We start from the raw sequence: 144,179 nt of genomic DNA, 5'->3' as shown, positions 1-144,179 counted from the left end.
TTGGAGATGGCACATTCACCCTTTATCACTCTTTGGAAAGCATATCTGAATCTGGTAAGGTATGGGCACAGAGATCAGGCTTTGAGCATTCAAGTTATAAGAAATTTTAATGAATAAAAAGCATACACGCAACCAGTACAAGTATCACATTGAGAGAGCTTGTAAAGAATAGGTGAAAACATGCAGTCTTCTAGCCCTAACTCTAGACATACCCTAATGCTGCTGTTGCTAGGATAGGTTATTAACTCCTGAGGTTACAGCTTTTTTAAGGTCCACCATTATTTTCATCCCCTGGTTTAGGGGTTTCTCCCCATTGTTCAGTGATATGTCATGGAAATTGAATCCCAGTGTAAAAGCTAGCCTTTCATGGCTTGACATATCAAAGATGTTCCCAGTGAGGGGCAAGCAGAAGAGGGGGGGAACCTTCTCTACTATGCTCAAATATTCTATAAACTCCTTTTTGGAAGACCTTCCACTTTTTGGAGTTGTTCTCTCTTCCAGACCCAAGAAGAGATACAATCTTGTGTTTCTCTAATGTCTGTCTCTAGCTGTGTTGTTGTAGCTAAAATGTAGATGATAAACCTTTGTTCCACTCCAGCCAGGTCTATCTGCATAGCTAAGCATTGAAGTGTTCAGTGTTTGGGAGAGAGATTAAGCATTTCCTGTAGTTTTCCTTTTGCCAGTCTTTCACCAGTAAAATTTCTGGAGCATGTGTAGAGTACAACTCCAGTTACAGGAATAGTGAGGTGAATTCTAGGATGGAGGACATTTCTCCACAAGCTGCTACTGGAATCTGACCCTTTGTCCATTGGTGTATTTCTCATGATATATGCTACTTAACACCTGAAAAGAGCAGAGAGGTGAGCAGTAACACCAGTAGCATTCTGATTTTATTACAAACTTTTCTAAAGCAGACAATTTCAGTATTGTGGACTAGCAGCCATGACTACAGCATTCAACTCCTAAGGGCAGTATAGAACAAAAGCAAACACTTGTTAACAATAATGGTAACTCCCTCCCTCAATGTGCATGTCTTGGATATTGAGCCTTATAGCTATTATTCATCACCCCATGCAATTCTCAGATTGCATTCATTACTCAAGAGGAAGAGCAAAAGCTCATCTCCATGTTATCTCTCCTCTACACACTACAGTGTTTGCTGCAGAGACACACAGTGGATCAGGTTGCCAGGTTGCAACCCAGAGATTTCCCTTGTACAATTCCATTTGACACTGACTCAAGAGATGAGGCAGTCATGACATCTCCCATCCATTTCCCTGGATCTTTTCATCTGCCTCTCTTGACTACTTGCTCTATGGCAGACATAGACTCTTGCTTGTTACAGCAGGTAAATGAAAGGATTAGGGAAATGGGAGGGGAAAGAACATTACTAAATCATGAGATGAGGCAGATTCAAACTGAAAGGTGACAGGGATCTCTGGGGTGCAGAACAGAAGTCCTTAAAGTGGACAGATGATACATATATTTCCTGCTATATCCAAGTCATATGGCACAATTATTTAGTATTTTTATGTTCAAAATTAAGATTCTTGAGGATGTCCTTCTAAATTAATTAGTATTTTGCACCATTTCAGTTAAAGAACATTTCAGTTAACAATATAATTGCAACAAGTGAAAGTCTTTTTGCAATTCTGAGTTGAAATGGGGGCAACTAAAAATTGAACCATTAGAAAATAGTGCTCTCTTATGCTAAACACATTAATTTACCAAGTAATAATTATTTCACACTACTTTTCCTTTGAGGCCTTTGGAGAGTGTTCTTTTAAAGCAAATATAGCCATATCTACTTTAGTGTGGCTTTGTACAAATTAAGTATGGGCAGTACATCTCCTTCACTCAGAACATTGTGTTGTTACAAGCCTGAGCAAGAGACCTTAACTGAGACTTCTGTGTTATGAGCACTCTTTGAGGGAAGAAACAAAGAGTAGTGGAAAAGCCCTACACCCTACCAGAAACAGGCCAACTAAAAACCAACAGTGGAGGCTTATGTTGGACTAATTAAAGTTATTAATTATGTATCTCTTAAGTATTTTGCATGAGACTGCCAGAAGACACAACATAAACGTCAGAGAGAATTTGGGGGGGATACTGTAATAAAAACTGCACTTCTGTCAAAATTAAACAGAAAAAGGATCCATGGGGACAAGAGTTAAAATATCAGAGAATGCTGAATGCCAGATAGAAAGGCCATGGGGATGCCATTTAGATTTAAAGAAAGCTGATCAGTAGTGTTGTGGATAGCACAAGGGAAACATGCTTGAATCCTCATTTTATTTTATGGAAGAAAGGTTGACATTAGGCTACAGCCATTGCTTTCAATTATCTGACATTAGGAATGCAGGGGCCTCAAATGTTGACATATGACAGAGAAATGTCTCCTCTGTGGCAACATCTGTACACACTATACAAAGCAAGTAGGTTATGAGTATATAATTCTGGACTCTAGAGTTTGCAATTATGAGTTCCACCATTGCTTTAATTTTATTTTATTAATTTTTGTATGACAGTAGTGCTTTGAAGTACTGTGAAATAAAATCCCCTGCCTTGCATATATTTCTGTTCTGCCTCCTTTCCCTCTGTTAAAAGAATGAGAAATCCCACTATTCTTTTCATCTATGCTAAGAAAATGTTCAGTCTGCTGTTGCAGGAAGTGCCAAGATGATAGTTGGAGGCTTCAAGTCGCATAACTGGGGGACCTGGAATGGAGAACACAAAGGGTTGCCCCCCAAAACCTATTAAGTATCAGATCCAAACTCTACAACATGACATCAGTTTCACTTACTCCTAAGCATTCCTTCTGCAAGCTGCCTCTTCCCAAACATAGGGCGTTTTCGCACTGACCTTAATCGGCAGCGACGTCCCTCTTCACCGTGCAGGATCTGCGCGGATTTCACACCAATTGCTGCGGAGCACCCGGAAGAGCCGCAAAGTCCCACGGCTTTTGCGGCGCAAATGGAAACCGCCAAAAACCGCGGGACTTTGCGGCTCTTCCGGGTGCTCTGCAGCAATTGGTGCAAAATCCACGCAGATCCTGTGTGGTGAAGAGGGACGTCGCTGCCGATTAAGGTGAGTGCGAAAACGCCCATAGTTTTATAAGTGGGGACTATATTGGGAGGCCTCAAAACTACAGAGTTTTCAGATTAAGGTCTGCACCCTCTCATGTGCACCAGGAAACATGCAAAACATAAGCTTCATGTAGGGATGCCATTCCAAGCTGGGAGTGGGGGACCCCCATTTTTTCAGGTTCCTGCCTGCCAGTGGTTAGCTGGACGAACTCCCACCCCTAAATGTGATGTGCTGACATCACACAGAAGTTACATCATCATGTCAGCAATACTGTGTACTGACATTCTGTTTTTTGGGCAAAACTCTGTCCATTATGTCCCTGGAAGAACTTTGTCCACTGGAAACCACGCTCTGGAAACTCACCCCTCAACCAAGGCCAGGGCCTTTACAGTCTTGGCCCTAACCTGCTGGAACTCTCTGCCAGAAGATATCAGGGCCCTGCAGAACCTTATACAATGCCCTGGTGGTTCTTGATGTAGGAAAAAAACCTGTAGGTCGCCATCTGAGTTTTTATAATTTTAATTTAATTTATGTATTGTGTTAATTTATATACTGTTTTTAAAGTATGAGCCAAGATAGACTGATTAATCAGGTAACAACAACAACAAACAACAATAATATCATAGAATCATAGAGTTGGAAGGTACCAGGGTCATCTAGTCCAACCCCCTGAACAATGCAGAAAATTTACCAATACCTCCCCCTAAATTCACAGGATCTGCATTGCTGTCAGATGGCCATCTAGCCTCTGTTTTAAAACCTCCAAGGAAGGAGAGCCCACCACCTCCCAGGGCTTTCGGTGTGAGTTTCCAATAGAGCTGTCGTCTCCTGAATAAGGGGGAAACTTAATCCTTTGTTCAGGGTAGTATGGAGCCTTAACGGACTCCCTGCCTGCATTTCTCAGTTAGAGATTTGCCCAGGATTACGTGCAAAATACTTTGAGCCGTTGATCTCAGCTCATGATTGATTCCGAAGGGGATTTTTCTGAAGCTTTGAAGATCCGGCGTGGAAAAGGAGCGTCGTTCAGCATCTACAAAGGATTAAGAGCCATTCAATTGGCTTAAGCCTGTCTGGATCTCACTCTCTTTTGGGACTGATAAATATCTGAAAGACTAAGAAGACCGAAGTTTAAAAAGCATAGCCGCCAAGGTACTTTGATCATTATCTCTCATTCCGGGAAGTTTCTAAGCTAATCTAAATAACAGTGGAAGGTGGGAAAGCTCAAATAAGAAAGAAAGCGAGGGGAGGAGAAGAAATTTTGAAACTTGGACTCTGTTAAATTAAAGGCATTGATAGAATTTGGGAAAGAAGAAAGTTGTTTTGAATACCTGTGGTCAATGACATAGGCTTCTGTGTTATGGCTCTGTACTTGCAATCAACATAACAAGTATTTAAAGACTGCGATATTTGGAGAACGAGAGCTGGGCTCAGTGAACCAGGAAGTAAAAGCTGAAGGTGTACTGACAATCAACATAACAAGTATTCTAAAGACCGCGATAGTTGGAGAACATGATCTGGGCTTAGTGAACCAGGAAGTAAAAGCTGAAGGTGAGAGGAGCAAGAAGAAGGTCTTTGCTAGGGATTTTTAACCATAGAGAAATTACGATCGCCATTTTGAAAGAGGGAAAATTGCCAAAAACTGTTAAAAATTAATATCTCAGCCCAGGAAGGTAGGAGAAGGACGAAATTAGTCTTATTTTAAACAGCAAGTTCTAAGCTACTGGACTTGGTGCTGGATTTAGAATTGGACCTTTTTGAGATTTTTGGGAAGATTAACTCATGCAAGATCTCATTCTTTGGACAAAATGCAAAGCCAGTTTGATACCATGGAAGCCAGGATTATGAAGGGTGTGGAGAAGATGATAACAGCTAGCAAAAAAGAGCTTAAGAAGGATATTGGAGACCTTAAAAAAGAAGTTGAAGATTTTAAAGATGAACTGGGTATGGTTAAAAACAGGGTCAAGGAAGTTGAAGAGAAAGTTGATGTACATGCTTCCACCTTATTAAAACTTCAAGAGAAGGTAACAATTCATGACTGCAGAGTAATGGAAACTCAAGTGCGTCTGAGAGGAATACCCGAAGGGGAGGGAATTGACTTAATGGATTATATGGTGAAAACAATTGCTGACTATTTAGAGGAAGATCCTGAAAAATTTAGAAACATGTTGGACAGTGTCTATAGAGTTAATTCATCATATGCAAAAGACAAAGGCCTACCAAGAGATATAGTTATAAAACTAAGGTCAAAGGATGTGGCAGGGAAAATTCTAAATAAAAGTTTCCAAAAAGCTCTGACAGTGGAAGGGAGTAGAATGAAAATAATGAAAGAGCTGCCAAAACAAGTGATAAACGACAGGAAGAAATACAAGAGATTAACAGAGAAGTTGCGTGCAGAGGGAACGAGATACAGATGGATACTACCCAAGGGTTTGGGCTTTGAACAACGTGGAAGAAGGATTACAATAAGGAATGAGCAAGAGATGTACAGTTTTTTTTGAAGAGAATAAAGATTCCGCATCATAATGGAGTACAAGTTACTATCTTGGAATATAATAGACTAAATTCACCACAAAAACGAAAAGCAACTTTTCATTGGATTAAAAAGCAAAAATGTAATATAATTTGTTCACAGAAAGTTCGTATACAACAAAAGGATTACAAATTTTTGTGGAATAAACAATTGGGATTGGAATTTTTTTCATTGGCGGATCAAAAGAAAAGGGGTGTGGTCTTTTACATCAAAGAACAATTAGAACCAAAACTGATATTTAAAGATAAAAATGGAAGATATATAGCAGTGGAAGTGATGATGAATGCAATGAAAACGTTGTTATTAGGATTATATGCACCCAATGGAGCAAAAGATGTTTTTTTTTAAGACATTAATCGACAGTTGGATGAAGTGTCCTATGACCAGATCCTGATGATGGGTGATTTTAATGGAACAATACAAAATAATATAGATAGATCTGGCCAAAAGAGGAATAATAACGAAGGAAGACTGCCAAAATCATTTTTTGAGTTGGTTAAACAAGAAAGCTTGGACGATATTTGGAGAAAATTTAATCCTGAAGTAAGAGACTATACTTTCTTTTCAGCAAGACATAATACTTTTTCCAGAATAGATATGTTATGGGGCTCTAAAAGCTTGGGCCTCATAACTAGAAAAGTGGAGATTCTACCAAAGGTTTGTGCAGATCATAACCCAATATGTTGGATTACAAAATTGCAAAAGAAAACAAGAAGATGGAGAATAAATGAGGACTTGCTACAAGATAAAGATATTGTGACACTGATGATATAGAATTCCAGACGGTTTGGGATACTTATAAAGCAGTAATGAGAGGACTATTAATTACATTGAATAATAAAGATAAGAGAGCTAAAGAAAAGCAGATGTTATACAAAATGAAATAAAGAAAAAAGAAGGGGAATTAAGAAAAAGACCAGGGAAAAAGAAATTAATAAGGGAAATTACAATATTACAATCCCAAGTAAGACATTTGTTGAATAAAGAACTAGAATGGACCTTAAAAAGTTTGCAACAGAAATCGTTTGAAGGTGCGAATAAACCTGGGAAGTATTTAGCTTGGCAACTGAAGAAAAAGAAAGAAAACAAAATTATCAACAAAACTGTGGCAAACGGAAAAGAGATAGTGGATCAAGAAGGAATTAAAAGAGAATTTTTTAAATATTATGCAAATTTATTTAAAGGTATGAAAATCAAAAAAGAAAAAATGGAAGAGTATTTACGAAATATTAAAATAGCACCCCTGACCGAGTATATTTAAAAGATTTTGAATGATCCAATAGAAAAAATTGAAATTGAAGCAGCAATAAATGTAATGAAAGTAGGTAAGGCTCCTGGGCCGGATGGATATACAACTAAATTTTATAAAATTCTTAAAGATGAGATAGTACCAAAATTGCAAAAATTGATGAATACGATAAGAATAAAAGGGGAAATTCCAAATACTTGGAAAGAAGCTGTAATTTCGTTGATTCCCAAGGAAGATAGAGATGTCACAAATGTAAAGAACTATAGACCAGTTTCATTACTAAACAATGATTATAAGATATATACAAGAATCTTGGCAGAATGACTTAAGCAATATTTGATCAATTTTATAAAGGAAGATCAAGCGGGATTTCTCCCTAAAAGACAAATAAGAGATAATGTAAGAACTGTTGTAAATATTGTAGAATATTATGAGAAGCGTCCAGAAAAAGAGGCGGCGTTATTTTTTGTAGATGCAGAAAAAGCCTTTGTCAATTTGAACTGGGACTTTATGTTTGCAGTAATGGAAAAAATAAATCTGGGAGAATATTTTATAAGAATGATGAAAGCAATATATACGGATCAATACACAAAATTGTGTATAAATGCAGGCCTTACAAAAGAAATGAAGGTGAGCAAAGGTACAAGACAAGGATGTCCGCTCTCACCATTGTTTATAATGACTCTTAAAATTCTGTTAATGCAAATACAAGACGACAAAGAGATAGAAGGATTGAAAACTAGAGGATTTTCTTATAAATATAAAGCATTTGCAGACGATATTGTGTTCATAACTGAGAATCTGAAACAAGTGGTACCTTTGTTGATAGCTAAGATAAAAGAATACGGAGAAATGGCAGGACTATATATAAATAAAGAGAAGTCGAAATTTTTATGTAAAAATATGCAACTGAATAGACAGAAAGAATTGCAGAGTTTGATGGGATGCGAAGTTACTTCTAAAGTTAAATATTTAGGTCTAGAAATAACTATGAAGAATATTGATTTGTATAAAAACAATTATGAAAAGTTATGGTGTAAGATGGATAAAGATATGATGAAATGGAATAGACTCAATTTGTCCTTGTTGGGTAGGATTGCTGCAATTAAGATGAACATTCTGCCAAGAATAATTGTTCCAAACGAAAAATTTTAACAAATGCTAAGGAGAGGGGAGGTTTTCAACTTCCAGATTTAAGACTGTACCACGATGCAGTTTGTTTGACATGTATAAAGGATTGGATGATGCTGTTAAATAAAAAACGTTTATTGTTAGAAGCTCATGGGAACAAATTTGGCTGGCATGCTTATATGTACTATGGGAAAAATAAGATGGATGGTCTTTTTTTCTCACCATTATATCAGAAATAACTTACTAAATACATGGATAAAATATAAGAAATATGATGATGAAAGAAAGCCGTTATGGATAGTGCCAGCAGAAGTAATAAAAATAACAGCTGAATCTGATGAAGACAAAGGGATGTCATATAACCAACTGCTAAAGATTCAAGGTGATAAAGTTGAATTAAAATCTGCAGAAGAGTTAAATAACAAGTATGACTGGTTTCAAATGCAACAAATAAAAAGCTTAATGGAAAATGATATTGAATCTGTTGGAATTAGACGTGGGCGAACAGAATTGGAAAAAGTTCTGCTTAAAGATAATGAAAAATTAATATCGAAAATATATAAATTATTGTTGAAATGGTCTACAGAAGTATAAGTAGTAAAATCTGAAATGATTAAATGGGCAATTAATGTAAACAAGGAAATACAAATGGATACATGGGAATATCTTTGGAAGAACTCGATGAAAATATCAACATGTCAGAGTATTGTTTCAAGATGATGTATAGGTGGTATATGACTCTGAAAAAACTGGCAAAGATGAGTAAAAAGATGTCGGATAGATATTGGAAATGTAAGAAACATGAAGGTTCTTTTTACCATACGTGGTGGACTTGTGGAAAAGCGAAAAAGTTTTGGCGGACGATACAACAAGAAATATCTCAAATTTTGGGATATGATTTTAAGAAAGTTGCAGAGACTTTTCTGTTGGGATTACAAATGGAAAAATTTCCAAAAGAAGATAGAACTCTAATTGGTACTTGCTCTCAGCTGCTAGGACATTATATGTGCAGTTATGGAAACAAGAAAAAATACCAGAGAAATGGGATTGGAGTGTGAAAGTTTTATCATGGAGTGAGATGGATAAACTAACAAGAACTTTAAGAGACTATGATTTGGAAGTGTTTAAAAGAGAATGGAAGAAATTTAGAGGATATATAGAAAAAGAGTGGAATTTGAAAGGACATTGGGCAATTTTTTAACAATGAATTTAAGAAAAGGGAGAAATTGAACCTTGATGGGTTAAGGGTACCTTTATAAGTGAACTTAAGTATATAACATCGGCGGAAGTCTAGTAAAGGAGGGAGGGGGGATTAGAAAAATATCATATGGGTTAGGGATAGTAATAATATAATTAGATATTGTTACCATATGTTATTAATAAATTGTTTCAAAACAAGAGCCCACCACCTCCCAAGGAAGCCTGTTCCACTGAGGAACCACTCTAACGGTCAGGAAGTTCTTCCTAATGTTGAGCCGGAAACTCAATGGATTTAATTTCAGCCCATTGGTTCTGGTCCTTCCTTCTGGGGCCACAGAAAACAATTCCACACCATCCTCTATATGACAGCCCTTCAAATACTTGAAGATGGTGATCATATCACCTCTCAGCCACCTCCTCTCCAGGCTAAACATGACCAGCTTCTGCAACCTTTCTTTGTAGGACTTGGTCTCCAGACCCTTCACCATCTTTGTTGCCCTCCAGCTTGTCTGTATCCTTCTTAAAATGTGGTGCCCAAAACTGAATACTTCAGGTAAGGTGTTACCAGAGCAGAGTAAAATGATACAATCACTTCATTTGATCTGGACACTATACTTCTGGTAATACAGCCCAATATTACATTTGCCTTTTTAGCCACCGCATCACACTGTTGACTCATATTCAGCATATGGTGGTCCACTAAGGCCCGTAGATCTTTTTCACACATACTACTGCCCAGACAAGTCTCCCCTATCCTATAACATGCATGGGATTTTTCCTACCTAAATGCAGAACTTTACATTTATCCCTGTTGAAATTCATTTTATTGATTTTAGCCCAGTTTTCCAGCTTGTCAGGATCATCCTGTATCTTGTTTCTGTCTTTTACCGTATTTGCAACCCCTCCCAATTTAGTATCATCGGCAAATTTAATAAGCATTCCCTCAATTCCTTCATCCAAATAATTTATAAAGATGTTGAACAAAACATGCCCTAGGACAGATCCTTGAGGCACTCCACTTGTCACTCCCCTCCAAGAGGATGAGGAACCATTCACAAGCACTCTTTGGGTGCAATCTGTCAACCAGCTACAGATCCACCTAATGGTAACAGGAGCCTTACTGAAATCAAGATAAACTATGTCTACAGCATTCTCCTTATCCAGCAAGGTAGTCATTTTCTCAAAAGGGAGAGAGAGAGAGAGATCAGGATAGTCTGACTTGACCTGTTCTTGAGAAACCCATGCTGGCTCTTAGTAATCACAGCCTTCCTTTCTAAATGTTCCAGGACTGATGTTTAGTGATTTGTTCTAAAACTTTTCCAGGTATAGACGTTAAGCTGATGGATCTTAAAGATGGGGACAACATTTGCCCGCCTCCAATCTTCTGGCACATCACCTGTTCTCCAAGTTCTCAAAAATAATAGCCAGATGCTCAGAAATTACATCTGCAAGCTCTTTTAGTAATCTTGGATGTAGTCCATCGGGCCCTGAGCACTTGGTTTAATTTAAGGAAACTAGGTGTTTACCACCCTTATGCTGATCCTAGGTTGCATCTCCATACCCTCATTATATGTTCTGTTTTTGCCATGTTGAGCACTTTTTTTGCCATGTTGAGCACTGCTCCTGCTAAAATTCCACCCCTGCTCACAAGTATATACTTCTGTCATGATCCTGGGCCTAGTGAGGCCTGCAGGCTCCAGAGAAGCCTCCCTAAGAGTTTCTGGGGAAAGCCTACATTTCCCAGGATCCCCTCTGTCCCTCTGATTGGCAAGGTTTTGGAGGGAAACTAACCCACAGAGCGGTGGGACCTGGGAGGAGAGTATAAAAAAGGCCAAGCACAGACAGGGTGTGTTCTTCCCTGAAGTGGCTGCAGGCAGAGAGGTTCTCTGTCTGGAGAGATTGCAGAAAGAGAAGGAGCGCTGTCTGGAACAGGCAGTAGGAAGATCCCTCACCCAAGGGAGGTGGTGAGTTTTAGAGCAGGGACTGTCCAGCTAAACGCGTCAGAGTTTTTATTTGCACCAACCTTTACTTTTCCATATTCACTATAGCACTAAATCTTTATGTTGTATATGTGCTTGGAATTCTATCTATAAGCTGGAGTTCTTGCCTGACTCACTGGAGCCTACAGGACAGAGCTTGGGGACTCGGGATCCAAATCCTGCTGCCCTGCTCCAATCAAGAGCCCCTGATTGGTTTGAATGGTCCAGTCACAGGCAGCACGGGAACTTTGGTTGTGTATGTATAGAGGGCCCTGCAGCCCTAGCAGTTAGTCTTTGTAGGCAGCACTATACCATGCTATATTCAATAAAAGAGCTATGTTTACTACCACCTCGCCTCATGACTGCATAGAACCAAAAATATTATAGTGGCGACGAAGGTGGGATCCTAGTAAGCGAGGCCAGCAGCTACGGGCATTCCACTACACACATGCACCACCAGCGCTGACAGTGGCCACTACGCCAGGAACAATTCCCGAGTTTGATGTGACCAGCCCAGAGCGATGGGAGACCTGGTTGGATTGACTGGAGAACTTCATCCACTACCACAAAGTTGTGGGGGATAAAAAGATATCGCTATTCCTCAGCTTGTGCGAAATGAATACCCAGGAGTTCGTCCAGGGGCTAATGGTGCCCACCCTCCTCAAGGATGCCTCCTACATGGACATCGCTGCTGCCCTGGTGACCCATTTCGCACCAGTCGTCAGTCCTGACCCGGCGCTTCGACTTTTCCAAGCACAGGCAGCAGCCCAACAAGTCTGCTGTCGACTACATTGTGGCCCTCCACCGGCTGTCACTCCGCTGCGAGTTTCACCAATTGAAGGAAAGACTGAGGGACCGGTTTATTTTCAGGCTGCAGGACGAGCCACTGAGAAGGAAGCTGCTTGAGAAAGATTAGATGGACCTCCCCAAGGCGCTCAAAGTGGCTACCACCTACGAGAAATCACGGGGAGAGCACATGGCGGCAGACGCTCACCAAGCTACCTCATCCTCCTCGGACACAGACGACTCAGGGGGAGACAACGCTCTCAAGCTCCACCATGCCACCACAAAGTGCCAGCAGCCACGTCCGAGCAAAAACCAGCTCAAGAGTGTGCAAGTTGCAGGGGAAAACACGAGCGCCGCTCCTGCCGATTCCGGGAAACTGTCTGCCACCAGTGCAGGAATACGGGTCACCTCGCCAGGGTCTGCTGCTCAAAAACAACACCAACCCGAGAGAGCACCTCCCATCAGAAGGGCAGAAAAAATGGCCACCGCCATGAGGTTGCCGTCTTAGAGGATATCAACGCCATCACCGTGTCGCTCGGACAGGTATGCGATATCCCCATGCCTTTCCCAGATAAACTCAAAATGACCGTGTTCATTGAAGGCGCCCCCTGTCAGATGGAGGTTGACTCAAGGGCCACACACACCGTCATCTCCACCCAGACCCTAAAGAAACTTTGCCCCAAGGGGGGACCTAAGCTATACCTGTCCCCCGTGCTCGTACGAGACTTCCAGAAAAGGGCGAATGGCATCAAAGGGGCTGGGTTAGTCAGTGCAATACGGAAAATTTTCAAGAGACCTTCCCTTGCTGGTGGTGGAAGAGAACCTGAGTTGGGCCAGGCTTGGTTTGCACCCTTGGGGATCCAAGTATAGGGAATCCATCAGGTCCCCACCATCAGGGATTTCCAGGACATCTGTGGGGAGTTCCTGGCAGTTTTCGATGGGACACTAGGAACATACACAGTTTCCCCCCTGTTGTTACAAATAAACCCCAACGTGCCGCCCGTATGGCTAAAGGCCAGCAGGTACCCTTTGCCTTGAAACCCAAGACAGAGGAGGAGCTAGACCGCCTAGTGGCACAAGGGGTCCTGGAGCCGGTCGCCAACACACGATGGGAAACCCCAACCATCTCCCCAGTCAAGCACGATCAATAAAGCACTGTAGGACCATGCCTACCCAGTCCCAGTGGTTAGCCATGTGTTAGCATCCATAGCAGTCGCCAAAATGTTTGGGAAGCTGGATGTGGCCCAAGCATACCAGCAATTGCCGGTGGATGCCGCCACGGCCATGGCCCAAACCATAGTCACACATCGGGGCGCTTTCCGGATAAAGCGCCTCCAGTTCGGGATCAGCGTAGCCCTGGAGTTTTTTTCAGAGCTTAATGGTCGCTCTCTTAAAAGGGATTCCTGGGGTACAGCCATTCTTTGACGATGTGCTGATCGCCGCACCAACGGAAGAGGAAGTTGCCAGCGGCCTCCGCACCATACTACAGGGCTTCGACGAGGCGGGGATCAAGGTAAAGAGGGGAAAATGTCTGTTGGGGATCCACCTGTTGGGTACATGGTGGATGCGAAAGGGATCCACCCATCCAAGGACAAAATCACAGCCATTTGCAACGCGTCAGCCCCCACTAACAAAGCCGAATTGCAATCATTCCTCGGCATCCTCAACTTTTACCACACCTTCCTCCCGCACAAGGTGGCAGTAGTGGAACCCTTACATAGGTTCTTAGACAAAAGGTCTCCGTGGGTTTGGGGCCACCAGCAAGTCGCCACCTTCCAGGCCGTTAAAGACCTCCTGACATCCAACAGCTTGCTGGCACACTTCGATGAGAGGATGCCTGTCGTTTGGCCTGCAACGCCTCTCCCTACAGGGTGTGTGCTGTCCTGGCCCATGTGCTGACAGACGGCAGGGAGGTCCCGGTGGCCTACTACTCCAGAACATTGCAGAAACCGGAGTGCAACTACGTGCAAATAAACAAGGAGCGCCTGGCAGTCATGGTGGGAGTAAAAAAATCCCATGATTACTTATACAGCCGGCCCTTCACCATCCATACAGACCACAAGCCCTTACTCGGCCTCTTCGCCCCGACCGACAAACGCCCCAGATGTTGTCACCCGGGGTACTATGGTGGTCCATTTTCTTGGCGGGGTACCAGTATGGTCTTCAGTACAGGCCAGGGAAAGCCATGGGCCATGCGGATGCCCTCAGCCGCCTGCCGCTGCCATCGGAAGATCCAGATCCAGCTCCAGCACACCAAATCCTGTTTCTAGAGTCCCTCCCAGACCGCCCAGAGCACGCAAAAGACATTGTACGGTGCTCAGCCAAGGACAAAACACTCTCCCGAGTTCTGAACTGGATATGGAGGGGATGGCCCACGGGCCGGGTGGGACCGGAGTTTTGGGCATTCGTGTCCCACAGGGACAAGCGCTCTGTCCATAAGGTGTATTTGCTATGGGGAGACAGGGTGGTGGTGCCCCTGGTTCTGAGACGCTGAGTCCTCACAGCACTGCACGAAACCCACCCGGGGATCGTGCGCATGAAGGCACTCGCCCGCAGTTATGTATGGTGGCCTGGGATGGATGATGCATTCGAGTCTTGGGTCGCTCGATGCCAGCCCTGCCAGGAGACCCAGCCAGTGCCTCCCCAGGCTCTGGTGCAGCACTGGGAATCCATACGAAACCCCTGGTCCCGGTTGCACCTGGACTTTGCGGGGCCCTTCCAGGGACAAATGTTTTTCTTAATTGTGGACTCATACTCGAAATGGCTGGAGGTGCTCCTGGTGGCATCCACCTTCTTCTGGGCTGCTATCGACAGTCTCTGCCAGGTGTGCACCACGCATGGCCTACTGGACACGCTGGTCTTAGATAATGGGACGGCCTTTACGTCAGGAGAATTCCAGGACTTCTGTGTCCGCAACCTCATTAGGCATTCCACTCAGCCACCAATGGCCAGGCCAAAAGGATAGTGCAGACGACTAAAGAATCGCTCCGCCGCATCATCCAGGGGCACTGGGAGGGCTGCCTTGCAGAATTCTTATTTTCACAGCACAGTATTCCCTCCTCAGCCACAGGCCGCAGCCCTGCTGAACTCCTCATGGGCCGCCAGGTAGCCACCCTACTAGACCGATTGCACCCAGACAGAGCCCTCAACCTGCAGGAGGTCCCAGAGTCGATCCGGGCACCTCAGGGACTAGATACTGGGGACCGGGTTATGGGTAAGAACTTTGGGGGAGGATCTGCTTGGATTCCGGCAAGGGTTACCAGGGTGCTGGGGTTCGTAATATACAAGGTTACAACAGAGGGGGGTCCACCATAAGGAGGCACATCAACCAGCTGAGGTCCCGCGGGTAGAAGTCAAGGATCGCAGTCCTGACAACCAGACCGCCACCTCCACTTGTTCCCCGACCGACACAGTGGAAGCAGGGGCCCTGAGCCCCACCCTTCAGGTGGAGCCAGTGGTCACGGAGGCCCGGAAACTGCTGACTGAGAGCGATACAGTGGCAGCCCCTCCACTCACCGCCACTGCAACTGCGTCCACTCCACCACCCCCTCAGGGCTCAGGCAGTCCACCAGAAAGCATTGCAAGCCAGCCTACCTCAAGGACTACGTCAGCTAGCCTTGCGAATTAAGGGGGGAGGGATGCTGTATAGGTGCTTGGAATTGTATCTATAAGCTGGAGTTCTTGCCTGACTCACTGGGGCCTGCAGAACAGAGCTTGGGGATTCGGGAACAATAGACAGCAAGATCCAAATCCTGCTGGCCTGCTCCAATCAAGAGCCCCCGACTGAATTGGCCAGTCACAAGCAGCGTGGGAACTTTGGGTGTGTATATATAGAGGGCCCCACGGCCTTAGCAGTTAGTCTTTGTAGGCAGCGCTATACCATGCTGTATTCAATAAAAGAGCTATGTTCACTACCACCTCGCCTCATGACTATAGAACTCACTATATTATACTTTACCACCCTCTTATTGTTTTAGAGCAGTAATAATAAACTTCTTTTATTGTTATACTGCCTGGGTTCTCAAGTCTCCTTGGTCACAGTTAAGAGGTATTTATTAATAAGGAAGACTTGGGTGCTCTGGGCCCTCCCATGCAGACCCTTACCAGAATGGCGGCAGCCAATAAAAGGCCCTCCTAGACCCCTGCTGTGTGACAACCTCCTTCACATATAATGCTACGCCTACGCCCTTTATTATTTGTCTATCCCTTTTAAATAAGTTGTACCCCTGGATCCTAATATTCCAATTGTGAGTTTTAAGAATATGTTTTGAGAGTGATTTTACCATAGAGTTTTGCCTAAAAAGCAAAGCACTGCTACACAATGTCACTGATGATGTCTTTTCTATGTGACATCAGCACACACTTGACACTCTACCCCCACTCTTTAAATGCCCCCCCCCCACTGGCATGATCATCAGATCTGGCAGTCCTACTACATTGACTCGTTATAACTTCTGCTTTTTCATAGTGATCAAGAACACAACTTGTTCTCATGCTCCCTTCTCTCCTTGCATGAGAGCAGAGCTGAAACCATCCTGGTTTGTGAAACCTTTATTTAAACTCTAATTTGTTTCACCATGCAAATGCAGGTACCTGGGCACACTGGAATTTGAAACTCCAAATTGTTCGCCTGCATTCAGATGCCATAGCAAACTGGAGTTTAACTGAAGATTTTATAAGCCAAGAAACTTTCAATTAGGTTCCACATCTGAGGAAAGAGGAAGAGAAGGTCTTGATAGTTGTGTTCATACCAACTGTGGGCAAACAGAGATCTGAATGAGTTCAAAGAGCATTACACTGTCCGGTTTAATGGGCTAGCTGAGAAGGAATTATATTTCATATATTTCCTGAGGGCATAGGAAATGTAGTTTTCAGTGTTTCCTGGTTGTTTATTTCTTGTGTTTCCCAGCAGAAATGGGAGCATTCAGTACTTAATGCTGAGGCATTATCATCATCTGCCAAATTGCAACCAACTCATGGTGACCCCAGAATCATGGGGTTTTCAAGGCAAGAGATGAGCAGAGGTGGTTTACCATTGCCTTCCTCTGTATAGCAATCTGTCTTCCTTGGTGATCTCCAGTCCAAGTACTAAGCATGGTTGACCCTGCTTAGATTCCAAGTTCTGATGTAACTGGGTTAGTCAGAGGTATTCAATCTGCTTCATCCCCCTTCGTTACCATGTAAATTCGGAAATGGGTGGTGTGGTGAATGACTGAGATGGCTACTGGCAGGGAGATATTCTCTAAAGGTCCCAGGTCCAATCTGATTGGGGTTCAAGCTTTAAAGTAGTTCATTCAGATACATTGTGAATGAAACCTAAATAAGTCTCAGTTAAGCCTATTCCCAATCAAGAAGAAGAAGATACTGGATTTGTATCCCGCCCTCCACTCCGAAGATTCTCAGAGCGGCTCACAATCTCCTTTACCTTCCTCCCCCACAACAGACACCCTGTGAGGTGGGTGGGGCTGAGAGGGCTCTCCCAGCAGCTGGCCTTTCAAGGACAACCTCTGCCAGAGCTATGGCTGACCCAAGGCCATTCCAGCAGGTGCAAGTGGAGGAATGGGGAATCAAACTCGGTTCTCCCAGATAAGAGTCCGCACACTACACCAAACTGGCTCTCCAAGCCAAGAGAACCATGACTATTTCAAATTACACTCTTTGAAAGTAATATTTAACTGCAAGAATATTTAACTAAAACAGATAAGTAACAATAAGCCATCTTCCATTTTTTTGACTGCCTGTGGCAGTTGGACAACAATGCATTTGGTTGTGTATTTTATAGAAATAAAGAACATTTTAGAAGAAAATTGCTCAGCAAACAATTCTTACATAGCCTTTTAGGTAACTACTGGGATTAATGCAATTTGAATAGAGAATGTACATAAACACTGGTCATTGTGTCCGTTTACCAGACATCATGGAGAATGTGCACATGTTAGCAGCCACAAGAACATGGAATTATGCATGTTGCTGAGTTACTAGGCATGAGCAGCAAGTGATGTTGAGGAAAGTATTTCTAATCCACATTTACAAGGCTGTTATGTTGACCACAATTAGGTTTTTTGGGAGTGGGGAAATTATTACAGAGCTAGAATTCACCTCCAAGATCACAGCCAGTCCAGGCTGAAGAATTTGTCTAGGCTTCCTTACAACTAAATAATGACATAGCCAGTGGCCAATGGTATCAGTTATAATTACACTTAGTTATGTGATTATTGTTCAGGCTTAAAAAAAAAAAAAAGATTGCAGCCATAGGGGCTGTGACTTAAAGTGAAACTCTGATACATGGTGCTATGCACTATTAAAAAACCCCTCTTCGGTCCTTTTTGGGAATTTAAAATTGCCAATCCCAGCTTGCTTTTATCTCAGCTGGGAAAAATCTTGAGAACCCATAAGTTTTTCCAAGTAGGTATAACAGACATACCTTAGACTTAATTTTTTTGCTCTGAATCACTGGGGAAGAACTAGTCTGGGGACTGGAGGGTTCACCTGTGCCATGGCACAACCACTACATGTGTCCAGCCAAGGCACAGGTGAATGTAGCACTGACATTCTACAGAAGCAAGCAGTTGGTTACAGTGGTCCACCCACAGAGATTACATTTGTTTTTCTTAGACCATGATCCAAGTCCAGTGGCATCTTAAAGACTAACCAAATTTCCAAGATACAAGATTTTGAAATTGAAGATGCTTTTGCCAGAGTGACAAGTGAACATCAAATAAAAGCTCAATCCACCAAGAAGTTCTCCTGCACACACCCACACTGAAGTTATTAGGAGCACCACAAGAGCATGGTAGCGTCCAAATGAAGCATTCACAGGCAAACATTCCAGTAGATTGTGTACTTAATACTTATAATAATTAATTTGGAATTGCCATAAGATCCCTACTGATTCTTCATGCATCTCTGATCCTGAAGGATAAAGTCATGGGGAAAACTGTATTATTTGAGAAGTGGTAGCTATCCATTTGTGTAATTAAAGGCTATATCCCCAAGATGTGTACTGAAAAGGGGTCACACATGCTACTTAACAGAATCTTTCTCCAGTTTCTGGTTGCTCCACATTACAGTTTGAAATTAACTATTTTAATATAGTTTTGTGTCTGGAACTAATCAGATACCTTCAGTTTCCATGAAGAAAAATAGTAATAGGGTCAGAAGTTCACCTATGATTACAGTAAGTCCTCTTTTGAGTGTCAAGCAATATTCTTGTTCTCCAAGCAGAGGAAGGCATAAATAGCTGTTTTTAAAAAGATCAATGAAAGAAAACAAAAAAGAACATCTTCTTTAGGACAAAACACAAACAGGCATCCTGGCTGTTTTTTCTGTACTTGACTGATATTTTTAGGATGGAACTTCATGATGAGGAAGGAACTGCTACTATCCTGACTGGCTTACTATATCTCATGGATTTTGCTGCCTCTGTGCTGCTAAGGTAGGATTCCTATTGCTCACCTTCTGCCATGTGCATGTAAAGTGCTGTCAAGTCACAGCCAACATGCTGACCCCAGCAAGGGGTTTTCAAAGCCAGTGAGAAGCAAAGGTGGTTTGTCATTCCCTTCCTCTGCAAAATCTTCCTTGGAGAACTCCCTTCCAAGTATCTGGCTTACCTTCCAAGCACTGATGAGATTGGGCTATATCATGACACCTTCCCTCCTATCTTTTGCAATGCAAAGACAAAATTGTGCAAGCCAGAGTAGATGGCCATTGTATGGAAGGTGAACCAAAGCAGCATCATGGTGGACAATGTGTAAGACCTACTTGAAGAACTTAAGGTGAATACTACTTTTTTCCCTCTTTAATTAATGTAGTAGGAGGTAACTTATGGGGCTACAACTTTGAAATTCAAAGCCACCCTTAACTTCCATCATTTACTTCATGATGCTGAAGTGATGATAAAGAGCATTATTTGTTGTTATGAGAATTGGTAATTAAGAGTAGTAAATTTCAGCAGAGGCTTGGACTCCACTTGTTCAGGAATTTACTGGATTTGATAGGAAAAGTAAAGTTTGTTCTGTACTCCTTGAGAAAAACAGGATATACATGAAATAAGATACACGAAACAAATTGTCCTGGACATTTAAATTTGAATTAATTGGCATTCTCATATTGATTACACTACTAGGGGCTTTATGTGGAATTCTTCCATAAGTCAGAAGAGTGTCTTTACCACAAAATGCCACAGGCAGCAAGTTGTATCAAGCTGTTCATTATTGGACTACAAAACCATTCAACTATTTGCAGGGCTTTTTTGTAGAAAAATCCCAGCAGGAACTCATTTGCATAGTAGGCAACATCCCGATATCACCATTGTTTCACACAGGGTTTTTTTGTAGAAAAAGCCCAGCAGAAATGCATTTGCATATTAGGCCACACCCCCTGATGCCAAGCCAGCGTTCCTGCTCAAAAAAAGCCCTATTTGTACTAAGAAGGAGTCACTTTTAAGATATGAAAAAATAATTTAGATAATTTGAGTTATCAAATGTTACCCACTGCTTGAAGTTCAATTCTAAACTCTCCCATGCCTATCCCCCTCCCCTGCTTCAGCTGTCTAGGCCAAAGGAGCCCAGCTCTCATAAAACAGTTAAGCCAATCACAGGTCAGAAATGCCTACCTGGGCACACTGTGAAAGCACATGAACTGTGAACATTCTTGTACATGTATATGTGAAATTGTCATTGCCGTAAGATTGCACTTCTAGATCTACAAATAATCGAGTTTTAGCATTTAATGCGCTTTCAGACTATCTCTGTCCCTATATTTTCTACATAAAGCAGTCTGACCATAGTCATGACATGGAAGCAGCAATATCTCTAGTTTACAAATCATAGTTGCTGAGGTCAAAGAAAGAAATGATTCATCCAGTTGGTTTCACTACCTAGCAAACATTTATTACCTAGTTTGGGGGCTTTTGCTTCAAGCAACAAAAAACCCCCTACTTGTCCCTTTCCTGCTCTTGATCTGTGTATGAAACAAAGAGGATAACTTTGATCTCAGCTGCTCTAAAGGAATTACCTGTAGTGCTAGCACTGACATTAGCACACTCATTAGCTGGATTAAATTTGGAGTTGCCAAACATTTATCCAGTTAATGAATGTGTATTTTCCCTGTCACACATATTTTATTGGCATTTTGAGTTGCTGTTGGTAAATACTCTGACCTGGCCCTGAGTCCGACAAGCCCTTGATTTTCACATATATATATGTGCCATCAGTAGCCTACAAATGGTGGGCCCAGAACAGTTACATGAGGCATTTGTGAGCCTTTTGGCTAACTCCAAGGGATGGTGCTCTTGTGGCACATAGACTATAGTCTGACAGTTTTCACTTTCCCCCCTTTATTACACAGAAGAATGACAGTAACCGGAGTCATTGCATATCAAAGGCTTTGGGACATTGAAAACTAGGCGTTTCTATGCTCTGTTACTCGAGGGACTGGAATGAAATAATATCATTCAAGTAATCAATTTGAAACAAAACAAATACATCCTAGGCAGGTCCTGTTTCATTAGATTGGCTATCATGTTCCCCCCTCCTCCAGCTGCAAGCCACAGGCCAGAAACCCTACAGCTCAAGTCCAAGGGCTTACAACTCCATGCCCAGGCAGGAAAGGAGACAAAAACACAGCTGATGTGCTGTGCAGCTAGCAAGAGGTTCCCCCAGCAATTCCCCTCTCTTGGCCCAGAAGACTCTAGTTAGCAGGCCAGAAGGTAGCATGCTTGGCAACTGGCTGCAAAATAGCTGCATGGTACCAGGCAGAGGTGCTGCAGACTGATGCACAAGATGGAAATTCCCATACCTTCCCTCTATCCTGTTTAGACAGTTACAGCTATATCCATTACAACATACCACATTTCAGTTCACACTGAAATTGGTGTGGGATGATTCCTTGCAGGCTTGAAATAATTGCTACACATTTTCCATACATATATATTTTCCCTTCCCAGAATCAAATGCTTACTGTTCCCATTTTTATTGTAATAAGTGCTGAATTTTTTGTAATTACTCCAATGTTCCTATATACTTACCTTTAAATGTAATGAATCAAGAGGGATAGGCCTTCAGACAGAATTCAATTTCTGGGACTGGAGTAGCAAAGCTTTTAGTTCCTGCTGTTGGGATAATGGATCGTGAAAAGAATGCTACAAATCCTCTCTCCAAGGAAACATGTGATTCAGGCTAGACTCTTCACATAGAATGCTTGTTCCTCTTTTAACAGTTTTATGGAAGAACACCCAATGTAGAGCACAAGCAGGGCTTTTTTTGAGCAGGAATGCACAGGACCGCAGTTCCAGCTGGCTTGGCATCAGGGTGTGTGGCTTAATATGCAAACGAGTCCCTGCTAGGCTTTTTCTACTTGAGCTGCTGCCATTTCTTAGGGCCTGTAAGATGGAGCTGTTCCACAGAGCTTTTGGTTGAGGCAGCGGGCATCCTGTTCCACCCACTATTCTATCAGTCAGCCTCCCTTGTTATGACATCGTGCTTTATAGCCTGTTGAGGTGCTGAATCTGTTTTAACACCACCATTTCTTTTTGGGCCAAAAAACTTTATTTTGTGGAATGTGCCCTTTCCACTGGTGACACACCTTATTTAGTTTTATCGTTCTGCTGCTTTGGTTTTATTGTATTGTTTTAAATTTGACTTGTTGGTTTTTATTGTCTAATCTATGCTGTAGTCCGCCCACAGCCCATTATGGGAAAGCGCGGAATATAAGTTTACTAAAATAACAAATAAATAAAAGGCCCTGTGCAAAACAGTGGTGGTGTCAGGGGGTGTGGAGTAATATGTAAATAAGTTCCTGCTGGGCTTTTTCTACCAAAAAACCCCCTGAGCACAAACATTAAGAATTTGCAGGATTCAGTACTGACTGCTGACCTCCTCATGGGCGTATGTCCCAGCAACAGATTGTATGAAATACTGCTGCTGAAAGCAGAGTCTTGTGATCAACACACAGCTGTAGTCTACACAGGCCCTTTTCTTCTGCAGTCCAAAACAGAGTTCTGACTTGAACTCCAGTTAGCCTTTCTCCACAAAAGGCCCGATTCGTTTCTCAGATTGTACAGCAAGCTACCTCACTAGTTTCAATATCCCCTTACACTCTTACAGACTGACCAGAGTGTGAATACTCTCCACAGGATTGCATTACCCTTTGTGCCAGTTTAACAACCATACTGTAATGAGGAGACTTCGTTAAGTCTAAGTGAAATTAGTCAAATACCAGACATATTGACTTCCTAAAAGTCAGATGATTTGGAAAGAGGACTCTAACATGGTAACAATGTTACCAGTCTGCAGGGCTTTTTTTTTTAGCAGGAATGCAGTTCCAGCTGGCTTGGCATCAGGGGTGTGGCCTAATGTGCAAATGAATTCCTGCTGGGCTTTTCCTACAAAAAAAGCCCTGTGTGAAACAATAGTGATGCCAGGGAGTGTGGCCTAATATGCAAATGAGCTCCTGCTTGGCCTTTTCTACAAAAAAGCCCTGCAAATTTGAATAGGCTTCCTAAAAAAATACTGCTTCATTTTGGAGCAAGGAAAAGAAAGGTAGGTGGTTTTGTCTAGTTGAAAAAGTGTAGAATGGAGTGGGGGAGGGGTAATTAACTGTCTCAACATTTTACTAGTTTTATGTGTGGCCACTTTCTAGAGATGGCCAGTTTTCTACAACAAGACATAACCAGACCTGTCAAATATCTTAACCAGGTACCCTAATGCTTAACCAGTGCAAATTACTATGATGGTAATGCAAGTGACTTTCAGCACTTTTAATTAATAAAGCAGTTTCAGCTAGACAATGACACAAATCACTGTGCTGTATCCTACAGATGTTCCACTGGCAGAAGTGGATCTTTCCCACTTTCCCTCAGTAGTATCTTGTGACCCTTAAAAAGAAATTTCCAGGGGATGAGGGACCCTTGCAGACTCAATGCCATGGGGTTTTGAGGGCTATAATGAAGACTGCCCCACCTTCCTCTTCTGTCAAGGGAACTTCTATAAGATACATTCCACTGATTGTTCATAAAACCATTTTCTATTCAACATCTCATCAAGAAAGAGATAGCAATGTACATAAAAACTTTATTAGAATGCAGTGATATCTGAACCCACCTTCACATGTAGAAGATTCAGTTAAAATCCTATAACAATGTTTTTTTGAGTCACTTGGTCCAATTTAGATAATCCACTCAACTATACATAGAAAAATGAATTCTGTTTTTGGGTCAAAATGAACAGTTTTACAGTTTTCTTATATTTCCAGAGCAAGTTAAATCCTACTTCAACCTCAGAGGTGGTCTAGAGATGCTTCTGTAGGATACTTTCCCTATCCAGGTGATAATTCTCAGGGTGGTCCAAGGACTGCATTTTCACAACAGTTGTGTTCATTTGAATATCAGTGGATTCAAATACTACTATCCCGGTAGTTTTGTGAAGATGATTCTTTCTCATTTGTAAAAATTACCCTCCTGGAGGACTTGGTCCAGCCTGTTTCATAGTCCTTGTCTTTCAACTCCTCTGGGAATTGCAAGTTCTTCTTTGTCCGGTCAAACAATCCCACTATTGTAGCTTATGATTACTCCCACTTCCCCTGCCTTTCCTGATATGTCAACCAGGTTGCTGGAATCTTTGTACCTCCTCTTTTCAACAAACACACCATCAAGTCCAATGTAATTACTAAGTACTGACCAGTACAAAGGTGGTAGAAACTAAGGAATCATACAGGCCAGATAATTCATGGATGTAGCAAATATGTACTGATGAATTAAGGCAGTTTCTCCATAAGTCTATAGAAATAATCACAAATACTGTATCAAGATCCCTTGCCATTATTATATATACTTGCTTTGTCTAGAAGAAACCAAAACTTAAGCACCCCACAAGGGAGGCCAAATCACTCCTTCCCAGCCTGGGCTTCAAGGTTACTCCAGCATGTTATTTCATGGTGATTGTATATGTTGCTTTGTAATGTGAGAAACAAATTTAATTATTCTGTGTGGGCTTTTTTGCTATTGAAATACTCTCACATCTAGAGAAAAAGGCGTGTTCATAATGGCCACAACGAAAGTATATATCCAGCACACCTGCAGTTTCACTCCAGTTTTGACACTGTCCCCAATACTATCTTACAATAAACACTTATCCTAAACCTATGGAGAGTCATTATTGAAGGTAGTTCCCAGACCTGACATACTGGTTCAGTACTACATTGTCCACCATGACGTTCAGTTGGCATGTGGCTCCTGAATGCATGTGGCATGAAATCATCTCTTGGATTTTTTTTTTCTTTTTGCAGATTCTAAAAGCACACAAGTCCTGATATTGATTCTATGTACTTTGGTGAGGCACTAGGAACAGTCTGGATCTTCTTCTGCTATAAAATCCATCCACCTAGCTCATCACCACCTAGCCTTGGCTGATCTTGAGGAAGTGGTTATAGGACTGGTGTTGAGGACCCCAAGAGCGATGGTTGTGATTGTGATTGTGAGGACTTCAACAGCCATGCTCAGTATTTCATGTTCAATATAGTAGGCATGTATCTGTCTCAGGTTGTGATGGGCCCCACATTAAAAAAAAAAGAAAAGCATTTGATACATTTAAATTTCTGTAATCAGAAAACTAGTTGCCCGATAAGAGGGCTGCATATTTCACCTGTGTTGTGGTCAGATCATTATCTACTAAAGGCCAGGTAGGTCACTGCAGGTCCCTCCTACAGGGGTGGAAGGCCAGTTAGGATAGTTCATTCTCAGAGACTAACAAATCCAATTGGTAACCAGGAAATTCTTCAGGATTTTAAGAATTTTATTGATGTAAAAAATAAACAAAGCTGGGGCTAATAGACATCCTTGCCTAACACCTCTAAGGGTTTTTATAGTCAGTGAGATGGCCAAATCTACTGCATCTGACTCTTAAGAAAGTATGATCATGCAGGGCCTGTAATAGAAACAGAAGTCTTTTATTAATATTTGAATTTAGGAGCTTATTCCAAAGCCAGGGTCTAGAAACAGAGTCAAAGGAAGATTTAAGATCGACAAAGGCAGCATATAGCGATGTTTCTCTCCTGGCTGAATATTTCACAATGAGGTTCTGTAGTGTAAGACAGTGATCAAGTGTAGACCTGCCTGGTCTAAAGTCTGCCTGTTCAGCAACCAAGATATTGTCTTGTTCTAGCCAATCTAGAAATTTATCCAATAAATGTCCTGCATAGAGTTTACTTATGATGTTTAACAGACTAATTGGTCTGTAGTTTGATGGGTCCTTCTTCTTACCCTTTTTATAAAAAGGGACAACTATAGCTAAACCCCAAAACTTGGGCATATGGCCCATATTATCAATGTGTGTAAAGAGGGGAGCTAAAAAGGAGGCTCACCAATCCTTATTCTCTTTCAGAAGTTCTGGTGGAATACCATCTGATCCTGGGGCTTTTGCAATTTTCAGCCAACCAATAAGGGATTCAATCTCACCAGTTGTTACAGGGGACCAATTTGGAATATTTTCTAATGTTACCATTGGTGAAGAGTGAACAACATCATTATACAATTCACTGAAAAAGGAGACCCATCTATCTGCAGGGATACAGGCAGTTATTGGAGACTTAGCACCCGACACTCTACAAGTGACTAATTTCCAGAAAAGGGATGTATTTTTTCCTTTGGCCGCATTGATAAGCTTTCCCCACAGTTCTTTGCAATACTCTTTCTATGTTTTATCAATGATTTGTACTCCTTTTTTGGGACGACAGTTGGGAAAGAGTTTCACTGTGACTTGGTTAACACACCACTTCCCACCTCCTCTTGGAATAAGCTGCCAGCTCTGGAAGAAAAAACCTTTATTATTGAGATTCTGAAACTCTTATCTCTTCTAATCAAGAAACAATAAAAATATGCACATTTTTAAACTGATAAAAGAGCTTGGAGGCAACCTGCTTTCTAAACTTCTCTCAAGAGTTATTTACACCATTATAAAAACAGCAGTAGGGAACGGTGGGACAAAGCAACAGGCATATGAAAGAGCTAATGAAAATTAAAATAACATTTGCAATATACATTACTACTGTACATTTTGCACACTCACAGACATTGTGCAAATTGACAGAGACATCATTGTTTGCTGCAAACATACCAAGTGCCTGTGCAAATTACTTTTTTTTTTGTTTCAAAGTAACATGATAAGGAGTATTATGCTTGGTAAGGATAACTATGTATAACAAAACCTGTTCATTTCCTTGTAACAGCACAAACATGTGACAGCACTTATGCACCAGCCCTCCAAAACTGCACAACGAATTAGCAGAATCCTAGCTTCCACAGCAATGATTTATCTCCATTTTAATATGCTTCTCTGATGACATCCAACGCCAAAGCTTCTGAGGAAACAGGATGGATGAAAGGATCCAATCCTAAGAAAACCCACAGTATAGATATCATACCCTCAACTTGTCATCTTTCATCATGACTTTCTGGATATGACCAGACATAAAAGAGAGGAATCTCTTGGACCCCATGATTCTCAACCCTGATTATGGAACATTTTATTTTAACATGATGAATATAATATTTTAAGACAAGGTGTTCAAATATTTTCCAAATCATTTCTAAAAAAATATGTATGGTATCAGATTATTCTAATTTCTGTGCACTGAGGACAAGCAAGTCCTAGGTCATGCCCGTTCATTGAAACTTAGTCCAACACTCCCTTCTATGCACTTCCCCCCTTTTCAATTCTTTATGAGAATGAATTTTTTATTTTTATTTAACACTGGAGAGAGAAATATGAATAATTGTTACTTCTGGATTTTTAAAAACTGTTTTGTGGAGAGTTTTTTTGTCTGTTCCACATAAACTAGTAAACAGTTCAGGAGATCATTGCTCCATTTGTTACAATTATTATTTAAAAAGTAAATTATGTTTGTAATAAGTCAAGTCAAGTCAAGTCAAATTTATTTTTATATCCCGCCCTCCCCCGCCAAAGGCAGGCTCAGGGCGGCTCACAGACATGGAAACCATGATTTAAATAAAATACAGTGTAGACAAGAATTTTAAAATACAATTCAGTTACATAAATTAGTTAAAATAGATAAAAACAAGTACTATAAGGTGCTATAGGTCACAATCATACATAAGATGGCTAGATGGTTACAGATCAGTTCCAATTTCGGTTTAGCCAGGTTCTATCTTAAAAGCAAGCTGGAAGAGAAAAGTTTTGCAAACCCTGCGGAATTGATTCAGGTCCCGCAGGGCTCGCATCGTCTCTGGAAGTTGATTCCACCATCGAGGGGCCATTACTGAAAAAGCTAATAATTGTTTGGATACACTATATTTTTAATATGCTAGTTGTGATAATTTCATGCCAAGTAAAATTGTTGATAGTCACATTTTATGTTCCTAAAATATGTTCCTAACATATTTAGGAACATGTTTATGTTCCTAAAATAACAGAATGACTTTCAATCTGGAAAAGAAAAAAGAAATGCTAATGTAGTAGATCAAAACTCAGGAATTGGGCAAAATAAATGGACATCAGATAGAACAAGTTGACAGTTTTAAATACTTAGGTGTAGTTTTACAGGCCTCTGGTTCTAGCGTTAAGCACAGCAATTATGTTGCCGATCTAGTAGAAAGATCAGCAAATGTCATACTGAATTTTTTTTCAAACTCACGATGGATACTATGTTCCTGCAGCCCTGAAGTTATATAAAGCCAAATCATTGGCACAACTGCTTTATGGAACGTTTCTAGGACCACCCTCCTCATGCTTCACCCCACAAGAAATAGTTCAGTCCAAATTTCTAAAAGCTGTTCTGCAAGTTCCAAACTGTGTATCCAATGCTTGGATACGACTGGAGTCTGGTAATCTCAGGTTTGAAGCTAGGGTTTGTATTCTATCCATCTATATGTGGCTAAAGGTCATTTTAACCCACAAGGCCTGTTTCCTTTGATTTCCCAGGATGATTTCCAATCCAGTTGGCTCAAGGCAGTCTACAGCCATATTCATAGAATTGGCTTTTCACCTCAGTTACTCTTATTTTACGGACTTGAACAAGCTAAAGGGCTAATTAAACATAGAATTGAGGACATAGAGCAACAGTCTGATATCTCTAGTGCATCCAAACTTGGGATGTTGTTAAATATCAAAAGCACTATTGAGCATCATATCTGACTTCATTGGAAGGAAAAATTTTTAGAAGGGCATTTTGCTCTAGCTAAATGTTCTGCCCTTCCATCTGCAGTTACGCAAGGCAGGTACAATAAAATCCCCTATTCTGAAAGGCTATGCTTATGCCCTTTAAGTGAGGTTGAATTTGTAGAACATATGTTTTTCAGTTGCCCATATTATAGGGAGGCTTGTTTTAGTATTATTACTCCATTAGTCGATAGGACACCTGCTTATATTAATACAAACAAAGCAAGACTTAATTGGTTCCTATCAGATAAGAATTCAGAGATTACACATTCAGTTGCTGAGTTTTGTGCATTAATTCTTAGACTGCAGGAACTGCATTTTAAAAGTTCTTAAATTTTGATCTCTATTTTAGTATACTATGGGCGTTTTCGCACTGACCTTAGTCGGCAGCGACGTCCCTCTTCACCGCGCAGGATCTGCACGGATTTCGCAACAATTGCTGCGGAGCACCCGGAAGAGCCGCAAAGTCCCGTGGCTTTTGCGGCGCAAATGGAAACCACCAAAAACCAGTTTCCATTTGCGCCGCAAAAGCCGCGGGACTTTGCAGCTCTTCCGGGTGCTCCGCAGCAATTGGTGCGAAATCCGCGCAGATCCTGCGTGGTGAAGAGGGATGTCGCTGCCGATTAAGGTCAGTGCGAAAACGCCCTATGTCTGTTTTTATTTTTTCATATTATGTTTATACTATATTCTGGTCATGAGACTGTAATAATCTATGATGATGATGATACAAGTTGTTAATTTTATGGCAGATTCTTGGTCTAGAAACTGTTGTTATTTAAACCTTGCACTGGAATGTTGGTCCATTAATCAGCACTGCAGTATTTACCTTGCCTTTTCCCTGTAGACAATAAATATCTCATGCTTTTTAATGCATTGTTAAGCCAAAGTTAAGAGCCCCATGGCGCAGAGTGGTAAAGTTGCAGTACTGCAGTCGGAGCCCTCAGCTCATGACCTGAGTTCGATCCCAGCGGAAGCTGGTTCAGGTAGCCAGCTCCAGGTTGATTCAGCCTTCCATCCTTCCAAGGTCGGTAAAATGAGTACCTAGCTTGCTGGGGGGGAAGTGTAGATGACTGGGGAAGGCAATGGCAAACCACCCCATAAAAAGTCTGCCATGAAAACATTGTGAAAGCAATGTCACCCCAGAGTCGAAAACGACTGGTGCTTGCACAAGGGACCATCTTTACCTTTTTAAAGCCAAAGTTTACTTGTTTGCAATTTCATAATCCTCTAAAACTAGGGTTGCCAAGTCCAATTCAAGAAATATCTGAGGACTTTGGGGGTGGAGTCAGGAGACATTTGGGTGGAGCCAGGAGAAAGGTTGCTCTAATTGAACTCCAAAGAGAGTTCTGGCCATCACATTTAAAGAGACCACACACCTTTTAAATGCTTTCCTTCAGAATGGGGGAATGCCTTAACCCCCCCCCCCTTGCTCCAAGGCTTCAAACAAACTGAGAAGGCAAAGGTTTTAACTTTTAAAAGAAGTTGCGTCCCAGAAACTATTGATACAGAAGAACTTTTAACAGCAAGTTTCTAGTGGGAGTATATTGAACTGAGTATGAAAGAAAAATCTCTCAAGATATAAGATATACCAGTAGGAGAGTATAGTTAAAAGAACCGATTGAGATTTAATGGTTTGATGGTGGACTTGAGCAGAGACAGAACTTGAAATAAAGTTTGGAATACAGTGTGAAAGGAAATCCTGACTTTCAGTAGCTGTCTGATTATTGAATTATAAGAGGGAGTTGCATTGTTGATTGTAGAAAGAATATTTATGAAGGCTTCAGAGATTTTGATCCTGCTCTTTTTTGGTGGACTATAAGATCATTGACAGGATATACAATCTTATATTGGATTACAAGTATCTGAACTTTTGGATTTTTCCCTTTGCCAATAGATTATAAAATTCTTGATGGAATTTATAGCATATAAATGGATTATAGTGATGTGGATGTGCTTAACCGTGCTGTTGGATTATAATCAAGACTCTCTATCTTCAGAATTTTTATTTTTATTTTTTGGTGGCTTTTTCCCCAGGCTTTGTATGGTTTTTTCTTTTTTAAACTCTCCTTGGGATTTTAAAGGTCAGTGGACATGTAAATTGAATATTCTTGTTTGGATCACAGTTTATAAAACTCTGATTTTGGAATATTTGGACTACCTGGACTACTTTGTGGACTACTTTCTTGCTGATTGGACTGAACTAATTTGCATTGGTCAAGAGCATATTATAATTTTTGTGGCGTGAGTGTAGTTCACCCCCTTCTTTGTTGTTTATTCTTGGCTCATTTGAATCATTGTTATGGCAAAGTGATATTGTTTATAGTTTTGATTATCAGTATTTGGGTTTGTTAGATTGTTGCTACAAGGGGAAGGCTCGGTTCCTAAACAAGTTTACATTTACTCAAAATATTGACTTTTCTTGCCTGGTACTGAGTTAGTTGATAAAAGCTGGAACATTGTGTTCCAAAATAGGCTGGTGAATTGTAAACATAAAAATAAATAAATTTGAGAGGGAATATATATTATAGGAAATTTAACAATAGAGATGGCAGCAGGGTTCAAGGAGGCCCCCAAAAGGAGAGACAATAGAGAAAATAGGGCCACAACTCCATCTCCTAACCTTTCTCATATTGGCCCAGCTAAATTTACAACTGCAAATATGCAGAAAGATATGAAAGAAATGCAACATACATTATTAACAGCCATTTCATGACTGACTGACAAGGTAGACAACATTGGAGAACAAATGGCTGAAGTCAAGACAGAGCTCCAAGAAAACAGAAAACAGACAGCGGAAACTAATAAGGCATTGAAAGCACTAGACAATCAAGTGGTGAGTAATACTCAAAAGGCTGAACAGTTGGAAAACAAGCAAAAGCTGTATGATAGCAGATTTCTTTAGTTAGAAATGGACAGAGCAGCTTATATGTTGAGACTGCAAAATATTCCAGAAGACAAGTCTGAAGATTTGCAGAAAATGCTAAGTGAGGCCTTCGCAAAAATTTTGCAAGTGCCACTGAAAAAAATGGAAGAAGAGAGTTTCACTAAACGGAATGAGTTACCCAGCAAAATACACATGAAGCTTACAAGAAGAATAACAAGAGATAATATCTTGAAACAGACAAGAGATAAACCAGTGGTGATTGCAGGGAACACAGTGAGAATTCTGAAAGAGGTGTCTTGGCCAGTTAGACAGAAAAGAAGAGAATATAATACCTTGACAAACTTTCTAAGGGAGAGAGAAATACCATATACATGGTTGATGCCAGAAGGCTTGCTTTTCATGTTTGAAGGCAAAAGATACAGGATCAATTCAATCTTCAAGGCAGAAAAAAAAATTGGAGAAATTTGGGAAGAAAAAAGAGAAGAAGGAAGGAAAATGAGGAAGAAGAAAGCTCAGAGGAAGAAGATCCAAGTGATGCAAAGAAATACCAAACATGACTACGGATCAACAAAGATAAAGGTGGAAAAGACAGTGATAAGAAAGATCCATAATGGCATTGTTAGTTTCTATGAACGCGAATGGATTTAATTCTCCTGTAAAGAGAAGGAAAATCTTTGAATATTTAGCAAAATTGGAAGCTGATATTATTTGTTTACAAGAAACTCATATATTGACAAAAGATCAACATTTGTTGAAGAACAAAACACTTGGCAATTTATTTGTTGCAACAGATTTGAATAAAAAGAAGAGGGGCGTGGCAACATATGTAAAAATAAATTTAATCCACAATTCTGCTTTGCCTCAAAAGATGGAAGAATCTTATTGGTGGAAATTACCATGGAGAGTAGAAAAATCTTGTTAACAAACATTTATGCCCCAAATGACCATCCAGAATTTTTTTAATGAACTATATCTTAAACTAACAAGCTTAGAATATTCAGAATATTGTTTACTTGGTGACTTTAATGCAGTCTTTGACAGACAATTGGACAGGAAGCTGCATTAACGAATTAAATCCAAAGGACTATAGTTACCAACAAGTTTTTTTAAAATTAGCTGAAGAACTGGAACTAGTAGATGCATGAAGGACAAGGTACCCCAAATCAAGAGATTTTACTTATTATTCATCTAGTCATCAGTCATGATCAAGAATTGATATGTGCTGGTTGTCTCCAGGTTTGATGAAGGAATTAGCAGAGGTGGAGAGTCAACCTAGAGTGGTATCTGACCATAGTCCAGTAATTATAAAACTTAAGGAAATACAAAGAAGAAGAAGCTGGAAGTTAAACACTCAAATCCTAAAAGATAAAAACTTCCTCCAAGAAGCAAAAGAAGAAATTAAAAAAAATTTTCAGACAAAATATAACACAGGAGGTGAAGATGCAGGTAGTATGGGATTCAGCTAAAGCATATTTTAGGGAGCTGGCAATTAGATTCAATGCCTAAAAGAAGAAGGAAAGATCTGAGAACTTTCAAAGGCTAATGGTGCAAGCAGAAGAAGCGGATAAGAATCTAAAATTACATCCAACAAAGCTTAAGGACAAAATAAAAAAGACACAGCATCAGCTTAATTTATTATTGGTGGAAGAAGTAGAGAAAAAAATTAAAATTTGCAAAACAATATTATTTTGAACATGCTAATAAGCCCGGGAGATGGTTGGCGTATAGACTGAGAAAAGAGAGTAATAATAGCATTGAGAGATGAAAGTAATAAAGAGAAATTTCAAAGACAGGAGATACTTCAAATTGTGGAACAATTTTACAAAAAGCTATATGAAGATAAACAGGTTTCAAGGGAAGATCTAGAAGACTATCTTAAACCGAATAATCTTAACAAATTCACAGTTGATCAACAGAAAATTTTAAATGAGCCAATAATGATAAGAGAAGTGTGTGAAGCAATAACCTTTCAAAAATGGCAAATCACCTGGTCCAGATGCAGAATTTTACAAAGCCTTTGAAGATTGCTTATCAGTTCCATTTAAGCAGCTTATAGAAACGATCCAAAGCGAGGCTGAAATACCATTTTCATGGCAAGAAGCTACAATATCTCTAATTCCAAAAGAGGGTTCAGTTTTGAAAGATGTAAGAAATTTTGGGCCAATTTCTCTCTTGAATGTGGATTACAAAATCTTTGCCTCAATTCTGGCACAATGTCTGAAGAAAATGTTGCTGACTATTATACATTGAGACCAAGCAGGATTTTTGCCAAGAAGATATCTGAAAGACAATGTTAGGACAACATGTAACATATTGGAGTACTATGAGAATCATCCGGAGAAGCAGTAAACCTTAATCTGAGATGCAGAAAAGGCCTTTGATAACATTCGTCGGCAGTTTATGATACAACAATTGAATAGTATGGAATATGGTGAGAACTTTTTGAAAATGATACAGTCAATATATTCTTCTCAAAGAGCAAAGGTGATGGTGAATGGCGAATTATCAGAATCAATTGCCATTCAGAAAGGTACAAGACAAAGGTGTCCATTATCACTGCTTTTGTTTATTTTATGTTTGGAGATTTTGAAGAAACAAATAAGAGAAGATCCAAATATTAGGGGTGCTGTGGTTAAAGGTGAACAACATAAATTGAGGGCATTTGCAGATGACTTGGTCTTCATTTTAGAACAACCACTTGATTCAATTGATTCTCTGATAAATAAGATTAACCAATTTGGTCACTGGGCAGGAATGAAGATAAATTATGGCAAAACAAATTTTTTGGCCAAAAATATGACAACAGAACAAATTCAGTCTTTTCAAGAAAAGTCCAGATTTTCTTATGAGAAGAAAGTGAAATATTTGGGTATTTATATTTCAAACAAATGTAGTACTTTAAAGGTGGATAATTATGACAAACTGCTTAAAGAAATTAAAAGAGATTTGGAAAAATTGCAGGACTTGAATATATCATTAATGGGAAGAATATCTTTGATAAAAATGAATATATTGCCAAGATTGTTATTTTTATTTCAAACTATTCTGGTACTCCTAACTGATGCTTTTTTTCAAGAGTTGAATAAGATGATAACTGTATATATCTGGCAGGAAAAAAAGCCAAGAATTAAACTAAAAGTGCTATAAGACTGTAAAGAAAGAGCAGGTCTGGGCCTCCAAGACTGGCAACTGTAATTATAGGGCCTCGTTATTGACATAGCTAAGAGATTGGGTCTTATTGCAAGATAGAAGACAGTTGTCTCTGGAGGGCCATGAACTTACTCAGGGCTGGCATGCATATTTGTGGTACCAAAGACAAGAAGGACATTCTTATTTTAAAAACCACTGGCTACGGAAATCTATTATACATGGATATGGTTAAAACCAAAAATCTATAAAAGAATTCCAAGATGGATATCTCCGGTTGAAACATTTACACCACCAAATCTTTTAAAACCAGATCAATGTTATAAATATGAGGAAATACTGCAACAAGATAATCAATTGAAAACCAAGGAGGAACTAGAGAGTAAGAACATTAATATGAGTTGGTGGCTCAGAACACAAATAGTGTCCAGATATGTTAAAGATAAGATAGTAGGGTTTAATGTTGATCAATATCCGTTTGATAAAATTTTCCTGCGTCCTCAGGAAAAACTGATCTCGAAAATATACTCTTATCTACTACAGAAGAAGATGCAAGATGAGATTGTGAAGGACTGTATTGTACAATGGGCGAAGAATATAGGGTGTAGTATTACGCTAGATGAATGGGAAACCCTTTGGAAATCCGATAATAATTAACCAAATTAGTATCTTTTAAGGAAAATTTGTATAAGATGTTTTACAGATGGTATGCAACCCCTCAAAAGCTTTCTAAAATGTATTCTAATATGACTAACAAATGTTGGAAATGTACAAAAATGGTGGGATCATTTTATCATATGTGGTGGACTTGTGAGAAGGCGAAAGACTATTGGAAGTTGTTACGTGAACTACTGCAGAAAATGTTGAAGATGCAGATTCCTCTTAAACCAGAACTGTTTTTGCTGAATATGTATGCTAGTGATTATACAAAAGAGACAAGACATTTAATGGCACATATTAATACTGCAGCTAGGATTTTGTTTGCTCAGAAATGGAAGTTCCAAGAACTACCCATGAAACAGGAAAATACTAGAAGCAGCAAGCTATTGCTTGCTGGGAAATCCAAGGAAGAAGCAAGAGAATACTGGGAAAAGTTATATCTATGGCTAGACACTTAAATTGCTTTGGTGTGAACTGTGGTTAATATTCTTTAATTTATATGGTTAAAATACAAGCTAAATTGATAACCTAAATGGGAACTTAAAATATAATTCTATATGACTACTGTGATGAGAGGCTAAGCGTGTAACAGTATGATGAAATTTTCTTCATGTATTCTATTTTTCTTTACAGATGTATTATTACTTTTCTATTTCCCTTTCCCCTCTTTTTTTCTTGAAAATAAAAATTTCATACTCAGATTAGGGTTGCCAAGTCCAATTCAAGAAATATCTGGGGACTTTGGGGGTGGAGCCAGGAGACTTTGGGGGTGGAGCCAGGAGATGGTAGGGGTGGACCCAATATCAAGGCTGTGACAAGCATAATTGAACTCCAAAGGGAGTTTTGACCATCACATTTAAAGGGACGGCACACCTTTTCAATTCCTTCCTTCCATAGGAAATAATGAAGGATAGGGGCACCTTCTTTTGGGGCTCATAGAATTGGACCCCCTGGTCCAAGCTTTTTGAAACTATGGAATAAATCTCCATAGGGAATAACAGAGTTCCCAGACGACATTTCCCTCCCCTCTCCCCGCTTTCTGACGACCCTGAAGCTGGGGGAGGGCCTCCAAACTGGGGGATCCCCTGCCCCCACCTGGGGATTGGCAACCCTAGGTTAGAGGGTCATTCTATGGTCTGGAAGAATCCAGGTTCAGATCCCTACTGGCCTCTTTTTTGCCTTTCCCCGCAGGAGTTAAAGAAGGAAGTGGTCAAGGGTGCGTGTTGGTCTTGTGGGCAGCCCCCTCAGCCCTGAGGACACGTCGCCTGGTCTCCCAGGTGCCAGGTGCCATCAAAGCCGGGCGCCTGAAGAGCACTGGGAGAAGCCTGCCCGGGCGGCCTCCGCGGGGCTTTCCTGGCCGCCCTCCTGACTCAAGCAAGCCCCGGGCGAGGCAGCCGTCCCTCCCTCCTCCTCCTGCAGCTGGAGGCCTGAGCGAAGCAGGGCGGCGTCGCGGGCATGGCGGAGAGCGGGGCCGGGGGCTCGGGACCTCCTCCTCAGCCTCCGGCGCTGCCGCGCGTGGAGAAGCCTCTCTGGCAGGCCTTCTACACGACGGGCGCTCTGGTGCTGGCGAGGCTGTGCTGCGGGGCGGCCGTGCTGGTCTATTTCATCCTGGAGGCCTTCCTGCAGCCGCTGCTGTGGGCCGTGCTATGCGGCACCCTCCTGCACCCCTTCAAGAGCTCCCTCATCGCCCTGGGCCACGCCTGGCTCCGCCGCCTCCGCCGCTCCAGCGCGCCCGTCCTCCTCGCCGCGCTCCTGCTGCCCCTCTGCTGCGCCAACGCCGCCGGTGAGGCCCTTGGCCGGCAGCTCCTCCTCCTCCGCCGCCGCGTCCTCCTGCTGTTGGGCGCCGGCAGGCCTGCCGCCTACGGCCTCACTGGGCGGGGAGGTGGCGGCAGCGGCGCGGCGGCCTCGCCCGCTCTGGGACGGGGCGGCTCACCATTTCCCCCCTCCCCCCGCTTCCGTTTTTTGGGGGAGCGGGGGAAGAGGGTGGAAATCCTGGGGTCCCCCACCAGGGCGGGAGGGTTGGGAAGGCTAACTCAGATAAATGCCTTCCCTCCGTTGGAAATAAGGAAGGATGGCAACACCTTCTTTTGGGGCTCATAGAATTGGACCCCCTGATCCAATCTTTTTGAAACTTGGAGCGTATTTTGGGGAGAGGCACTGGATGCTATGCTACAAATTTGGTGCCTCTGTCTCAAAAAACAGCCCCCAGAGCCCCAGATACCCATGGATCAAGTCTCCATTAAACCCTTTGGGAATCTATCTCCGTAGAGAATAATGGAGTGCTCAGCAGACATTTCCCTCCCTTGCTTTCTGATGACCCTGAAGTGGGGGGAGGGCCTCCAAACTGGGGGATCCTCTGGCCCCACCTGGGGATTGGCAGAACAAGCAGGAGGCAGGACTTCCTACTTGGCATGCCAGCCATTGAAGAAGACGACTGCAGATTTATACCCCGCTGTTCTCTCTGAATTAGAGACTCAAAGTGGCCTACAATCTCCTATATCTTCTCCCCCCACAACAGACACCCTGTGAGGTAGGTGGGGCTGAGAGGCTCTCTAAGAAGCTGCCCTTTCAAGGACAGCTCTGCAAGAGAGCTATGGTTGACCCAAGGTCATTCCAGCAGCTGCAAGTGGAGGAATGGGGAAGGTGGGAGCTTCTCCCTTGAGCATATGTCCACTCTGCTAGAAGTAACCTTTCCCCACTCATGCTCATGGTAACAATAATCTAAAGCAGGGGTGTCGAACTCATTTGTTATGAGGACCGAATTTGACATGAACATTGTCAGGCCGAGCCATGTGTATCATAAAATGTAACGCCGGGTAGCAAACATATAAACTTTATAAAAGGCACAGACACACAATTAAAGATATTTTTTTTGCTTAAAATAAAACATGCTTAAAATATTAGCCCACTTGCAATATTTTGTTTTACAGTCTCTGATAAATGTCACCTCTTGCTATGAATTATTGCATTAAAAACTGCAGACAATGTCTGTGCTGTACCAGTCTTGAATATGTGCTGTTCAGGTGTGCACATCTGTAAGTAGGGTGGCCATAATTTCTGCAGGCCAGCCAGGGACACCTTGAGGGGGGAAGGAATGTGTGTGTGCGTGTGCGGAGCGCGCGTGCCGCCGGAAACAGGAAGTGACGTCACTTCCGGTGATGTCATGCCACCGCCGGAAACAGGAAGTGGCATCACTTCCTGTGACATCATTCCCCCCCCCGCGCCATCTGCCGGAAACCGGAAGTGACATCACTTCCTGTGGCATCATTTCCCCCGCGCCACCTGCCGGAAGCAGGAAGTGACATCACTTCCTGTGACATCATTTCCCCAAAATGACATCATTTCCCCCAAATGCCACTGCCGGAAACAGGAAGTGACTTCACAGCACTTCCTGTGATGTCCCCAAAAATCCCCCAAATATCACCGCCGGAAACACCAAGATTATTTATAGAGAGGGAAAGGGGGAAATAAAGTTAAATAAAACTCTTTTTTTACTTTTTTCAAAGTGAGAAGACTAGAGAGAACGGGTTCTACGCTGAGAAGCCAGTCAGATTCCAGTGAGATTCCAGTGAGACTGTGCTGCATAATGCAGCCTATTTATTTTGTCCTGTTGGCTCTGTTGGCTCTATCTGCACCACCTTCATCACTTTCGGGGTGTGGATCCCCCAGTGGGGTGGTCTCCCGACTCTCTCCGCCGGCTGTTTCTGATAGCCCTGTGCCCCCTCTTTCATTTGATATGTGTCCCGTGCGGGTGCCACCCTCCCGCCGGGAGATGCCGCAAAATGAGCCCCCTTGAGGCTTATGGCGGCAGGGCTCGGGGGAAGCGAGCTAGACTGCTGTTCTTTTGAGGGGTTATAGAGTGTTTCGAGCCCGTCCCTGTGGCATCAGTCCCATCATTGTGGGGCCCAGGGGGCCGGCGCAGCGGCACGCCGAAGCAGCCTGTCACTAATAACACAGGTCGAGATGCAGGACAGGAACCCGGAAGTGACCGACAGGCTGCTTGTAGGAGCAGCCACGGCGAGCAGAGTAGAGGCGGCAGCGATGCGGCGGCCTCTTCTCCACTTGCCGTGGCTGCTCCTCCGAGATGGGCTCAGCCTGAGCCCATCTCAGAGGAGCAGCCACGGCGAGCAGAGTAGAGGCGGCGCGGCGGCCTCGCCCGCTCCGCCTCTGGGATGGAAGCGGAGGGGGGGTTGGAGGCGGGCCGGGAGCGTGGCGAGCCGCAAGTCCGGGTCCTAGAAGGGCCCGGATTCGCAGCTCGCCATGCTCCTGGACTGCCTCGCCCTCCCCTGCGCTGCTGCCGCCTTTTGGCTGCTCCTCCGAGATGGGCTCAGCCTGTGCCCATCTCGGAGGAGAAACTGCGGTGGGCGGGGAGGGGGCGGCAGCGGCGCGGCGGCCTCGCCGGCTCCATGATCTGGCGGCTCGGCGCCGTTTCCCCCCTCTCCCCCGCTTCCATTTTTTGGGGGAGCAGGGGAAGAGGGTGGAAATCTGTATCTGTTAGAACCACAACAAGTGTGAAACTGTATCTGTTAGAACCACAACAAGATTTTTCAGCTGAGTAAGAACACTTGTTACATCACGCTGAATGCAACAAGCTAGTATATAATGCCTGAATTGTAGCATGATAGGTTCCTTTAGCCAAGTCAGCCAATGTAGCCATTGTGTTGTGTCATGTAATTAATGAGCTTCAAGCAGAAAATGTGGGATTTTGATTTGAACAACTGGGCACATATCTGCATGGATTGCTTATAGTACCCAGTAGTTACATTTTAAAATCTAAAAAGAGGCCTGCCAGCAAGTCACACCCTCTGAGCTAGATGTCTCATTTCCCACCCTTTTCAGATGAGTAAGCTGACTGTAGTTATTCAGTAGTAAATAAAAGATACTCTGCACTGACTCAGAGTCACTCTTTCTTGTTATTAGTTCACATGCTCAAGTCCTGGTGAACTGTTTCATGTTACATTCTAGCTCTATCTTTTCCCATCCATCAGTTTGCCATTAAAATGGGGGAAGTTTGGTGTAGTGGTTAAATGCACGGACTCTTATCTGTGAGACCCCACTCCTCCACTTGCAGCTGCTGGAATGGGCTTGGGTCAGCCATAGCTCTAGTAGGAGTTGTCCTTGAAAGGGCAGCTGCTGTAAGCGCTCTCAGCCACACCCACTTCACAGGGTGTCTATTGTGGGGGAGATTGTGACTGCTCTGAGACTCTGAGATTCAGAGTATAGGGCAGGATATAAATCCAATATCTTCTTTTGTTTTCATGTCTTTTCTTGTGCATAAAGCAAATTAACTCCCTACTGCATCTGCAGTTTTTGCCCGAGAAGATGTTAGTGTCATCCCATACGGATCCCTTAAGAAAGAGAAGCCAGGAGAAGCAGCACCTTCAAAGCAAACATAACCATGTTTCCATCTGAGAAAATGTAAAAGTAGAGTAAATGTAGTCAATCAGCCACACATTAGGATAAAATAGGTCATTTCAGCAGCACAAACTGTATCTGTGCTATGCAAGTGTTGGGAAAATGATATGCCCCAACAAAGATTTGTTTGTGATGTCTGCCTTTGACTGTTTCATTCAACTTATTAAGAAATAATGTGGTCTTTTTACATTTTTCATGCCCTCAAGTCTTTTTCTTCTCTTTCTCAGCTTTGTGATCACATTCCTCCCTCCATCTCAAAGCCTTGGATCAGAGGCACACACTCTCCTTGTTAGTGAGGACAATGGGATTACAGATCTGTCAGTGGGATCTGTATGCCACTCCCCAGCACTCACACCTCTGGGGCAAATGGAACTGCCTCAACATCATTCCTAATTCAAGTGGGGGGTGGGGACTGCATCCTAACAACATCTCCCACAGGACCACAGAAATGTTTGCTCATTTTAACTGAAAATTTATTTTGCAGTCCACAGGACTTGCCATTAATGGCTTCATAATCATGGCATTTTGAAGTACATAATTATAATAGTGGGCTTGTATCATCATAGTACAAATATGAAGTACATACCTTGAACAGGATACAAAAAAGAAATTTCTGCCTTTCTATAAACATTAAATGTTAAATAATTTCATTAAGTAAACAAATAATTTCAAACAAGCTATACTGACTTTTGTATAAATTGTGCAGAAGATGGCTTTGAACAATTCTAGAAGCCTACTTAGCTACAGTCCATGGGGCTTATACCTGAGAAAATGTATAGAATTCCATGGTTTGAGTGGGATCCAATCATCTTTTCTACTGCTGAAACAAATGAGGGGTTCCCATAGACCACTCCCCCCCCCCAAAAAAAACCTGGGGACCATGGAACTGGCATAAACAAAGCCATGTGTGACAGGCTAAAGTAAGGAGGGGAATTGGTTGAGACTGGGAGTGAAAACTGGCTAAATTTAACCCTGTGCCAACTAGAACAATGGTGACCAGTCTCTCTCCAAGCAATTAGAAGTACCTATCGCCCCCTGTTCCAGCATTGCTGTGATAACTTTCTTATCCTTGTCTTTAAAACTACCACAGCAGTTTCTCTTCTGTTTTTCTTTCATCCGGTGATGGGGAAAGGTGCACACAAGCCCCTTTGCCCTGGATAGGAAAATGACAGCACCAGTGCCTTCTCCCATTTGCCTCTCTTCTTCCTCCTTCATCCACCTACATGCAGACCCTTACTCTGGATGGGAAGTAGCATGATATTGATTCTATCCCCTGGCATCAAAGCTATTATTTTCCTCTTTCAGAGGAAACATAGAAATAACCCTATGGTTTTCCATTGCAGGGCAGATTACAATCTTGTTCTTAGGGTGGGGATGCTCCAAAATGTTGTCATCTTTGTACAAGCTGCCATTTTATGACTAGCATAATGCACTGAGTCACCATTTTGTAACTGACAGCTGCCAAATCTATTGGAAAAAATTAGGTAGTTCCCAGAAACTTACAGTCTGTTATACAATAGGAGTGTTCTAAAATAAAGATTTCCTAACAGGAACATAGTACGGATGAAGAAGCTGGGAAGTCTTTTAAGGATTTGGAGCTGAGCTACTATGAGGGGTTGGTGCCCGCTTGATGAGAACAGAATAAGTCAGGCCTAATTTTCTATCTGTTAAGCAATCATATTTTTGTTTTATTTCTGCTGTAGTTTCTGCTTATTCTGGCATTATTGGATTAGAATGAGATACATAGCTGTGTAAAAATCTCTTCATTGCTAAATTAGCAAATCAGGGATACATACTAAAACTCAGGAGCATTCCAAGTGCAATCAGACACAGAAAGAAACCATGGATAGTTTGGTTTTATTCTTATTACTGTGAGCAACCAGATCCAACTGACAATAAACCATAGTTAAAATACAGGACACAAGATGAGGAATGGAAGGAACAAATGTTGTCAAAGCAAGAGCTATGGTCAGTATTCTCTGGGATTATTCTTCCCCAAAATGGCAAGTATGACCACAGATTTTTAGGTTTTTAAAAAGTTTTATTGATTTAAGCTACTACAGGACAGAAGCATCGCAGAGTAAAAGAAGGGGGAAAGAGAGAAAAGGGGACATACAGAATGGGAAAAACAGAAAACAGAAACCAGTACCAATATATCAGTTATAACTCCACCTCTCAGTATAATACTAAAATCTTTCTACCTACAAGTATTAAAAACTCCATTAAATGTTACCTTCCTTTCTTCTTTTACCAGGACAAAAAAAAAAGAATAATTCTTTTAATAAACTAGTAAAGCATTATACAACTAAACAATTCTTCTTAAACACAAGTCAGACTGTCTCATCCTCAAATTTTACTAAATTAACTTACACCTATAACAAGCACAAATTAGGTTATTGATTTAGCAAAAACCCTATCAAGAAAAGAACATGAAAAAGTACATCAAATGCAGTCAGTTACTTTATCTGTCTCTATCTAAAACATTTTTCCTACAGGCATGTTAAAGCAAGTCTACCAAATTACCAAATTGTTCAAATTCTGCAGCCGTTATGCTATCTAGCTTTTCACCATTGCTCCTATTTTCACCTCATTAGCAGCAATCTCTCTAAATAGACAGACTATCAGTATTTACCTGTTCACTGGGGAGAGAAAAGAGAGAAAGAGAAAAAAACATTAAAAAGACCCAGGTTCCAAAACCCTTCTTCCCTAGGGTTAAAAACTTTTAAGTTCCTTTAGTTTCTACATCCAAGTTATATCCGAGGCAGTCCATTTGTCCATAGTTTATCTTCTAGTGTCATCTTACATTTCTTAGTCAGAGTTCCTTGTTCAGCCATTCACCAAAGCAGAGAGAAAGATCCAAAATCTTTTTTACGGATGGCTTTCCAAATCCAGATTCGACGATGAAGTGCAGTTTTTCTCTTCTTGACATGGCCCGCCTCCTCAACCACCAAAGAAGGAGTTCATCGCCATTTCCCCTTCTCCAGTTGATCTTATTAGCGCTCAGCATCCGGTGAAGTTTTAAAAATGCGTCAGACGGGGCCATTTTCTTTTCCCTTTGTTTCGCATAATAACAGTTTCTGCTTCTGCTTTCACTGCCACCGATTCACTCTTTTTAGTGCAGGGCTCCTGTAGATTTGCCCTTTCATTAGCTGTTATATCCTCTTCACTCAAATAATTAGATGTAAGCATGAAGTAATCTTTAAGAAGATGCGTGAGTAAAATGAAATCTTCCTTTAAAGATCTGAAATTTGCACTGATATCTTTTCCATGTGCCATTTCATTAAATGATGCCATTTTAAAACTCAGATTGTGCATAAACTCAGTCTCTTAAATTAGATTATTTTTCACTTCTCTCTTGTTAATTCTCGTTCTACAGCAACTTTAACGGAAGTTGTTAAGAGACATTCTTTCAGCTACAAACAGATAAAGAAGACAGAACTTTCTGCATTTCCCTTTTGTATTCAGATCATATTGCAGATCCTTGATGATCTTTGTAATATATATCCAATTAAAATCCGGGTCAATTTTAATGTTTATATTCAAACCAGTTTGAATAGTTAAGACTGCTCATCATGTTTCGAGGCCTTTTGAAGTAATCCTTGAGCTAGTCTATTGATGATATGTTAAGTGACCCATCGGGGGGTAGAGTTAGAGAAAAAAACACCTACTTGTTAGGCAGAGTTGTCGCTTTAGAAGTGGAGAAATGTTGCTTTAAAGGATGTACTGGAGAAAGTGAAAGCTTAAGCAGTCGGGAGTTCTTTTTCTGATGATACCAGCTTTCATAGCCACGGAGCTTCAGGACGCACAACGAGTCTTGGGGGCCATTGCCTTTGGCCCCCTCCCCGTGGAATTCCCATGCCGAAGAGAAAGCTCTACAAGCCCCCTCTTTGGGAGTATCATTTCAGTGATACCCCTCCAACGACCAGATTCAGAGTTGCTGCAGAGAGCATCTGCAGACAACTCTGAAGCCAAGATGACAGATCCCGGAAGTCGACCACAGATTTTTAAAGGAAGACTTCTGAAAGCTCATCCACCCCAAAATGAGTAGTATTGGATGAGTTTTAGAGATTGGATCCCTAGAATAAGTTGTTAGTTTTAGAAACTTATTAAGAAACTTATTCTAAGAGAGCCAGTCTGGTGTAGTGGTTAAGTGTGCGGACTCTTATCTGGGAGAACCGGGTTTGATTCCCCACTCCTCCACTTGCACCTGCTGGAATGGCCTTGGGTCAGCCATAGCTCTGGCAGAGGTTGTCCTTGAAAGGGCAGCTGCTGTGAGAGCCCTCTCCAGCCCCACCCACCTCACAGGATGTCTGTTGTGGGGGAGGAAGGTAAAGGAGATTGTGAGCCGCTCTGAGACTCTTCGGAGTGGAGGGCGGGATATAAATCCAATATCTTCTTCTTCTTCTAAACTTATTTAGAAACTTATTCCAAACCTATTTAGAAACTAACCAGCTCAAAATCTCTCAAACATAAGCTTCTAAAATACTGCCCTGTTCCATTGACAGCTCACTTATAGATTAGTTCAAAACAGAGAAAATACCAGAACAGGGCCATCTTTTCTATGTAGCTCTGGTATTTCAAAATAATGAATGCAACAAGTGTGTCCTATGGAGATGCCATTGTCATTAAAAGAAGGACTGTCACTTGGAAAAGGAGATATCTGGCAATATTAATGAGCAACTTTATAGCATATACACAAATGTATACAATATACTCATACATTTCCTGGCAAGAGTGACTCATGGGAAGACATAACAAACTCTGTTGTAAGCCAAGTGATAAAAGATAGATCTTTCTTCCCAAAGTGAATGTCTTCGCAGTGATAACGATGGGAAAACCACCAACCCATTTTGGAGAGTTCTACCCCTCCTTCCTTTCCTGAACAATTAAGACATGTGGATTTATTTAGCTATCCCTTTGCAAATGTCCCCAGGTTAAAAGACTGGCCAAACAAAAACTGACACAAAGAAAGTTTTTGACAGAGAGTGGAAAGCACTTTGGCAGTTCAGTAAAGCTATCAAAGCAGATCGCTTTACCCCTTCAAAAAACTTGGTGAGATAGAGCGGCTAAAACTGTGAGCCAGAAGTTCTTCATTCATATCTAGCTTTAGGTGTGCCAGGTCTGTGTTGGAAAATACCTGGAGACTTTGAGGATGGATCTGGGAGAGGGTGGGGTTTGGGGAGGGCAGGGGCCTCAGCATGGTCCAATGCCATAGAGTCCACCCTTCAAAGCAGCCATTTCCTCCAGGGGAGCTGATCTCTGCCAGCTGGACATCAGTTGTAAAAGTGGGAGATCTTCAGGCCCCATGTGGAGGCTGGCAACCCTGCAAAGTCACAGCAACTGCACTGGGTAGCTTAGGCAAGACATTTCTCCCAGCTCCTATGTGTAAAAATGTATAATAAAGAGGCCTACTTTATAGGAGGGTTGTAGGGGTTACCAAGATAACAAGCCTTGAGCTTCTGAATGTGTCATAACATTCAGCAACACAATTCAATGAAATTATGGGCCAAACTGGACAAGATGTGGAAATATTGGAAATGAAACTCCTAGTGTTGTCTCCCTCTCAAAAAAAAAAAAGACATGTGGGGCCCGAACTTGAATTAACCATAACATGAAAGGAGTAGGTATCTGTCTCTTGCCATTTTCCTGATCTGAAATGGCCCCAAGATGTCCTGACCTGGATAGACCAGCCAAGCCCAATCTTGTCAGATCTCAGAGGCTAAGCAGGCAGTGGTTAGTACTTGGATTGGAGACTCCCCTTAAAATACCCAGTTGGGAGGTGGAGACAGGCTTATTCAGCCACCTCTCTGAATATCCTTCAGGCCCCCAGTAGGGGTCAGTCACCATAGGTAGACATGACTTCCAGGTGCAAACACATGCAAAAAAAGAAGAAGAAATGGTTCCGAGGTATTCCTATGGATATCATTTCACAGTCACTCCTCTGACTGTACTGGCTGCCCATCAGCTACCAGGGTCAATTCAGGGAAGTGGCCATCACATAAAGAGCCCTTCATGGCCTGGATCCCACAATCCATGAGTCTGCATCTCCCCCTATGCTCCACCATGAGCAGGGCATTCTGCAGATGCTCCCCTTCAAAAAGGCAAAATCAATAACTGCCTGAACACGTATATTCTCTGTTGTGACCCCCCACACAAACACACGCCCCTTATAGAATGGCCTGTCTGGAGACGTCTCACCCACCTGGCTAAACTATGCAAAAATGAATTATTCAGCAGAGCTTTTTACGTGGATAATAGGACAATAGTTTAATGAAATGTTTTTCAGAATGATATTTTGATAAAGGAATAGGTGCTGTGGACCTACAGTATCTAGTACATACTATCTGTTGCTGTAAGTATGATCCTACCTTTAAATGCTTTGGAGAGGAAGTGGGGGGGGCGACACACACCTGCAATCCAACCTGCAAAATCACAGCTTGGAGTGCAAATGCATGTGCATGTTCCACTTCATCCCAAGCATTAAAAGATACCTTTAAATACTTTGGGGGAGAACTGGGGGAATGGCATGCGCATGCAATCCAAACTATGAAATCGTGGTTTAGAGTGCAAATGCATGCAACCCCTCTTCTCCCTCAAAGGATTTAAATGCTTTGGGGAAAAAGGGGGGGGGCATGTATGTTTGCACTCCAAGCCACAGTTTCGCAGCTTGCATGCACTTATGCTGGGAATCCCCTCACTTCTTCCCCAAAGCATTTAAAGGGAAGCTGGGGGGTAGGGCGCCTGCCTGTAATCCAAGCCATGAAATCATGGTTTGGAGTGCAAATACATGCGTGCAAAGGATGCTGGTGTTGCCCCTCTTGCTCTTGCACCCGGGGCAGCTGCCCCCTCTGCCCCCCCTCCCCGATCCAGCCCTGTCTTCTGGATACAAAGCTACTGAGCCTAACATCAGCAGCATGACCTGTAAATTAGGTATTTTGCAGTGCCACCCTAAGCAAAGTTACACCCTTCTAAACAAACTGACTTAAATGAATTTAGATAAATGCAACTCTTGTGGTATTTCGCGTCCTGGTATGTGTTGTGCCGGTTCCTGCCTACAAACTATCCTGCATTCACTGGAGTTTCTCAAGGATTTAAGGGTGGTCGTGGTAAAAAGCAAACCGTGACGCTTCTGGGGCCAGCCTTTCCAAGGGGGCTTCAATCGCTACCGAAACATCCCTCCCCGCTTCCAGTAAGAGCCACGACGGCCAGTTCTCTTCCAGATTCTGCATCCTGCCTCCAAAGTGCCGGCACGGTGTGATGACATTGATGTCACGAGGGGTCAGCGCGAGGTGATGTGGCCTTGTGGGAGCAGGCTGGGGAGGGCCGGCAGCGGGTGCCAAGAAAGAGACAAAAGTTCACTGCGGTCGCCTCTTCGCCCCTCTCCTCCCCCCCCGCCCGAAGCGCCTGGTCTCGCTGCCCTATGGAGCCCGCCGTTTCCTCCAGCCTCACCTTCATCGGGGCGCAGAAAGCAAAGGCGACCCCTTCCTCCTCCTCCTGCTGCTCAGCGGTGAAGGGGGAGGCGGCGGTTAACAGCAGGCGCCCGACCAACAAACGGTTCTATAGAACTGATAGCACATTAGGTAACGGTTCCATAGAACTGGTGCGAACCTGCTGAATCCCACCACTGAGTAGGGCCGATTCTAGCTGTGCTCCTCTGAGCACGCTGTGGGGGGGGGCGGATGTGGAGCACGGCACCGCAGAAGGGAAGGGAAAGGGAAGGGGTGGCCGCAGCATTTTACCTGCTGATCAGCTGATTGGCAGAGGGGCTTAAAGAGACAGGGAAGTGCAGCGCTCCACCACCCTTTCCTGGGTGGTGCAGAAGGGAAAGGGGGAGGTGCCATGGAGAGGGTGGTGGGGCATGGTGGGTGGCAAGTCTGCCTGGGGTGCCATGCCCCCTGGCCGGCCCTGCCTTGGAAGAACATGCATATTACTCCCATTCTGTAATCAAACTACTGGCTGCCCATCAGTTCAAGGTGCTGGCTATCACATAACTACCAGACTTCTACTCTCTCTGTGCTTTGCCATAACAACTTTACTCATCTGAAAAGGACCTTCTCATCCTGTTGGCTATATTTGGCTATATACACTATGTAATCCATCATGAGTCTCAGCAAGTAAGGTGAAATATAAATAAACAAACAAATATATCTTACAAACATCTCTTTCCATTGGGGATGCTTAACAGGGTTGATGTTTTGATCCAACTTGTCTCTGCTGAATGGACCTGAGCACTGGTGCTTAGTGAGTACTCTTTATTTTCACATAAATTAATTTCACTTTGGGGGGCTGGTTACCATATTTGTAAACAGGAGGGGAATTTCTCAGAGATTTTTGTGATCAGGGGGTGGATTTTTTTGTTTACCTGCCTTTTTTTATTAGAAGTATAAAATCATTTGTCTGCTTGCATCAGATTTTTGTTCCATTTTTGTGTGACACCAATGTGCATCTGAAGCAGTTTATCTTGGACTATTCCAGAAAACTGTAAGGTGGAGAAAGATTTGTGGATAGACCACAGAGACCGACCCTTCCTATGGATGAGTGTACATAGACCAACCAAGCTATTACACTTTGGGTTTATTTGTATATAGTTCCTCATTTTAATATATTTCCAATGCAATTTTAAACTTCTGTACCCTGCACAGGGTCTTGCTTGCTTACATATCTCAGAAGTGGCCCCACTAGTTGCAGCACCACTGGGAGCAAACAAAGGTAACCAAGTGAAAAGGAGTGCCATTCCAGAAGTTGGACTGAAAATATTTTATTCACTGTCCCATCTCTTACAGGGTTGAAACCTACCCCAGACCTAATCTGGTCAACTATCCCAATAATAGGTTATAAATGGGGCCCACGTAACTGTGGGTCCCCTAGGCAGGACTCAAGGCATATGCATAAATGCACTTGTATAGGGGCCATCTTTGGCCATTCCCTGTTCCCTAGGTTACAGAGAACACTGGCCTAGATGCGCAGGCCAGATTATTTCTCTTAAGCAGCTTCATTAGGAACAAGATGACCTTTAGTACAAGGTGCAGATAGGGTTTCTAGGACCTGCCTGGCAACCAGTGGGGGATAGGGTTGCCAAGTCCAATTCAAGAAATATCTGGGGACTTTGAGGGTGGAGTCAGGAGACATTGGGGTGGAGCCAAGATCAAGGCTGTGACAAGCATAATTGAACTCCAAAGGGAGTTCTGGCCATCACATTTAAAGGGACAGCACACGTTTTCTATTCCTTCCTTCCATAGGAAATCATGAAGGATAGGGGCACCTTCTTTTGGGGCTCATAGAATTGGACCCCCTGGTCCAATCTTTTTGAAACTTGGAAGATATTTTGGAGAGAGGCACTAGATGCTATACTCAAAATTTGGTGCTTCTACCCCCAAAAAACAGCCCCCCCAGAGCCGCAGATACCCGCGGATCAATTCTCCATGATTTTCTATGGGAAGAAATCTCCACAGGGAATAATAGAGTTCCCAGCAGACATTTCCCTCCCCTCTTCCCACTTTCTGACGACCTTGAAGCGGGGGGAGGGTCTCCAAACCAGGGGATCCCCTGCACCCACCTGGGGATTGGCAACCCTAGTGGGGGATTACCAGGAGAAAGAGAAAAGGCCAGGCTACATCTCTCTCATCACACAGGAAATTACATCATCACACTGTGCTGCTGATGTGGCACTGGAATTTGGGCAAAAACTCTATGGTAAAAAAACAGCTACCATAGAGATTTTGCCCAGATACCAGAGTGCCACCTGGATGTCACTGGTATGATGACATCATTTCCTGTGTGCCACAGGTGACCTGGCCTGGGCCTTATTTCTCCTGGTAAGCCCCCCTCCATTGGCCAGCTGATTAGTGACTGGGGGGCAGGGGCTAGTGGTGGGGGACTCCACCTCCACTGTGTGTGGGGGAGGGGGTGGGCTGGCAACCCTAAATGCGGAAGAGGAGCTACACAACCTATGCCTTCCCCCATTGAGTATACACTTTGCTGCTGGCTCCTGCCATCCTTACACTAGTGCTGGGTGAATTTATATGATTCTTCCTAGAGATCTGGTAATTCACAACTTTCACAGTCCCTATATAGCAGGGGTGGCCAACGGTAGCTCTCCAGATATTTTTTTGCCTACAACTCCCATCAGCCCCAGCCAGCATGGCCAATATAGCATGGCCGCCCCTGCTATATAGCTTTAGCAAAATGTCTAAGTCAGGTCACTGGTTACAACATTCTTGTAGCATTGCCCAGAAGAAACCCAGCAGATTGGCTCAAATGGCTTTTCAGTGTTCAGCATATTCTGCTGGAAGTTCTGGCTTTTTCCAAAACACATGAAAACACAGGTCTTTAATATTTAAACTTGCCTCAAAGTATAAATTATCAGTTTCAACAAAAGGAAAAGGAGCAGATAGCAGTTGACAAGGGGAACCTTTGTTGCATCAGAGTGCAGGCAGAGTGTTGCTTCTACTCATTTAGTATCAACATCACCCTCATCAGCGACATCTTTATTATATGGGATCAGAGATCATGGGTCTTGCAACCAGGAGACAATGCTTAGGCTAAGAAGGAATATGGCATATTTGGATCATAGAAGAAACACTGTATAAGAAGAAGATATTTTACTACTGTGAGAAATTAGCTGGATTGGATTTCTACTCTCCATAGTTGTAATCAGAATACATATAAAGCTTTTTTTAAAAAAAACTGTGGTGCGTTCACTGAAGTTTTCTATCAAGAAAGGACTTGCTACGCAGCAAGCTACATGTGTATGTTTACAGAACCCTTTATCTCTGAAAGGAATCCTTTGAACCTATATTTACACAAATATGTAACTGATTTAAAAGATAAAAATAACTAGTGGAGTTGTTACCACTATTAAGACAACATAATTCTAACAGAAGTAGAGAGGGAACTAATGAAAGCAAAAGGGAGACCTGACCTAAATGCAACTGAGGAAGCGTCATGGCTCAGTGGTAGGGCATCTGCTTGGCATACAGAAAGTCCCTGTTTCAATCTCCAAGACCTCTTTAGAAAGATCAGATAGCAAGTGATGTGAAAGACGTCTGCCAAAGATTCTGAAGTGCCATTGCCAGTCTGAGTAGAGAGTACTGACCTTAATGGACCAATGGTCTGATTCAGTATAGCATAGCTTTGTGTGTTTGTGTGTGTGTGTGTCCGTGTTAATGAGATGTCTGGGGCTAGCACAGGAGAAACACTGTGGCATGTTAACAATGGAGGGTCAATCATGACTCAGGGCAAAAACAATACCACAGTCTGTTCTAAGCTTTTCCATGTGAAGCAACAATGACTTCATATTTATTAAAGCTTTAAAACGCAAATGAAATGTTGAATTTAATCATAAAGTTTAAAATCAGCTGTAACTGGAATCTAGGTCTAGCACACAGAGAATAGTTTCAGCAGAAAGAGTTAAAAGTTCAAATGACAATATCTCAAACCATTCTCAGATTTCCACCTATGAAAGTTCACTGATGCTATATTTATTCTATCTATTAAATAAAATGTATTATTCTTATAGCAAACTTATTTACTGAGGAAAAAATCAATGCCATCAAAGTCATAGCAACTAACCAATTGTGATAGGAGTAGCACTGGATTAGAATCAAGATAATTGATCTTTCACAGATGAATCCTGAGGGTACATGGAATTCAGCTGTAGAATCCGTAACTGAATCCCTGCATTTTTGTAACAACTACTATGCAGGACTGTAGGAGGGAATAATGGTTACCCATCCTTAGCGGTCATTTGGTAGAAAAATAGGTGGCGGAGCTCATCCAGGGATTGTTATGCAGCTGCACATACTATTCAACGGACAAGGAGGTGGAACTCTCAGAAAGGTTCAGGAGCTGTGCTCCTGTGAGCTCCACTGAATCTGAGGCCTGCCCATCCCACTGGCTTTGATAGCTCCTGAGCAGCATATGCATACAGAAATTAAAGGGTGAAAAGAGGATACCAAGGTAATTTTTTTATTGTAAATTAAGTAACTTGGAATAATTTGCCTCCATTTCTGCTCTGACACCATTACCCAAGTTGATATAATACATTGATATAATAAAAGAAATCTACCCACTTATCCACTTTGCTGAGTGACAAAAGGATGGTTTAATTAACCACTTGTACCAGTGATTATGATGCATGGTATAGCTGTGACAAAATAACAGAACATATTTTACAGTGGCATTGTAAATGTAATACATGAATGTTGCACATATATGCATTGATTGCCATTGCCCATGCATTAAAGGGTATCTAATCAATGTTAAGTAATCTTGTAAACACTTCTGGGATTCACTATTTCTGTTAGAGGATGCTAAATTGAGATATACTGTAATAGTCTCTAAGAATTTTTATTTAAAATATGAAAAGAAAGACTATCTGGCTATCACAGATTATTCAGGGAGTGAATAAGGATATAAAATTAATTTATCTAGAGTGAATTACTTGAATGAAAGCCCTGTGCTTTTACGCAGCTATCTCTCCCTCAAGGAGTCTGGTTACTGTAGCAGCAGCTTTCTTTCAGTTACTTGCTATACGGATTATTCAAGCAGTCACAGTAAACTTCAAATTCTCCTTTGCCATACTTCTGTAAAGTGAAGATAGTTTTTTTCACTATTCAACACCATTTTATTCACATTCATCATTCACCAAAAACCTACAACTCTATGTTTAGCAAAGGGGTTGGTTAACTGACACACATTGTGTATAATCAGAATGTGTAATATGGTTGTCAGAAACTCTGGATAAAGAAACTATTAATTGCTTGTTTCTAGAGGAATAAAAGAGTTAAAGAAATAATGTTGTCTCTTCCAGGAATGATTCTGAAGTCACATTTTAAGTCTTGTGTTTTAATTAAGTCCTGTCTCAAGAAATACACAGACATTACATAGGAAGGGTTGCATCATGAACATTCATTTTGTGGCAAAATAAATATTTAACAAAACTGAAAGTCTGTCAAAAGAATCAGTGCAATTTCACAGGCAGAGTGTGGTTTTTCCTTTTAAAACACATATATATTACCATGCATACTTTGCATATGTCCTGCAGCACATATCTTAAGATTTATTATTTGAACATCATAAACTGCCTCTCATTTTGACATCATACTGATTCTACCACCAGCACAGAAAATGCATCTTTCCAGGGGTTATTTTGTAGAAAAATAGGTGGTGGAGCTCATCCAGGGATTGTTATGCAGCTGCACATACTATTCAATGGACAAGGAGGTGGAACTCTCAGGAGCAGGAGGAGGAACTCTCAGAAAGGTTCAGGAGCTGTGCTCCTGTGAGCTCCCACTGAATCTGAGGCCTGCACCTTTCAATCCATGCTCCTGTGACCCCTGTCATTGTTTGGAAATTTCTAGAAGACTCTTGTTCTCCTTAGTTAAAAGAGCTGTCACTTTTATTTCTGCAACTGAGAGTCACTCAGGCCCATCTATTATACTTCCTAAGGGTAGTTTCACACATCTAATAGAAAAAACCATGGCAAACTGCACTGTATCTTGCTAACTCAGTTTATAACCTAATACTGCATCACATTACTTCTGGCTTTGAGTTATCTGCAACAGGTATACTGGATCCATATGAAGTGTGGCATGAAGACTGTAAATTGTCCTAAGCATACTTACTAGGAAGTTTCACTGAAATCAGTTCTGAATTTAGAAACTGGCTGTAGGAGAATATGAATTAAAGTAGCCCGCAACAAACATTAACAAAGGGAATCCATTGTAAACACTTGCTAAGAAGTAATTCAGTGGGACTTGCTTCTGTATATAGGTGCTTAGAAGGCTCATGCACAGAGTCAGAAGGTTACACTTCAATTCAGATTATTTGCGCAACTCGTATTTAGGGATGTCTCTTTCTGAATGCCATTGTCTCTCTTCACCACTGTTTCTTGAATATCTAGATATTATTGCATAGTAAACATCGAGGAGCAATGTTTCTATGCCTAAAGTTCTTGCAAAACATTTTAAAGTCACATAGGAGATAGTTGTAGATAACCTTAAAAGTATCTGTCTAGAAAGGCATTCATTAATTTTTGTAAAGTCACTCGAAATCATTTAATTAATTTTTTTAATTCCTGCTCGCCTCCATATCTCAAGCAGCTAGCTGTGAGGGGCATTGGGGCTACTGGGCCGATTGCCAAAACAAGAAGGCAGCGGAGTGAAGGAATATCTGCGGACGATGTAATAATTTCCATCTAATCAAGGTTCTGGAACACGGCGCCTGATTTTTTAACTATAATTAACGTGCAGATCTACAACCGACCCAGATCTCACAGTTGATATTCGTGTAAATTCATCACGTGTGTGACTATTGTTCTGAGTAGCGAAGCACCATTTACTAAAACGGAAGGCGGGGGGGGGGGGGTTCAGTGAAGGAAAAAAGAGGTTGGCTACAGCAAGCTCTTTCGTTCCCCTCTTCCCCTCCTTCCTTTCTTTGTCCCGCTTAGTAACTGGGATTTCCAGCCAATCTTTATGCAGCCGGCCTGCTTTTTGGTCTTCCTATTGGCTAGTGAAGCAGAGGGCCTTTCAGCCAATCATCAGGCTCGATGCTTTCTTTCAGACAAAAGACAAGCAAAGCGGCTCTCGCAAACTGGGCTAAGTGATCCGTCTCTCTTTCTCCCCCCCCCCCCCGCTTTTCTCCTGCCAGTCGAGCAGGCATGAATCCTGGCAGTTAGCCACAGACAAAATATATAACTTTGCTTTTTCCAATACGGGGAGATATGCCTGAAAATGTATACATATATTTTTTTAAAAGATGTCATGTAATTTTTCGTGTCTGCTGTCCTTTATCAAAGCTCTCCAGACAACGCGCTTGGAAGTTCAGACTTCCCAAATCTAATTAATTTATCTGTTTGTCACTTAACTGACTAGTTAAATAATTTACCTCAATCTCAAACAGAGCAAAAACAACAAAAAATTGCCTTTTAAATATTTAAACTTGTGTGTCATCAGAAGCCATAAAAGCAATAACACATGTTAAAGTTTTTGTTCCAAAATTACTTCACTGTTATGTGCACAACTAAAGCAAGAAACAATAGTACACTTCAGCTCAAGCTCCCTGCAAAACCTAGTATAACTAGTAAAGTGAGGAGGCTGAGACTTAGCCATATGTTATGCCCTGTTTTGGATACCAAAGCCACTAACACAAACAACCTTCAGATGGTAAATCAGTGACACCCCACCCCCCATATCTGAAGTCAGGGTACAGTTACCTGCAGTTTTCTCACATAAGTACTCATGAACATTGGTCAAAATACATACATGTGTATTTATCTGATACAACTCTGCATACAGTTTTCCTACTTGATATACTTAAGTACCACAAAAAGCCTGTAAATATCTGAAGAATGAACAACAAACTTCCCTGTAAAAATAATATACATATTATGCATGTTTTCTCAAGAAAAAGTAATGATCCCAATTTTAATTTCATTGTGTGCTATCAGTAAAATGTACAAAAGCAGATGTGTTCTGTTAGACTGTCCTGAATATAAGAAACTGTAATAACTCCTCCTTCAAAATATTAAGGATTTTGCAAACACCAGAATATGAGCAACTACCAAACAAGATGAGGAGAGAGAGAGTGAACAAGTGGTGGGGGGAGACAGCTGAGACAGTACTACTGCATCCTAGCACTTTGTGATCAGGATTTGACCAGGAGGACAAAGAATTTGTGAACTTTCTCACCTCATATAAAGGGCTTGGCCTGATCCTGGGTGGGAGGTACCTCGCTTTTAAAAAAATGCTACATGAGCACTTGCCTTTTGCACCAAATATGTCCTATCAATTAATCACACGTTTTAAGTTTAACAATAATAACCCCACCATCTTGAAATGCATACAGTGTTCATATTGATCAGTCTTTCACAAACATACAAAGAGCACCTTGTGCCCAGACCGCCATAACAGCAATGGCCTCTTACTTTGGAGTAAGACCCACTGAGCAAAGTGGGACCTTCTAACAAGTGAATATGGTTGAACTAGGCTGCACACTGCAAACTTTCGGCCAGTTGCACATAACCACATATTAAAGGCACATAGAAAATTGCAACACTTAGTCATAGAAACTGTAATCCAGAGATTTAGCAATCTCATTGACTAACAGGACTAACATGAAAGAAACTGATTTATATTTATGCAACAATAAACACTTTGATCCATAACTTGGTGTGAATGGTATTTTTTTGCCCAGCTGCCACCAAATAGAGGACATGTCAATAATTACTGATACACTGCCCCCCTCCAATTCTTAACTGCTGAAGCCTGTATATGGACCAAAATCCATTTATTCTGAATATGCAAAAAATTGCCGTTATTCTTTTCCTTCTTTCAACAGACCAATCCAGCTTCTATACATTTAGTGGGATTTACTGAATACCTGGATTATTGTTATACAGGTCCAGATGAGAATTGCCATTTCCTGCTTCAATTAAGATAAACTAGTTTTTATAATCTTGTTACCAAATTGTTCCAGACACAACCGTTCATTAGGACTATTATCACACCTCCACAGCCAGAGTAGATCATATATATTCAAAGCTATCCAGTTACCCAATCTCTACATTCTATTTAATATGCAGTAATCCCACTGGAGACACTGAAATTGTCCTATAGTAAGTAATGGTTGATTATGACTTCAATCATAGTTATAACTTATGCATACAATATAACATTGCATGCATGTATACTGTGCCTTCATGCACATTCTTCCAGAGACTCTTCCACATGCAGCATATACTCAGGAGTAATGCACAATCACACCACCCTATCGACTGGAGTCAGTACACACATCTCCAGGAATTAGTCACATGAACATGTAGGAGATAGGTGGCCAAAAGTAACATACTCTCCATCTCGTATGTAATACTAGTAATATCAGCAAGCAGATACATACTATCTTTTGCATCATCTTCTGTGTGCCGTTTGGGAGGGAAAGAGGAGGGAAACAGCGAAGAGCGTGTCCTAGCCTTGAATGTTCTGATGCTAGCATATCTACCTCAGAGCAAAGAGTGGGGGTGGGGGGGTCCACATTTGAACGGCGCATCCACCGCTTGCAGCTCCTGCTGGGGGTATCTACCTTATAACGCCGGTAGCATCACTGTACCACCCTCAGTATGTGTGAAAAGACAGCCATAGCATAGGTAAGGCTGGAATTTTGAAGTTTCTCACTCGCGTCTTTTGTTCGTTCGAAAATTGGGTATGCAAGTGAAATTCCCCATTTCATTAGCCCAAACATGAAAGGGTTAATCATTGGGGGCGGGGCACGTCCGCTCTGCCCCTCCCCCTTTCCTCTCAGGTGGGCGGAGTTTAATCGCAGCATAGAGGCGGCTGGCGACGGTTGGGGCCCTCAGAGCCTCTTTAAAATGAAACCGTGCGGGGCTGGGACTCGCCGAGCAGCAGAGAGCACGCAGGGGCCGACGAGGGGCTTGTGTGCAGAGGGAACCAGGGCGGGAGCCGGCAGCTGCAGCAGCAATAACTGGTGTCAAGCGCGGGGCAGGAGCGCCGCTGGGTTGGCGGAGCCGGCGGGGGGCGGCTCTGTCCTGAGGTGTTAGAGTAACGAGACCGTCCCCCTTCAGGCTCCATGGCTGCATCTTCACCCTGGGGGAGACCAGGAAGATTACTTTTTAAAAATAGTTAAATTTCTTCATATCGGTTTTAAGCATTCCTTTTATTTAAAAAAAAAAAATCCTCGGACTGCCTCCACGCTCACGCATTTTCGAACGTTGTATATATATACATTTGCTGGTTATCTTCGGGGGGGGGGGAATACTTCCCCCTCCATTTGCTTTTGGAGAGGAAGCCTGGACTCAGTGATTTCTTTCTCCCCCGTTCCCTCGAAACAAGGCGGGGGGTTAATAAAAGCGGGGTTTTTTGCTCTCTCTGGCTTCCTGAGAGGGGAGTGGTTTTCCTTGAGGAAACCATCGAGAAAGTTTCTTCCCTTTTTTGCGCGTTGAGCGGGGGGGGGGGGGTATGCTCTGCCGTGCTGTTTATTAGAGGGGGGGCTTACAACGAGGGATCTCCGCAATCGTTCGTCGGCCTGTTCGCCACAATGTACAATACCGTGTGGGATATGGAGCGCGATGACACGGACTGGAGGGAGGTGATGATGCCGTATTCTACCGAGTTGATATTCTATATAGAAATGGACCCTCCAGGTAAGGCATGGACTGTACTTCGCTTTTTAAAGAAAACAAACTTAATTCTGATGAGAGTGGAGAGTACTAAGAATTGTTAGAAGCTAATGGCAGTGCGAATGTAAAGTATTAAAAGTTCATTGTTCTCCCTTTTTGGTGGGACAGCAACCTCTTCTTTTGTATTGGTTGCTGAAGACGCAAAAAGAACTGTGCTTAAGTGTAAACGCTGTTGTAACTCGGTTCCTTTGTTTAAAATATATTTTCAATGCCTGCTTTTTTAAAGATTGGAGAGCTTTTAGGCTGCAAAGTCTGAAGCATACATTTTTTCATATTATTGAAAGTTGTATCTGCTGTATATCTGTAATGTTCAACTTTTTGTTTCTCTGGCTATTTTGTGTATTACTTTCTAAGGCTTGTTTTTTTTTCTTTGGAGGGGGGAGTTCATAATATGCATGCAGTGTCATGTTTGGGAAGACCTTTGTTTTAGTTCTTGGGTCTAACCATGGCTTTCAGTGGTGTGATAAGTGGGGGGCTGGGCGGGGGGGACTTGCAGCCCTGTGGTAGGCATCTGTACTTGGAAGTAAGTTCCACTGAGTCCAGTGGAGCAGTTTACTATCAGGTAAATATGTATGCCATTGCAGATTAAGTAGCGTGTGTATATAAAATTCTATTTCAGATTTAATGTAAATTTGCAGTATTCTCAGATCTTGGGCTGCCTTGTTCTTAGTTTGCTTTTTGTATAGTATTTCTTTGGTGTCTAGGTTGAGAGAATAGCCAGAAGTTAATGGAATTACCATATCACAGTTATGGTTGTGAGTCTTCAGACTTGGGGTCCTTGGAAAAAAATTAGAATGGAAAAGGCAATTATATTTTTGTGTTGAAATTAAAATCTCTACTTTAAAAATGAAGTAGGAGAAAATCCACTCCTCTGCTTGTCATGCAGATATGTAACCTCATATATTTGGGCTGTTCTAGCTCTTATTATAAAAGTTACCTCAGAAATCACAAATCCACTAATCCCAAGCAGATGCATTAGCATGAATTCTTAGACTTTAACCACCCTATGGTGCTGGTTCATACTTATCTTAAATGTCTAGATAAGGCCATATATTAAGAGAACTTTGTCATTGCTGAATGTTAATTGAAGATGGAAACATTTTCTGATACCTAAAATCTTTTAAGCAGTGGTTTAAACAGTTCTTTGAAGTATGCTATCTCCTCTAGTGCACAATAAAATAACTTGCTGGCCTTTTTAAAGGATTTTTGGAATACTTAAACTGCCATCACATTCCTTCTCTCTCAAGTGTGGTGTCATGATCTTTCTGTGGTCATTATCTGTTCTTCTCTGAATTTATAATTTTTTTATAGCAAAACATAGTTGTTAAAACTGGAAATGGTACTCCTAAGTTTTGGCCTAAGGAGGCTGTTTTACTTGTATAACTTGATATTTTTAATTAAAACCTTGCTTTTAGTTTTTAAACAATTTCAACTTTTGTTAAATGTGCCTTTTGGGGGTGGTAAAAGTAGATATCTCTAGTAAACTTAGCTTTATATAATCTAAAAGTATACCCAAACTGTCCACCACATGTAATTAATTCTTAATTTTTTCTTTGGTGAGAGGCAGTCTGGGTTATGCATTCCATGTATCCCAAAAGAGAAAAAAAATCTGATGAGAATAATATATGCAAATGAAGTAAGCTTTCAGGAGTCTATTGTAAAAGGCTGTGATCCCAGGGTTATTTTTGGAGGATTTATATTACTTGGAAAATACTGAGATGAGGGAATATGGAAGGTAACAGGAAAATAAATGCTAGTTATAAATAGCAGCCCATGTGAGTAGGTAATAGTAGTCTTAAGGAGAGGACTCTAGTTTCCTGCTCATCCCTACTCAGACTACTGAGGCTTCACAAGTGCTTGATTTTTCTTCCCCCACACAATCATGAGAGCTGAGAACTTGGTTCATCATTTTAAAAAACCCACAAAAATAGACGTCTGTATTTTAATCCTTTTGTAGTGACCCTTTGGATGTGGAAGTGTTGCGATGCATAGGTTGTACACTACTTAAATTTGATAATCTATCTGGATTAGTTGGAGAGTGACATACCAATTTATATAATAACCTTTAAGTGATTGAACTTCTGCATAACAGTACTTTTGTGACCGTTTTTACTGTGGATACGTGTGTATTTTAGTGTGTTCTTTTAAACTAATTTCATGTTATGAATTTGAAGCTTTTGCGATTGTGTTATGTGAACAGTGGGGTATTCTAAAAAAGATCACTGACCAAAGAGTTTATTAAACTCTAGAATGCTTTGTTCTGTTCTGCAGCTTGCTCAGAAAAAAACGTACTTGTGTAATATCTTTTGCCTGGATTTCTCCCTGTTTGACCCAGACAGGAACTCTGCATTCTACATTTGAAAGCTTACCAGACATTCACTTGATTTTTTTTATTATGTTGTGGAACTTACTTGGATAATACATTGGTATGGGCAAATCCTTGAAAAGTGAAGAAGACCCTGACATTTTTTCTGAATCAAGAATGTGTGTGTGACATCAAAACTAAGTCAAGTTTAAGAGGCACTATGTCTCAGAAGTAATAATAATGGCATTTGTAAGTATTTTTTAACTTAAAAGGTTATAGGGTCCAAAATAGTGGACCTGCATTGTTGAATACAGTTGAACTTCATTTATTTTAAGCATAAAGCTTATTACAATGTTTGTTAATGTAGCTTTGGTATAACAACCTTGAATTGTGGAAGGCTGCACTGAAACTACAGAGGCCTGATAGCTGAATTTCTTTCCAGAATTTCTTTATAGGGGAGTTGTTCAAACTAGCCTCCAGGTGTGAGAGAAATAACTCCCTGGAATATACAAACATGTACAATCTCACCTTGGTTGTTGATGAACGTAAGAAACTTGATAATAGTAGTCAGAGGTGCTAGTAGTATAGCTTGGGCAAAATATGGAAATAGGGTCCTAATCCAAATAGCTGTCTGAGCCAATTCCTACTGAAATATACACGTCCGGAAATTATACCACAGTAAACATTTGGTAACACATAAGGGTGGTTTTATTCCATGCATGATGGTTAAAAGTCAGTTTTATACAAAATGGTGTTTTGAATTATATGTATTTAGTCTTGCAGTAAATATAAAGAATGCAATGGCAAGATAAAATTTGTTTGTGTTATACTGAACATTTTCTGGATACTTCACCCATAAGTTATTTTACTTTGCTGTCACAAATAAGAATACATAGTATGGTTTTCCTGAAAAGGCCTACACATATTGATTATGTTGTATGTAGAATGAAAGAAACATACCACAAGACCATCTCATTATGGTTTAGTAACATTTAATAAATCAAATTACGGGCTTAATATATTGGAGTTATTAATATGGTTTGTGGCTGTGCATACTAGTCATGCAGGTAGATTACATCATCTCCCATGGTATTGAGGCACAATTGTGGGATGTTCAGTAGTTTGCAGTTAAGTAAATTAGAAAGCTATTACCCATTTATAAATGACAATGCATAGAGTTTAAGTTAAGAAGTTGACAATATTTTTGACTAACTTAACATTTGCAAAGCAGTAGTGCCAAATAAGATAGTAACATGTAGCCAGCTGTAGTTAACAGTATTTTTAAAGCACTCATCGATTATTAACAGCCACAATTTCCAGTCGTTCTATCCAAGAAACTGTTTTGCTTAGGAATGTTGGAATAGTATTGAATGTACTGTGTTGCCTTCATTACGCACTTAGCTGTTCAAGCTTTGTAGCTAATTGACTTTTAGCAATTGTGTAAGCTTTTAAGCAGAAGTCTGGCACTGATTTCAAGTTCTAGAAGGACCTGTAAAGATTAAGTGGAAATCAGTAGGCTATTTTGATTTGGAAATAGATGAGTGTATAGGTCTAGCTTATGTTAGCAGTTCCCTTTTTCATATTTCTTTTTGCAAATTATGCATTATTGTCTAAGGCTTCGGTGTCTTCAGAATGAGGAAAACCTGCAGTATTTCTGCTGGATTTTATGAAACTTTAATAATTACTGAATGATTTTTATCTGGAGCCTAGCCAGTGTGATTTGTATGCCATTACACACTGTTAATGTTGGCCTGTTAAGTAAAATAGTCAGAGCCCCATGGCGCAGAGTATTAAAGCTGTAGTACTGCAATCCTAAGCTCTGCTCACGACCTGAGTTTGATCCCCAGTGGAAGCTGGGTTTTCAGGTAGCCGGCTCAAGGTTGACTCAGCCTTCCATCCTTCCGAGATTGTTAAAATGAGTACCTAGCTTGCTGGGGAGAAAGTGTAGATGACTGGGGAAGGCAATGGCAAACCACCCCGTTAAAAGTCTGCCGTGAAAACATTGTGAAAACAACATCAGACTCACCCCAAAGTCAGAAACGACTGGTGCTTGCACAGGGGACCTTTCCTTTTACTGGGGAAGGCAATGGCAAACCACCCCATAAAAAGTCTGCCGTGAAAACGTGAAAAGCAGCGTCACCCCAGAGTCGAAAACGACTGGTGCTTGCACAGGGGACCACCTTTACCTTTTCTAAAAGTAAAATACCAATCAGTAATTGAGACAAGTCCTTCTAAAAACATCTGGAATTCCCAAGAATCGGGTTTTTTAATGTCCATTCCATTGTACAACAGAATTCTTTTAGTTTGCATTTGTGATCAGGCGGGGGATTTGAAAGAATCCATATTCTACTTGTTTTGGTTTGTAGAGCTTAAAGGCAGTGTCAGGTGTCTTTTTCATATAAGAAACCTTTTTGAATATTGTGCAAACTGGGAATCAGAAACTGGGAAGCCACACTTGGCCACAGCCTCCAACTACACATACATTGCAGCATAGTGAAATGTAAAGTTGTCAATGTCATATTTAACAATTTGCTTGTGGATTTTGTATATATTCATACATATAATGGCTTATATTAAAACTATTCTATGTGGGTGCAGGATAATTCTGAAGCAAGAAAAAACTGCTTCTATCCTTGAATTTGTTCAGAGGATGGGCTTGACTCCTAATTTCCAAAGCTGTGGGGCAACAGCTAGTCTGCATGCATCCTCTGTGTCCTCTCTGGTTTGCTGCAAAATAAAACTCAGAAAACCAGCTGAGTTCATCTCACTGTAATACAGTAGAACAAAACAGGAGTCAAGTTGCACCTTTGACCAGCAACGTTTTATTCAGAATGTAAGCTTTTGTGTGCTTCTAGCACACGAAAGCTTACATTCTGAAAAAAACTTTGTTGGTCTTAAGGGTTTGACTTCTGCTTTGTTCTACTGCTTCAGACCAACACGGCTGCCCAGCTGGATCTGTAATACATAGTATAATTAGAAGATAATTAGATCTGGATTCTCATCCACTAAAATCTAGTGGGTGAAATGTAAAAGCTGTGTAAAAAACTAAGACCCAAGATTGCATCAAAGAAGCTCCCACTGTCTTGGCTAGAATGCTGTTCCAGCTGTGTGTCTGTTTTCCTGCCTTATGTGGTACTAAGTGTATTCTTCAGATGGGCCTGGCCACAGAGCTGCAATAAGAGTGGCTTTGTTGGGCCTTAAACTCTGTGGTGGGTCCCATCTCAGGGGATATATGTGTACTTGCTCACTTGCCCAAATTTTAGAGAAGGAAGGTATAAATGCTAATAGTAGTAAGTGGGTGAAGTTTACATAGATGCTAGATAACCCATCCTCGGGGCGGGGGGGGGGGGGAGATCCTTGGAAAGAATCCTGATTGTAAATATGTAATTTATTTTTCATATGTACTAGATATCTTCAGTTTCTTTCCTACCCACCCTTACATCAGTCATTAGGTGTAAGTCTGTTGCTGTAACAGGAAGGCCTTCTTTCTCTCATCTTGAAAACTACAGAATTTTAGAACATAGTAGAATGGCTACCTTATGACATCACATTTTATCATAGATTTCTGAATTTAAGCAGAAAACAAATACATACAGGCATATGTACATATACTGTGTTTCATGATTCAGTACTTCCAGGACAACGCAGCCCAACTCTATAGTTTGAGTCTACTAAGGACCTTTTTTTTCCTCTTCTACCTTCCCCAACAGATGCATGGGTCAGTTTCCCTCTTGCAGGTTATAATGTGGTGGGGTTTTTTGTAAAAAAACTGAATGTGAAGCCTCTCATATGGATGCTTAGCTAAGCAAATAACACTGAAATCACAAGAGAAGAAAAGCAAAAATGTGCATTATGCAGGTAACTTTCATATACTAGTTTAGTTTAGAGAGCCAGTTTGGTGTAGTGGTTAAGTGCATGGGCTCTTATCTGGGAGAACCAGGTTTGATTCCCCACTCCTCCACTTGCAGCTGCTGGAATGGCCTTGGGTTAGCCATAGCTCTTGCAAGAGTTGTCCTTGAAAGGGCAGCTTCTGTGAAAGCTCTCTCAGCCCCACCCACCCCACAGGCAATATTCCCTCTAAGCTGCTCTACTTTGTGAGCCACTGGTATTAAAGTTGTGAGCTACTAGCATTAATGTTAGTGAGTTACTGCATAAATTTTTGTGCTCTGGGGCCATTTTTCCTGAGCTAAGACAAAAATGTGTGAGCTGGAGGCTAAAAATCTGTGAGCTAGCTCATGCTAACTCAGCTTAGAGGGAACACTGCTCACAGAAGGTGTCTATTGTGGAAGAGGAAGATAAAGGAGATTGTAAGCCTCTCTGATTCAGAGAGAAGGGTGGGATATAAATCTACAATTCTTCTCCAGCAGACCTGAAGGCACTGTGTAAAAGGAGGTGTTTTTTCTTTTTGTACAAAGGCTTTTGATGTAGAGGGGTGTCTATTCTGAACCATCCAAGACTAAAAGGGTGGTGTCAAAGAACTTGCAATACAAAATCAAGGGGGGGGGGATTCTTAGACATGCTGTAGATGCTAGTTACTTTATTTTAAGGAATCTCTATTGTATTTGGGATGGGGGAAAGTACATTTCCCCCAGCCACAGGCATGATGTGATCTAATAATAATATAATAAATTTTTATTTATATCCCGCCCTCCCTGCCAAAGCAGGCTCAGGGCGGCTTACAAGACATGATACATATACCATGATATAACAATAAAATACAATTAATACAATAAAATACAGGTTTGTAAATTTAAGTTAAATAATTTAAAACCGATATAAATTAATGGTGCTACAGTTTCAGTACATATATAAAGATGGCTAAGTATCATTGCCAAGATTCCATCTTAGAAGGCAAGTTGGAAGAGGGCGGTTTTACAAGCCCTACGGAACTGATTAAGATCCCGCAGGGCCCACACCTCCTCTGGCAGCTGGTTCCACCATTGGGGAGCCATTATCGAAAAGGCCTGCTTCCTTGTTGTTTTTAGCTTGGCCTCCCTTGGCCCAGGGATTTTTAGAAGATTTTGCGAACTAGATCTCAGTGCTCTCTGGGGAACATATGGAGAGAGACGGTCCCTTAGGTAGGCAGGTCCTCAGCCTTATAGGGCTTTAAAGGTAATAACCAGCACCTTGTAACGAAGTCGGTACACAATTGGCAGCCAGTGCAGTTCCCGCAGCCTAGGCCGCACATGTTCCCACCGAGGTAGTCCCACTAGCAGTCTGGCTGCTGCATTCTGCACTAGCTGCAGTTTCCGAGTTCGGTACAGGGGCAGCCCCATGTAGAGGGCATTACAGTGGACCATCCTCGAGGTGACTGTTGCATGGATCACTGTTGCCAGGTCGCCATGCTCCAGGAAGGGGGCCAACTGCCTCGCCCTCCTAAGATGGAAAAAGGCGGATTTAGCAGTGGCTGCTATCTGGGCCTCCATTGTCAAGGAAGGCTCCAGTAGCACTCCCAGATTCTTGACCCTATGCACTGGTATCAGTGACGCACTGTCAAAGGCTGATAGGGGGATCCCCTCTCCCAGCTCGCCACGACCTAAGCAAAGGACCTCTGTCTTCGCTGGATTCAGCTTCAGCCCACTCAACTTAAGCCAACCTGCCACGGCTTGTCGCGCCCGGTCCAGATTTATAGGGACATCGTCAGTCCGGCCCTCCATCAATAGATAGAGCTGGGTGTCATCAGCGTACTGGTGGCAACCCAGCCCATACCTCTGGGCAAGGGGGCGCATGTAGATGTTAAACAACATTGGGGAGAGAACTGCCCCCTGAGGCACCCCACAGTTAAGTAGGTGCCTCTGGGACAGCTCTCCCCCAATCACCACCCTTTGTCCCCGACCCTCAAGGAAGGAGGAAAGCCACTGTAAGGCTAGCCCCTGAATTCCTGCGTCGGCGAGGCGGCGGGTCAGCAGCCGATGATCGACCATATCGAACACAGCCGATAAGTCTAACAACAGCAATACCGCCGAGCCGCCTCGATCCAGATGTCGCCGGAGGTCATCCATGAGGGCGACCAACACCGTCTCCATCCCGTGGCCCGGGTGGAAGCCGGACTGGTATGGGTCTAAGGTGGAAGTGTCATCCAGAAAACTCTGTAACTGCAACGCCACAGCCCTCTCTATAATTTTGCCCAAAAAGGGCAAATTTGAGACCGGCCGATAATGCGCTAATTTGGCCGGATCTGATGTAGCCTTTTTCAAGAGGGGGCGGACCACTGCCTCTTTCAGGGGTGTTGGAAAAAAGCCCTCCAAAAGAGATCTATTTATGATGTCCCGTATAGGACATCTTAGCTCCTCCTGGCAAGCCTTAATTAGCCAGGAGGGGCATGGGTCCAGATCACAAGTAGTTGGGCATGCAGTGACAAGGATTCTGTCAACTTCCTCCAAGCTGAGCGAATTGAAGCAGTCCAGGATCAAACCAGAAGACACGCACGGGGCCTCGAGTTCACTTACTGTATCCAATATGGAAGGGCAGTCATGGCGGAGCAACTGGACCTTATCTGCAAAAAATTTCGCAAAAGCCTCACAGCCAATCTCCAATTCCTTAACGTTTGGCTTGCCTTGTGGCAATGTAGTAAAATTCCGGATTATCCAAAACAATTGTGCCGGGCGCGAGTTTGCAGACACAATCTTAGCCACAAAGTATGGTTTTTTTTGTGGCCTTGACTGCCATCTCATAGGACCTCATAATATGTGCTTGTGCATTTCTGGCACTGTCACTGCCTGCGTATGGATAAAAGTTCTGAGCGTAGGGCTTTTCTTCTGAGCAACATGGTGCTGGGAGTGGAAATATTGCATCGCAGAGTCTTTCAGGGGTTATTAAAATCCTGTGAGCAAAATAGTATTTATGGTCTGCTGGTTGACCATCTGGAGGCTGTTTGCATACAGGATGTTTTGGGGATGTGGGATCCTGTGGGTTAAACTAACCTACCTTCAGAGCCTATTTGGTAGCAATCCTATAAACGAAAATTACTTTGAAATAACACATATAAGCTATTTATATTCCTTTAACACTTAAAAATGAGTGACAGATACATGTTTGCTTTGCGAAAGGGACTGAGAAAATCATGCAAATTTTCAGCTCTTAATCTCACAGACTACTTAACAACCAGTCGGTACAGAGCATGGAGGTATGCCCGATCAGCACCTGCCTCTTTCTCCCATTAGGGAGTGTTATTAGTTCTCCCATTAGAGAGCCGGTTTGGTGTAGTGGTTAAGTGTGTGGACTCTTTCCCGGGAGAACCGGGTTTGATTCCCCACTCCTCCACTTGCACTTACTGGAATGGCCTTGGGTCAGCCATACCTCTGGCAGAGGTTGTCCTTGAAAGGGCAGCTGCTGTGAGAGTCCTCTCAGCCCCACCAACCTCACAGGGTGTCTGCTGTGGGGGAGGAAGATAAAGGAGATTGTGAGCCACGCTGAGATTCAGAGTTGAGGGTGGAATATAAATCCAATATCTTACGTGGAATGTTTGCACATTTCATAGACACTGCTTGGATGCAGTAAAAAAGGGTGAAAGGTTTACTAGACACTATGTATTTCTTGAATTGGGGATATCATGGCATGGGGCAGCCTAACTCAAACACCATTCTGAAATCCAAATACGAGCTGAGACAGTGATTGTAGAAACATTCAGTACTTCATTGCAGGCCTTCTGGCTCAGTTGCACATCAGGAACAAACAGCTCATTTGGATCAGTTGCACATCAGTGCATAGTTGATTTTAAGCAGATGTGCATTTTTGCACTCATGAAGACCCATTCCTAAGTGAATATTTTCTTTCAGAGTTCACTCTACTGTGCATTCTTTAAAAATCAGAGTGGGGTGGTGGGTGATACTAATACTTCACCATTTGATAGTGACAGATTGATAGGTCAGTCAAGTTAGTTAAATCATTTTGCCTCCACATCCAAATATCAAAATTGAAACTGGTCTTATTCTTTGGACTGTTGCTCCATATGAATGGTTCCGTTGGAGAAGCGTTGTACCCTATCATATTCCACTAGGCTAAAGGTGATTTTAGGAAGTGAAAATAAGATTTAAAATAATAATCATAGAATCCAGGGTCATCTAGTCCAACCCCCTGCACAATACAGGAAACTCTCAAATACTTCCTTCAATGTTCCCTCTAAGCTGCAGAGTCTTGTGAGCAAAAATTTTACTTTTTAAGCTACTGGCATTAAAGTTGTGAGCTACTGCATAAATTAGTGTACTCTGGGGTAATCTTTCCTGAGCTAAGACAAAAATGTGTGAACTGAAGGCTTAAAAACTGTGAGCTAGCTCACACTAGCTCAGTTTAGAGGGAACACTGCTTCCCCCTAAATTCACAGGATCTTCATTGCTGTCAGATGGCCATCTAGCCTCTGTTTAAAAACCTCCAAGGAAAACCTCCAAGGATCTTGTTAAGATCTCATTGCACCCCAGTCTGATAAAGTTCCTAAAAAGTACCTTGTACCCTTAAGCAAGATATGTAATTCTATAGCCACAGGGTACAGATTTTAGCATACAAAGGATACATTGTATATACTTGTGTTTGAGATAGGTATGTGTTTAGTGTGTGAGAGAACTGCAGCTGCCTACACATTCTTAGTATTTATGTATGGTGAAATAAATGTGTAGTCAGATATAGATTCTTTTTTTAAAAAAAATAACATTTTTATTATATAGATTCTTAATCCATAACTTTCCTCTTACTTTCCCAATCTGATTGTAATGCTGCTAGTGCTGTTTTATCTTAACTTTTTGTTTAGAATTGATCATATGTTGAATGTATTGTGTTTTGAAGCTTGTATTAAAGCAATATAAAATGGGTTTAGTAAAATATGAATAAAAACTTAGTGAAGTCAGTCATTTGTGGCAGTATGGATATTCACCAAAAGGTCTCCATTGTAGTTGTCCTAGACATCTTTTGTCTTAGTGAGGTAAACATTTAAGAACATTACTTTATTTATTTTATTTTGCGAATGTATAGTCTGCCCTTTTCCTTAACAGACTCAGAGAAGCCATGTTGGATCAGGCCAGTGGTCCATCCAGTCCAACACTGTCACACAGTTACCAAAAAACCCAGGTGCCATCAGGAGGCCCACCAGGTGCCATCAGGAGGACACTAGAAACCCTGGCCCTTTTCACACTTACCAGTGGAAACCGGAAGGGAGTCGGTATTGTGCCGCTTGCAGTAATCCGAGACAAGGATGGGAGTTTTCAGACACATTTTTTTTTTCCGGTAGGGTTCCGTGATTGAAGCGAGCCATTTCACACTGTTCCGCTCTTATCTCGCTTCCACCAGCGCCAGCCGTTTTTGCCTGCTGGCTCGCGATCTCCAGCTTTTTTCTTTTGGGGGGGGGAACGTCGGGCTAAGATCACTATAGCGCCATAGCGACGTATCACAACAGCAACACCATAGAGATGGCTAGGCTCTATTGACATAAGTTACCAGGTTTCAGCAGTGGCAATATCTGGTATCTTAATGGAGCCCAGGCATCCCTATGGTGATGCTATTGTGATACGTCGCTATAGTGCTATAGCGATCTTAGCCCGACGTTCAAAAAAAAAAAGCCGGAGATCGTGCGCGCCGGCGGGCGAAAAAGGGCGCGAAAACTGCTCCCGGGTTAGATACTGGACATTTCACACAGCACCCCATAGCGATTTCAACCCGGAAGGAGGGGTTGAAAAGTGGAAGAAGCTGCTCTTTGTTTGTAACGACTCAGGCACGCCTCACTACCGGGACAGCCGCGGGAGTGTGTGAAAAGGTGCGAGTATTCCAGTAGCAGCCAGTTACTGAATCGGGTCTGTCTGAAATGCCAGCAGAAACCCGTTACTGTTCAGTAACTGACCAGCTTCCATACCAGAATACATAGACTGTGTGAAAAAGCCCCCACTCACTGCTGCCCCCCTAGCACCAAGAATAAAGAGCATCACGTGCCCCAGACAGAGTTCCGTCTATACCTTGTGGCTAATAGCCACTGATGGACTTTTGCTCCATATGTTTCTCCAGTCCCCTCTTGAAGCTGTCTACACTTGTAGCTGCCACCAACTTGAAATAAAATAAGGAGTAATAGGACATGGGAGAGAGCTTGCCACTCTGTGGATGGATGCTAGACTCATTTTTTCATACACTGCTCTCAGTCATGAATTAAGCAGAAGTATGTTATACAGTGTGAAGTTTATAATAGCTTTTTGGCTTTTTTGTGGCAGAGTGAATTTAAGTACCTAAAGAAAAATCTAATTGAAGTTTGTGCTCATACAGGATTATGTTTTTGCTAGATGCCTCTCCCAATTTTTCCTTATTTATTGTGTATATAAAATATAACTATGACAACAGTCCTGTTTATCTCTGTAATTTCAAGTCTGAAGGTTAAACTTGTTAGCTGAGCTCATGTTTCTTAGAGAAGAGTAGCAAAAACTCAAGAACTCATCTTAGACCATGTTGGTTTCTTTGTGTCTATGGTTTTCTGTTTTTAAAATGTCCTTATTTTTACTGTGCATCTGTTCTGACAATCTTTATATATACAGGAGAAAGCACTTGCTGCATGTCATTTTGGTTCTCCTGCTGACTTGGAGCAAAGCTTCCTAAACTCCCACTCATACCTCTCTTATATCTTCAACACATTGATGACATTTTTGTCATCTGGACTGAACACCACTAGTGGATTTAACAGGGATATTGGTTTCTTATCTCACTATGTATGCTAACCTTATTCAGCCCTTACATCTGTATTCTCACTAGTCCCCCAGAACGACTATCCATCCTCATTCATTTTTTTTCTTATTTGGAATAATGAATTAGAATAGTAGATTGTGATGTAATGTAATGATAGTAGAATGTAATGTAATTGAAAAAGGTAGATGGAAATATATTTCTCTGGTCTGGGAACAGGGGAGATTACACAACCAATTACTCCACTTTTAAAAAAATGTTGTAAGATTGCCTCCATGCTTGAGAGGAAATGGATGGCGCATAATGACAGTCTCAGTTAATTACTGTCAGCATTTCACAATTAAGGGTATAGCTGCCCATCAGTCTTCAATTTTGACATTTATTTTCTTATGTTTTTCCTCAGAATTAAACCCAAACAAATGGTAACCTATCTATAAACTAAGGTTGTTCCTGTTTGATCCTTGAATCTATTAAACATTTTAATTATGTTGTATGCTAATTTACTGCTCACCTACCTATATGTATGAATTAGTAATTTCCATTCCATTATTATTTGAAGTGTGCATTGCCAACTCCTGACTCTTTATGGGGTGCTATTAACATCTGGACTGACCATCAGGAGCATGGGGGTGATCCTGGATACCTCATTTTTGAGGGAGGCCATTTTTGATTCCATTCCTGTCTTTCTCTGACTTAGCCAAAGTGAGCTATGCAGTGATTACCCTCTAGGATGGACTACTGTAACTCACTCTAAACGGGGCTTCCCTTAAGACCCAGAAACTGTTCAGAATGCAGCTGCGAGGGTTCTGACAAGAACATCCTTTAGAGCATATATCCAACCAGTGCACTGGCTCCAGATTGAAGACCAGATCAAGTTCAAGTTTTTGATGTTTATCTTTAAAGCCCTAGATTGTCTAGAACCAGCATATCTTTTGAGACCGCTGTTCCTGATATGTCCCCAAAGAGCAATATGCTCTAGTGATCAAAATCTGCTGATTGTCCCTGACCCAAGCATTTGGCTGTCCTCAACGAGGGCCTTTCCAGAGGGCCTTTCCAGCCTGGCTCCAGCCTGGTGGAACACACTTCTCTGAGAAATCAGGGCCCTGTGGGACGTACAGTTCTGTGAAACAGAGTTGTTCTGCCTGGCCTATGATTGAGGGCAGCAATGGGCTCCTTCCTTCATGAGTTTCATCTATGATTGGCCTCCACCTCCTTTCCCCCTTTCATTGTCTCTCCATAAGAGTGCCATCTTTTAGTTGCATAGTGGATGCATTTTATGAAACTTATTCTATTTATTGTAATTATTATAATTTTAGTGTATTTATTGTATTTCCTAATGTTTTAGAATTGCTTTGTGTTTTACAAATGGATGTGTTACCCACTCTGAGCTGGTTCCAGGAGAGTGGGTTATAAATCCAATGAAATAAGTAAAATTAATAAATACCTTGAATAAAACTGTTTTTCTTACATGTGCCACTGGACTCAAACTTGTTATATTGGCTTTCAGTGTACTATATACTCTCTTGATTGTAAGCTTGTAGGAATTAGTATTGTTGCTCCAGCAGTTGCAAATTAAGCGTTTGTTTCCGGAATTATGCTGGAAGGAATATTTACAATAAATTCTTCTTTGTGCTGAGATAGAAAGAATATAGGTCTGAACAGAACAGGCTTTTCAGTGCTTCAGTATTGGCTTTAGCCAATTTCTAGTGCCTAGTCTGGGGCAACAGATCAGATCATAATTAGTTAGAAGGCAATAATTCTTAAAAATGCAGGTTCCATAAGAGAATAATATAAATCAGAATTTGGATGGAGAATCCCAGACCTAAACAAGTATTATGAAGCTTTTCAACTAAAACCATTAATAGAAATAGGCGAGGAAAAGACACAGAAGTGGGTTAACTTTGAGAATGAAACTAATAATAATATAGGAAGGTTAGGCATTTTTTCTAAAGTTAAGAATAAAGACTTAAAACTAACAATAGGCCCTAGAAGAGCATCATTAGAAGTTTGGAAGAAATGGCAACCCTATTGGTTAGGAAAAGTTTCTAGATGGGCACCCCTCAAAACTGTTAACAAGACAGTACAAGAAATTGATTGGTGGGAAGTGTTAAATCTTAAAGGTTACCACAGAGTGGGAGATACGGTTAGAAGTGGAAATCTTAAACCCTTACAGGAAGTAACAGAAGAGATAGGTAAACAATATTGGTTAAAAATAGCTGGGCTATATAAGGCAGTAAAAAAGATTAGCAAAAATGAAGAACTCTGGATAGATGCACCAATGGAAGTAATATACAAAGAAATGGCAAAGCAAAAAAAGGGTTTGGTAGGGAAAATATATAGAAAGAGGATAATAAATAAGGATAAAATAACAGATTACTTACAAAGGAAATGGAGCCATGAAGGTCAGATAACAGAGGATGGCGGATAAAATAATGAAAGGAATAGAAGAAATCAAAGTAACTAAATTTAAAGAACTTGAATATAAATTCCTTACAAAATGGTGTAAGACACCAGCACAGCTAGTTAACATGATTCCAGGATTAAGCCCGTTATGCTGGCACTGTAAACACTCTAAAGGTTGGTAAGCACACATCTGGTGGAAATGTTCAGAAGTAAAGGCCTTCTGGAAGGAAATTATCGAAATTATTAGAAAAGTATGCAATATAACACTAACTATAGATTTTAATCTAATGTTAAGTACAATAGGAGGCCCGATAATGGACAGGAGTATTCAAAATTTAGTTAAGGCTATGATACTGGCGGGAAAGGCGGTTATAGCTCTGGGTTGGAAAGACAAAAGTAAATGGACAGTAGAAATCTGGCACAACTATTTGTTTGAATTTATACAGTCAGACATCCTGGCGTCAATCAACAAACAGACAACATGGGAAGGGAAATTTAATGAAATTAAGACCAGATGGAAGCCCTACCTAGATTGGATATTGAAAGAAGGAAGAAAAGACATTCAGTGGAAGATTAAGACTTTGTGCCCATGGCTGGGGTGAAAAGACTAAGAGTAAAAGGAGGGAGGGAGGAAGGAAGGGAGATATCGAAATGTATATACTGTAGCTACAAATATTTGTTGTAACAGACTAAATAGAATAATATAAAATAAAATAATAACAAGGCAGAGAAGGCAATAATTCTTATTCAAGTTGGAGAAATATCAGAGGAGCCTCTCGCTATTTCACAGCCAAAGGGGTGCTATACTCTTCTGGTGGGAAAGAAGATTAGTAATACTACATGAGTGCCACACATGCAGAAAGCATTCCGTTCATTAAAAGGTTTGATGCAATAGAGTAGAGGCTGCCTTGCTTGTACCATTTTAGTGTAGATGTGCAGTTAGTAAGTCACTTGTGTAGGCCTTCCCAATTAACCTTCTCCTTCCGTTGGCTTTCTGAAACAAGGAGAGGAAACTCTAATATTGCATTTTCCCACATATTGAGGAAATAATGCTGCAGTGCTGTACTCTGCTCATGTCAACTGGGAGGGAAGCAGTGCTTTTTTTTAGCAGAAACGCACAGGAATGTGGTTCCAGCTGGCTTGGCATTGAGGATATGGCCTAATATGCAAATGAGTTGTTGCTGGGCTCTTTCTACAGAGAAAACCCAGTAGAGAAGGAATAGAAAGTATGCACAATGGCATTAATATTTTAGTGTTATAAAAAGATGGGATGTATTACTTCTGTTAGCCAGAAAGTAAGTAGGCCTGACCAGAAAAAGGACTATACTATCATCCTGACTCAGGGGTGTTATACAGTCCATGGGCTAGATCAGGCAGGCCCCCAGAGGGGTCCTATCAGGCCTGCAGGAAACTCACTGTTGTCTGCATCCTTCTGCTTCTCTTGCTTCCTTCTGCATCACAGCTTGCTTTGCCAGGCTTGCTCAATCACACAGGAGCTACAAACCAAAGCCTCTATTTTCTCCATTGGCTGAGCTCCACCCCTGGGGAGGAAGGGAGAGGGAAAGCTTTCTTTGCTTGGCTGTCTCAATCACATAGCAGAACTACTGAGCCAAGCCTCTCATCCTTCTATTGGCTGAGGTTCCTTACCCTCCTCATTCCCTGGGGAGGGGGAGGGAGGGAGAGAAAAAGTGAGAGCTTCCTTTGCCCAATTTCTTCAATCACACAGGAGAGATACAAAGAAAGCACCTAGTAGTAGCGCTACCTCACACTTCCATCTTTCCAAAGAACATCAGGAAAAAATAAGCAAAAAGCACGAATTAAAAAATTGCTATTCCAAACTTTCTAGAAAAAAGTGGGCTTTTATTAATGAGTTTCAGAATCACAAGAAATAAAAGAATTCTGGGTAATTGAAAACTTAACAAGACAATTTAAATTGCTGTCTTGGGGGTATCCTTTTCAATGCAGAGTGCAATCTTTCTTTGTCATCATACACCAAAGTTTCTGCTTATTTTGACATTGTAAACCTGTCACTTAAGGTAGTAGAATATGGTTTGTGTCTGTACCCATTTCATTGGTAACTATACACGGCACAAATTTATGCAATTTTAGAAGTAATTTGCAGTGGGAACTTTGCTGTATTCATACACAGCTTGCAGGTCCCATTCAGATTTACTTAGTACAGCTCACTACTGAGTAAACATGTATAGATAAGATTGACCTACTGATGGCGACCTACTAATATGAACAGTGATGATATATTTCCTGGATGTGCGGCATGATTGCCAAATAGGCACCTTTTCTGTATAGTTCTGAGAAACTAAAAATGCCTAAACATATTCTACCTAGAAGCAACTAGAGTGACTTTTTTTCTGCTTGGGGGGAACTCTGCTGTCCTTCTGCCCATGACCTTTGCTAATGACCTGCAGCCTCAGCTCCTCATCATTTCACCACCCTCCTCATTCTCCATTTAAGCCTTGGACATTTACAAAGGTGTTTGGTTCATACATTTATTTGGTTGCCCATTTATACATTTATTTTATGAACTTTGTTTTACGAGCATCAGTTTATTTGCAGCATGAGAGGGTGGGAAGGAATTCATGAATTCTGCTTTCCAAAGAAGGCTGTAAATCTGGTTTTATTTATTACCCCTCATTATTACCCTATGCTGTTTTCCCTGTTTAAACCTCCCTTCCCCCCACCCCAAGCTGGATTTTCCCTGCAAGGGAAAAAATCAACTGGGATGGGATTTATAATGGGGAAAGGATTGAATGTCAGTTCATTCCTTACCCTCCATTCAGCACTATTGCAATCAAACTGACAACCCCTATTTCTCATGACTACAGTTCAGTTAAAAAAACAAAAACCTGAGAGATCCAGTTGTATGTAGATGGCATAGCATGCTTATAAATTCCAGTTTAAACTAAAGATACAGGTCTTTATATAACATCCAGATTGCTTTGGTCCTGAGAGACAGACAGTGGAGACTAATTATTAATATTCTAAATACTTGGGTACCTCATTTCCTCATCATCTAAGAACTTTCCACTTTAGATGAAAACAAATTTACAGCATCCTTTCGTAGAGTTGAAGTTGACCAGAGTATATTCTAATTGAAACCCAATGGTGGTGACTTTGAAAAAAATTGGCTAGCCTAATGTGAGTTGGGTTCATTTTCTACCAGGGAGTACTGGAGAGGAGCTAATAGAAATTATCAAAATTCTTCATCTCTGTCACTTATGCTGCTGATTGACCTTGCTTCCTTGGGGCATGCTGTAGAAGAATTGGCTAATGATCTCTCCTAATAAATTATACTATTTTAGTTGATTAAAAAAACAGAACTGGGAAGAAAAACCTGGGTTACACTGTTTCAGAAGAATAGGAAGATAAGTGTGTGTGGGGGGGGGGACTGGATTCAGTTTGGTATCAGTGGTAGGGAACGTTGGCTCTCTAGATGTTTTTTTTGCCTTCAACTCCCATCAGCCCCAGCCATTGGCCATGCTGGCTGGGGCTGATGGGAGTTGTAGGCAAAAAAACATTCCCTACCCCTGGAGTTGGTCATCTTAGTATTGCAGCTTAAAACACTAATACCAGAATACAGATCGCCATTTTGGCTTTATGTGTGAGGTTATTTCTTGCTTCCTGGGATTTGACGTTCTTATTCAAATATTGATGCTGAGATTAAGAGTGGAATAACTTGGTATTCTTTTGGCACTTTTCTTGATGGTGGAAACTAGGGATGGGCATGAACCAAGAAAATGGTGGTTTGTGTTGGTTCATGGTTTGTTTGATTGCCCAAACTGTTTTGTGGTTCATCTGGTCCCCAGTGAACTCTGAAGGCATTTAAAAATGCCTTCTTTTTCTCAACTGGCCCCTCCACAGCTGCAGGCCCAGGAAGTGAAGGGGAGGGAGAGCAGATCAGTTTCACTCCCCAGGGCTTAGAAGCCAAGGGGAGTGAAACTGACTCATTCTACCTCCCATTCCCTTCCCTAGCTGATCTGCTGTGGCAAGCAGGCTGGGGACACTGGGGGAGGGAGGGGGAGGTATTTAAATACTAACCCCTCCCTTCCCCCAGCCCAGGATCTCAATTGTACCCTATGGGGCCTAGGGTACAATAGGGAAATCAGGCCACTGCTGTGGCATGACTCATAAGAACATAAGAGAAGCCATGTTGGATCAGGCCAATGGCCCATCCGGTCCAACACTCTGAGCCACACAGTGGCCAAGAAAACCAAGTGTCATCAGACTCTAGAGAGGAGGGGGTTAAAGTGATGAAAAAAAATCTAGAGAGGAGGGGATGAAAGTCATGATAAAATCAATTATACCTCAATAAAATAAAATGAGTGGGTAAAAGCTGAAATTTTTTTGTCTAAATCAGATTTTAACTTTTAAATTGTGTTTAATAGTCTGGTATGCAAATATGCTGAAGTCTCTGTGCATAATCTCTTAAAACAAAATCAATGATATTCTCACAAATGCATTGAGTTAAAGGTTGTTTTTCTATGTAACCCAGTATATTTCCTCTTCTCTCTTCCCTTCCCCTGCCAGCCAGCCCTGGCAGGCCGACTGGGGAAGCAAAGAAAGATCTGAGAGAGGTCTCCCTGTGGGCTCAGCTGGGAGAGGAAGGCAGCTTGAACAACCTAGGGAAGCCAATCCTGGGAGGGGAGGCAATTTAAACTGTGCTCCCTTGGCTTCCCAGGAGCCCTGCAGCTGCGGGTTGCTTGTGGAAGCCAAGGCTTGGAAGGAAGGAATTTCTCCTTACCAAACCCATCTCTGTGGGAGGTTCGGAAAGGTTTGTGCAATGGTGTCAAACTCGTTATGAGGGCCGGATTTGACATAAATGAGACTTTGTCAGGCCGGGCCATGTGTGACATAAAATGTGATGCCAGGTAGCAGACATATAAACTTTATAAAGGGCACAAACACAAAGATGTTTTTTAATGTTGCTTAAAACATTAGCATGCTTGCAATATTTTGTTTTACAGTCTCTGATAAATGTCACCTATTGCTATGAATTATTGCATCAAAATGCAGACAATGTTTGTGTTGTACCAATCTTGAGGTAGGCTGGTCAGGTGTTGTTCAGGTGTGCACATCTGTAAGTTGCAAATCTACTTCTGATTTACTGACATTCATTACAGAGATCTCATGATCAATGCTTTGAGCCTAAGACCCAGAGGAAAACATGAAGCAGCTGGTCATTATAAGCTTTTGTACAGAAGAAGAAGATATTGGATTTATATCCCGCCCTCCACTCTGAATCTCAGAGGCTCAGAGTGGCTCACAATCTCCTTTGCCTTCCTCCCCCACAACAGACGCCCTGTGATGTGGGTGGGGCTGAGAAAACTCTCACAGCAGCTACCCTTTCAAGGACAACCTCTACCAAGAGCTATGGCTGACCCAAGGCCATTCCAGCAAGTGCAAGTGGAGGTGTGGGGAATCAAACCTGGTTCTCCCATATAAGAGTTTGCACACTTAACCATTACACCAAACTGGCTCTTCAGGTGCTGCATATGCTAGTCAAGAACATGTGGAGGCACCATGGCACAGACTGAGGGCTTGTCTACAAAACTATAGTTTTCCCCAGAAAAGTAACTACAACTCGTATGTGGCAGTGCAAGAATGGAAAGACAGTCATCAGTATCAGCCTACATACTATCTGGAAAGTCTTAAGTTCAAGATCATCTATCAAAGGAAAATGTGAAAGAAAAATCAAGGGAAATTTGCTGAGTAAACTTGGGCTGGACACACTCAGCCTGATCCTGGCTTGTTAATTTCTCTTAATAGTTCACATGCTCTTCTAAATAGTTCACATGCTGGATACAGTGAAAAAGAGGAGGGGAACCCACTTCAACCTATAACAAGCCCAACAAATCTCTCTCTGTGTAGCAAGACAAAAAGCTCATACCTCCCCAAAAAAGTCTCTGTTCTTAAAAGTGCTTTCTTTGTATCTCTCCCAATGGCGGAGACTGGGCAAAGGAAGCTCTGGCTTTTTCCTTCCTTCTCCAAGAGACAAGGAGAGGGAGGGAGCCTCAGCCACTCAGGAAGAGAGGTTGACTCAGTAGCTCTGCAGTATGATTGACTGAACCTGGCAAACTTAATCAACACAGCAGAGCTATAGAGTCAAGCACCTTCATTGGCTGAGTATCCTCCTCCTCCTCCCTTTGGGGAAAGAGGGAAAGAGCAGGGAGAGGCTGTTTTGCTGGCTGACTTATTGAGGGAAAAACACAAAATGGCGACTGAAGGAAGCAGGCAAGGGAGAATGAAGAAGACAACAGCCAGTCACTGGAGGGCCTGATTGGAGCCTTCTGGGGGCCAGATCCATCCCGCGGGCCATATGTTTGACACTCCTGGGTTTGTGGAAGGTGCTTCTCCCAAACTGGTTCAAAACAAACCATGAACCAGTCCAATATGTGCACAAATCATGGTTCATAGTTTGTTTCATCCCCATCCCTAGTGAAAACTATAACATTCTTAGCAGCTCACTCTTGTCATTTTAAAAAGCTGCTAGCCTGTGTGGATGGCTTTTTGTCTAACACACTTGCCCTGATCTAGCAACAGCAGTTTTTTTTTGTTTTTTTTTATGGAAGTAGGCTAGATGCTTAGTCAGCTAGAAGTGGACTGGGACTTTTCACTCAAGTATGGTTTACCGTATATGTCATATGAAACAAAAAAATCAGTTATTTAATTCCAGCAATATAGATGCAGCTGTTAGAGTAATTTTATGAATAAGGGCCAAAGTACACTTGATTGTGAATTGTTGGCCAGAGAGTGTATTCACAGGGAGTCCGCATATTTATGTGATGCATAGTTTGGGTAAGGGGAATTAAGAACATTGCTCCCTTCAGCCTCTATATTTTCTAATCAGATTGTTCCCCAGCACCTGCAGTGCTGTTTTAAACTTTAGAAGAGAGAAAAAATGAATTTGATACAGCTATCTTTTGGTGGGGCTACAGGTACCTTGTTTGGGGGCTGAGGGTGTCTCACCAGAGCTTCAGGAGATCAAGGCCAGGAAAGGGGAATTAACTCCTTCTTTTCTAATGCCTCAACCCTGGTCATCTACATATTTCCATCACATAGCTGCTTTTCAGGGCCAGTCATGGACTTCAGGGTCACCTAGATTGGCCTTATGTGCTGTCCTGTTTCTTTGGATTTAGAGACTGAGAGAAATGTAGCATTTGGACTCATCTCTTAGAGGCATAACCTACATGAGAAAATGGAATTTGTGACATTTGTAAGAATGCTAAGATACACTGATGTTCACGTGTGCATGGTTCTAGCAGTATTTCACTACACAGATGTAGTAAATTTAAGTTCTCTTGTCAGAGCAACAGAATTCTTCTGCTGTTTTCCTGCTTACTAAAAAAAACTCCATAGCAGTAGCCTCAACCTGTACGTGTATAACATCTCAATCATATGTAATTTGGCATCTGCTTCATTCTGCCCAATATTTAAATTGTTTGCTAAACTGTCAGTTTCATGTCCATTCTTTGTGCAGTTTGTAATATCAGTCAGGTGTTGTCTTAGTGCATGTATTTGCAAACCATTCTATTAGTCTTAGAATTTGAACTGTTCTTCAGATACTGTCAGAATTAGACTACTAGTTTGATGTATAGTTTGTTTAATTCAGTTTGCTCTGGGCTTTATTACTAAAAGTCTATTAACTTATCACATTTGAGCAGGATGAATATTCCAAATTAATGTGTTTGATTAAGGAATAAATACTTAGGAAAAATGATTGTGGTGGTGTGAACACCTGCTTCTGGACCTGAACACAGCCATTTGGGGTTCTTGAAAGAGATGCAGACACTCAGGGTTAGGGTTGGCTTGCCACTAGTAAGCAGATGCATAGAATAATAGAGTTGGAAGGGACTTCCAGGGTCATCTAGTCTAACCCCCTGCACAGTGCAGGAAATTCACAACTACATCCCTCCTACACACATACCCAGTAACCTCTGCTCTAAGCCCTGAAGATGAAAGGAAGAATGCAAGGAAGAAACTCCAAGAACACAAGCCAAACTGACCTGGAGAAAAATTGCTCCCTGACCCCTAAAGTAACAAACAGCATTTCCCCAGGTGTGTAAGAAGGGGCCATGAGAACTAAGCACTGATGCGACCCCTCCTGCCCTCCTTCTCATGATCTATCCAAGTTCACAGAATCAGCATTGTTGTCAGATGGTCATTTAGCCTCTGTTTAAAACACACTAAAGAAGGAGAGCTCACCACCTCCCAAGGGAAGTCTGTTCCACTGAGGAACCACTCCGTCAAGAAGTTCTTCCTGATGTTTAATAAAAAATACTTTTATTTTCAACCCATTGATTCTGGTCTGACTTCCTGGGGCAACAGAAAACAACTCCATACATGACAGCCCTTCTATTACTCCAAGATGGCGATATTACCTCTTAGTCACTTGCTCTCCATTCTAAACATACCCAGCTCCTTCAACCTTCCCTAATAGGACTTGGTTTGAGTTTGAGTCTAGTAGCACATCAATCAGATTGTTGAATACATGCCTTTAGATTTTTATTTTTTATTTTGTCTTCTTAGTTTATTTGTAATTCTTTGTTCAGACTATTGTATTTGGAATATAGGATTAAAAGTGGATGAAAGGGAATTGCATAGCTGCCATGTTTGGCTTAATGCACCAAATAAAGCTGGAGTGGGAAAATGTCCCTTCTAGATTAATTTGCCATTTCTGTGTATTGTTCCTAAGGCTAAACATTGTTTCTTCAACAATCCTTGCATGAAATCTCTTCAGTTCATATAAGCTCTCTGATATACAAAAATCTCTCAGGAGTTAATAGTGAACTATGAATTGTAAAATTGTTAAAAGGAAATTGTCACATCTGAATTCTATTGCTTGCATTCTTCTCCAAGCAAAAATTTGAGCCACCTTCTCCCTTATGGATAGAACCAGACCAAGTTGCATAGGACTGTGACTCTTGTTCCTATTGCTTCTTTATGGGGTCGTGGGAATTTTAACTTCAACTCTGTGAATAACTTGATGAAAAATAATCAGAGCATACTGGTCACTGCTTCCGTACAACACAACACCCTTGTTCAGTGTTACATACTTGCTCAACCTTGTAGTTTTCATAAGATACCAAGGTATCCTATTAGTATTCTGACACAGGACTGCAAAAATAATTCATATTACTTTTCTTCAGCAATTTATTGCATGTTGTAATGCAGCCTCTTATAAAAACCCAATAATCTATTCAATTTTTAGGTACCTTGGAGCCCTGTCTTTACACTTTTAAGAACTAGCCCAGCAGAAAACCAAAATAATTCCTGGTTTTATTTAATTCCTGGTTTTATTTAAATACTATTTTATCTTTTCATTACAGTAAATCTCAAGGCAATTTACGGTTTAAGTGGAATGCAAACTAACAATACATCAATTGCAATAAGAACAGCAATTAATAAAGCAACAGCATTAGTTGAGATCAAAGCCAAAGAAATGTTTAAAGTTTGGGCAAATAGCCTGGCGTCTGAAATGTAGCCAAAAGAGGAGATATAGATGCTACTCCTTAGGAGGGATTGCCATGGTTGGGCTATGACCTTAGGAGAGCCCTCTATGAACATATGAAGCTGCCTTATACTGAATCAGACCCTTGGTCCATCAAAGTCAGTATTGTCTACTCAGACTGGCAGCGGCTCTCCAGGGTCTCAAGCTGAGGCTTTTCACACCTTTTTGCCTGGACCCTTTTTTGGAGAATCCGGGGATTGAACCTGGGACCTTCTGCTTACCAAGCAGATGCTCTACCACTGAGCCACCGTCCCGCCTCAAACCTAAACAGTAGAAACACCCAGAGAAGTGTCTTGTATGAAAAATTTAGTTGATGGGCATGTTCATGTTGGAACAGCAGGTGACTCTTTCTGGCACTCTGATTGCAAACACTATAAGGCATTAAACTAACTTGTGCTAGGAAAGCCAATAGGGGCTTTATGTATAGGGAAAATATTTTTCCCACAGCCAATCGAGTCCACAGCCTGAAAACTTTACCTGGTTCCTGCCCTTCATCCTCACATATAATGTGTAATACTAAACCAACACAGATGTTACCATATATACCTGGGGCTGACCCTAGACTGTCTGGCACTGTAGGCAAGGCTAGCTTCTGGTGCCACCACCCTGCTCTGATAACATCACTGAATCACATGGGGGCACCGAATTTGGTGCACCCAGAAAGACAGTGCTTTAGGCAATAGCCTAGTTTGCCTAGTGGCAGGGCTGGCCCTGTATATATCACTATCAGGGTTTTTTTCTGTCTTGGATTTTTTCCAACTCCATTCAGTTGTGTAGTTTCGGCTTTTGGGATCCTGTTTCTTAAAATGCAAGGCAGGTAATACAGAAATCTAAAACAATACTGTTTGTGGGAGAAAGGGCAAAATACTAGTAAATGCACTGTATATCATTGTATGGGAAATTGCAGGTACTAATGGGTGGAACTTTTAGATGCAACTGTAGCTGTGCTTTTTAATTTACAGCTGAGGAAAGCTAAATTTTTCTTGACCTAGAAAAGGCTTGCTTTGGAAATAATAATTTATACCTTAAGCAAAATGTATATGTTGAACTTAAGTAACACCTGTCTCAAACATGTGTTAAAGTTTAACTTACTGGAAATCTTCTATGTTGCATTCATATTTGGTAGCCAAAAGCATATATTGCCATTTGACAATGCTGGACAAAAGGAAGTTTTTCAGAAAGAAAAGAATCCACAGCTAAATCACATTCAGTGGCTTAAAAAAAAAATCATATGTAAGTGAATTGCTGCCAGCCTTTTGAAGTTCCAAAAGCAATTGTTCAGATCTAAATTTCTATTGTATATCCTGAGACAAATTGCTTTGCAACCAGATAGCTTCCAGTATTTTGTTAAGAGATATGAGATACCCATGCTCTACTTAGAATGTAAACTCTGCATGTATGTTCCCTTTCATTGTCTTAAATGGAACTCTGAAGCTTCAGTTAGTATATTGAGGCATTAAACTTCTTCATATAAAGAAAGGCTTGGGATTTTGTGAAACCAAATTACACACAGAGAAAAGGGAGATCTTAAAAAGGGAGATCATATTTGCAGAAACAGAAGGGCTACGCTAAAACTACCTGCTGGAACTTCCACTGATACGATCTCTATGTACTAACGTCAGCAACGTATGATCTTGTACAGTGCTATCATTGGTTGAAGCACTGTTTCTTTTCAGAGTTCAGTTTCTCAAATTCCAATCAGAATCAGTGGAATTCTGAACACAGGTTGGCTGTTGATGCTGGCTAAGGAGTAGGAGTAGAGTTACTAATAAGCAGGCTTTTGAGAAACCATTCCAGTGTGAGAAATGGTGTTTAGCTTTGCTTTTGTGAGGAATTGTCTAATGTAGCAATGCATACCAGGTATTCATTGAAGTCTGGATTTGATCATGTTTACGCATGTGCAGAAGAACTCTTTTGTTGAATAACCAGCCATTCTGGATTAACTTCCAAAGTTTAACATGTTTTTAGTGGTCAATACTTGTGTTCTTAAAATAAAATCTGAGATTTTTTGTTTTGAGGTTTGGCAGCCTAGTAGCTGGTCGGAGGTGGGGGGAGGACTGCTTTCTGATTGTAGGAATATAGTTTTAGATAATTCAGGAGGTGGGTGATTTGCTTTAATATAAAACCACATTGGAAATATTTGTCGTGAGACTTTCAGATTTATCTCTGCTGATAACAAAACTAGATACCATTTATTTATTTTAAAAAGTTTTTTAGGATTATTTTTTAGGATTCTTTTAGGGTGGGGAAAAGAACCTTAAGGGATATTCATTTGTTCAGGTTTGCATAACATTTGCTGTATGATTAGGTGGCTCTTATATTATGTTTTGAAACATGATAATATCTATATAATAGTTGTGTTATAAAAAAAACCTATGCCTTTTCTTTGTAGCTCCCCTTCACAATGATGCCGTAAATCATAGTATGATTTATATAACTATTTTACCCACCTTTCTCCAAAGACTGCAGACTTTTAATAACATTCTAATAGGTAAAAAGCCATTAAAATAAAATTATGAATTATAGATTGCACCAATTTTTTAAAAAAGTATACATGTCATACACAACATATGACCGTACTAAGAATTAAATCTCAGGCTGGGTCCAAAAATATAAAACAACCAACATTACCAAAAGGCCTTCTCAAACAGGCCCTATTAATTTTTCTGTAAAATTGGCATAATGACCATATAGGTCCTAGTCTGAATGAAAGCATTTATTGATCTACAAGAGGGCACTGTGGGCAGAAACTAGAAGACAATAATTGATATAGAAGTTCATTTATGGAGATGGAATCCTTTCAGATGAATAGGTCCAAGATCATGAAGGGCTTTAAATGTAAGTACTAGCACACTGAATTGAACTTAGAAGCAAATAGGCAACCAGAAAAGATGTTTATGACAGATATAATATGTTCAAAGGAGCTTACCTCATTTTAAAGACAGGCAGTTACTTCCTGCACTAATTTAAGCTTTCAAGTTGTCTCAAAGCTTAGTAACTATAAAATTAAAGCCAATTTAAAGTATTACTCTGGAAGCCTATTCCAAAGTCTGTGTGTACTCTTTATAATCTTCATGCTGTTTAAAACAGTCACATACATAAAGGAGAAATGAAAATTGTGGGGAAGATTTCAAAATTTAAATATCAAGTTGCATATTCTATAGTTGCAAATTTTATTAGTTGGTCTTGGATACCAATAACTTGAAAAACTACAATTTCCAGCTCAAAATCAGCCTCTGCCATGCTTTTCAACCCAGACAGGCTTGAAGGGTTCCTTATATCCTCTGACTGTGGGTTGCGGGGAGTGGGGGGGGGGAGGTTGGTATAGTTGATTTCTGAGCATGCAAAACTATTGGAGGGGGAAGCAGCTTCTCCACAATTGCCTTTCCTCTGCTCAGACTTGGTCATTTCTTTGTAAAACAAAGGAGAAAGGGGAAATGATAGAACTCCAGTGTATAATGTGTAGTTTATATAGGCTCAAATGCTAGTAATCTGTTTGACAAAACAGCGGTGGTGGTTTGCCAAAATTTGCACTGGTGGGTGATTTTCTTCCAGAGATACAAGCAGTGCCTCCCAGTTTTTTCTCTATGCCTTTTCGACAGTGTTTCCCACTTTGGATGACAATATATTGGTGCACAATCTGGAACATTTAACAGGTACATTGACACTGAATTGCTTTTACTCTTTTTTTTGCCAGAATAATTCCCTAAAGTGGCTAAGAGATAATCTGTTCTTCCCCATAGGCTATGGAGAGGGGTTTTTTTTAACCTTGTTGACATTAGCATATTTACAAAGCCCTGGTCTATATTTTTTAGCAATTGTATCAGTTGTTGTTTTGAATTAGAATTGAGGAGTTGTGATCAGGTAGAAGAAGGTTGCTGAGAAATGTGCAGTCTACTTAATGTTGACCGTGTCAGAGCAAGTATATAGTATACTGCAGCTGAAAAGCAGGTGGCAGTAGGGCCAGGAGTGCTTTCTATGTGTTACATCTTACATGGTAGTTATATTCCATTATGAATACTCAAGCTTGACAATGGTTACCAAAGCCTCTGTAATATTAAGAATTTACTAACGCAGTGCGTTCCTTATGGGCTGTTGATGACTGCAGAGCTAATGCAAAATTCTGCATTAGGGATGAGAGAAATAACATCATTCAACTGGTTCTGTGCCAATGGTATGAACTTCTAGACACAATTTAAAATGGTCATTCTTGCTCTTTAGGCTTTGTCTGGCATTGGATGTCAGACCATGAGCCCACTTGTTTTGTTTTTAAAATGTTCATTATGAGTCTGCTCCAACAACAGACTGCTCCAGCAGCAGATTGCCAACAACAGATACTCCTACAACAGATTGCAAAGTTCTCCAAGAGAAGGGATACAGTGATCATGGGAGATTTCAATTACCCGGACATCTGTTGGAAGTCCAACTCTACTAAAAATGAAAAGTCAAATAGATTCCTGACTTGTCTTGCTAACAACTTCCTTTTCCAGAAAGTGAAGAAAGAAACAAGACGATCTGCTATCTTGGATTTGATTCTCACCAACAAGGAAGAATTGATTGAAGAAGTTGAAATAGTGGGCACCCTGGGCAGTACTGACCATGTGATTTTGGAATTTACAGGGAAGGAGAAAGCTATACGTAGTCCGACTTATAGGTTGGACTTTAGAAAGGCAAACTTTGATAAATTTAGAACTATGCTGGGTAAAATCCCATGGTCAGAAATAGGAAGAAGGGGGTTCAGGAGGAGTGGGAGTTTCTTAAAAGCATAATACTGAAAGCACAATCACAGACGATTCCTATGAGAAGAAAAAATGGGAAAAGCCTAAAGAAGCCAAGCTGGCTCCATAAACAGCTCTCTAAAGACTTGAGAAATAAAAAAGACTCCTTTAGGAATTGTAAGGAGGGCCTTAAAACCAAGGATGAGTATAAACAAATCACCAGTGCTTATAAAGAAAAAGTTAGGAAAACTAAAGCTCAGTATGAGCTTAGACTGGCCAAAGATGCTAAAAACAACAAAAAAGGGTTCTTTTCTTATGTTCAGAGTAAGAAAAAGAGCGAGGACATGGTAGGCCCATTGCGAGAGCAAGAGAGTGAAATTGTAACAGGTAATGAAGAGAGGGCAGAACTACGCAATTCCTACTTTTCCTCAAGTCTTCTCTTCTGAGGGAAACGGTGCTCAATATGGCAAAAACAGAACATATAAGGAGGGTATGAAGTTCCAACCTAGGATCAGTGTAGGGATAGTACATAAACACCTAGTTTATTTAAATGAAACTAAGTCCTCAGGGCCAGATGAATTGCATCCAAGGGTTCTAAAAGAGCTTGCAGATGTAAATTCTGAGCCTCTGGCTATTATTTTTGAGAATTCTTGGAGAACAGGAGAGGTGCCGGAAGATTGGAGGCGGGTAAATGTTCCCATCTTCAAGAAGGGGAAAAAGGAGGATCCAGGTAACTACCAACCCATTGGCTTGACGTCTATACCTGGAAAAGTTTTAGAACAAATCATCAGTCAGTCCTGGAACATTTAGAAAGAATGGATGTGATTACTAAGAGCCAGCATGGGTTTCTCAAGAACAAGTCATGTCAGACTAACTTAATCTCTTCTTTTGAGAAAGTGACTACCTTGCTGGATGAGAGGAATGCTGTAGACATTGTTTATTTTGATTTAAGTAAGGCTTTTTGATAAGGTTCCAAGTTGGTAAAATGTGGTTTGGATCCTGTTACTGTTGAATTTGTAACTGGTTGACAGATCACACCCAAAGAGTGCTTGTGAATGGTTCCTCATCCTCTATTAGCCACTGTGTGTGTGTGTGTGTGTGTATTGGCCACTGTGTGACACAGAGTGTTGGACTGGATAGGCCATTGGCCTGATCTAACATGGCTTCTCTTATGTTCTTATTATGTTCTCTTGGAGGGGAGTGACAAGTGGAGTGCCTCAAGGATCTGTCCTGGGACCTGTTTTGTTCAACATCTTTATAAATTTATTTATTTATTTTATTACATTAAGCTTATATCCCGCCCTCTCCGCAAGCGGACTCAGGGTGCCTCACAACATCACATTACTTCCATTAAAAACCATTAAAACATATAAAACATAATTACATATTTAAATTATTTAAAACATTTCATGGTGCTATATTAATATAGTACAGTATAGCGGTTCTGAAAGTTCGATGGTGACCATCGGTACTCTGCATGGTGCTCTATATGATGTCCAGTGGCAGCTCTCTCTTGGTTAAATGTCGAAGGGCTGTCGGAACAATTCGGTCTTACAGGCCCTGCGGAATGTAGACAAATCCCGCAGGGCCCTTATGGCCTCCGGGAGAGCGTTCCAGAGTTCCAAATGATTTGGATGAAGGAATAGAGGGAATGCTTATTAAATTTGCCGATACTCTTCTACTGCAAATACAGTAGAAAACAGAAACAGGATACAGGATGACTTTGACAGGCTGGAAAATTGGGCTAAAACGAATAAAATGAATTTTAACAGGGATAAATGTAAAGTTCTGCAGTTAGGTAGGAAAAATCCAATGCATGGTTATAGGATGAGAGGGGAGAGGGGGGGGGGTCCTTGGTAGTTGGTGATTCAGTCCTTAGGCAAGTAGACAGCTGGGTGGCAAAACCACGTACTGACCGTATGGTGACTTGCCTGCCTGGCGTGAAGGTAGCGGATATTACACATGTAGTAGAGAGGCTGATAGACAGTGCTGGGGAGGAGTCAGTGGTCGTGGTGCTTGTTGGCACCAACGATGTGGGGAAATGCAGTTGTGAGGTCCTGGAGGAAAAATTTAGGCTGCTAGGTGGGAGACTTAAGGCCAGGACCTCCAAGGTAGCCTTCTCAGAAGTGCTACCTGTTCCACATGCAGGGCTGGAGAGACAGGCACAAATTAGAAGTCTCAATGTGTGGATGAGACGATGGTGTAAGGAGGAAGGGTTTAAGTTTGTTAGGCACTGGAATGCTTTCTGGAACAAGCAGGAGCTGTACAAAAAAAGACGGTCTCCACTTGTCCCCGGATGGAACCAGGCTGCTGGCGCTTAAAATGTCTTTGGTTCGGGAGGAGATGAAATGTCTTTGGTTCGGGAGGACTCATCTCAAAGAGATGAAGGGTTAGCTGTTTCTTTTCTACCGGGTAATGGATCAGAGTTGTCCACTGAGATGGTGACAAACAGAAAGGACTGCCTGCCAGAGTCTCGAGGTGGCAGGAGGAAGGTGGTGGGCCTAGCTTGCCTGGGAAATTATAGATGTTTGTACACGAATGCTAGAAGTCTTCAAAGTAAAATTGGTGAATTGGAATGTTTGGGAGTTGGAATGTTTGGGAGAAAACATAGACATTGTGGGAGTTTCAGAAACTTGGTGGAATGAGGAGAATCAGTGGGACACGGTGCTTCCTGGATATAAGTCATACCAGAAGGATAGGGAGGGAAGGGTTGGAGGTGGGATGGCTCTGTATGTCAGAGAGGGCATACGGTCCAGTAAGACTGAGGTCAGAGAATTAGACTCCCTTCTAGAAATGCTTTCGGTTGAAATAGAGGGCCCAAAAGGAAATTTAACTATGGGAGTTTGTTATCGCCCACCAAATCAAAAGATAGAGGACGACTATAATATGATGGAAGGCTTAAAGATAGTGGCTAGACGTAAAAACTGTGTCGTCATAGGTAATTTTAACTACCCGCAGATTGATTGGGTCAATATGTGTTCTGGTCGAGAGAAAGAGATTGAGTTTCTAGATGCTCTCAATGACTGTGCTATGGAGCAGATGGTCTCTGAACCTACCAGGGGTGGGGCGATCCTGGATTTGGTCCTAAGTAATGCCCAAGACTTGGTGAGAGATGTAAAAGTAATCGCACCGCTTGGGAGCAGTGACCATAGCATTATTGATTTCACCATTTGTATAAATAAAGAGTTGCTCCAAAAGACCGGCACAACCACGTTTAACTTTAAAAGGGGTAAATTCTCTGAGATGAGGAGGCATGTGAAGAGGAAACTGAAAGAAAAGGTAAATACAGTCAAAACCCTTGGGGAAGCTTGGAGACTATTTAAAACTACAATCCTAGAACCTCAGATAAAATATATGCCACAAGTTAAGAAAGTTACAAACAGGTATAATGGAAGGCCTGCATGGTTAACAAACAAAGTAATGGAAGCTGTAAAAGGTAAGAAGGACTCATTTAAGCGGTGGAAAGCTAGTCCAAGTGAAATTAATAAAAGGGAACACAGGCAGTGGCAAATCAAATGCAAGACTGTGATCAGGTAGGCAAAAAGGGACTATCAGGAGCATATTGCAAAAAACATAAAGACAAAGAATAAAAATTTCTTCAAATATATTAGAAGCAGGAAACCAGCCAGGGAGGCAGTGGGGCCCTTGGGATGAACAAGGGGTAAAAGGATTACTGAAGGAGGATAGGGAAATGGCTGAGAAGCTGAATGCATTTTTTGCCTCCATCTTCACTGTGGAAGATGAGAAGTGTTTGCCTGCTCCAGAACCACTTATATTGGAAGGGGTGTTGGACCTGAGTCAGATTGAGGGACCTGAGTCAGATTGAGGTGACAAGAGAGGACGTCCTGCAACTGATAGATGAATTAAAAACTAATAAGTCACCAGGTCTGGATGGCATACATCCAAGAGTTCTGAAAGAATTCAAAGTTGAACTTGTGGATCTCCTGACAAAAATATGTAATCTTTCATTGAAATCTGCCTCCGTTCCTGAGGACTGGAAGGTAGCAAATGTCACCCCCATCTTTAAAAAGGGTTCCAGAGGAGAGCCGGGAAATTACAGGCCAGTCAGTCTGACTTCAATACCGGGAAAGTTGGTAGAAACCATTATCAAGGACAGAATGAGTAGGCACATTGATGAACACAAGTTATTGAGGAAGACTCAGCATGGGTTCTGTAAGGGAAGATCTTGCCTCACTAACCTGTTACAGTTCTTTGAGGGGGTGAACAAGCATTTGGACAAAGGGGACCCGATAGATGTTGTTTACCTTGACTTCCAGAAAGCTGTTGATAGAGTTCCTCATCAAAGGCTCCTTACTAAGCTCGAGAGTCATCGAGTAAAAGGACATGTCCTCTTGTGGATCAAAAACTGGCTAATTAATAGGAAGCAGAGAGTGAGTATAAATGGGCAGTCTTCGCAGTGGAAGACGGTAAGCAGTGGGGTTCCGCAGGGCTCAGTACTGGGTCCCATGCTCTTTAACTTGTTCATTAATGATCTGGAGTTGGGAGTAAGCAGTGAAGTGGTCAAGTTTGCAGATGACACTAAATTGTTCAGGGTAGTGAGAACCAGAGAGGATTGTGAGGGACTCCAAAGGGATCTGCTGAGGCTGGGTGAGTGGGTGTCAATGTGGCAGATGAGGTTCATTGTGGCCATGTGCAAAGTAATGCACATTGGGGCCAAGAATCCCAGCTACAAATACAAGCTGATGGGGTGTGAACTGGCAGAGACTGACCAAGAGAGAGATCTTGGGGTCGTGGTAGATTCATTTTTAATTAGGATGTACAAGCATATTGCAGTTGCTCAGAAAAGTCTGCATTTGATTTTCAGACACTTAAAAAGTCCATTTCAAAAACTGTTGCTAAAACTCAATATGCAGCTTTCTGCCAAGCATTCTGTTCCCTTCCCCCAGCTCAGTTTAGAATTGTCAAGCAGTGCCTAGCAATTGGCAGGGGAGCTGTTGGCCAAGATATGAGGGATGTGATGCCAGTTGCAGTACCACATCATTTCTGGGGGGTTTTTAATAAGAAAGTGGCATAGAAAGCTCTAGGAATTGCCGGAAACACTACGGTAAAACTAGAGCCTCTCTATGTCATTTCCAGATTTTTACCAGAACTGATGTGGCACCATATGCAATGCTGTGGGTTTAAAATATTTTTTTCTGAGCAGCAGGCAATCAGAACAGGTCTAATGAGACTCTTAATTCAGTTGTTGTATTGTGAGTAAAGGCAATGCTATGATTGGTGACAGACTGCACAGTCCCTTTGCATGCCACTGCTATATATATAAAAAATAGTTGGTCCAATTCCAGAGCTTTTTGTGTGGGGGGGGGGAGGAGGGTGCTTTTATTTTATGCATGCGGTTCTGATTTAATGAAGTCTGAACTTGCTTTCCAGAAGCAAGCAAAACTCTAGCTGGTGTTTGACTGGTGCATTGATGTTGGCCCTGAGGGCCATTTGCACCTGTGTATTTCGAGTAGAACCCTCAAAAATCCATGTGTCCTGAAATCTGACTGCTCTGCACCACAAAATGAATGCTGCTAACTGAATCTGATGTTTGATCAGCAGCCCAAAGTGTGAATGTCTAAGTCAAGGTTCAGGTTCATTTAAGTTGACTTGATCCAGCATTTGCTGATTACTCAGGAGAACAGTTTGCTGTATTGAAGTATTGAAAAGTAGCATTTGAAACTTAAGTTGGTGAATCATTTGAACTTTTATGTGGCAGGTGTGTCAGAAGAAAACAAATTTTAGCAGATTATTTATCATCATGTATACTAGAGATAAAAATGAATCAAGTTGCTTTTCCGTCATCTGAGGTACTAGATGAAAGGGAAAATGTTTCACTTTTTTCTCCAGCTAACCTCCTCACCTTTGTTCACTGGATGTACAAGAAATGTCATGGTCTTTTGGCAACCATATAATTACAACAACTGTTACATATTGTGCCTGGTATGGTAGTTTGCTACATTCTGATTTCTTCCTTTGTTTACAAGAGAAATGTGATGCTAATTTCAGTACCATGTCACTTCTGGTTGTTGTTTTTAAGGACGTAACATAGGAAGCTCTAGGAACTGTAAGAAGAAACTTTAGTACTGCACAGCTTTGCTAGCAACAGTGATGAGAAGAAACCCAGACTAGGGATGTGCACCAAAAAAATGGCTTGGGGGGGATTTTTTGGTATGATATTGGGATTTGGGTAAATAATCAGGAAACTCAAATATATTTGGCATTTAAAAATTAAATGCCTTGTTTTCATTTGTAGAGGCATGCTGCCAAGGTGGTTCAACTCCAGACAGTGAAGGGAAGGCCTCCACAAGTGAAGAGGCTGCTTTCTCCAAGCCACACCATGTCTTGACGATATAGCTGTCCAGCGGTGGAATTCTGGCAGGAGCGCCTTTGCATATTAGGCCACACCCCTGATGTAGCCAATCCTCCAAGAGTTTACAAGGCTTTTTTTTGTAAGCTCTTGGAGGATTGACTATATCAGGGGGCTGTGGCCTAATATGCAAAGGAGCTCCTGCTAGAATTCCACCCCTGTAGCTGTCCCAAATAAAAGCCGAATAATATTGGCTTCCCTTTATCTGATTTCACTATTTTGGTATCCAAATCGGATTGTCTAATTCGCATTCCATTTATACCAAACACACACCTTTAATCCAGACCTGCAGACTGGAGTCTCTTGCTCTGCTGGCCTATATTGTCTTGCTTTAAATCAGTCCTGTAGTGAGGGGGGCATGGGGAGACAGGGCCATGGTGAGGAGAGCAGGAAGCTGGAGAGACTGCGGGCCAATGTTCTTCCTCCCCCCTCCTGTGTGGTTTAGAGCCAGCTGATAAGATGATTGGCTCACCCTTTAAATGGTGTGGGATGGGTAGTGGCTGCACCTGAGTGCTCCTCCTACACAATTTTAATCACGCAGGAGAGGGAGGGAAAGGCCATTGAATGGGGGCGAGGGGCCCCCCAAAAAACTGTCAGGGGGCCAGGCCTCATGGGCCCCTGGTTAGCTACAGGCCTGCTTTGAATCCAGTCCCCTCATTCCTTTGCTTGGCCATGTCTGTGTAATAGGTCTTTTCCAATTTTCCTGCTTTTGAATACATACAACTGCCTTGTATGAAGTTACATCAGCCATTGGTTCATCAAAGCCAGTGCTGCCTGCTCTATCTGGCAGTCTTTTTCATCATGTTTACTTGATCTCACTTTTGGAGAAGCCAAGTATTGAACTTGGGACTTTTGTTATGCATGCAGATCATATGCTTTACCCTTAAATTTAATTTAATTTTCGTTTTATATCCCTCCCTATCCCGCAAGCAGACTCAGGGCAGCTTACAACATTTTAACAACATATTAAGATTAAAATCCACATATCAAGATTAAAACAGCATCATAAAAATGGGTAATGCCAAATCAGAGGCAACACAGTAAACAATAGTTCAATTGGCAGCAAAACCATGCAACAGCATGTAGGCTGGTAACTGTCAGCACAACATAAGCACCATGGTGATAAGGTGCTGGGAGAAGTGATGACTTTAATTCTCAAAGGTGGAAGTTGCAAATGTCACTACAGTTGCAAGCCTCCAAGTGGTGGCTATTACAACTCATCTCCAGGCAACAGGAGACTAGTTCACTTAGAGAAAACAGCCATTTTGAAAGTTGGACTCTATGGCATTATGCCCCAAGCCCCGCCCCCCCCCCCCCCCCAATCTCCAGGTATTTCTCAGCCATAGTCAATATCCAATATACTGACTCAGCAATAAGACGAAGACAACACAGCATATTTTGTTAAACTGGATTTGTTGCTGGCTGGCAGAGTCCTAGTACTAGAAGGAAGGTTGATTCATGGACCAAGTTGTTTGTGTGTCATGGCTTTAAATTTCTGCACATTTATATATTCTCATGATTGACTCACAGAGGAGCAATTGCCCATGCACCTCCATGCAGAAGCCTCCAGCTGGTTATAACAGTGCTGAGCTCTGAAACAAGGTATCCCTGTTCTAGCTCTTCCACCAGCATCTAGGAAGACGTAACACAATGACTTAAGAGAGAAGGAATTCAGGCACTACCAGAAAGACTGGGATAAGTAAATGGTGGAGGCTGACAGAAGATTTTCTTATTGTATCAGTCATTGGAGCTTTTTGTTCCTACAAGCAGAAACTTCTGGACATACTGAGGTGGTCCAGGGATGTGAACCAGCGCTAATGAAATATAGTGATATTTAAGCATCCATCTCCAATACAGGATAAGTTGTATTGCTTATAGCATACTGTAACTATAGCTCTAATCTCTTGACAAAAAACTAGGTTTTATTAGTAATCTAATATCTGCTAGGAAAATAAAATATGCCTTTAAGATTTTTTCTCTCTCTTTAATCTGATGTCTTTACTATGGTATAGTAAAGTCCCTTGATTGAATTCCTGGTGTTACATTTCTACTGTTATTGTGAAACTTCAAAATGTTAACAAGCAAAAATTCTTTTCCAGCTCTTCCCCCAAAGCCCTCCAAACCAATGACTCCAGTAAATACTAATAGCATAAGGGAGACTTGCAGTTCTTCACTTCAGGATGCAGAATGGTATTGGGGAGACATTTCAAGGTAAACAATGCTGTTTTATGAAGTAAAATGTAACTAATCCTATATTTAATTTATATCCATATTTGCTAACATGTTGGGAAAGTGGCTTGAGCTTTTCTGAACTGTTAAGTGCTCTGATTATTGTTGAATAGCAGGGCTTTTTGTAGCAGGAACTCCTTTGCATATTAGGCTACACCACCCCTAATGTACCCAATCCTCCAAGTGCTTATAGGGCTTTTCTTACAGGGCCTACTGTAAGCTCTTGGAGAATTGGCTATACCGGGGAGGGGGGAAGGTGTAGCCTAATAGGTAAAGGAGTTCCCGCTACAAAAAAACCCGCTGTTGGATAGTAATGAAAAAGCATTTTAAATCTCAGTAAAATAAAATGAGTGTGTAAAAGCTGTTGTTGTTTTTTTGTCTAAATCAGGTTTTTAATGTTTAAATTGTGTTTAATAGTCTGGTATGCAAACATGCTGAAGTCACTGTGTATGGTCTCTTAAAAGTAAATCCATGATCTTCTCACAAATGCATTGAGTTAAAGTTTAAAGTACCAAAAAGCTCAACTTTTGAGATCAAGCATGATTAAGCCATGTATTATTTGTTGCCCAAATTACAAATATTATTCTCCTGCCCAGTGATTACCAGATCTTTCTTCCAGGAAGAATATTCAAATTCCTGCAGATATGCAGAGATCCAAACACAATTTTTTAATGTCATAACTGCTTCCTCATTTCTAAGACAAAAATTTCAGTAGTTGACAGTTTGGATGATGGAACTAGGGAAAGGCTCTAGTTACAAATCATTATGCTTTAATTGCTTACACAGCAATTAGTACACTTTTTCTCAGGAAATACATGAATCGCAAAACTGGAAATTAGTTTCAATCATGATTTAAAGTAGCCTAATTTGTTGCTGGTTAACCCAATGACATAAATCACCTTAATTCTAAATGAAACCAATCTCAGAGTCATAAAGTAGTTCATGCTTGAGTCAGTTTGTAATGTGAATGAAAAATCTGTAGGTGGCTTAATTCTCATTTGCATCCCTTGTCATTCTCTTCACTTTGTTTTTTTATGTTAATGATCATAAGTTCACATAAATTATATCAGAAACGCAAGCACGATTTAAACATTACTTATGAAAATACTGTGTAGGCATCTCAGTCAATAAGCTATCATTCAGATAGAACATATATTTTTCTTTCCATCTTAGATAAAAAGGTAAAAGTAGTCCCCTGTGCAAGCACCAGTCATTTCTGACTCTGGGGTGACCTTGCTTTCACAATGTTTTCACGGCAAACTTTTTATGGGGTAATTTGCCATTGCCTTCCCCAGTCATCTACACTTTCCCCCCCAGCAAGTTGGATACTCACTTTACTGACCTTGGAAGAAGGAAAGGCTGGGTCAACCTTGAGCCAGCTACTTGAACCCAACTTTCGCCGGGATTGAACTCAGGTTGTGAGCAGAGCTTAGGACTTCAGTACTGTAGCTTTACTACTCTGTGCCACAGGGCTCTTCCATCTTAGATAATTCTCCAGTAATTGTTCAATAGAAATTTCTAGTTTTGCTAACTTAATTATTTATTTTTATTTATATCCTGCTCTCCTTGCAAGTGGGCTCAGGGCAGGTTACACAAATCAACTCAACAAACTTGAAGAGTTATAAACAAGATAGCTGATATCAGTTTGAACCTAGACCAAAGGAATATTTTATGTCAAAACAAAAAGATTGGAACAGATTCTTTCTCTTTGTGGTTTCTGTACATCAAACATGCGCACACAGAGCCTTGGAACCTCTAAAAGCTATAAAACCTTGAGCACAAATCTCCCCATCCACAATGGCCACTCATCACAGTTTAGGTGCAGTTTAGGAAAAAGTCTATAAATGTGACTGCTTGGTATTTAATTTTTAAATAAAGTTCAAACCTATCTCAGGAAGCTGTAAAACTTGACTAAAAATCCTGTTATATAGTTTAAAGATTATTTTGAAAGCAGGATACATCTTAGGAATTAATACTGCTGTTGTGAATAAGGGCACATTAAACATAACATTGTCTTATACATCTTACAACTTTTTATTCTTTCAGGGAAGAAGTAAATGACAAACTACGAGATATGCCAGATGGAACATTCCTGGTGCGAGATGCGTCAACAAAGAAGCAGGGAGACTATACTCTGACATTGCGGTGAATAATTCAGGATTTCCCCTGTTTATACTGCCCCGGTTATGGGTAGCATTTGCTAGTTATTGCTATATTTGTAGATGTGGATAATCACTAGCCACAGCTGAGATATCCACTGTCTTAGAACTTGCTAAGTGTTTCTCTCTTGGCATTGATACGCAGTATTAAGAATGAGCAACTTGTTCTGCATCAAAACAAACTAGAATCTACAATGGCAATTTGGCATTCTGAGAATTACTGGCTTTCTGTATTTAAAGCAAATTCCAGGTGAGGAAAGAGGCCATGTTCTGCTTGAATATTTTCTTTTATAACCCAGCTCTTCATGGGAAGCAGAAGAGAGTACACTGACCCTTCCCTACAGTGCTAAAGCTGTCTTGCAGTGAGTGCCATCCAATATCAGGAACAGTTGATAATGTTGGGATACGAACTAAATATGCTCCCTGTTCTTGATAATTTCAGTGAAGAACTGTAATCCAGTCTGTGTAGCTCCATCCTTCGTTCTGTGTCTTGATCACACAAATATAGATGGCACTTAGAAAGATATTTCTGTAATGTATTTTTTATGATTTTTTAAATTTTTGAATTAAGATAGGGATACAGGGAAATAAGGGAAAAGTGTTATACAAACTCATAGATATTTTACAAACTCATAACTTATTCATAACAAGGACAATAACCATCAGAATAAAAATAGAACATTTGACATAAACATTTAGGATACACATATATAATGTTCAGAATTTTACATATTATATATACTTATCATTAAAGCCTGGAATTTATTGCCATCAGTTACTATTAATATTAATTACTAGACATTACATGTTATATGTTGCATTACATCTTAGTACTACTACACTACTACTACATTTTTATACATCAAAAATTGAATCTATGGTCTTGTGTATAGTATTATTTCAGAGAATAATTATAATATTTGTACCATTAATATGTTTCTAATATACTTTTGAGGGAAATTATTATATAGTGTAGTCACACTGCTGTTCACATAAAAAAGTTGGATCTTAAAATTGGATCATCAAGATATACTTCTTTAGACAATACTTTATCCATAGGGTTCTACTGCAAAGAGAACAGGAGAGAATTTATGACTTGCACGATCTTTTCTTTGTTCTTACTTGTTCTGTACTTAGATTTGCAAGAACTATATGTTTGAAAGATGTGGAGAACTGTTCTGATGTTTGCTTTTTCTAGAAGTACTGGTTCTGCAGGCAAAGTATGGTACTGTGGAATTAAATTTGGGACTGTGATTAGTCTAAATATTCTCCTGTGATTTCACTAATTTTAAGGATTTAATCCAAAAGAACAGATATAGCTGTAGAAACAAGAACATGCAATGTGATCTTAGCATATTAGAAGCCACTTCATTATTATTTGGCATGAGATTTTTGAGGAAACATATGAGTGATGGCAATATAACTGGACCTAATGAATGTGCTAAAAGGCCAAAGATACTTTCAGGAAAGGTTCATTCTCACTGTTAATGAAAGAGCTTCTAGTAGAATTAATATACCTAGATTAATAAGGCAACTGTACTTAGAATCTAATTTGATTGAAAATTCCAATTACAGTATTGTACACAGTGTTGGTATTGCAAACTAACTCTGGAGAACTTTAGAACTTTAGTACAGTTAGTGTTCTGTATTAGTTTTGTACACAGTTGCACATGTGATTAATTCTTTTATCCTTCACTTGCAGAAAGGGTGGCAACAATAAATTGATAAAAATTTATCATCGAGATGGAAAATTTGGTTTTTCGGATCCACTGACGTTTAGTTCCGTTGTGGAGCTGATTAACCACTATCGCCATGAGTCTCTTGCCCAGTATAACCCTAAGCTTGATGTGAAGCTGATGTATCCTGTGTCCAGATACCAGCAGGTGAGAACCCAGTACTACCATTAAATGCAAGTGTTCTTATAAGACTTCCTTAAACAATGGTTTATTCTAGAGATAGTTTGTATAAGTATGAAGTTAAATGCTTTCAAGAAGGCAACTAGTCAGAGATCCCTAAACTTCTGTATCTATCAATATTATTCTCATCATGATTGTTCACTAGCCTTACTTCCTCACTAAAGCACCAATTTCATGTTTTAGTGCAATGTAGAAAATGCGTAACTGCTCTACAAAATAGGATCTTGCAAAGTTGGATGACACAAATAATTGACTGGAAACCTACTCTCTGTACTGTCTTCTGGACATGAGATAGACAGCTCCTGGCATGTATACCCAGCAGCAACACCAAACCATTTTTCTAAGCATGCAGAGCTAGTTCTCCCTAAGAGGTGGAGGACATCTTGGGGTGTTTCCCACCTTCCAATCAGGGAGGCAGGATTTTTTTTAAAAACTTCCTCTTCCTTCCAGTTTATTTCCTGCCTCAACAGGGAGTAGCAGCGTTTAGGCTAGGTTCCTATCCTTTCATTACTTTTCTATCTCTTTAAAAAAAAAAAAGAAAGATATTTTCTTCCTCCTCCTTACCCTGCCTTTTGTATTGACTTCTAAAACTAACTCCTCCAGCCTCCTTTCTGTCCTTTCCGTTCCTTCAGAGGGGCCGTCTACTACATTTCCAGCAGACGTGGGCGGCCTCGAGGGTCGATGCTTGGACTTTGGAAATTGTTTCGTGGGGTTACCCCATAGAGTTCAAAAGAACGCCTCGGGATCGTTTCATTGTGTCTCCTCTTCGCTCAAACCCAGAACGAAGAGACATCACCTTCAAAGCAATTCACCACTTATTAGAAATTGCGGCAATAGAGCCAGTCCCTCCATTGCAGAGATGTCAAGGCGCCTATTCCATCTTCTTCACAGTGCCCAAGAAAAATGGGGACTGGAGAGCAATTCTAGACCTGAAATTTCTGAACAGACATATCAAGCTCCGTCACTTCAGGATGGAGTCCATCAAATCTATAACGGAAGCCTTGCATCATCAGGACTACATGTCATCTCTGGACCTAACAGAGGCCTATCTCCACATTCCAATCCTCCCTGCACATCGCAGGTTTCTTCGCTTCTGTGTGAACGGGTCCCACTACCAATTCAGGGCCCTACCATTTGGCCTTGCAACGGCACCGCGGGTGTTCACCAAGGTGTTGGTGAACCTGATAGCAATCCTCAGGCAGAGAGGGATACATGTACACCCTTATCTCGACGACCTGCTGATCTTCATCGAGGAAGAGAGCGGAGCAGGACATTATATACACCATATCCTGCCTTCAGCAACACGGGTTCATAATCAACTTTCCCAAGAGACATCTACGCCCATCCCAGAGGCTACAACACCTGGGCATGGTCATCGACACGAACCTGAACTCTGTTTTTCTCCCAGGAGACAAGATACTGAGGACCAAGACATTAGTGCGTCAGATAGTGCGGGAGCCATCGTCGTCTCTCCAGACCCTGACAAGGCTTATGGGTCTTCTGATTTCAAATCTAGAGGCGCTTCAGTGGGGATGCTTTCACACCAGACAACTCCAGATGTTCTTACGTCCTTTTCAGACCCAGATCATGGAGAAGCGCCCCATGTCTCTGACAGTCCCCAAGATGGTCAAGGAGAGTCTTCTGTGGTGGACAAAGGACCGCAACCTGCGTCAGGGGAGAACATACCTTGTAGAGAAGGAAATACGGCTGTTCTCAGATGCCAGCCTATCAGGATGGGGGCCGACCCTCAACGAGATCCCCACCCAGGGCCAGTGGACGACCAAGGAGGCGAGCCTTCCGATCAACCTTTTGGAACTCCGGGCCATTCATTTGGCTCTTCTTTATTTTCAGGACCAGGTGACTGGGAAGCATGTCCTAGTTCGAACGGACAATATAGCAGCCAAGGCTTACCTAAACAATCAAGAGGGGTCCAGGTCGAGTTCTCTTCACAAGGAGGCCGGGAAGCTGTTCGAATGGGCAGAGACTCATTTGAAGTCTATAAGAGCAGAACATATCAAAGGGACTTGCAACGTCAAGGCGGACTGGCTCAAGTCGGGAGAGCATTCAATCGGGAGAGTGGTCTCTCAACAAGGAGCTTTTCCTAATGATAGTGGAGTGCTTCGGTCCGCTGGCGTTGGATCTCTTTGCATCCTTTCAGAACCACCAGCTTCCTCGATTCTACACAAGGTACTACCACTATCAAGCGGAGGCCACGGACGCGTTAACATCTCCCTGGCCACAAGGTCTTCTATATGCCTTTCCTCCAATCCTGATCATTCCGAGGTTACTCAGAAGGATCAGGCTGCTGAAGGCCGAGGTCATCCTGGTTGCTCCCTGGTGGCCTTGATGTCACTGGTTCTCCTCAATCCAACAGATGTCAATAGCGGAGCCACTTTGCCTGCCAGTATGCCTGGACATGCTGTTACAGGGTCCGGTGTGGCATCCTCATCCAGACTGGCTGAGATTGACCATTTGGAGGTTGCGCGGCGCTCTCTAGTAGATCTTGGTTATGCAAGTGATGTGACGAATACCATCCTAGCTTCCAGAAAGAGCTCCACAACGCGGATCTACGATATGTCTTGGAAAGCCTTCCACAGGTGGTGTCGGAAAAAAACTGTGGACCCGTTACATCCTTCTGTCCCCAAGATTCTTCAGTTTCTTCAGGACGGTCTTCGGTCTGGATTGAAGCCAGCTACCCTCAAACGTCAGGTGGCGGCCCTGTCCTCGGTACTCCAGCAGGTGGACAGCGTGAATCTCTCTTCTCATCCTCATATTCGTCGTTTCCTTAGAGGAGCCTCCATGAGTTCTCCACCGCAAGTACATCAATTCCCTACCTGGAGATTGAATCTGGTGCTCTCAGCCTTAACAGGCCCACCATTTGAGCCTTTAATGTCTGTGCCCTTAAAGATGATGCGCATGAAGACCATCTTTCTGGTGGCAATAACATCAGCCAGAAGAGTGTCAGAGATCGGGGCCTTGTCAGTTAAACGGGAGCTATGTGTGTTCCACAAGGACAAGGTAGTTCTTTATCCGTACCCTACCTTCCAACCGAAGGTTTCTTCTAGATTTCACCAAGGCCAAGAAATCAACCTACCATCCTTTTGTCTGGATCCCAAGCATCCCAAGGAGCGCACATGGCATACCTTAGATGTGCAAAGAGCAATTAAAGTCTACCTTATCAGAACTGAATCTATTCGCAAGTCAGACTCCATGTTCATTAATATAGCAGCACCCAGATTGGGGCAGAAAATGTCCAAGTCGGCAATTAGTTACGCCACCAAGCAGTGTATAGCAGAGGCATATAAGGCGTTACACCTTCAGGCACCGTCAGGGATCACCGCACACTCGACCAGGAGTGCGGCTACCAATGCAGCCTTTAGCAAGAACGCCTCCATTGAGGAGGTGTGCAAAGCAGCTAAGTAGGGCTTCCATCTCCTCTTTTATCCGCCACTACAAGTTGAATGCCTATGCGTCGGCGGATGCAGCCTTTGGCAGGCGAATCCTGCAACATGTACTGCCTGAGTAGGGCGATCCCACCCTGAATAACATACTGCTATGGGAGCACCCAAGATGTCCTCCGCCTCTTAGGGAGAACGACCCTTGGCACTTACCGTGAGGGGTCCTTCTCCTAAGAGGACAGGAGGACATCTTGCCCTCCCTTCTATTGCCCTACCTTGGGCAGCATCTCTCTGTATCTGGTTTTTTCTTCTATAGCCTTTGGCTACAGCTGTTTTTTATCTGCTGATATAGGCTACCTGTAGTTTTCCTGTTCCTTTTCTATATGAGTTTGTCTTAGTCGGTCTGGGAGGCCTATGCCAAGTTTTTTCCCAACCGCCAGTTAGTTTTCTGTTACATGGCAGCGTTAGTTGCAAGAGTTTTTTACTGCTTCTCGAAGTCACCCGAACTGGAAGGAGGGTGGTTCCCACAGCCACTGGAAGAGGAAGTTTTTTTCAAAAATCCTGCCTCCCTGATTGGACGGTGGGAAACATCCCAAGATGTCCTCCTGTCCTCTTAGGAGAAGGACCCCTCACGGTAAGTGCCAAGGGTCGTTCTCTGCCTTTAGGTCCAAGGTGACTTCCTGAGGTGGTAGCTCCACTGGCAATCAAGTTGTTTCCAGTGTATCTGGAAAAGTACATCCTCTCCCATTTGTCAGTACACTATCATTTTCACAAGTAGATGTTGGATTTGGGACACTTAGGCCAAAAACATAGCCTGTCAATTTGCTAGACCATTTGGCCTATTTGAACAATACAGTTTAAAACCCAGAACATTATCATTATCTACAAACTCTACAGAGATAACCAAGTGCAGATATTTCCATGAGGGAAGCATTATGGTATTGAAAGTCTAACACAGTCTGTAAATTAAATTTTGCTAATCAAAAATATCAAGAGTTTCATGTTGGGCACCGAGTTGCAAACACTAGTATAATCAAACTGCGATTCTCAAACATTTATATATGTTTTCTGAGTTACTGAAGTAGTCAGTGTTCAAAAGCTAGATAAAAATTGTGTTGGCACCCAGAGGAACCAAATAAGTTTATAGGTAGAGAGGTTTTGTTGTTGAGCCTTAAGAAGATAGGCTTAATATTTTTTCATTATGGTAGCTTCTCAGGCAGATCAGCTGTTTTTCGTTGTTGAAAAGTTTTCCTTTTCTGTGTCCTTGTCTATTTCTGACATATGCAGGACCAGTTGGTGAAAGAAGATAATATTGATGCCGTAGGCAAAAAGCTGCAGGAATACCACAGTCAATATCAAGAGAAAAGTAAAGAGTATGACAGGTTATATGAAGAATATACCAGAACCTCACAGGTCAGTTGCCAATTACGCTTCCTCATGGGCATGAAGGCCAGAATTAAGTACTTGGCAGGAAACCTGCAACTTCTAAATATGTTTGCTTTCATCTTGCAAATCTGCTATCAAGTAGATTAGCAAACTGTGTGAGAGATGTGGCAGTTTTTCTCTTTATAGTGTCAGGAGGAACGTAACACATTCTGTCACATTTTGTTTTTGCATGTATGTGTGAGAGAAATTGTGGATGAATAGCTTGCTGTGGGGAAAGTGTAGATGACTGGGGAAGGCAATGGCAAACCACCCTGTAAAAAGTCTGCTGTTAAAACGTCATGATGCGACATCACCCCAGAGTCGGAAACGACTGATGCTTGCACAGGGGACTACCTTTATCTTTTTAAAAATTAAATCTTGGGACAGGAAATGTGATGACTGGGCCTAGTTTCATTCAGTTCTGCATATTTAAGTGGTTGTTTTGGTATACCTTGAGGAGAAGTAAGAGAACCTAACTAGCCAGAAGCTCTTGCAGGCTTAATTTTGTAGCTTCCAGTTTAGAATCTTAAAATCAGAATCTCAAGCTGAAAGGGAAATAGAAGGCAGCATGTTGTTCAGAAACTTTGTGCTTCCAGTGCCTAACAGTGGTCTCTGAAATTGGTTTCTCTGTGCAGGAAATTCAGATGAAGAGAACAGCAATAGAAGCTTTTAATGAAACAATTAAAATATTTGAAGAACAGTGTCACACTCAAGAGCGGTATAGCAAAGAATATATCGAAAGATTCCGAAGAGAAGGGAATGAAAAGGAGATTGAACGGTAAGTTCTGTCAAAATGTCACAGTTATTGACAGTTCTGTTCCAGTATTGTTACTGGACATTTTCATAATTATGTCTACTCCCATCTGACTCCAAAATACCCTTATCAGGTTTTTTAAAATGATATTTTTGTTTTTGTGTGTGTCTGCACCTGGAAGTCATGTCGACTGACCCTTACAGGGGGCCTGGAGGATACTCAGAAAGGTGGCTGAATGAAGTCTGCCCTTGTCCTCCCAACTTGGTATTTCAGGGAGGTCTCCCATACAAGTACTAACCAGAGCTGACCCTGCTTAGCTTCCAAGATCTGACAAGATTGGGCTTGCCTGGGCTGTCCAGGTCAGGATTTATCAAGCAACATTTACAGAAATCAGCTGTATCAATAGTGTATAATCAAGATCTGTGCAATGGAAGTAAAGTTTCTACAATTTATGAATCACACAAGGAAACTTGACTGCATATTTTCTGGTATTTTGTTGACTTACAGCAGTTATTTGCTGGTTTAAGGGATGTGACAAATTGTGGTAAATTACTTGAAATAATGAAATCTTGAAGTGGGCTGAAGAGCTCTAAAAGACTCCGCCTCAAAAAGGAAAAGATCTTTCAAATTCTAGTATGGATGCTTACTTTGCAGCATAATTCTAAGTATAGTTAATGGCAGTGAGTTTAGAAAGGTGTAACTGTTTTGCATTGCCCCAGTAATGACTGTAAAAGTCACTGGTAGTGCATATTCTTAGCAAGTTCATGGCTGAAATGTGAAGGACCCTGCTTGTGTTTATTGCTTGGACATATCTCACTGTTAAATTTAAAACTGCAGAGGTTCAGTTCTGATGAGAGTAAGAACAACTTACTCTTCCCAGTTATCTCAGGTGTCTAGTGATTTCTACTCCCAGTATCTATGCATTATTCAAAGGAAGGAGACTTCCCTGGCTACCTAACTGATTGTTTTAAGTATGTAAACTAGAACTATTTCTTACAGTATTATGATGAATTATGAAAAATTGAAATCACGTCTGGGTGAGATCCATGATAGCAAGCTGCGACTGGAACAAGATTTGAAGAAGCAAGCTCTGGACAACCGGGAAATTGATAAGAAAATGAACAGTATCAAACCTGATCTTATCCAGCTGCGCAAAATCAGAGATCAGTACCTTGTGTAAGTAGGCATGGGCAGAGAAACTGACAGTTAGTTGATTATTAAGTGTCCAACATTATATTTCTGCACTGTAATGGAACTCTTCTTTAAATACTGAATGCAAGTATATGAATGGAAGGAAAGCTTAGCCCATTGACATAGAAGGACTTCAGCAGATGGCTAGCTGTTTCAGCACTCATATAATAACTGTATGACTTATTAATAACTCTGATCTAAAGCTTGCTTGGTATGGTACAGTTCTGACTCCAGCAAAATATCCCCTTTAACTTTGAAATGAAAGGCAGCCTATCCTAAGTCTGTGTTATCCAATGAACAGATCAAAATAGATAATTAAACAAGGCCTTTCTAAAGCAGTGTTACAAAAATGCAATTGAGGCATGATTGATCAGATGGATGACAATAGGCAGTTTCTCTTGTTGTGTCCACATATTGTTGGGAGTGAGGAGACAATGTAAATGAAAACCATACATCTTTTCAAGGTTGGCCAGTAGGGTTAGAATGCCAGCCAGCATGCTTGTAGAAGTTCTGCCTTAGGCAGCCTTTAGCTCAGGTATTATGTGGATATTTAAACAACTTTTTTTTCTAGTTATAATTAATTACATATGTTATATTTAATTGGCAGCTGGCTTAATCACAAAGGAGTAAGGCAGAAGCGAATAAACGACTGGCTGGGAATTAAAAATGAAAATATTGATGAGTAAGTCTCCTAAACTGTTGTGATTTTTTTTAGCAATATGAGTGACCAAAATGTATGGAGAAATTGCACCACAAGAGCCTATAATTCTGTGTTAGTTTATATGGATATTGTTCCAAAATGAATGTGTATTACTTTTATCAGATGACTGTGTCAGAAAATTCATATCTGCATGCATGACCAGAGAGTTCACTTCAGTTTACTTTATAATAGTCAATGACCAGAAGGACAGCCCAACAGCAGCAACCACAGAGAGATTATAAAAAACACTAGTATATAAAATAAAATAAAAGATTAAATATTGATGCAAATAGCAAGTTGTGCAACACCATTAAATATAAACTAGAATACACTAATTAAAATTGCAGTCAGCTACCTCAGCATCAACTTGGGAAATCCGGATAGTGTGCAATTTAATCACTTGGGAAAAGATTTTGGCAACTTTCTGGGTGGTCTCAGTATTTGTATCAGAGAGTAGCATATTAATAGTCTCAGAATCAGAAGTGACTGAACAGTGTTCAAGTAACCGAAGAATCAAAGCAGTACGAATCTCATCATAGAAGGCACAACGAAGAAAAGCATGTGCCAGCATCTCTATCTCACCTCAATTACAAGGACAGAATCTCTCCTCCCATGGGTGCTTACAATGCCTGATCAATAACTGAGGATGGTAAAGCAGAAAATCTGGCGAGAGTAAAAGCTCTTCTTTATCTAAATTATCTAAATTATACAAATAGGAGGTTGGGGTGAGAAGATAACATATATGGGGTGCTACTATAAAGTTAGGTGCTCGAGATATCAAGCTGTCATTCATTATCTACGCCTCAAGGATTGTCTAGCTAGATCACCGCCCATCTGGAAGAGAACTGAGGGGGAGAATCTGAGCTGCATAATCTTCCATTGAACTGCCTTCAGCCAACTAGTTGGCATGACCAAATAGCACCAATGGTAGTTTATTTCTCTTGGCCAAATTATTCACGATAACATCAACTGTCTGTCACAGCAATGAAATTGGTTGTGGACAGATAGTGTTAAAGGAATTAGTACTAGGTATATAAACAATAGTATATAAACAATAGTAAATAAATGTTATTTAGCATACTATGGACTGCTATACAAGACTGCAAGTCTTGGTCTTGTATACATCCCTAAATGAAATTAATTTATTTTCTATGTATTTCATTTTTTCTTGCCATTCCTCCAAGGAGCTTATAGAGTTGGAAGGTACCTCCAGGATCATCTAGTCCAACCCCCTGCACAATGCAGGAAACTCACAGATACCTCCCCCTAAATTCACAGGAGTCTCATTGCTGTAGGATGGCCATCTAGCCTCTGTTTAACAACCTCCAAGGAAGGAGAGCCCACCACCTTCCAAGGAAACCTGTTCCACTGAGGAACCGCTCCAACGGTCAGGAAGTTCCTCCTAATGTTGAGCCGGAAACTCTCTTGATTTGATTTCAACCCATTGGTTCTGATCCTACCTTCTGGGGCCACAAAACAATTCCACACCATCCTCCATATGACAGCGCTTCAAGTACTTGAAGATGGTGATCATATCACCTCTCAGTCGCCTCCTCTCCAGGCTAAACATCCCCAGCTCCTTCAACCTTTCTTCACAGGACTTGGTCTCCACACCCCTCATCATCTTCATTGCCCTCCTCTAGACCCATTCCAGCTTGTCTATATCCTTCTAAAAATGTGGTGCCCAGAACTGAACACAATACTCCAGGTGAGGTCTTACCAGAGCAGAGTAAAGCGATACCATCACATCATGTGATCTGGACCACTATACTTCTGTTGATACAGCCTAAAATTTCATTTGCCTTTTTAGCCTCCGTATCTCACTGTTGACTCATGTTCAGCGTATGATCCACTTAGACCCCTAGATCCCTCTTGCACATACTACTGCCAAGACAAGTCCCCCCATCCTATAACTATGCATTAGATTTTCCCTACCTAAATGCAGAACTTTACATTTATCCCTGTTAAAATTCATTGTATTCGTTTTAGCCCAATTTTTCAGCCTGTCAAGGTCATCCTGTATCCTGTTTCTGTCTTCTACTGTATTTGCATTAGAAAAGTATCGGCAAATTTAATAAGCATTCCCTCTATTCCTTCATCCAAATCATTGATAAAGATGTTGAACAAAACAGGTCCCAGGACAGATCCTTTAGAACATAAGAGAAGCCATGTTAGATTAGACCAATGGCCCATCCAGTCCAACATTAGTACATATGTACATATGAAGTACATATGAAGCTGCCTTATACTGAATCAGACCCTTGGTCCATCAAAGTCAGTATTGTCTTCTCAGACTGGCAGCGGCTCTCCAGGGTCTCAAGCTGAGGTTTTTCACACTTATTTGCCTGGACCCTTTTTTGGAGATGCCAAGGATTGAACCTGGGACCTTCTGCTTCCCAAGCAGATGCTCTACCACTGAGCCACTGTCCCTCCCTAAATTCTGACACATTCTGTGTCACACAGCGGCCAAATACACACACACACACACACACTGTGGCTAATAGCCACTGATGGACCTGTGTTCCATATTTTTATCTAAACCCCTCTTGAAGGTGGCTATGCTTGTGGCCGCCGCCACCTCCTGTGGCAGTGAATTCCACATGTTAATCACCCTTTGGGTGAAGAAGTACTTCCTTTTATCCGTTTTAACCTGTCTGCTCAGCAATTTCATCGAATGCCCACGAGTTCTTGTGTAGTGAGAAAGGGAGAAAAGTACTTCTTTCTCTACTTTTTCCATCCCATGCATTACCTTGTAAACCTCTATCATGTCACCCCTCAGTCGACGTTTCTCCAAGCTAAAGAGCCCTAAGCGTTTCAACCTTTCTTCATAGGGAAGGTGTTCCAGCCCTTTAATCATTCTAGTTGCCCTTTTCTGAACTTTCTCCAATGCTATAATATCCTTTTTGAGCTGCAGCGACAAGAACTGCACACAGTACTCCAAATGAGACCGCACCATCGATTTATACAGGGGCATTATGATACTGGCTGATTTGTTTTCAATTCCCTTCCTAATAATTCCCAGCATGGCGTTGGCCATTTTTATTGCAAATGCACACTGTCCTGACATTTTCAGTGAATTATCTACCACGACCTCAAGATCTCTCTCATGGTCAGTCTCTGCCAGTTCACACCCCATTAACTTGTATTTGTAGCTGGGATTCTTGGCCCCAATGTGCATTACTTTGCACTTGGCCATGTTGCAACGTGGCCACGCATCTGCCACGTTGACGCCCACTCACCCAGCCTCAACAGATCCCTTTGGAGTTCCTCACAATCCTCTCTGGTTCTCACCACCCTGAACAATTTAGTGTCATCCGCAAATTTGGCCACTTCACTGCTCACTCCCAACTCTAAATCATTTATGAACAAGTTAAAGAGCATGGGACCCAGTACCGAGCCCTGCGGCAACCCACTGTTTACCGTCCTCCACTGCGAAGACTGCCCATTTATACTCACTCTCTGCTTCCTATTACTCAGCCAGTTTTTGATCCACAAGAGGACCTGTCCTTTTACTCCATGACTCTCAAGCTTTCTAAGGAGCCTTTGATGAGGAACTTTATCAAAAGCTTTCTGGAAGTCAAGGTAAACAACATCTATCGGGTCTCCTTTGTCCACATGTTTGTTCACCCCCTCAAAGAAATGTAACAGGTTAGTGAGACAAGATCTTCCCTTGCAGAACCCATGCTGAGTCTTCCTCAGTAACTTGTGTTCATCAATGTGCCTACTCATTCTGTCCTTGATAATGGTTTCTACCAACTTTCCCGGTATTGAAGTCAGACTGACTGGCCTGTAATTTCCCGGCTCTCCTCTGGAACCCTTTTTAAAGATGGGGGTGACATTTGCTAGCTTCCAGTCCTCAGGAACGGAGGCAGATTTCAATGAAAGATTACAGATTTTTGTTAGAAGATCCACGTTCAACTTTGAGTTCTTTCAGAACCCTCGGATGTATGCCATCCGGACCCGGTGACTTATTAGTTTTTAATTTGTCTATTAGTTGTAGGACCTCCTCTTTTGTCACCTCAATCTGACTCAGGTCTTTCAACACCCCTTCCAATATTAGTGGTTCTGGGGCGGGCAAACACTTCTCATCTTCCACGGTGAAGACAGAGGCAAAAAATGCATTCAGCTTCTCAGCCATTTCCCCATCCTCCTTCAGTAATTCTTCTACCCCATGGTCATCCAAGGGCCCCACTGCTTCCCTGCCTGGTTTCCTACTTCTAATATATTTGAAGAAATTTTTATTGTTGGTCTTTATGTTTTTTGCAATATGCTCCTCATAGTCCCTTTTTGCCTGTCTGATCACAGTCTTGCATTTGATTTGCCACTGCCTGTGTTCCCTTTTATTAATCTCACTTGGACTGGTTTTCCACCGCTTAAAGGAGTCCTTCTTACCTTTTACAGCTTCCATTACTTTGTTTGTTAACCACACAGGCCTCTTCTTATATCTGTTTGTGCCTTTCCTAACTTGTGGTATGTATTTTATCTGAGCTTCTAGGATTATAGTTTTAAATAGTCTCCAAGCTTCCCCAAGGGTTTTGACCGTATTTACCTTTCCTTTCAGTTTCCTCCTCACATGCCTCCTCATCTCAGAGAATTTACCCCTTTTAAAGTTAAATGTGGTTGTGGCGGTCTTTTTGGGCAACTCCCTATTTATACAAACAGTGAAATCAATAACATTATGGTCACTGCTCCCAGGCGGCGCAATCACTTTTACATCTCTCACCAAGTCTTGGGCATTACTTAGGACCAGATCCAGGATCACCCCACCCCTGGTAGGTTCTGAGACCATCTGCTCCATAGGACAGTCATTGAGAGCATCAAGAAACTCAATCTCTTTCTCTCGACCAGAACACATATTGACCCAATCAATCTGTGGGTAGTTAAAATCGCCTATTACGACACAGTTTTTACATTTAGCCGCTATCTTTAATCCTTCCATCATATTATAATCATCCTCTCTCTTTTGATTTGGTGGGCGATAACAAACTTCCATTGTTAAATTTCCTTTTGGGCCCTCTGTTTCAACCCAAAGCATTTCTAAAAGGGAATCTAATTCTCTGACCTCAGTCTTACTGGACCGTATTTCCTCTCTGACATACAGAGCCACCCCACCTCCAACCCTTCCCTCCCTATCCTTCCAATATAACTTATATCCAGGGATCACCGTGTCCCACTGATTCTCCTCATTCCACCAAGTTTCTGAAATTCCCACAATGTCTATGTTTTCTCCCAACACTAAATATTCCAATTCACCAATTTTACTTCGGACACTTCTAGCATTTGCATACAAACATTTATAATTTCCCAGGCAAGCTAGGCCTGCCACCTCCCTCCTGCCGCCTCGAGACTCTGGCAGACAGTCCATACTGTTTGTCACCATCACAGTGGACAACTCTGATCTGTTACCCGGTAGAAAAATAGAAGCCAACCCTTCATCTCTTTGAGACGAGTCCTCCCGAACCAGAGACATTCCATCTCTTGTTGGCTTTCCCCCAAGATTTAGTTTAAAAACTGCTCTGCCACCTTTTTGATTTTAAGCGCCAGCAGCCTGGTTCCATCCGGAGACAAGTGGAGACCGTCTCTTTTGTACAGCTCCCGCTTGTTCCAGAAAGCATCCCAGTGCCTAACAAACTTAAACCCTTCCTCCTTACACCATCGTCTCATCCACACATTGAGACTTCTAATTTGCGCCTGTCTCTCCTGCCCTGCACGTGGAACAGATAGCACTTCCGAGAAGGCCACCTTGGAGGTCCTGGCCTTAAGTCTCCCACATAGCAGCATAAATTTCTCCTCCAGGACCTCACGACTGCATTTCCCCACATCGTTGGTGCCAACATGCACCACGACCACAGGCTCCTCCCCAGCACTGTCTATCAGCCTACCTACTACATGCGTAATGTCCGCTACCTTTGCACCAGGCAGGCAAGTCACATACGGTCAATACGCGGTTTTCCCACCCAGCTGTCTACTTGCCTAAGGATCGAATCACCAGCTACCAAGACCCCCCCTCTCCCCCTGCCCAGGGATGGTTCCTTGGCGCGAAAGGATACCCGCTCACCAACCAAAGAAGAGGTCCCTTCTGAGGGCGCATTCCCCTTATCCTCAGCAAGGTGCCCTGTTCCCTCTCGACCCTCACGCTCTCTGGCAGCAACGGGGCTGCCACGTTCAGAGTGGGGCTCATCTAATACGCCCCCGAGAGTCTTCCCCAATTGCCTAACTGACCGTCTCTGCTTCTCCAGGGCAGTCACCTCGGCCTCAAGGGTACGAACTCGTTCCTTGAGCACCAGGAGCTCCTTACATCGAGCACACACCCAAGACTTCTGTCCTGTGGGCAGATAGTCATACATGTGACATTCAGTGCAAAACACTGGAAAGCCCCCACCCCCCTGCTGGCATTCTACCTTCATGATATATATATATATTAAATATACAGTCCTCTTTAAATGCTGTTGTTTACGTGGCTCCCCTTCTGGAAGGTCAACTTACCTTATTGGGAGAACAAGGAAATCAGGGATCTGGGTTCCTGGTCCTTAGGAAGCCCCTAGGTAAAGAGCCACAGGCCAAGAGCCCTTTAGCTCTCTGGCAAGGTGCAGCTTAAAATGCAAAGAGGGTGGAGCAGACCACTCCTAAGCAATCATCAACAATCACTGTCAATCACTTTCACCTTTAGCCCACTCACCCAAACATACAGCAGTTCCCCAGCTATCACAACTCAGCCTTTTCAGCAGTCACACAAGCCTCAGAATGAAGTCTTTCAAAACTCAGAAATTCTCAGCAACTTCTCCAACTGTCTCAGCTTATCAGAGCTGCTCTGTCCTGTCACTTTCTCAAGAGATCAGATTAGTCTGGCATGACTATGGTTAGGTTAGTCTGGCATGTCATATGGTTCTTTCCTACTCCATCCTTAAGGCACTCCACTTGTCACTCCCCTCCAAGAGAATGAGGAACCATTCACAAGTACTCTTTGGGTGCTATCTATCAACCAGTTACAGATCCACCTAATGGTAACAGGATCCAAACCACATTTTACCAACTTGTCAACAAGGATAGGATGTGGAACCTTATCAAAAGCCTTACTTGAAAACAAGATCATGTCTACAGCATTCTCCTGATTCAGCAAGGTAGTCACTTTCTCAAGAGATCAGATTAGTCTGGCATGACTATGGTTAGGTTAGTCTGGTATGTCATATGGTTCTTTCCTACTTCATTTTCTCCTCACATAAATCATGTGAGGTAGGTTAAATTATGGAATGTTCCAGTTGAACACTTAACTATTGTGTTGTACTGGCTCTTAATGGTGACTGTATTAATATGCTGCTATTATATAAAGGCATCTTCCATTATTTAACATAGAAATGTTCCTGCATTAAGAAAATAACATTTGCTTCTTCCTAGTACATATTTTACAAATGAGGAAGATGAAAATATGCCACATTATGATGAAAAGACTTGGTTTGTTGGAGATATCAAGCGTATTCAAGCAGAAGATTTGCTTGGTGGGAAACCTGATGGAGCATTCTTAATTCGTGAAAGTAGCAAGAAAGGCTGTTATGCCTGTTCTGTGGTGTAAGTAGTTGTTCTCTGAATTTCCTTGAGATTATAAACCTATGAATTCACAGGAGTAAGCCCCATTAAACTTGATGGACTTTATTCCAGAATAAGAATATACAGTATTGGGTTGCATGGCTTGATTAATTTCATTGCTTTAGTCTTTTCCAAAAATTCTCTTTAATGTGTATGCAGTAGAGAAGGAAAAATGCAGATAACAAAGATAATAAAAAACTTAGACTGACCTGTTGGAAGAAATCCATATGTTGTCAGTATACTTGCTGTTTTTCTGATACTAAAATGATGAAACCAGGGGTGTTGAACTCATTTGTTATGAGGGCCGGATCTGACATAAATGAGACCTTGTTGGGCCAGGCCATGTTGGGCTGGGCCATGTGTGTACCTATTTAAGATTAGGTAGCAGAGATATAAACTTTATAAAGGACACAGACAAACAATTAAATATTTTTTGTTTTAAAAAACTTAAAACATGCTTGAAAGTTTAGTACTTGTAGGTTTTAAAGGTGCTTTCTTTGTATTTCTCCCATGGGATCCAGGGAACTGGGCAAAGGAAGCTCTGGCTCCTTCCTTCCCCAGGGGACTGGTGTGGGAGGAGCCTCAGACAATATAGGGAAAATAGAGGCTTTTTCTTTGTAGCTTCTGTGCAGTTGAGCAAGCCTTGCAAAGCAAGCTGTGATGCAGAAGAAAGCAAGAGAAGTACATGATAGCTAGTTGCTCAGGGGCCTGATAGGAGCCCTCCAGGGACCTGATTTGGTCCCCGGGCCACATGTTTGACACCCCTGGATTAAACCATTGTAAAGAGACAGTGGCGTTATCATTCTATCCAGCCTCTTAATCCCTTAGTACATATGATTCTGAGGTTAGATTCCAAGGTGGTAGACCAGCCTGGGAATGCAAGTAGAAGAATGTCTCAACAGCTGATGTTATCTAACTTTTAATTTGTTAGAGAGGCATATGCTTTTAGCTGTTTGTAGGCTATATCCTTAATGTTGTCTTAAAGATGGCGAGCATATCAGAAATGACCCTTAAGAGAAAAAAAAGATTATGGTTTGTGGAATTAGTTTGTAGGGTGTTTTATAAGGTTTAATAGTGTTCTGTCACCATATGGATTTTAAGAAAGTCTTTATTTGCCCAGTGAACTACATGGGAGAATCTTGTCTTCTAGTCTGCTTTTGTTTCTGAATCCAGTAATTATTTAGTCTTCAGGGAGATATGATACTTAAGTGCAGAAAAAGCCCAGCAGGAACTCAGTTGCATATTAGGCCACACACCCTGACAGCAAGCCAGCTGAAACTGCATTCCTTTGCGTTCCTGTTCAAAAAAAATCCTGCTTAAGCGAAAGCTTTGAAAACTTATTAGATGACCAGTTTTGGTATTGTATGTAAAAATGTTCTATAGTATGTCTAAGGCCTCAACATCTAAAATATAAAGCCTCAGCTAAAATATAAAGGGTAACAGTGCTCTTAAGAGCCTTTCTTGAACCCTAGGCAATATAAGCCAATATGAGTTTTGCTTCAACCGAAGAATGGGTTTTATTTAGCTCTCTGGCCCATTCTCTCTCTGCCTGGGCCTTCTTTCAGTTATCCTGTTGGTCAGCTTGCTCAGCCACTGACTGCCATACAGGATCAAAACAGAAAGACATGCAAAGCAGAAACTTGCCCCTAGAGACTGCTTGTATACATTACAACATTAACCACAAAGCGGTGGAGAAATATTGCAAAGTCTTCTTTTTGTTACAACTATTGCCAGTGTTTTGCAGTCAGTCAAATTAAAATCTTTTTTTTGTAACATGGTTATAATGGCATTTTTAGTAGTTGAATAATATTCTATATTTCCCTAGGTTATGGATTCCTTTTATCAGACTCATAAAATGCTTTGCCTAGATAGAGGATTGTTTGTTCTGTTTAGGTGGATGATGGATCGGAATGCATTGGTACTAGCTTTTAGTGAAAAGTTGTCCTGTGCAACCTGTCTGAGTTTCTTTTGCAGTTAAACTGCTCTGCAGGAGCACTGGAACCCTAAATGCTACTGAGCTGAAATGTGTGTGTGTATGTTTCACTAGGTTACCATCTTGTAACTTCATCAAGACACTACAAAAGCATTTTTCTGCACTCACAACTGTTTACAGTGTTCTTTCTTGTTCTTCAATAGTTCATCACAGTTCTTCAATAGTTCATTGATTATAATGGTCTGTATAGTTGATCATTAATTTGTTAAATGTTTTATTCTTTTCTTTTCAGAGTTGATGGGGAAGTTAAACACTGTGTGATCTACAGCACTCCAAGAGGTTATGGGTTTGCAGAGCCATATAACCTATATAGCTCCCTTAAAGAATTAGTCCTTCATTACCAGCATACCTCCCTCGTCCAACATAATGACTCCCTCAATGTCAGGCTCGCTTACCCTGTCTATGCACAGATGCCCTCCCTCTGTAGATAAACTCTAGGAGGGTGGCATATAGGGAGAAGTGTTGGATTTCTTTTCTACAGTTTTTTTTTAGAACCCAGAGGGCATTCTTTCTCCTTAGACTGCTTGTTTTGCACAAGAAGCGATTTGATGAATGTGAATCGGAGACCTAGCAGCAACAGCTTTGAGATAGGTGCCCTGGTGCTATCGGAAGATCAGCTGTATTTTCATATATGGAGATTCTTGTGTTCCCTGTAAGGAACAAGTAAATTCTCTAAAGATGCACACACAAAAACCCTAGAACAAAACCATGGAGAGAGACATTTTGCCAGGCACCATAAGCGGAACTTCTACTTGGATTTTGATTTTTCTGAGGTATTGATAACGTCTTTCAGTCTTAAGCTCCAGGAAATTGGGAGAATAGTCTCTGCTACAGAAGCATTTTCTCCTTGTTAATTTTAGCAGCTTTGCTGCAAGTTAGACAAACTTAAAAATGAGGGCTTATCTTGATGTAGCAATGGATTTGGTGAGAGGAGACCAAAGGAATTATGGGGAGAGTTTCAGGTTCTTATTTAAAAGAAAAAATCCTCAAAGAAATATTGCTTTATATTTTACCAACAATAACAAAGTTTTGGCTTGAACAGCACTACAGGTCTTCATGTTAAAGAAACCAAATGGAAGCCACCAAAACTTCACTTGTTGCTGGACTGAGCACTTATGGGGAAAAATTGCATTTGCAACCGCACACTTGCCAAAATGTGAAGAGAAAAATGATAGAAGCTAAAACTTTCTTGTGTACTCCTCAAAACTCTAGCCTGACCTGATGTAACTGCACCACTTCCCCCTTGTTACTTTTTAAAAAAAACATTTTCTTTCTTAGGATGTCAAATAATTTTGATTTTAAAAGACACTATGGTTTGGAATGTAAACAAGAATGAAGCTGGCATTTGGCATGTTTATAAGATGCTAAACAATGAAATATTCTATTTGAAAACATTTGTTTCTTTTGGGGGGGAAAGTGCAATGGTTTTTTTTTTTTTCTCAATGGCTTACTAAACCAAAAACCTAGGGGTGCAGTCTATAAAGCTAGTAATGCATTTGGATTGCACCCTAAATTAATTCCATTGCACCGGTTGTGTACTTGTCCTTGGAATTCATTGTGGGTCTACCATAAAAACAAATATTTGGGTACCTGAATTCATTGGAACTATACAAGCTATAGAATGGTAGAATCTATCAGTATATAAACAACTTTTCTTGATGTTCTGTCATGGTTGGATTCATCTGGATTATAAGTAGCATCAGTAACAAAATTATGGCAAATAGTGAGAACTGGATATTCAAGACAGAGAGAACTTCTGTGCTCCTAAAATGCTGTATTCAATCTTTTTTTTTTTGTCTCTGCATTATGCCCTTGTTTCTTTATTGCCATTTCCAAACATTATACTTGAGCTAGAACTCTCGATAGGCAGCAAGGAAAAAAATAGACATATTCAGCATGAGGTCTTTCCTTTTTCTGTGTAGTATTTAAAGTGCATGCCAGGGAATTGGGACATCTGGATCTTTTCTGGCTGCACCCCAACTTCAGTGCCATCTTGAAACCCGACTGTTAGACTATAATGTTTACACAAAGCAGAATGCACTATAAAGGAGCATTGAAGTATTATGCAGAATATGAAATTGCTGAACAGGAAAATGATAAATCTTGAGCACTAATCAGCAGCTGGAGGGGCCAAACTAGACTGCTTGGTATGCCCCAAAAGCACTTCTGTTTTGCACTAATCTACTGCCTCTTAAGCTAAGTGCTAGCTAGCCAGCTGGAACATCGTCTTCTAAAAATTGAATGGTGGATACCCCCCCCAAAAAAGTTACCCAGTAGACATTTTAAATTGGTAAGATAATAGTGATCTGATGTACCCTTTCAACCTCCCCCCCCTTCCCTGTCACTAGCAATATACTTTTTTTAATGTGACTCTGGATTCTGCCAGTCTCCAGAGAGAAATTCTATCCCTTCTTTTGGAGCCTGACTTAGTTTGTACATTCTAATATAGTACCTGCATATTGCCTAACATTCTCTTGACATAAAATCTAGCCTAGTTTACAGATGTTCTGACTCTCTCAAAAGAGACCTTAGTGGAAACATGCACCAATTATAAATCTTTATTTTGTATTCTGCTAGAAGGATTGAAACCTAACAATGAAATGAACTAATTGAAAATATAAGAAAGATAACAGAGATAGCCTGCACCATGTATCTGTTAGCTTATGTAAAGGCTTTTACTACTGTTTTCATTTGACCATATGTTCATTTTAAAATCTTTTGCTAAGATTTTTTGCTAAATCTACCCTAAGAAGTTGTTTTGATGCAGTTCTCATTACATTCTACATTTTCTACCACATTTGGATCAGGACTACATGCAAACTAAACCTAAATATCTGATAATCCTTTTGGCTTGCCTCTCTGCTTTTGATTACATAAATAAGTATTGGCTGCTGGTGTTACCTATCTGGCTTTCATGTACCTTTGCATTAGGCTTTTTTAAAAAAAACACCCTCAACTGGAAAAAAAAGGTTGAAAACCAACTGAAATATGTAGCAGGTATGTTCTACTACATGCCTCTCCCAGCATCCATCAACTTCACTTCTGTTTTTGTCTACAGTAATTGCTACATGAGTCAACTGACACCAAGTGGCAGCATTCCTATTTCTTAACTTTGATATGTTTAAAAGCATACTCTGCTTTGTTTATGAGCTAAAACAAGACATAAGGGAAAAATGGCAGAAGAAAAATATATGAATGTGTGTGGCTTAAGTGCAGAAAAGTTGTGTGGCCAGTGTTCTAGGCTTGATTCAATAGAATATGCTTTGTTTTACTTCATAGCAACTGGATTAATATTGATCTCAGTGACCCACTTATATAGACTTTTTATTTTGCACAGTGTTAAACAGTACACAAGGTGAGGAGAAATAGTGTTTTCTAATATTCATTTTATCTCAAGTATATTTCAGGGACTAGGGAAGTTCAGTATTTTGCTTCTTCAGAAGTTGGAAACATCATCTCTTTCTGCAGTTACAATAACAATTGTGAAGCACAATAGATAAGCCAAGAATGAAAAGTCATTGAGCTACTAGTACTTCTGCTGAATCATTTCTTGACAGTCACACTTCATAAGAACAAATACACATTAATGAAGTTTCAGGAAGATGAGTTTAATACTGTAACTGAAGACATAGCATGGTTTCCCCCTTTGTATCCATGTTGTACAAAGCAGAATCTGAATTTACTGCTTAGTAGTACCAGAATAAATCTACATCAGTGAGTTCCCTTATAGTTTAAGCCTGTGAAGCCAGAGAGCTATTGTAGAGAGGCACCATTGCCAATATACACAATAGGGTTTCTATTCTCCATAACAGGAGCTTTTTCACTGAATTAGAAACAACTTCTGAAACACCTCAGAATTTTAAAAAGTTATTGGTCAAGTACTGAGAAACTGCTATTAGCGAGGAACAAACCCTGGTGTGTATGTGGAGCTTATTGTGCAGATCTCAAGATCTTGGCTTAAAATGTTGTCTTACCCAAATTTAAATCTACAGCTCCATCCCACCCCAACAACCAAATCCAGCTATAAAGTACTAGCATGCAGAATCATTCCAATCAACCCAATATTTTTAATTGAATGTTGTTTGAATAAAACAATGTCAAATGCTAACTCACACATGTCCCAGGTAAAAGAGCTCAAGTAATTCTTTGGTTTCCTTCAAGGGCAAGCAGACTGTGGAAGAAAAGTTGGCCCCATTCAGTGCTATGTCAAGGCTCTTGGTTCTGTGTTTCCGCTGTCACTTGTTTGCTGTACAAAAACCATGACAATACGTCCAGTGACTTAATACTGTGGCTAGTAATTTTCCTGTTTTGCTATCATATTTCCACATCTAGAAAAAATCGTTTTTGTTACTTGAACAACTTTTTCCTGTTTGAATGTCTTTTTCTGTTCACATTAATGAGGAATAAAATTAAAAAGTGTTAGTATCATATGTATGCAGACATAAATCAGAACTTTTTTTTGTGAGAGGAAGTTATAGATGCAGATCTGGGAAGGCACTATAGTGTATGTTCAAGGTTTTGTTTCATACTCTTAACTATGATTTTTGTTGTACCTATGATTTTTGTTGTACCAATGTTTTTTGTTAAAATGAATTTATAAATATCTCCTTTATGGCTATGTACAGTAGAATGTACATCCAGTGATGCACATTTTGCTTTGGATTTTTTGGTTGCTTCTTGCTCATGGAGACATTTGCAGTTTGAAGCAAAAATTTCCAGTTTGGGTTTCTTGAATCTGTTCATTACAAAAATTAGTATTTTTAAAAACATTTTTGGGTTAAGAGGTCAAATTAAAATTTAAAACAGATGTTAGTGACTTGTAGTCTGGGGAAGGGGGCTTGTACTGGTAGATTACTTACTGCCAGATGGAGTCCCCTCCTACCACTGCTGCTACCAGCCATCACCACCTACCTATCTGTCTTACCACACATCTCCTGTTACTAAAGCAGCAGGGCTGGTTTTCCCTGGTTTGTCCAAGTGGGGCAGCCATACCCATCATTCAAACAAATCAGTTCCTGCCATCATGCATCTGTTGCTATAGCACCTCAGGCAGCACCTTCTACTATGTCCCATCAGTGGCTATACATCTTCAATCTGGTTCAAATATATTAGCCAAGCCAGCCACTGCTTCCTGGCCCTACTCCCAAAAACACTTTACCCATGGTAAACGGAGGAGGAGGCAGCTGGTAGGGAGGAAGCAGCAGCCACCCACTTATTCATGCCAATTGAGGGGTGGGTATACTGTGAGAGGAGGTCAACCAACACCTCAATTTCTTTAGAGGTCCTGTAAGGGTATCTTGCTAGGGTGACTTCCAGAAACATTGAACAAGTGCTATATGGACTCCATCATACAATTCAGCCATTGTAAGGAGCAAACCACCATGAGAGGCAGTTATATGTATGCCTGCTACCATGCAGATTAGATCCTACCATATGGCTTATCTCCAAGTTGTCACAAGCCACTGGCAGGAATGTTTGGTATTGGTGGTAAAACAGTGCACACAAAACACTGCCATTTATGTCATACAATGTTACCTTGAAGTTTACAGAATGTCCCTTACTAACTTGAAAGAAAACATGCAAAAACGTCCTTTTTAGGCCTACTTTGACAAAGATAAATTCCAGTGAAGAGCAACAAAAAAAAGTTTGGGAAGTAGCACTATGTTAATTATTTTGGTAGGCATAGAGTTTGCTAGCAAACAAGAGCCAGGCCCAGCTGGTCCATTGAGCTGGAGTAGGTGGCTACCTGGAGCACCGAGCTGAGGAGAGGATGGCGGTTTGGGCCCTCCCACATGTGCTTTTAACCACTGAAATAGTCTGCTTAGAAGCAACGGCGGCGCTCCCAGTGTCAGCATGAGTGCTGCCACTGCCCACCATCACTCTGTCCCATGTCACAGACGCAAGAGGCAGAGCAATGGTGGGCATTGCTGCAGTGGAACCTTGATGCAGCTGTGCTCACCCTCACCAGTGCTGGCATTGGGGCAGCAGCAGCGCCTCTCCTGGGGTGCCGGCATCCTAGCATTGCCGCTGACAAGCCAGCCAAAGTTTTGAGAATCTGATCTGCAAATAGAAAATTTAGAAGGGAGGGAATTCTTAGAAAACTCTTGTTCCTGTTTTGTTCCAAAGGGCACGTGAGGATCTATAATCAGTCTTAATTTTTAAGACAGTAAAATGTTTAAAGGACTTGAACAAAGCAGGAGTGAAGTTGCACGTTTAAAACCAAGTTTTATTCAGAACATAAGCTTTCATGTCATCAAGGGATCAGGTATAGATCTGATGAAGTGTGCTTAGAGAACACACGAAAGCTTACGTTCTGAATAAAACTTGGTTGGTCTTAAAGGTGCACTTGACTCCTGCTTTGTTCAACTGCTTCAGACCAACACGGCTGCCCACTTGGATCTGTTTAAAGGACTGGCATTCTAGGCTGGCGCCATAGTTTTAATATAGATTTTTCTATTAGTCAGCATGTTCCTTTCTTATGGCTAATGTAGGTATCCCTGTTAGCTTGGAATTTAACTTGAAGAGCTGTGTGCAGTGAATGGCAGAGGCACCTCTGGGATTGATCATAAGAGCTAGTCTCACTGATTCAGTGAGGATTGTGTCTAACTAGCTCTTAAAGTACACTCTGGTATTTCACATTGCTTGGTATCATGCCATGCCTGTATCCATATGAGCATTGCACTTTCTTCAATCAGCACCTCATGTCATTTTCAGAAAATAAAAAGACAAGCAGTGGTTTGCAGTGCCCATAGAGAAATAGCTATCAAAACAATTTTCAGAGGGTTTCTGTGCCCTCTCTCCCTCCCTCATGCCAGCCAGCTGTGCAAATCTGTTGTCTTTTGAAGTGCAGAGTGTTTGGTCTTTGGGTGAGTGACTAAAAAAATTAGACTCGGTCTGTTAATAATTTTGTAAGCTTTGCCAGTTTACAGCACCAGGAGATTGTACTGGTCTGCAACCTATCTGTGTGTATGTGTGTATATGTACTGTATGTATATAGAAATATGGAAAATTAATTCACATGCACATTGTATGCATTAGCCATAAGTGGCACTGGCCCCTGAAAGTCCAAATTTCACCATTTGCACTTGCTGTACATGCCCCATACTTTGAAAGCTGGGATTGTGTGCCCCCCCACCCTTTCTCAAAAATGTGGGATTGGTTACTAATAGTCTTGATGTGCTTTTAAAATTCTTTTTTCTTATTTGCTCCACAGTAAAGTGTTAGTTTATTTTAAACCAAGTTGTTACATTTTTAAAGAACCCAGTTTTCTTTTTAGATATATTAGTTTCACATTTTTCAGTTTGAAACCCCCAATAGAGGTAATGTGCAAAGGAGAGCAGTAGCATTAATCACTGTGTCTGGACTCATTATATTTATAAAATATTTGTATCCATGTAAGAATGAGTGGGCTGCCTCATCTTATATTGAGGTATGCCAGGACTGTGCACTCCTTTGTACATCCTACGCATGAACATCACATTCTTGAAATCCATTTTGGTTTTCCTTTTAAGGGATGCTATTTGTCAAAGATTTGCTTCTCAAGAAGCAATGGGATTGTTTTGTTTTGTTTTGTTCTTTTAATATGAATTCCAGCATGTAATTTTGGTAGTCTTGTTGGTATGTAAAACCTGTTCTGTCATTTTATGGTGTAATCAAATTCATGTAGTTTAACTTTTAAAAAGAAACTGCTTCATGAGGAAAACAGTTATGTTAGTCATATTGTAGTTTCTAGATGAGTAATTCAACATTGTACTTGTCACCAGATGTGCTCTGATCTTACTGTATGTTTCTATTTTTTAAAATAGATGGTTGAGCTTTGGAATCCCAGACACTAAGCATTCTGACCTACTTTGCTTTAGAATAAAAATGCAATAAAAGATTGCAATAAAGCACATTTACATGTAATGTTTTAGAAGGATGTATGGACAGCTGTTTCTAATAAATCCAGAAATGCAGCCTTCCTGGTATGGTGTGGTGGCAAAAATATGTTGTCTGCTTGAAAACTATGAAATTGTTTTGCTCAAGATCAGTTCCAAGAAAAGTTCCACGACAAATTTGATACTTCAGCTGCCAAAATACCGTCAGGGGAGGGTGGGATATAAATGTAATAAAATAAACGATTAAATATCTAAAACAGTATTGTTACACCAAAACTATTATTGGTTTAAATGCCTAATTGGCAAGCTGGGTTGTCCATGGGATGAAATGCAAAATTCTAGGTATTACTTCAAAATTGCTGCTGTGTGCTTGCATGAACTTTAGTGTTGGCACATCTGCCAAGAAAGGTTCAAGGGACTATGGAACACCTTTTAAAAGATGGTCATCTATTGACTTTAATGGAAGTTCAGCTACTTGAAAATTCTGATGTTTTTAAATTAAATGTGGGTTGAATTAGAAAGCATGCAAGTGGGAGCAAGAAGAACCTTGACTCAGGAACAGCAACTGAGTTTCTTCTGCAGAGTGTCTGCTGTGATTGGGGCTAAATTATTGTTATAAAGTACTGCTTGGGCTTTTTTTTTCTTCGTGGACGCTATTGTAAAACACTTTTGTCAGTATTGTAATTCTGCAGTGCTGTCTGGTATATTTATTCATAGCATTTTACTTGAAACCTTTTGTTAAACATTGGAAGGAGGGGTCTGCAACAAAACTCACTGAAAAGGCTCTATATGTACACTTTTTAATGTGTATTCTAGTCTGTGGTTTGCTTAGTTCTCATTGTGTGCAAATGTGAGTGGGCATTACCAATGTGGTGCAATGGACATTACCAGTGCAATACAAACTTGATAGCATTTATTGTACACAGCTAAATGTCATTAAAATAAATCAGAGAACATAATATAAATCATTAAAATAACCAGACCTGAAGGTACTTATTGAGATAAAACATTTTCCCCTTAAAATGTAACTTCAGTCTGGCTGTAGTGTTCATGACTGCCGTGTGCAACCTAGGTTCAGCAATGAAGCACACCGGGGTGGACCTTGGACCAGCCTCAGATTCCTAGCCTGACCTACCTCAGGTTTGGCGGGACAGCATGGGGGAATGGGAGGGTCATCTATATCATCCTCAACTTGGAAGAAAGGCAGAATAAAAACAGGAAGGTAAAGTGCTTTATGTTTGTATTCGAATGGTTGTTACCATAAACACAATGGGATGTTTCAGTTGATGTTGATTCTTTTTTCTGACAGCTGGTGGTATTGATTCATTTTACAGAGATTAAACCATGTTCTGTTCCTGCTCTGTGTAGGTGAAGGCTTCACATATTATAGAAGACTCATCATACACATCTGAACCAAATGTATACAGATTGATATTTTTAGAGTGTATGTAGTGCTACCACATTTGATCCTCTGAAAAAGCTGGTGAGGGAGGCTGTGCTGAATTATAGTGACTGGCCCAACATCAGCAAATGAGCTTCATGGGACAGTGGGGATTTGAACCTGGGATTTTTCAGGTCCTAGCTTAACCACTGCACCCAGCAGCGTTTGTTCTAGATCATCTTCATGGTCTCTGTGCTTCACACTCATGGGATGAAGCTCCAGCGCTGATCCCCGATTGGTAACTCCAAAATCTGGGATTTTTTGCAGCCCGACCCCAGTAGGCATGTGCGACAGCCCCAGTGCGCATGCCCACCCGGTGGGTGCGAATATCCCGCCAGTTCCTTCTTTACTGCCGTGTCAGATAGACACGTTCATCATCACTTCAGTAGGTAGTTATACCTTTTTTCCTTTCTCCGGGTTTCTCTTCGTTTTTTTCTTCGTTTCCTGTTATTGAAAAAAAGAGAGAAAGAAAGACTGTTAGTTTAGTTGTTACAACCCTTCGGGGTTCCCTCCCCCCCCCCCATCCTTGTCTATGGAAAAGCGTTGGGGTTTTTTCAAATGGTGCCTTAAGTGCGGGAGCAAAATTCCTCCTCCAGACGGATATTCTCTTTTTTTGCTGTGCCTTGGGGAAGGTCACCAGGTGGAATCCCGTCATCACTGCTCGAAATCTTCTAAGCAGACAAGGCTTTCCACGGTGCTGTTAAAATCGGCTCTCACACCGCAAATGTCAGCATCAGCGCTTTGATGGCCACCCTGGCATCAACATCGGTTCCGGCCTCATTATCGAGCCAACCGACTCAACTACTCCAGGGAGCCGACCGCTCCCACAAACGTGCGGGCTCAGCTTCCCAGTCAGAACCATCGACCCTGGCCAAGAAGGCCAGAGGGGCCCGTGACTCTCGCTCTGCTGAGCCCAGGAAACATAAGAAGAAGAAGAGGTGCCAAGATCAGACCCCTTCTCCGCCACTGAAGGACCCGGCGATCGTTTCGGGGGAGCCTCCAGAAAAAATTCTTGCTTCACCGATTCGACTGGAGAGTTCCTTGGGTTCGACGGATGTTCCGCACACCTCCCTTTCCGGCTCTGACCAGGAGGTTGACCCTACAGAAAAGTTGGCAGACTTGAAGGAGGGTGGGGATCCTAGTTTGGCATTGGACTTAGAAGTTTCGCAGCCCAGGGGCCACTCGACACCAAAGATGCCCTTGATGCTCCAGCCTGAGCGGTTTGGGGAGATTCTGGACCCCTTTTCAGTGTCCGCATCCTCTGCCCAACTGGGACCCACTACTGTGGGCTTATCCATTTGGAGGCTATCCCTATTATTCACCATATCCTTGGTACCCTCCTCAGAACCCAGACTGGGATCAGCGTTCTGAGGCCTCGCACCACTCCAGAGTCTTGGCACATTCTCCACCCGGTCGGTGAGATTCATCAATGCTGACTTCGACCCCGAAGTTGGTCAGGAAGCCAGCACGTTCCAGTGGTCCCAATGTTGAGCAAACCTCCTCGACTAGGAATGCCATAGACGCCCCAGGCTTACCATCTGTGGAGAGCACCTCTTCCTCGCCATCGACCTCTGATGATGAGGAGGAGAAATCGGGCCATCAGCAGGAAGGGTCATCACCAGAATCCAGAATAGCTGAGGATCTTCCAATCTCTCCTTCTGAGGATTTGAAATCCTATGGGGAGCTAATTAAAAGAATGGTGAACTCCTTGTCTCTGCCAGTGGTCCAGCCTCAACCGGTGATTGACAACACAGTCTTTGACATTATGCAGAAGGACACTTCAACAGCTGCAGCCCTTCCCATTACTAAGTTAATCTTGCAAGCCATTAAAGATCCTTGGTCCAAGCCTGCTTTAACCCCTATCTCTTCCAAACGTATGGATCACATGTACAGAATCCAAGAACAGGGCGCAGAGTTTCTTTTTTATTTAAAGAATTTTATTAATAACATATGGAAACAATGTCTGTTTATATAATTACTATCCCTAACCCATATGATATTTTCTAATCCCCCTTCCCTCTGTTATTAGACTCCTGCTGAAGTTATATACTTGAGTTCACTTATAAAAGTACCCTTAACCAATCAAAGTTCAATTTCTCCCTTTTCTCATACTCATTATTAAAAAATTGTCCAATAAGGTGCAGAGTTTCTTTTTAACCATCCATGGCCCAATTCTGTGGTGGTGTCGTCCTCATCCAAGGCTAAGAAGACCCACGCCTCGCCTCCAGATAGAGGGGAAGAGGATTGATACTTTTGGCAGGTGCTTTTATTCTGCGGGCACGCTTGGAATTAAAATTTTTAACTACTCTGCCTGCATGGCGAGATACCAGTATTCCCTCTGGGAGCAACTCTCACCGCTGTTAGCCGCTCTGCCTGAGGATAAACACACCTTGGCCAAAAAGGCCCAGAGGGAGGGGATGCTCCTGGCAAAACAACAGCTACAGGCCTCAAAACACATGGTGGACACTGCAGCTAAGACATTTACCTTGGCCATTACGTTGCGTCGTCACTCCTGGCTTCATGCCACCGCCCTCCAGTTAGACATCAGATCCTGGGTTGAGGATCTCCCCTTTGAAGGTGAGAGTCTATTCAGCTCCACTACAGATGTAGTCCTACAAGAAATGGACAAGAGCATTAAGACGTCACATAATCTGGGAGTACCTGCATCTTCCTCTCGCCCTGGCAAGCCTCGTCCATGGTCCAAGCAATGGCCTAAGAAGCCCTACCACACCAAATCCACTAAGAGTTGGTGGAATCCGTGCACGGGACAGCATGAGGCCAAGAGTTCCTTTGTTGCAGGAGAAAAAGCCAAGTTTTCTTCTTTCTCCTCTCACATGGGAAAGTCCAAGACTAACAGGAACCCAAAACAGGGACTTTGACTTTTGCCTCCCCCCTTCTTCCCCCCTCCTCTGGGCCCACCCGCCTTCACAGATTTCTGCAAGCATGGCGGCGGATTACCACCAACAAGTGGGTCTTGTCCATCATACAGGAGGAAGACTCAGCATGGGTTCTGTAAGGGAAGATCTTGCCTCACTAACCTGTTACATTTCTTTGAGGGGATGAACAAACATGTAGACAAAGGAGACCCAATAGATATTGTTTGCCTAAACTTCCAGAAAGCTTTTGATAAAGTTCCTCATCAAAGGCTCCTTAGTAAGCTCGAGAGTCATGGAGTAAAAGGACCTCTTGTGGATCAAAAACTGGCTAATTAATAGGAAGCAGAGAGTGTGTATAAATAGGCAGTCTTCGCAGTGAAGGACGGTAAGCAGTGGAGTGCTGCAGGGCTCAGTACTGGGTCCCATGCTCTTTAACTTGTTCGTAAATGATTTGGAGTTGAGAGTAAGCAGTGAAGTGGCCAAGTTTGCGGATGACACTAAATTGTTCAGGGTGGTAAGAACCAGAGAGGATTGTGAGGAACTCCAAAGGGATCTGTTGAGGCTGGGTGAGTGGGCGTCAAAGTGGCAGATGTGGTTCAATGTGGCCAAGTGCAAAGTAATGCACATTGGGGCCAAGAATCCCAGCTGCAAATACAAGTTGATGGGTTGTGAACTGGCAGAGACTGACTAAAAGAGAGAGGTGTTGGCAGCTACAAGCATAGCCAGCTTCAAGAAGGGGTTAGATAAAAATATGGAGCAGAGGTCCATCAGTGGCTATTATATATATATAAATTTATAAAATATATAATTTTTTGGCCCCTGTGTGATACAAAGTGTTGGACTGGATGGGCCATTGGCCTGATCCAACATGGCTTCTCTTATGTTCTTATGTTATGCGATAGAATTTGTTCAGCCCTCGTCTCATCCCAGATTGGTGATCACACACCCTACAGCTATTCTACTGGAGGAAGTTCAAAATCTTCTCAGCAAGCAAGCAATGGAACCTGTTCCCAATCATCTCAGAGGTCAGGGGGTTTACTCCAGATACTTCACGGTTCCCAAGCGGGACGGTGGTCTTCGTCAGATTATGGATCTGAGGGGACTGAGCAAATCCATCGCTTATCAGAAGTTCAGAATGCTGATTCTACAAAGCATCCTTTCACTCATCAACAAGGGAGATTGGATGGCTATCCTGAACTTGAAGGATGCCTATTTCCACATCAGCATCCTCCCCAATCACAGGAGGTTTCTTCATTTTGCCATTGGGACGCACCATTTCCAATACCAGCTGCTCCCTTTTGGGCTCTCTATGGCCCCCAGGGTCTTCACAAAGACCATGGTTGTTGTGGTGGCTTACCTTCGTCTCCAGGGTATCATCCTTTTTCCTTGAATAGACAATTGGTTGATGGTGGCTGTGTCCGAAGCTTCTCTAAGAGCGCATCTACAAGTGATTCTCAACCTTTTGAGTGCACTACAACAACAACAACAAATTTTATTTGTATCCCGCCCTCCCCGCCAGAGCAGGCTCAGGGCGGCTAACAACATGGTTCAGGGTTGAATTATACAAATGGATAAAATTACATTAAACATTATAAGCATTTAATTAAAATCTGGTTAAGTTTTAAAATTAAATTAATTAATTTTTAAAAGTGCTAGTGCTATGTTTACTTTTTCTGATGGCGGTTTCCTTCGCAATTTCCATTTTCATCAGGGAAAGCCAGTCTGAAGAGGAAGGTCTTGCAGGCCCTGCGGAACTGTTCTAGGTCCCGCAGGGCCCGCATTTCCTCTGGAAGTTGGTTCCATAGGCTCGGGGCTATAGAGGAGAAGGCCCGGTTACGGGTGCTTTGCAGCTTCACCTCTCTCGGTCCGGGGATAGTCAGCAGGTTTTTCCCGGCTGACCTCAGTGCTCTCTGGGGTTCATATGAGGAGAGACGGTCCCTAAGGTAGACAGGTCCTCGACCATATAGGGCTTTAAAGGTAATGACCAGCACTTTGTAACGAACCCGGTATGTAACTGGCAGCCAGTGCAGTTCGCGCAGCCCAGGCTGTATGTGCTCCCATTTAGGGAGTCCCAGCAACAGTCTAGCCGCTGCGTTCTGCACCAGCTGCAGCTTCCGGGTTCGGTACAGAGGCAGCCCCATGTAGAGGGCATTACAGTAATCCAGTCTCGAGGTGACCGTTGCATGAAGCACCATTGCCAGATCTTGGCGCTCTAGGAAGGGAGCCAACTGCTTTGCCCGCCTTAGATGGAAAAAGGCTGACTTGGCAGTGGCTGCAATCTGGGCCTCCATTGATAATGCAGGCTCCAGTAAAACTCCCAGGCTCTTAACCCGGTGCGCCGCTTTCAACAGCGCCCCGTCGAAGACCGGGAGAGGTATTTCCCCTCCCCAAGCGCCCCGACCCAGACAAAGGACTTCTGTCTTCGCTGGATTCAGTTTCAGCTTCAGCCCGCTCTTCCTCAACCAGGTTGCCAAATCCTGCAGGGCCCGGTCTAAATTCTCTGGGACGCAGTCAGGCCGGCCGTCCATTAGCAGATAGAGTTGGGTGTCATCTGCATATTGATGGCACCCAAGTCCATGTCTCCTGGCAATCTGGGCAAGGGGGCGCATATAGATATTAAATAGCATTGGTGAGAGAACTGCCCCCTGAGGCACTCCACAATCCAGTGTGCGCCTCTGGGACAGCTCGCCCCCAATTGCCACCCTTTGTCCCCGATCCTCGAAGGAGGCAAGCCATTGTAAGGCAGACCCCCTCACCCCTACATCGGCGAGGCGGCGGGTCAGTAGCCGATGGTCAACCGTGTTGAACGCAGCCGACAGGTCCAACAACATCAGCACCGCCACACCGCCCCGATCCAGGTGCCATTGGAGATCATCTACCAGGGCGACCAGTACTGTCTCCGTCCCGTAACCCGGGCAAAAGCCGGACTGGCAAGGGTCTAGGATGGAAGCGTCATCCAGAAAGCTTTGCAACTGTGACGCCACTGCCCTCTCTATGATTTTATCTAAAAACGGTAAATTAGAGACCGGTTGGTAGTTTGCCAATTCGGCCGGATCCGCTGTACTTTTTTTCAAGAGGGGACGGACCAAAGCCTCTTTTAGAGATGATGGAAAGCGTCCCTCCGAGAGGGATCTATTTATGATGTCCCGTAAAGGACATTCAAGCTCCCTCAGGCAGGATTTAATTAGCCAGGAGGGGCATGGGTCCAAATCGCAAGTTGTAGGGCGTGCAGAGGAGAGAATTCCGTCAACTTCCTCCAGGCTGAGCGGGTTGAAGTGATCCAGGATTAAATCAGAAGACAGGCACGGGGCCTCGGGCTCACATACTGTATCCAAGGTGATGGGCAGGTCCTGGCGGAGCAACGTGATTTTGTCTGCAAAAAATTTCGCGAAAGCCTCACAGCCTATTTCCAATTCTCTAACGTTTGGTCTGCCTTGGGGCAGTGTGGTTAGCTGTCCAATTATTTTAAACAATTGTACTGGGCGCGAATTTGCAGACGCAATCTTGGCCGCGAAGTACTTCTTCGCGGCCTTGACTGCCACCTCATAAGACCTCATAAACGTTCTATAGGATGTTCTCGCCGCTTCGTCACGAGTGCGCCGCCACTGCCTCTCTAGTCGTTGGAATCCTTGTTTCAACCGGCGTAGCTCCAAGGAGCCAGCCTTGAACGAGGGCGCAGAGGACGTCGAGGTGCGATCTCGTTGATTGCCCCGGATAGCCGATCTTGCCAGGCATCAACCAGGGCATCAAGGGAATCACCAGGGGGCCAAGGATCCCGAAGAGCCATTTGGAACCGTTCCGGGTCCATCAGGCTCCGCGGGCGAGCCAAAATAGGCTCTCCGCCCCTACAGGGTTGTGGTAGCGTCTCCATACGAGCCTTGAGGGCTAAGTGATCCGACCATGGTATCGTCTCCGTTGCGATTTCGTTCACTTGAATCCCGGTCGCAAAGATCAGATCTAATGTGTGCCCAGCCTGATGCGTGGGAGTCGTAACAAATTGGGAGAGTCCCAGTGTCGCCATGGAAGACACTAGGTCCATTGCCTGAGTGGAGGTCGCGTCATCGGCATGGACATTGAAGTCGCCCAGGACCAGAAGCCCTGGGTACTCCAGCACCCAGCCGGACACCGCCTCCATCAGGGATGGTAAGGCGCTGGCCGGTGCGTTAGGCGGACGGTACACCAGCCAGATCGCCAACCTCTCCCCGACGTCCCATGCAAGGCCAACACTCAATACCGTCGATCTTTGGGGCCAGGAGAGCCCGGAAGGAGTAACCCTCCCGTATGAGTCCCGCCACCCCGCCCGCTAATCCGGGACTGGTGAAAGACCGAGTAACCTGGGGGGGTCATCTGGGAGAGTGCCGTCGTCTCCCCCTCTTGAACCCAGGTCTCGGTCACGCAAGCCAGGTCTGCGTCCTGTCGAAGCAGGAAGTCCCTAATGGTTTCGGTCTTATTATTTATAGACCTGGCGTTGCATAACACCAGTGTCGGACGCGGGCAATTTCTCTTGGTCCCACTACTTGTCACCGTTGGGATGGGAAGTAGACTAGAAGGGGGGCGAGCACTGTTTTGTCTCAGCCTCCTTCTCTCATATCTCCGTCTATTCCCACCGTCATATCTTCCCCTCCCCAGGAGCACTGGGATCCCCTGACCGGACATCCCCTGACCGGACGTGCACTGGGACTTCCAGTGAACGAGAAGTCTCACCTGGTCCCAGCGCAAAGAGTTCAGTTTATAGGAGCGATTTTGGACAGCACCTAGTGTTTCTTCCAGAGTCCTGAGCGCTGGATATCATCTCCTTGGTTCAACTCCTTCAGACGGTGAGATGAGCTTCTGTTCTGCAGATCCAACGTCTCTTGGGCCTCATGGCGGCTACTACCAATGTCTTGCAGTTCACATGGTTGAGGATGTGAATCCTTCAGCTCTGGTTCATCAGGAATTACAATCCGGTGAGAGATCTCCCATCCAAGATTCTGCAAATTCCTTTGCTGGTTCTACGCTCTCTCGGTTGGTGGAGGATGAAGTCCAATCTTTGCGGAGGAGCCCCATTTCATCTCCCACTCCCCTCGGTCAGGGTAACAACAGATGCCTCGCTATGGGGATGGGGAGCGCACCTAGGAGATCTTTGCATAGGCGGTCCATGGCCCTCGTCAATGGCTCACCATCACATCAATTTCTTGGAGCTCATGGCAGTTCATCTGGCCTTAAGGTCGTTCCTACCCCTGATCAACGGTCAGACTGTAGCTGTGGTGTCAGACAACACGGCAGCTGTAAGTTATATAAACCATCAAAGGGGGACTGTGTCCAGAAAACTGTGTGTGTTGGCGTTGCAGCTTTGGGAGACCTGCATAGCCTCCCAGACCTTTGTTGTAGGCACCCACCTGTCGGGGAGTTCAATGTTCAAGTGGACTCCCTGAGCAGGGGGGAGGTTTCCCATCATGAATGGGAGGTGAACTGAAGATACCTCAAACCTCTGTTCCGGGATTGGGGTCATCCCAGAATAGATGTATTTACCACAGCAAACAATCGAAAATGCTAACGATTCTGCTTCAGAGGAGGGGACGGTCTTCTACATCTTCTTCGTGGTCTCTGTGCTTCACACTCATGGGATAGTGCGCCTGCGCCGATCCCTGAATCGGTACCTATAATGTTGGTTCCTAGACATGGCGGAGGGGGGGTGTCACCACAAGTTTCCGTCAGAACCGGATCTCCTTTTGGCTCAAGGAGATCGCTTGTTTCACCACAACATCCCTCAAACTGACGGCTTGGAGGGTCAGCTTCTAGAATTCTCTGACAGAGTGAAATGTGATGTTGAACAGTAGAAAGCTGTCAACTCACCGCTTCTATGAGGGAAAGTGGTCTAAGTTCCTGTCCTTTCTACGGGACAAGGGTATCAGTGCACGTTCTGCAGGTCTTGAGTGTGTGTTTGAGTTCTTACTGACTCTTGTTGATGCTGGGCTTAATCATTCCTCGAATCGAGTATATCTGGCTGCCATCTCAGCTCATCACGACCCTGTGGATGGCGCATCGGTTTTCACACACCACCATACAAAACGTTTTTTGAAGGGTCTTCTATGGCTTCACCCACAGTCTAAGGTTTCTCCTGCTTGGGATCTGCAGTGGGTCCTGGAATGGGTCTCGAGGCAGCCCTTTGAACCCTTGGCTACCTGCCCGTTGCATCTTCTCGCCTGGAAGACTGCCTTCTTAGTGGCTGTCACTACAGCCAGGAGGACAGGTGAGTTAGTGGCTCTGCAGTGTGATCCTCCATACATCTCTTTTCAGGATGGGGTATCCTTGGCCCCGGACATCTCGTTCCTCCCTAAGGTGGTGTCTAGTTTCCACCTCAATTTGGAAGTGTTTCTGCCTACATTTTACCCTTCTCCTTCTTCTGCAGAAGAAAGACGTCTGCATGCCCTGGAGGGGACCAGTCAGGGCCAGACCTAGACTTTTTGGCACCCTAGGCAAAGCTAACTACTTGTACTACCACCACCCCTGCACTGATAGCCAATTTTCAAAAAAGATGAATTGTGGGAAAAATGAAAAGCACAAAACTTGAATTTGCTCCCTGACCTGGATAGCCCAGACAAGCCTGATCTTGTCAGATCTCAGAAGCTGAGCAGGGCCAACACCAGAGTATTTGGATGGGAGACCTCCCTGAAATAACAAAGTTGGAAAGGCAGACTCTATTCAGCTACCTCTATGAATATCCTCCAGGCCCCCAGTAGAGGTCAGTCACCAGAGGTTGACATGACTTCCAGGTGCACATGCACACACAGAAAAAACCCCAAAGACACCAACTTGAAATCGCTACTTTAAAAAAAATAATTGTGAGAATAAGTAATACAACTATCTTCTATTTTCTTTCTCAAACAGCAGCTTTAGCACACAAATCACAAACCATTTTGAACAATCCAGTGACTGAAATCCAAGAGATGCTTAAATGCAGCTTTTACCCCACTAAGGTCTTACCCCCTTCTATAGTATCTGTCTCCAGACTTCCAGGAATTCCCTCACTGGGAGCTGGCAACCCTGCAGGCAGTGACTGAAATCCCAAGAGATGCATAAATGCAGGTTTTACCCCACTAAACTCGTTCCCCTCTGCAGGATCTGTCTCCAAGAATTCCCCCACCTAGAACTGGCAAACCTGTATCAGTGACTGAAATCCAAGAAATGCATAACTGCAGCTTCTGCCCCACTGAGGTCACTCCTCTCTGCTGGGTTCATCCCCAGATCTCCAGGAATTCCTCCACCTGGAGCTTGTAATCCAAGAGACCATAAATGCTGCTGGTCTTGGAAAAACAAACAACTTGTCAAAGCCATCAGAGACTATTGAAGCAACTCAAATTTCATGGAGTATCCATTTGCAAATAAACGAAACTGCCTCCAGCTGGAAGGAGCAGAGAGGAAGCAGCTAATAAGGAAAACCCAGCAGAGTCACATGGAGTGACTCCCTCCAGCTTTTCTATACAAAAGTGTACAAGGCAGCCTCCAGTCCAGTGGAGAGCATGAGTAGTAAAGTTTTAGCAGGGGGGGGCAACGTTCAACCTGCAGGATGGATTACAGGTATGGGTGGGCCAATTTTCAGTGACACCTCTGCTCTAAGGCCTATAACTACAACCAGGGGCGTAGATTTTTCAATTTCCCGGAATGGGGGCTGGGGCCCAGCCAGAGGCATTTGATCCAGTGACATCATAGGGAGAAGCCAGTGACATCACAGGGAGGGGCCTCCATTATCACTACCTATGAATTTATGAAGAAGCTCCCTCCCCATAAATTTAGGGAGCACCCCCCCCAACAATGCCCATGGACCGGGCCAAATCCAGGAAAACGTGGGAGTTGGCCAGTGGTTATAGTAGTATATCAGAGGTCTCTTGCTGTGTCCTGTTTTTGAAATTCACTTTTAGAATTAGAACAAGCGGGAGCTGTACAAAAGAGACGGTCTCCACTTGTCCCCGGATGGAACCAGGCTGCTGGCGCTTAAAATCAAAAAGGTGGCAGAGCAGTTTTTAAACTAAATCTTGGGGGAAAGCCGACAGGAGATGAAATGTCTCTGGTTCGGGAGGACTCGTCTCAAAGAGATGAAGGGTTAGCTGCTATTTTTCTACCGGGTAACGGACCGGAGTTGTCCACTGTGAAGGTGACAAACAATATGGACTGTCTGCCAGTGTCTCGAGGCGGCAGGAGGAAGGTGGCGGGCCTAGCTCGCCTGGGAAATTATAGATGTTTGTATGCAAATGCTAGAAGTGTTCAAAGTAAAATTGGTGAATTGGAATGTTTAGTGCTGGGAGAAAACATAGACATTGTGGGAATTTCAGAAACTTGGTGGAATGAGGAGAATCAGTGGGACACGGTGATTCCTGGATATAAGCTATATCGGAAGGATAGGGAGGGAAGGGTTGGAGGTGGGGTGGCTCTGTATGTCAGAGAGGATATACGGTCCAGTAAGGCTGAGATCAGAGAATTAGATTCACTTTTAGAAATGCTTTGGGTTGAAATAGAGGGCCCAAAAGGAAATTTAACTATGGGAGTTTGTTATCGCCCACCAAATCAAAAGAGAGAGGACGATTATAATATGATGGAAGGCTTAAAGATAGCGGCTAAACGTAAAAACTGTGTTGTAATAGGTGATTTTAACTACCCGCAGATTGATTGGGTCAATATGTGTTCTGGTCGAGAGAAAGAGATTGAGTTTCTTGATGCTCTCAATGACTGTGCTATGGAGCAGATGGTCTCAGAACCTACCAGGGGTGGGGCGATCCTGGATTTGGTCCTAAGTAATGCCCAAGACTTGGTGAGAGATGTAAAAGTGATTGCGCCGCTTGGGAGCAGTGACCATAATGTTATTGATTTCACCGTTTGTATAAATAGGGAGTTGTCCAAAAAGACCACCACAACCACGTTTAACTTTAAAAGGGGTAAATACACTGAGATGAGGAGGCATGTGAGGAAGAAACTGAAAGGAAAGGTACATACGGTCAAAACCCTTGAGAAAGCTTGGACGCTATTTAAAACTATAATCCTAGAAGCTCAGATAAAATACATACCACAAGTTAGGAAAGGCACAAACAGGCATAAGAAAAGGCCTGCGTGGTTAACAAATAAAGTAATGGAAGCTGTAAAAGGTAAGAAGGACTCCTTTAAGCGGTGGAAAACCAGTCCAAGTGAGATTAGTAAAAGGGAACACAGGCTGTGGCAAATCAAATGCAAGACTGTGATCAGGCAGGCAAAAAGGGACTATGAGGAGCATATTGCAAAAAACATAAAGACCAACAATAAAACTTTCTTCAAATATATTAGAAGTAGGAAACCAGCCAGGGAGGCAGTGGGGCCCTTGGATGACCATGGGGTAAAAGGATTACTGAAGGAGGATAGGGAAATGGCTGAAAAGCTAAATGAATTTTTTGCCTCCGTCTTCACTGTAGAAGACGAGAACTTTTTGCCCGCCCCAGAACCACTAATTTTGGAAGGGGTGTTGAAAGACCTGAGTCAGATTGAGGTGACAAATGAGGAGGTCCTACAACTGATAGACAAATTAAAAACTAATAAGTCACCGGGTCCGGATGGCATACATCCGAGAGTTCTGAAGGAACTCAAAGTTGAACTTGTGGATCTTCTAACAAAAATCTGTAATCTTTCATTGAAATCTGCCTCCATTCCTGAGGACTGGAAGGTAGCAAATGTCACCCCCATCTTTAAAAAAGGTTCCAGAGGAGATCCGGGAAACTACAGGCCAGTCAGTCTGACTTCAATACCGGGAAAGTTGGTAGAAACCATTATCAAGGACAGAATGAGTAGGCACATTGATGAACACGGGTTATTGAGGAAGACTCAGCATGGGTTCTGCAAGGGAAGATCTTGCCTCACTAACCTGTTGCATTTCTTTGAGGGGGTGAACAAACATGTGGACAAAGGAGACCCGATAGATGTTGTTTACCTTGACTTCCAGAAAGCTTTTGATAAAGTTCCTCATCAAAGGCTCCTTAGAAAGCTTGAGAATCATGGAGTAAAAGGACAGGTCCTCTTGTGGATCAAAAACTGGCTGAGTAATAGGAAGCAGAGAGTGAGTATAAATGGGCAGTCTTCGCAGTGGAGGACGGTAAGCAGTGGGGTGCCGCAGGGCTCGGTACTGGGTCCCATGCTTTTTAACTTGTTCATAAATGATTTAGAGTTCGGAGTGAGCAGTGAAGTGGCCAAGTTTGCGGATGACACTAAATTGTTCAGGGTGGTGAGAACCAGAGAGGATTGTGAGGAACTCCAAAGGGATCTGTTGAGGCTGGGTGAGTGGGCGTCAACGTGGCAGATGCGGTTCAATGTGGCCAAGTGCAAAGTAATGCACATTGGGGCTAAGAATCCCAGCTACAAATACAAGTTGATGGGGTGTGAACTGGCAGAGACTGATCAAGAGAGAGATCTTGGGGTCATGATAGATAACTCACTGAAAGTGTCAAGACAGTGTGCGTTTGCAATAAAAAAGGCCAATGCCATGTTGGGAATTATTAGGAAGGGAATTCAAAACAAATCAGCCAGTATCATAATGCCCCTGTATAAATCGATGGTGCGGTCTCATTTGGAGTACTGTGTGCAGTTCTGGTCGCCGCACCTCAAAAAGGATATTATAGCTTTAGAGAAGGTGCAGAGAAGGGCAACTAGAATGATTAAAGGGCTGGAGCACTTTCCCTATGAAGAAAGGTTGAAACGCTTGGGACTCTTTAGCTTGGAGAAACGTCGACTGCGGGGTGACATGATAGAGGTTTACAAGATAATGCATGGAATGGAGAAAGTAGAGAAAGAAGTACTTTTCTCCCTTTCTCACAATACAAGAACTCGTGGGCATTCGATGAAATTGCTGAGCAGACAGGTTAAGACGGATAAAAGGAAGTACTTCTTCACCCAAAGGGTGATTAACATGTGGAATTCACTGCCACAGGAGGTGGTGGCGGCCACAAGTATAGCCACCTTCAAGAGGGGTTTAGATAAAAATATGGAGCACAGGTCCATCAGTGGCTATTAGCCACAGTGTATGGAGCACAGGTCCATCAGTGGCTATTAGCCACAGTGTATGGAGCACAGGTCCATCAGTGGCTATTAGCCACAGTGTATGTGTGTATATAACATTTTTTGCCACTGTGTGACACAGAGTGTTGGACTTGATGGGCCGTTGGCCTGATCCAACATGGCTTCTCTTATGTTCTTATGTTCTTATGTTCTTAGAATAGTCACTTTAAGATCTGCAAATATACATATCATGTGCTCATAGAACTGGATCCCCTGGTCCAATGTTTTTGAAACTTGGATGGTGTTTTGAAAAGAGGCACCGGATGTTATGCTGAAAATTTGGTGCCTCTACCTCAAAAAACAGCCCCTCCAGAGGTCCAGATACCCACATTATACCATTATACCCTTTGGGAATCGATCTCCATAAGGAATAATGGTGTGTCCAGCAGACATTTCCCTTCCCCGCACTGTTTTCTGATGACCCTGAAGCAGGGGGAGGGCCTCCAAACTGAGGGATTCCCTGTCCTCAACTGGGGATTGGCAACCCTGTGCCTAGGTGGTGACCAATTGTTAATACACACCTACTTGACCAAGTCTTTAAGAATGTAGTCATTTTGAGAAGGGGAAAAAAGGCTTGCTGGGGCCATTAATTTTCAAAAGGATCTGATTCAGTATCCACTTAAATGAATGTAAATGATCACAGGCTTCAAGAAGACACAAAAGAACCCTCAAATACTATAGCAATATGTATGCAACCTAGCACCACCCCAGAACCGCTAATTTTGGAAGGGGTGTTGAAAGACCTGAGTCAGATTGAGGTGACAAAAGAGGAGGTCCTACAACTGATAGACAAATTAAAAACTGATAAGTCACCAGGTCCGGATGGCATACATCCGAGAGTTCTGAAAGAACTCAAAGTTGAACTTGTGGATCTTCTAACAAAAATCTGTAATCTTTCATTGAACTCTGCCTCCGTTCTTTAGGACTGGAAGGTAGCAAATGTCACCCCCATCTTTAAAAAGGGTTCCAGAGGAGATCCAGGAAATTACAGGCCAGTCAGTCTGACTTCAATACCAGGAAAGTTGGTAGAAACCATTATCAAGGACAGAATGAGTAGGCACATTGATGAACACAGGTTATTGAGGAAGACTCAGCATGGGTTCTGTAAAAGAAGATCTTGCCTCACTAACCTGTTACATTTCTTTGAGGGGGTGAACAAACATGTGGACAAAGGAGACCCGATAGATGTTGTTTACCTTGACTTCCAGAAAGCTTTTGATAAAGTTCCTCATCAAAGGCTCCTTAGAAAGCTTGAGAGTCATGGAGTAAAAGGACAGGTCCTCTTGTGGATCAAAAACTGGCTGAGTAATAGGAAGCAGAGAGTGAGTATAAATGGGCAGTCTTCACAATGGAGGACGGTAAGCAGTGGGGTGCCACAGGGCTCGGTACTGAGTCCCATGCTCTTTAACTTGTTCATAAATGATTTAGAGTTGGGAGTGAGCAGTGAAGTGGCCAAATTTGCGGATGACACTAAATTGTTCAGGGTGGTGAGAACCGGAGACGATTGTGAGGTACTCCAAAGGGACCTGTTGAGGCTGGGTGAGTGGGCGTCAATGTGGCAGATGCAGTTCAGTGTGGCCAAGTGCAAAGTAATGCACATTGGGGCCAAGAATCCCAGCTACAAATACAAGTTGATAGGGTGTGAACTGGCAGAGACTGACCAAGAGAAAGATCTTGGGGTCGTGGTAGATAACTCACTGAAAATGTCAAGACAGTGTGCGTTTGCAATAAAAAAGGCCAGCGCCATGCTGGGAATTATTAGGAAGGGAATTGAAAACAAATCAGCCAGTATCATAATGCCCCTATATAAATCAATGGTGCGGTCTCATTTGGAGTACTGTGTGCAATTCTGTTCGCCGCACCTCAAAAAGGATATTATAGCATTGGAGAAAGTCCAGAAAAGTCCAGAAAGTTCTCTCCCCGATGTTGTTTAACATCTATATGCGCCCCCTTGCCCAGATCGCCCGGAGGTTTGGGCTCGGGTGCCATCAATATGCCGATGACACCCAGCTCTATCTACTAATGGACGGCCGGCCTGGCTCCGTTCCAGAAAGCCTAGACCTAGCATTGCAAGCCGTGGCAGGTTGGCTCAGACTAAGCGGGCTGAAGTTGAATCCAACGAAGACAGAGGTCCTTTGCTTGGGTCGCGGTGCCCTGGGAGGGGAAATCCCCTTGCCAGT

At 42.1% G+C, this 144,179-nt stretch overlaps 1 protein-coding gene across 1 annotated transcript; it reads left to right on the top strand.

The window, feature by feature from the left end:
* Positions 1–58,522: 58,522 nt before the first annotated feature.
* PIK3R3 (phosphoinositide-3-kinase regulatory subunit 3) lies at positions 58,523–120,163 on the top strand. The gene is made up of 10 exons (XM_060231753.1): positions 58,523–59,396; positions 97,504–97,615; positions 99,680–99,778; positions 101,495–101,675; positions 106,394–106,519; positions 107,167–107,309; positions 108,285–108,461; positions 109,084–109,158; positions 116,572–116,742; positions 118,986–120,163. The coding sequence occupies exons 1-10, from the start codon at positions 59,291–59,293 to the stop codon at positions 119,182–119,184; spliced, it is 1,389 nt and encodes a 462-aa protein (XP_060087736.1). The 5' UTR covers positions 58,523–59,290; the 3' UTR covers positions 119,185–120,163.
* Positions 120,164–144,179: the final 24,016 nt, after the last annotated feature.

Source organism: Heteronotia binoei, chromosome 2, assembly GCF_032191835.1.
Source record: "Heteronotia binoei isolate CCM8104 ecotype False Entrance Well chromosome 2, APGP_CSIRO_Hbin_v1, whole genome shotgun sequence".
Classification (NCBI taxonomy): domain Eukaryota; kingdom Metazoa; phylum Chordata; class Lepidosauria; order Squamata; family Gekkonidae; genus Heteronotia; species Heteronotia binoei.
Note: the sequence above shows the minus strand (reverse complement) of the source record. Positions and strands in the feature narration are given on the sequence as shown.

Bases quoted from the DNA above. Each gene is read 5' to 3' on its own strand.
- PIK3R3 (XM_060231753.1), top strand. From the start codon at position 59,291: ATGTACAATACCGTGTGGGATATGGAGCGCGATGACACGGACTGGAGG. The intron at 59,397-97,503 runs GTAAGGCATGGA...ATTCTTTTCCAG, and splicing joins TATAGAAATGGACCCTCCAG to CTCTTCCCCCAAAGCCCTCC. The intron at 106,520-107,166 runs GTCAGTTGCCAA...TTCTCTGTGCAG, and splicing joins AATATACCAGAACCTCACAG to GAAATTCAGATGAAGAGAAC.